The sequence below is a fragment of the Engystomops pustulosus genome, chromosome 3 (assembly GCF_040894005.1).
Source record: "Engystomops pustulosus chromosome 3, aEngPut4.maternal, whole genome shotgun sequence".
NCBI classification, from domain to species: Eukaryota; Metazoa; Chordata; class Amphibia; order Anura; family Leptodactylidae; genus Engystomops; species Engystomops pustulosus.
Genome location: NC_092413.1, coordinates 135,842,942 through 135,965,485, shown reverse-complemented (window position 1 = coordinate 135,965,485; position 122,544 = coordinate 135,842,942). Strand labels below are relative to the sequence as shown.

Below are 122,544 nucleotides of genomic sequence, written 5' to 3'. Positions count from 1 at the left end.
TTTTTAACCCATGTGAAACACTTAAAGGGTTAATGGACTTAATAGAAGTTGTTTTACATACGTTGAGGGGTGAACTTTCTATAGTGGGGTAATTTATGGGGTTTTACTATTATTTAGGCCTCTCAAAGTCACTTGAAAGCTGAGTTGTCCCTCAAAATGTGAGTTTTGGCAATTTTCATGAAAATAAGAAAAATCGCACCTAAAGTTCTGCACCTCATAACATCCTAGAAAAATGACCGGAAGCATAAAATATCATCCCAACATAAAGCAGATATTCTGTAAATGTTAATTATCAAACTTTTGGGTAGTTTTACATCTTGTCTGGAAAGAAGAACATTTCAAACTTGGAAAATGAAGAATTTTTACAAACTTTTGCCAAATTTTCACTTTTTTTTCAGAACGAAATGCAAAATTTATCATTTAAATTTTATAACTAACATGAAGTACAATGTGTCACGAGAAACATTCTCAAAATCACCCGGATATGTTAAAGCGTTCCGAAGTTATAACCAATTATCGTGAGACATGTCAGATTTGAAAAATCGAGTCTGGTCATTGAGCTGAAAACTAGTGTCAGTGATAAGGGGTTAATAACTGTATACTCACCTCCGATGCTCCTCTTCTTCCAGCTTATGGGTCCCCCACTACAAAAAGGTTGGGGACCACTGCTGTAGAAGGCAGATACATAAGTGTAATATAACATGTGCGTTTTGCATCCGAGACACTGACAAGTGACACCCGAGTCCTGAAACCAGACGTTCTCACATTATTATTATTCTAGAGGGAAGGTCATGTGGTTTGTCAGGTGCTCTGATGTCTCTGACAAGCAGGAAAAGTAGCCGCTACCCGAGCAGAAGAAGCATGTCTGTATGGCTAGAAGTAAATAGATCACACTGTCTTAAATAAAGTATTCCCTTGTATTCACTGTATTTTTAAAGTAAGTAAAGAAATACATATCGTATACAGCGCCTTTCCCAAAAATTCACACAAATCGACTAGCTCGGTGTGTTTTTGCTTTGGTCTACCTCCTATCTCCATTTTCCCGCGTTCAATCTGGCGCGCGGTAATATTGCTGTCAGCGGCTGAGCAGGTAGAGTACGTTGTGATCGGGGGCTCTTTAAGTCCCGGGTGTACGGGGGCGGCCTCTCTTCTTGTGGCGCTGGTTATCATGTATTGTTCTTCTTGGCCACATGACGCCCGGATGTCTGACGTTACTGTGTCTGCATATAAACACTGCCCTGGCATGCCCACCACAGCCTGTGCACAATACGCTCCATCTGCAATGTATGGCTCTATGGACAAGGTGCACCTAGGAAGCCATAGGAAAAACCCTGCCATGAAAGAGCGTATTAAATAACAAAAAACTACTACAAGACCAGTATTGTTTATGTGAATGATAGGCTGGCCGTGACATAAGGCAGGGGGTGCATGCCTACCTGCATAGCCTGGGGAGTTGGGGGGGGGGGGGGGGGGGGGTTGTGATAAATCTTCAGGGGCTTGCAGCTTCACATAATAATAATATAATAATTATTTATATAGTGCACACAGATTACACAGCGCTGCATAAAGCATGACAAATTGGTCCCTGTCTCCATGGGGCTCACAATCTAAACAACCTACCAGTTTGTTTTGGAGTGTGGGAGGAAACCGGAGTACCCGGAGGAAACCCACGCAAACACTGAGAGAACATACAAACTCTTTGCAGATGTTGACCTGGGTGGGACTAGAACCCAGGACTTCACTGCAAGGCAGAAGTGCCACTCACTCAGCTGCCATGCTGCCCTCACATCCACTATGCTGCTCATGTAAATAGCTGCTGGAGAATAAGCCGCGGCCTACCCCCAGTAATTTCATTGTGAGGTCAATCGAGAGCCAACAGGAAAGTTACAGCTTTTCATCCACTATGCTACTCATGTAAAGCGCTTCTGGAGAACATGCCATGGCTAGTGATTTAAATGTGTGTTTCTCTGGATTCCCCCACAGGCGCTGGTGGCAGTGGGATGCTAAGTTTTGATGCCACGCTCTGGCTCGTGGTTCAGTCTGGGCATGAAGTGTCAGGAGTTATGGTACCCACTGCCGCCTATCAGGAGCCTTGTGGACATTAAACAAATGATCTCACCCGGGTCCATGGAAGCCACTGATTTGCATCCACGGGTCCAGCTCTAGGGCTGTTGTTGCTCATTGCATGTATACTTTCTACCCATTTATATTACTCGCCTACCCATTGGATAGTTCATCAGTAAAAGATTGGTGGGGGACCAGTTCTAACTAGTATTGTCCCTGGAGATCTGTGTAATTGTACATTTGTTTGTGTTACTAGCAGCAGAACTGTGAATGTTTTATTTTTATGGCAATCTGATACTCTGATTTAGATTTTTTTGTGTTCAGACAACAGCATTTTTTGTATTATTTTGGGGGGCTGGCAGGCTGTATACTACAGGGGGGCAGGCTGGCTGTATACTACAGGGGGGCAGGCTGGCTGTATACTACAGGGGGGCAGGCTGGCTGTATACTACAGGGGGGCAGCCTGGCTGTATACTACAGGGGGGCAGGCTGGCTGTATACTACAGGGGGGCAGGCTGGCTGTATACTACAGGGGGGCAGGCTGGCTGTATACTACAGGGGGGCAGGCTGGCTGTATACTACAGGGGGGCAGGCTGGCTGTATACTACAGGGGGGCAGGCTGGCTGTATACTACAGGGGGGCAGGCTGGCTGTATACTACAGGGGGGCAGGCTGGCTGTATACTACAGGGGGGCAGGCTGGCTGTATACTACAGGGGGGCAGGCTGGCTGTATACTACAGGGGGGCAGGCTGGCTGTACACTACAGGGGGGCAGGCTGGCTGTACACTACAGGGGGGCAGGCTGGCTGTACACTACAGGGGGGCAGGCTGGCTGTACACTACAGGGGGGCAGGCTGGCTGTACACTACAGGGGGGCAGGCTGGCTGTACACTACAGGGGGGCAGGCTGGCTGTACACTACAGGGGGGCAGGCTGGCTGTACACTACAGGGGGGCTGGGCTGGCTGTACACTACAGGGGGGCTGGCTGGCTGTATACTACAGGGGGGCTGGCTGGCTGTATACTACAGGGGGGCTGGCAGGCTGTATACTACAGGGGGGCTGGCAGGCTGTATACTACAGGGGGGCTGGCAGGCTGTATACTACAGGGGGGCTGGCAGGCTGTATACTACAGGGGGGCTGGCAGGCTGTATACTACAGGGGGGCTGGCAGGCTGTATACTACAGGGGGGCTGGCAGGCTGTATACTACAGGGGGGCTGGCAGGCTGTATACTACAGGGGGGCTGGCAGGCTGTATACTACAGGGGGGCAGGCTGGCTGTATACTACAGGGGGCAGGCTGGCTGTATACTACAGGGGGTGGGGGGTTGGCTGGCTGTATACTACAGGGGGGGCAGGCTGGCTTTATACTACAGGGGGGGGCAGGCTGGCTTTATACTACAGGGGGGCTGGCTGTATACTACTGGGGTCTGTCTTTCGAGTGTTTTGCATTAAAATTAGGGGTCTCGGCTTATACTCAAGTATATATATATATATACGGTACTTATGGTACCTCCTTTTTTATTTTAGATTTCAAGATGCAGTTCACTAGGGTTCGACAGAGGATTAATGCAAAACTAACTGGAAATAGGAAGGGTGATCAGTACCCATTCAGTCTTCAGTTCTACCAGGTCCCACCTACTGAAGATATTTCTCTGGCAGAATTTGAGACCTTCGCTATTGAGAGACTTAAACGTAAGTAGCAGATTTGTTATTCCAGGACAAAGTCATCCTTTGGTCCCAATGAAACATATAAAGTGTTCTAGCTCTCTGAAAATTGATTAGAGCAAGATATTCCACATCAAGATGCCATAATCAATAGTCCTGACTGCACCTAAGGGTTACTCACTGTCTTGGTTTCTTGTGATCATGTTGTTGCCATAAGAAATAAATGCCTGAGTGTGTCCTCTTTGCCATGTATAATTTTTGAATAGGCTCAGCCAGAGGCATGATCTTATAGACCAGTGATGGCGAACCTATGGCACGGGTGCCAGAGGTGGCACTCAGAGCCCTTTCTGTGGGCACTCAGGACATCAGCCCAGGACAGCGTTCACCAAACAGGACCAAATCTATCAAATCTTCCTGCTGTTCCAGGTAACTTGGAGAGAAGCTATAATGAAAGTCTCAATTTGCCCTCCTTCTTTCTACTGTATTGGAGGCCTTAGGCGGCCCATACAATTGAAAGAAGTGGAAGAACATGTAGCAATAAGTTACTGCTTAAAATGCCACATTGGCACTTAACGGTAAATAAGTGGATTTTGGTTGTAGTTCGGGCACTCTGTCTCTAAAAGGTTCGCCATCACTGTTATAGACTGCTGCTGAAAAATACAGTAAACTGTAATATAAAAGGAGCAAGCTATGTGACAACATAAAGTGGTAATCACAATAAGCCCTGTGGATAGAGGGTCACTTCCTATCCAGAGAATTGGGGTCTGTAGTAATGGATCAGCAGGTCAACTATGCACCATGGTGCTCTATACATTGTCATTGACGGAAGTAGCAGGTACTGTGCTCAACACTCTCTGTCAGTGCCAAAGATGTTGAAGGGGTGGACCACTTTTCAATAAATCTCTTCCATTAGACATATCTCTGCATGTATACATGCCTGTGTCTTTTGCCTCCTGTGTGTTTTTTTTTTTTCTCCCAGTCCATCTCACTGATAGAACTGAGACAGGAAGAAGGGACAGAAGGAGAGGGAGCAGGAAGACTCATAATCTCCTGCTATAGGTCCCTCCTATTTATCAGTGCACAGACATGTATACAAAGATCCACAGAGAGTCTACAGACTGCATTAAAGGAAGCATCGGGGATGATGAATCAATTAGTGAACAATCGGGTGCGTCACACATTGCAGTTACAACTGCATCACAATCAGTTTTGAGATGCAGTTTTGTTGCTATACCAGGTGAAAGACATGGGGGGCCGAGCCGAGCGAGTGGTGAGAGATGGAGGAGCTGAGCAGGGGGTGGGGGAGGGATATCTGTTACCGGGGCTGTGCTCCTGATCGGTGTAAGATCGTGCACACAGCCAGTAACAGGATCGTGCTGTCTATGTGACAGCCCAATCGTGTACTGTGGCAGGGGACTGATAATAATCGACCCCCAGTATACAGTGAGATGCTGCAGGGAAGGTGCTGTGCATCCTCTCTGCATGTCTCTGTGTATAAATCACTGATGACAGTGATCCAATGGGCTCTTACCATTAGATCATTGTTATCTGTGATCTATATTTGAGTATATTATATGTTCCATTTCTAAATGTGCCCCTGTAAAAAAAAAAAAGTTATGTTCCCAAACTCCAGAAAATAAATTAAATAAAAATTCAGCAGCATCAGCCCCGGACTGGTCTGCATAAGGCTGCATTCACACAAACGTATGCCCGCCATGCCGTAGCCGTGCAGACATGCGTTTAGTGCCATGGAGAGGAGGAAGGGGTTTACCCCTTCCCTCTCCATTGAAATGCATTGGGTAATGTCCTTTTCCCGTGTACGGAGCGGTATCGCTCCGTGCGGCCATTGCCTTCTACTGGGGACCTAAAAGCTGCAAACTTGCGGTTGTACATACGTCCCCCATATGGTGTGAATGTAGCCTAAGAACGATGCCACACATGGCATTTTTGGTCAGTTTTAGTCAGTTTTTCCCAATTATCTTAATAGAAAAACAGGTTGTCAGCAGCCAAATGCATGGTAAACGGACTGAAAACGGAGGTTTAAAAACGGACATAAAACGCCATGTGTGACATCACCCAAGGGTGAGGTTATTACATACATTTTCAAACACATCACAACAGATCTGAGAAGAGATTTGCCTAATTGCATTGCTGTTAACATTTCGTTTACAAAACGCAATAGAATTGCGTTGATGCATTCGTTTTGTTAACACAATGTTGACTGCAATGTAATTATGCAAATCTCCTCTTCTCAGCTGTTCTGATGTGTTTGAAAACACCATGTGTGAAGACACCACAAAAATGTTGTGCAGCACTTGTTTAATACATACTTGCTATTTGAGGGCGCATTCACACGATGCGTTGCGTTTTTGACACATTCCAAAGGCTTGAACCTTGATCACATGTTGAAGTAACATTGCGTTTCCATTGCATTTGCTAAAACCCAATGTTACTTCAACATGTGAAGCCTTTGGAATGCGTCAAAAACGCATAAAAAAGTGACTCAATGCATCGTGTGAATGCGCCCTAGAATTCAAATTGGGCCCTATCCCGTGGATATGGCCTAACTTGAATTTGTAGGAAAACCCTTTTAAGCACAGGAAACAGGAGCTGTAACTTTTTCCTTGTATTAATAGACGTCTCTTAACACTATATATACGCCTAGGAGTTATATATTTATTAATGAAAATTTCGTACTCCTCCTCGGTTAAAAATACTCCTAAAAAATTGTGAGAGGAGTATTATTACCCTTCTGGAAAAATGTTAGTGCGACCTCTGGTTGGGATGATATTTTATGCATCCTGCTATTTTTCTAGGATGTTATGAGGCGCAGAACTTTAGGTGCAATTTTTCCCATTTTGAGGGACAACTCTGCTTTCAAGTGACTTTGAAAGGCCTAAATAATAGTAAAACCACATAAATTACCCCACTATAGAAACTTCACCCCTCAACGTATGTAAAACAACTTCTATTAAGTCTATTAACCATTTAAGTGTTTCACATGGGTTAAAACAATATGGACCTGCGATTTAGAAAATATGGAATTTTTTTGGAAAATACATTCATTTAGGCCAAACTGACCGTTTCAGAATAAATTATATGATGAAACGCACTACAATGTTTGATGCCCAATTCCTCCCGAGTGTAGCGATACCCCATATGTGGTGGTAACTGCTGTATGGGTGCACGGCCGAGTATAGAATTCACAGCAGATTTTTATTGTCACATTGTACAACCTATATATATATATTTTTTTTGGTAATGCAAACATATGAGGGCTTATTATTTACGGGATGCGATACAATGTATAGATAATACATTTTGGGGGACTATAGCTTATTCATGAGATTTTATTATCTATTTCAAGGGGGACACAAACAAAATCATCAATTTTTATTTTGGATTTTTAGCATTTTTTTTTACCCCGCTCTCCGAAACATAAAAACAATATTTTATCTTTATTCTCTGGTTCACTACGATTGTGGCGATACCTCATTTATATAGTTTTTCTTATCTTTGCTCAATTTTCCTGAGCAAAAACAATATTGAAAAATATCGTATTGTTTTTACTATATACCTTTTAGGGCCATAACTTCTGTATTTTTCTGTTGTTAGACCGGGTTGAGGGCTTATTTTTTGCGAAAAGAGTTGTTCTTTTCAGTCGTTTCATATGATTTGTAAAGCGCTACGGAATTTGATGGCGCTATATAAATAAAGATTATTATTATATTAGGGAACGTAACTTTTTTAAATCACTTTTTAGAACATTTTTTGTGATGGTGTTTGATGAAAAATTGTATATTACGGGAAGTTTTCTAGTCGAGTTTTTCTTTTACGCCGTTCACCAAGCGGGTTCAATATTGATTTAGATTTATTGTACAGATTGATACGGACGCGTTGATACCAAATATGTATGTGTTTTTGTGTTTTATATACTTTATTTGCATTTCTTGTGTAACTGGGGAGATTATGGGACTTTTATTTTATTTATTTAATTATATAATAAAATGAATTCATCTTTTTGTTTTTTACTTTTTTACATTTTCTACTTCTTGGCTTGAACGTCCGATCGCTTGTTCAAGCCTTTACACTGCAATACCCTTGTATTGCAGTGTATAGTGAAAGTAACTGAGCATGCTGCGCATGCCAGGAAGGCAGGACCCGGCGGGTAGAGGATCCGGAAGTCCCGGGTCACTTGTTGCAACCCGGGGCTGCGGCAGGAGGGATCGGATCCCCCGGTAAGCACACCGGGGGGGGGGGGGGGGTCCGCTCCACGGGGGACACACTTGCATGCCGCGGTCAAGCATGTAGGATCACAGCCCGACACCGGCACCAGCGACACCGGGTTTCCCGAAATCATCTTCTGGCGCGCCGCCGTAGAAAGGCGTACACGTCAGAAGAAGTACCCTTAATGACCGCCATAAAAAGCCGTTACGGCGGTCATTAAGGGGTTAAAAATGGTTCAGTAAAACAAATTCACTGATGTAAACAAAAACAATGTGAGTCCACCTTAAGACTTTACAGTATAATGCCCTAAATTAAAACAATAGGAATGATGACCCTGCTCGCATGAGCTTACAATTTGTGAAATGCCCCTTTGACGCTGTAAAGGTGTATTGACTATGTGATTTCTAGCATTTGTCCGAGCTTTGTATGAAGTGCATGAGATACGAGGGCTAAGAAGCCTCCTGTGAATTACAACAAACTTGTGAGATTTTGTTTTTAATTGTAGTCCTCAAGACTGTAGAGAACTTAGGTGTCAGTTATGTGAAGGTAACAGATGAATACAAAAGGAAAATGGACACGGAATTAAGAAAGCTAAAGTTCTCCCATCCTGTAAGTATGAAAGTGGTAACATTTCTGTTCATTGGAAGCAGTTTGTTGATAAAAATGTATATCTGTCTGCAGGTTGAAGATGAAATCAGTGATAAAGTATATGATGTGCGGAGAAAAGATCACATATCACACTTTATATTGCGCCTTGCCTATTGCCAATCGTAAGTCATTGGGGTTTTTTTGTTTGTAGTTTTCATTACGCTCTTTAATAGCTGTACATTTGATTACTGAAATATTTATTTACATCTGAATGTCTGGATCGTAAAACAACAAAATTAATATGTAACAAATATTTCTTAAAAATCTATCCACTGTCAAACTATGTCAAATCTTTGTTATTTTTCATGGGTAATTTGAGTCTGCAAAAAAAAAAATGGGGGTTCTTATTTAAGATGTTTAAGTTGACCCTGCCCCACCCTTCAAGGTGAAGGAACATCCGGTCTCATGTTGATTTTTCATAAATCCGAGTTAGTACAGGCCCATTTCATAACATTTTGTAGTATTCCCACATTTAAATCTTCTCTGTTTACCTATGGCCAAAAAAAATCATCTCCTAACTTGTTTCCAAATGAGATGAAAAACGAGCGGCTGGGACATCACTTTAGACTTTGTCATTGTAAAGTTTGCCACCACACAACATTTCGTAATATACCTCGGGGAGCGGTCAATTGAGTAAAGTAAAAGCTGGTGAAACTTCCTATGTATCATTTGTTTCCTTGTCACACATATAAATTACCAGGGTCCTAAAGGGTCCATAGTATCATAGTTTATAAGGTTGAAAAAAGACACTTGTCCATCAAGTTCAACCAAGGAAGGCTGGTATAAAAGGAAGTGGTAAATTAAGAAAAGTTGGTTTAAGGCAAGAAGTTGTGAAAGCTTGGTCTTGGTGTGAAACTGTTGTAGTTGGGTATTAATGTGATTTCGGGGGTCACCAACTTCAGAGAACTGGTGGAGAAGTCCTAGAGGTGGGAGAACCATTGGGCAAGTGCAAACACAGTGCAGGATTTCTCACACCCTGTACAATCACAGTTCCTGCTTCTGCCATGTGACTTACACTGTCCAGAGGTTTTTTTTTTTCCAAAGCATTTTGTTTTCTCTTTCTGTGCCAGCGGCCAAAGATGTTTCTTTAATTTATGTCTTGAAAAGTTAATCTTAAAATATTAAAAAAATCACAAATTTCCAAAAATTGTTCTCATTTTGTAGTATTTTCCAGCATTTCTGGACAGATGTTGCTTCACCTATTTTGTCCAGCAGATGGCTCTTTGTTATTTTTTTTTTTCGAGGGATGTATGAATAAATGTTATTACACATAAAAACATCTATATAAATCCTCCAGCATTTTATTCATACTTACTGGGGTTGTCCACTTACTAACAGTGTCCAACCCCTTTAAGTTGTATCCTGCATATCTTTTTTATTTATCACACGTCGGCTCCTCTAGTATGCAGAGGGCTCATGGGCTGAGCTCTCTTTATACAAGGTGGGTGACACCGGTAACACCCTTCAATTGTGGTCTTGTTAAAAAGCTGGCATCGCTCCCCGTTACATCATCGGAAAATGTCCAATCTATCAAAATATTATGCAAGTTAATCCCGATGTTGAAGGAAAAATAGCACCCGCATGGCAAAACGCTACTTTTTCACCATTTTGCAACTTAAAAAAAAGGTTATAAAAAGTGATCAAAAGGCTGAACAGTCCTCAAAAAGGTAGCAACGAAAACATTATCTCATGTTGCAAAAAATGACATTACACACAGAAGTATGAAAAAGTTATTAGCATCAGAAAGCAAAAATTAAGAGCTTTTTTTGTACAGAAGATTTATATATTTTTAATGTATTAAAACACATAAAACCTGTATAAATTCAGTATCCTCGTGATCGTTCTGACCAAAAAAATAAAGATAGGGGCAGAGTGAAAGTTGTAAAAACCAAATCGTAATGGTATACCAAATGGTATAAATGCATTTTTTTGCTAATTTCACTGCATTTGATTTTTTTTTTTCTCTCGCTACCCAGTACATGATCTGGAATATTAAATATTGTCACTGTAAAGTGCAATTTGTTAGGCAGAAAAAAAGCCCTCATACAGCTCTTTACATGGAAAAATAAAAAAGTTCTCGATTATTGAGTGTGTGAGTGATAAAATAAAGCGCAAAATCGGAAAAGGGGCCTGGTCATTAAGGGTTAAACAGTATTGGTATGCTGACATATTCCAACGCTCCTCACTAGCTTCAGATTCATCTTCCCCTTACACATTCCTGCATTAATAGTTGGTGAGGGATAAGGCTGTATGGTAAAGGTCTACTCCAAATAAAGGCAGTCTTGGTAAATCTGTTGTCTGCTGTATAGATCTCCCCTTCTTGCCTCGCAGACCACACCATAGAGTTCTGGATATGCAGTGATATTGGGGTGAATTTGCTCCATTAATTCAGCTCGTGGCTAGAAAGGTATTGATACTCTTTTCACAGAGAAGCAGTTTCTGTGAAAATCTACTGTTTTACTACATCCTGTACAGATGGTTGACATGGGAGAAGGAACCTGAAAAATGTCATGTTTCATAAACTTTCTCTTGGACATATAAGAACTTACCCATTTTAATCCCTCCGTGATTGAGGGTAATTGATGCCCGAATGTACAGGTCAAGTTTTGCAGTTCTGTTATGCGCTTCTTTAACCTCTAATGACAGACCCTTTTCCGTTTTTGCGTTTCCACTCCCGACCTTTAAAAATGGGTAACAAATTGCACTTCATAGTGACGGTATTTAATACGCAAATCGCACATTGTAATGAATGTGCTAAAACAAGACAGCCACGGGTTTTTGTATGATCTGAGGCTCTTATGGTAACAGATTGCCACTCCCTTATGACGTCATGGTGAGCAACGACCTAAGCTAATATGGCGCCGCCCTTGCGCCGCCAACTTTTTGGTGCCGGCAGCGATGGAAGATTTAACAGCTGCGGTCGGTGCTAGCACTGATCGTGGGTTAAATTAGGTACCTCTGCTTATATTCGGGGCAGTTTATACTTGAGTATATAAGGTATCTCATGCAATCACAGCATGCCTCCATGGACTTCTGCTCCTTTCTATGCCTCCATGCAGACATGCTGTGATTCCATTCATCGAGTACATGCATGGGGTACAGTTTGCTAATGGTAGAAGGCTAAAGGACCTGAGATAATGTCAGTCCGAGATGGCCCTTGACTCACTATAGACAACCTTGGATACCAGGTAAAATTATAAAGCTGATTATATGGGGAACTGAGGGAAATAATTTTTAGCTTAAAGAATGGTGTCAGTCAGTTAATAGGTTCCCTAGGTCACAAGCTGGCACTAGTCAGGGACTGCCTTTCCTGGGTGTTCTTCAAATACAGGCAGCCCCCGGGTTACATACAAGATAGGGTCTGTAGGTTTGTTCTTAACTTGAATTTGTATGTAAGTCGGAACTGTATATTTTATCATTGTAATCCCATTCAGAACTTTTTTGGTCTCTGTGACAATTGCATTTTAAAAATGTTGGGTTGTCATAAGAATCAATATTAACAATAAAGCTTCATTACAGACACCTGTGATAACCGTTACAGCTGATCATTGTAGCCCAGGACTAAAGTACAATAAATTACCAATATCCAGAGGTCCATTTGTAACTAGGGGTGGTATGTAAGTTGAGTGTTCTTAAGTAAGGGACCGCCTGTAAATGGAAAGACACAAATAAATTTGGTTTCCTATGGCAACATCAAGAGAGCCTTAGGAAGTTCCAGCAAGCACTTTGTACTACTTGTAACATATATCTGAGCTGTGGGATAGCATGGAAAGACAGAAGACCGTCCAATCCTGGTTATTTATTCCCAAAAAATGTACATTAAGTCTGCCAAGTGCATGTGAGAAAATTTGTCTGGACAGCTAAGCTTTTTCCCTTAAGATAATATCTTTGAAAGTTGAAGTTTGATCAGTCCCACTTGTCATTTCTGTAATACAAAGTAAATTCTAAAAGTAAAGCTTTAAATGTGGCAGGAAAGAGTATATTTTCCTAGCACCTCCACATCGGCACTGACAGGAGGGATTCCCGGACTCCCCGTGACGTGGGGCGGCGATTGGTCGCCATGACAGCCTTGGGTCTTCCGAAGACCCGTTTAACCCTTTCATTAAAACGTGCGATTCGCATGTTGCAATGAATGAGGAAATGACCATATACTGCCATCACCCCCCTTTCCCTTGCAGTCATTTAAATATAAACAAACCGTAAAAATCATAAACAAGTTAGGTATTGCCGTGTCCGATGCCCGATCTATCAAAATATAACGGTTTTCCACTGCGTTTAACACTGTAATGAAAAATAGCACCCGAATGCGAAAATGGCTTTTTTTGCCATTTTGAAAAATATAAAAAATTCTATAAAAGTGATCAAAAAGCTGTATAGTCCTAAAAATAGAAGCATTGAAAATATCATCAAAAGTAGCAAAAAATGAGCCCACCCACAGTTCCATACACTGATGTATGAAAAAGTTATTAGCGCCAGAAGATGGCAAAATATTATTATTTATTTTTTTTTTTTGTACAGGAGGTTTTAATTCTTGTAAACAAATTTGGTATCCCCTGATCGCACCGACCCAAAGAAGAAATTAGACATGTCATTTTGGGTGCACAGTGAAAGCCGCAAATGCTTTTTTCACCAAATTCACTGCTTTTGGAATTTTTTCCCGCTTCCCAGTACATGTCATGGAATATTAAAAAATACCATCACTATGAAGTGCAATTTGTTACGCAGAAAACAAGCCATCACACAGCTCTTTACATGGAAAATTTTAAAAAAAAGTTGTAGATTTTTGAAGGTGGGGAATGCAAAATGAAAACAAGAAAATGAAAAAGGGCCTTGGCATGAAGGGGTTAATGTGTGATTTGCACATCAGATATCATGATTACTGCCTTGGAGTGAAATGTGACTTGAGTATAATCTCTAAAATATGGAGGGTTCCTTATTTTCTAATTGTTTCTTATAGTTCCTTTTTTTCTTCATAGGGAAGACTTGAGGCGGTGGTTTATACAACAGGAAATGGACTTGTTCAGATACCGTTTTACCCTTTTGCCCAAAGAAAAGGTCCAGGAATTTCTAAAATTCAATGATTTGGAATATGTTCCTGTAAGTATTGAAATATTGGAGTATACGCTTGCATGTTTACACACGGACTTGTTTTTATTTCAAAAGTTGCCCCACTTTTGATAAGTGAAATTGTAATGGCCCTGGCAGGTGACAGCCAGAGGTTTTCACATGAAAACACTTTGAAGTGAATAAAAATCAATAGTCTGAACTATCCAGCAATCCTTGACATCTGCTGGCACCTCCAGACAGTTTTATTGAGCTTTTGCTAAAGCTCAGATTTAGATCTTACTCTATGAAATTCAAATCAATACTGCACTATTCTGGGCACTGTGGATTATTTTTATATAGTGTACTTTTTCTCACCTTTCAGAAAACTCCTGGAGAGCCGCTCGCTATTGTATATAGGTAATTCAGCTGTTGTAATAAAACTTTTAATGAAAGTATCGTAAAAAATATGCAGTAATCCTTATAATATGGTTTAGATTTCGTACACATGAGACTTTATTCAATAACATTGCTGCAACATCTGGATCCTGGACATTTAACCCCTTAACGTTGAAGCCACTTTTCACCTTCCTGACACGGCCCATTTTTTCAAATCTGCCCTGTGTCATTATAAATGGTTATAACTTTGGAACGCTTTAACATATCCAAGTGATTTTGAAATTGTTTTCTCGTGACACATTGTACTTCATGTTAGTTAAAAAATTTTGGTGGTATGTTTTGCATTTATTTATGAAAAAATCAGATATTTGGTGAAAATTTGGAAAAATTCGCAATTTTCGAAATTCAAAATGTTCTACTTTTTCTACACATGAGTCATAACAGCAAAAAACGTAATAACTAACATTCACCGAATGTCTAATTTATGTGGACATGGTTTTTTATACATACTGTCATTTTTTGTAAGATGTTATGGGGATTTGAACGTCAGGTGTAATTTTTCAAATTTTCATTAAAAAAAAAAAAAAGCAGCATCCTGCTATTGAGGGACCTGCTCAGGTTTCAAGTCAGTTTGAGAGGCCTAAATAAAAGTAAAACCCCATAAATTATAGAAACTACACCCCATAACAAACGTAAAACAACTTTTATGAAGTTTGTTAACCCTTTAATTGTTTTACAGGGGTTAAAGCAAAATCGGATGCATTTTCTAAATTAATTTTTTTTTTGGCTAAATGAATGGGTTTTCAATAAAATGTACAAATTCTCAGTGGATAAAATACCAAAACGCTCCACAAAATTTGATACCCAATCTCTCACGTGTATAACAATGCCCCTTATGTGGTGGTTAACTTGATGTATGGGCACACGCCAGGGCATCGAGGGGGGAGCTGCGCCATTCAGAGCAGATTATTCATTGTCATTTATAATGGCTATACAATCTTTATTGTTTTGGCAATTTGGACATAGAAGGGCTTATTTTTTGCTACATGAGATGCACTTTACAAATATTTCATTTTAGTTGGTCTGTAGCTTTTTGTTGTGATTTTATTAACTCATTAATGTATCGAGGAAAAGAAAATTGTCAATTTTGGGTTTCTTTTTTTGGATCTTTTTGGGGTTGTACACGACACTAAAAATACTATAATATCTTTATTCTATAGATCACTACGATTACGGTGATACCTCATTCATTTAGTTTTTTTTTATATATATTTTTACAATTTTGCTGGAAAAAAACAAATATATATAGAAAATCTCATTTGTTTTTGCATCGCCATCTTTTCGGAGATATAACTTTACTATTTTTGGTTAACAGAGCTGGTTTATGGCTTATCTTTTAAGTGTTGAGTTGTCCTTTTCAGTGGTACCATTTTGGTGCACATAACTTTTTTTTATCACTTTTTGGAACATTTTTGTTAAGGGATTTTATGAAAAATTTACATTTTTGGTGAGTTTTTTGGGTTTTGATTTTACGGCGTTCACTGTACGGGTCCAATTTCTGACTTATTGTACAGATTGTTATGGAGATACCAAATATGTGTGTTTTTTTTTGTGATTTTCAGTTTTTTTTTACTTAATTAGATGTGTATATGGAATGTTTGTGTTTAGGGGACTTTAACTTTATTGGCCAACATTCGTTGAATAATCATAGTTTATTTAGTGCCATTGTACTCCACAGAGTATTAAAGGCGGTCCCTGCCTTAATGACACCTGACTTGCAGACGACCCCTAGTTACAGACTGACTTCTCTGCCCACTGTGACCTCTGGTGAAGCTCTCTGGATACTTTACAGATGGCAATGATCAGCTGTAAGGTGTCTGTAATGAAATTTTATTGTTAGTCCTTGTTCCTATGACGGCACAAAATGTATACAAATCCACTTGTCACTGTGACAAAAAAAAATTAAAGTTACGCCTTACATACAAATTCAACTTGAGAACAAACCTAAAGAATCTCGTACATAATCCAGGGCCTTCCTGTGGTCCTGTCTGGGATAGGTTCCAGTAGTCAGACCCCCGAAATGGAACTTTGTTTGTAAAAGATAAAACTGTGAAGACAATACTGTTCCTACTTGGTTACTGTGATCTTTGCTTCTTCCTGTTTGTTACCAGTAGGGGGAGCTCTTGCACTATTGGCTAGCCATTACAGCACATTATATTTATAAGAGGAGTCTGGAGGGAGAGTGTAACTAATAGCTAATAGCCTTTGTCATTTGCTTCACCTTACAAGAAAAGAAAAAGGAAAAAAGATCTTTGAGTGGGGTTTTATGTCTGCTCATATTGTTCTTATGAATAGATGGCTCCTCCAGTACTTTGTGAGACTTTTGTTTCACCTGTCTTGGTACTGCAGAATACAATAGTTACAGAGGCCTGAATGTATGATTCTTATAATCTATCTATATAGTGTAAAACTATGCAAAAAGAAGGAATGAGCTGTATTTTCCATCAAAAGAGGCATGAATATCTGATTCTTATAAATCTATCCGTATAGTGTAAAACTAAGCAGAAAGATGGAATGAGCTATATTTTCCATCAAAAGGTACAGCAGTATTTCAGTAAGAAGTATGATTACTATACTGTGCATGCTGTACATATGACTGCGTATATCATCCTCTCTGATGGCCTCCACTGACTAACAGTGGACCTGCCTTTTATGTTCCTGGTTTATACCGAAGATATATACTAAAATGTTATTTCTCAACAGACCAATACTTTAACCTCTTCAAGACCAAGTTTTTATTTTCTTTTTTGCATTTATGTTTTTCACTCTGCTCCTTCCACAAGCCTTAACTTTTTGATTTTTTTTTTTCCATTTAAAAAAAAAGCTATACATGGGTTTGTTATGCAAGACAACTGTACTTTCTAGTGGTACTGTTGAATATTCTGTGCCACATACGGCGAAGCTGGAAAAAAAATTCCAAATGTGGTTGAAATGGCAAAAAACACAGTTGCCATAGTCTGATGAGCTTTATTTTTACAGCTTTCAATTTGTGTTCAAAACACTTCTCTGTTATTCTATGGATCAATATGATCACAGAGATTGCAAATTAATAAAGTTCCCTGCGGCCTGTGACGTACTACGTCAAATTTTGGGAAGGGGTTAATATAATATCTGGATTGTGTGTAGATGCTTCACAGAAACAGAGATATCCACTCTTAAAGTTATAATAAGTTTTATAGACCGTTTTCTATTTTCGAGTGTTTTGATTGTAACTTTAAGAGGGGATATCTCCGGTTCTGTAAAGCATCCATACCCAATACATATCATATTAAGGCTACATTCACACCGCTATTGCCCGCTGTGCGGTAGCACGGCAGGCACATGGCAGCGCCGGGAAGAGGAGCACACCTCTCCATAGAGGAACATGGCATACGGCGCTGTATGCCTAGAAAATATTGGACATGTCCTATCTTTTCACGGCTATGGAACGGCACCATACCGCTCTCTACGGCGCTGCTGGCCTACGAGGGACGTATATATGTCACCGTATATATGCGTTCCCCAACGGTCTTGTGAATGAAGCTAAATGGAGAGATTCTCCTGTTTAATATGATGCAAGAATTGTGTTTCTAGGTGTTGGAAATGTGCCCCCCTCCAGCTGAAGGTTGAATGGAGAAGGAGCTGCAGGATAGCCTTGGCTTACAGTTTGCAGAATTGCAGAAAATTTTCAATGAAAAGTGATCAAAAGGTCGTACAGTCCTTAATATGATAGCATTGAAAAACGTCATCAAAAGTTGCACAAAATTACACCACCCACTGCTCCGTACACCGAAGTATGAAAAAGTAATTGGCACCAGAAGATGGCAAAATTAAAAAAAAAAAAAATTTATACAGTAGGTTTTAATTGTTGTAAATGTATGTTAACATTATAAAACCTATGCAAATTTGGTATCCCCGTGATCGAACTGACCCTGACAATAAATTAGACATGTCATATCGTGCGCACAGTGAATGCCATAAAATCCAAGCCCACAAGAAAAAGGCACAAATGTGGGTTTTCACCATTTTTCACAGCATTTTTAATTTTTTTCCAGCTTCCTTGTACACGGCATGGTATATTGAATAGCCACACTATGAACTGCAATTTGTGACGCAGAAAACAAGCCATCACAGAGCTCTTTACGTGTAAAAATAAAAAAGTTATAGATTTTTGAGGGTGGGGAGTGAAAAATAGAAATGAATAAAAAAACAAAGAAGGGCTAGGTTGTTATGGAGTTAAAGGTGGGAGGCATATGAGCCTAGCCCCATTTAATAATGCCAAGAAGTTGTGTTTAACTTTAAGTTTATAGTATAGGCCCGAACGCAGATGTGAACTGGGCCTTAGCTGCATCTGATATGCTAAGTAACTCCTCTGGTTGCAAAATAATAATGCACCGTAACTCCCACATGGCTCCTATTCTCTGGCCAGACTGCATCACGCCTACACAGCTTCATAGCCCCCAACCCCCTATCACTTTTTAAACTAGTGTGAGTCTAGACGGAAGCACCAAGCTGTCAAATACATAAAGGACAGGTAGCAAGATAAGGTTGCCTAGGCCAATTTTTTAGTTGTCTTGATGACCAGGACTGACTCGGCCATGTGTATTATGAATGTTTGCAAGAGGGCTGGAGTATTTGCTTCAGTTCTCAGACTCCTGCCCGGCTTCTGAAGTTAATGTGTGGTGTGATGATTTTTAAACCTTGTACGTAAAGTGGAGCTGTATCTGTTAGACACATTTTGATGTAAAAAGTGTTCATTAAAAGAGGCTTATCCCCATGTGGATGTGATGTCAGACCTGGATTCCTGCTCTGCATTCCCTGCTATATGCAAATGTGTGTGATTCCTCCTTAAGGTCTCTTTTAGGTTTTGCAATTAAACATTTTATTTGTATAAGATTGAAATATATAGTTATATATTTTAAGATATATTGTAATGAATGTTGTGAATTTCTTGCAGATAACTGAAGAAGAGAAGAAGATGCATGAGGAAGACTTGATGAATTCTACATATGGCCTGAGCAAAACTAAACTGGAAGAGACAGAATTTTATAAAGTAGGTTACTTATTACTTTCATTAAAGGGCATCTACCACCAGGATGAAGGACAATATGCCGATTTGCCTAAGGGGCTCAGGAAACCATAGGTATTAATGAGGCATTTGCATACAGTCTTTCATCCTGGTGGTAGATGTCCTTTAAGTTTATTCTTCTAGATGAAGTATTTTTTCATTAGTTATTTGCTGATAGAAATATATCAATTTACATTATATTATCTTTAAGTAAAATATTTAGTAAGATATATAGGCTTGACAAGACCATTATGTTAAATAAAACATACTTATGACAAGAGTGGCATGCTGGGTTTTTGGAGGTGAGCGATCGATTTAGGGGGTTTTCCGATTGTTACATTAAGGCTACGTGCACACGACCATATTGTGGGCAGATCACGGCCCCCTCAGAGGTCAAAGACCCCCCCTCTTCTACACTCTGTTGTGTGCTACACCCGGGTTTGTGTATTGTTCTGAAAGAATGTCTTGTAGTTCAGTTGTTTTCCCTCAATTGGCATTGGCCTAATCATTCTTGGGGGAATTTCTTGAATTAATTTCACCCTTCTGCTCCAAATTTGCCAGTAATTCCTTTGTAGCATCTGGCCATATATGCCATAAATGTGTGATAGATGCAGCCACCACACTGGCTGAGAATGATAAAGCTTCTCATGCTTTCATGTTTGGGGGCTTGTGAGGTTCCCCTTTTTTACACAACCTCAGGTATTCTAATACTTTACATAGGCTGCTGAGTGAGCTCAAAGAAATCACACCAAAACTGGAGTCTTGTATAAAGATCTTCCTCAGCAGGAACAGACCAAAAGAGGAAGTAGTTCTGGTCTTTATTGTCTACACATAACATTACAGGTGGTCCCCTACTTAAGAACACCCAACTTACATACGACCCATAGTTGCAAACCCATCTCTGAATTTTGGTAATTTACTGTACTTTAATAAACTGCAATAAACAGCTATACCATTTATCAAATGTGTCTGCAATGAAGCTTTATTGTTAATCCTGGTTCTTATGACAATCCAACATTTTTAAAATCCAATTGTCACAGAGACCAAAAAAAAAATTGTCAGAGGTTACAATTATAAAATATGCAGTTCCGACTTGCATACGAATTCAACTTAAGAACAAACCTACAGAACCTATCCTGTACATAACCCGGGGACTGCATGTATATACAAACTACTTTGGGGAGGGGGGCTTCACAGGGACTACATAGATGATTGGTTGTCTGCTTGTCACGTAATTATCGCAAAGGCATGTAGCACTACAACATCATTTCCCCGTAGTCTATATATGGCTGTAATAGTTCTGATCATGCTCAGTGGATCTGTGATGTTGGTAGCAGAACTCTCTGTAATTTCCAGGAACTGGCTGGGCACAAGACATCCATCTATTTCATAAAGTGCTGCCAGTAAAAGCCACATACTGGGGGTTGATCCACAGGCAGGCAACATCTTAGTTCCACCATTTAGCAAGTGTGCAAAATAAAAGCATCTTTTATTAATCATACAGTAATTCTTCACATGACAATAGACAGGCTATTGTAGTTATTTCCAGGTATAACCTTGAAGAGAAAAATAGATACTGTAGTCACATGTGTCGCTGCATTATTTACACATATGTGGAACATCATTTGAAATGGCAAAAATGATACATTTTTCAGAAACAATATGACAAAAAATACATACCACCATACTTATGTAAAAAGAGAAAATCTTTGCCAAATTTATGGCATGTCTTCGAACTTCATTTGTACCACACGCTAAATTGGTATTACAGGTGTAAAACATTGGTGAAAACATAGCATTATGGACAATCAATTGCTGTATCATGCAACACTCGCAGTAGGAATATGTTCTCTGTCCCTTTAAATGATGCAAAAGCCTCAGGTCTTGATGAACATGATGTAAAATAGGTGCGACATTGATCATTATGCACAAGATCTTGCAATCCTCCTGATGTGGTTTTATTTTTGTGGTTTAATTTGTTCTTTATTTCATTTTAAGGTTCCCTTTCAAGCTGCCCTTGACTTGGTGCGCCCACGGAAAGTGTTCCTCTCTAAAGGGTTTGCTTTCATTCCACACGACCAAATTATTACCTTGATTTTGAATGACTTCAGGACCAGGCTGTCCAAAGCGCTTGCGGTAAGTTATATTAATAGTTCTCCCTGTATACTCTCTAAAAAAAAATTGAGGCTGGATTCAGAAGAACACCTTATGTCTGTGGAAACAGACCTGTATTTTGGTCCAATCCCATATAGAAAAAAGTACAACTAGTGATTATTTGTTTAGATTAAGGTATATATTTATTTACAAAGGACACGTAAATGAAATTCTGACAGTAAAGAATTTCATTTACGTGTCCTTTGTAAATAAATATATACCTTAATCTAAACAAATAATCACTAGATGTACTTTTTTCTTTATTCACTTGAGTGATTTACCAGGGATTTCTAAGTAGCCTTTTTGAGCTCTCCCACCCACAATTTCCCAATCCCATATAGACTGAACACATTGCACATAATGGGAGTCATTACGCCATACAGAAATATGATGCAAGGGTTCCCTCTCTACCAGTCACGCAGTGCTGGTAATGTAAGAACTATTACAGTGTCAGTGCTGCAGTTTGGCCAACAGATATATTTCTGTATGATGGAAGTACTTCCTTCCTGTGCAATGTGTTCAGTATGTGGGTTGGTCCAACATATGTGGGTCCTTTAGCACAGAATTGTGCAGCATGCCTAAAACCCTTCTATCGAGTTGTGTTAAAGGGATTTCTAGAAGGTTGAGCACATGTGCACAGGTTCTGCACTCTGCTATAAGGCGCTCATAAGGCTAGTGGATTAATAAACTTATTGGTACAACTCCTTTATCATGGCTGTTACCTATAGTTCATACTATAGTAGCGAGTACAGCCTGGCATACAGAATTGTGTTAAATTCTTTGCATCCACTTTATATTTCAGAATAATAACCTATATGTTGGGCAATGCGTGCAAAGTGTAAAACTATGATGGGTGCTTTGTCCATTTTGCTTTACTCCATGTGAATATAACTAAACTGCTTCAATGTTTATTGCTTAGCTTACTTATCTTATTGCGTATTCTAAAAAGATATGTAGCCAGCTGATGAATAAGAATAGATATCTAGTAAACTAGGAAACAGAAATGTTTCAGTATCTACTGTAGGAGATGAGCCTTTTACTAGCAGGAGTGAACTGCTATTAGAATATGCTTGGATCTCATTACTTGTGTGAAGCTTCTTTGCTCTATTATCAGGCGACCAAAGTCGTAATATAAGGATTAGCAACTCGCAGTTTCCTGATACAGAGGATTAGGTTAATTTAGCAGCACATGTTACATGCTTCAGAAACTGCATAGTACGGTTTATAGAGTAGGACAATTTTCAGATTTATCAATGCTCAGCTTTAAAGGTGTTTGCTTTAGATTTAACCCATTCTAGTGCAGGCCACTTTATTGCCGTATTTAGGAGATGCAATTTTTAGTTTTATTTTAGTGTCAATGAATGAAGGCTTACATTTTTTTATACAATTTTAACTACATTTATCCCAGGATGGGAAAACTTGTAATGACTTACTGGGGCACAGGTATCCTAGTTTTGCAGCTGCCACTATTTCAAGTAGTGGCCTGAAGTTGGCCTATTTGCTCATTGCAATGTATCTTAAGTTTTTTCCCTTTGTGATACATGTGATGTGCTTCCTGTGTAGTCTCACTTTTTCGACTCTTTGTTTTGGTTTGGGACTTTTTAGTCTGCGTTCAAACGTTCCGTTCTTCATATGCAGTTTTTGATGTCCAAATCACGAGTGGAGTTTAAAAAAAAAAAAGGAGCAGCTTCTCTCAAGGGTGTTGGCACATGTGGTGTTTTAAACCCATTTTTAGGCCGTTTTTAAGCAGCCCATTAAAAAATGCACGGTTTTTTAAAAACGCATCCGTTTTTTGAACGTTTTTGTCAGTTTTTTAATTATCTCAAGATAATTGGGAAAAACAGTCAAAAATGCATGCATTTTTTAACGGACCAAAAACGGGTTAGACTACACGTGTTAGACTACCCTTAGGGTTGGAAGGATTTGAGGAATCTGATTTGCAGACAGACGGAATAATCATTTAATTGTGGATTTTTTTTTTATATTTGTGGTGTCTAAAAAAGGGTATTGTCAAGTGTGCCAAGACATGTTTAATTTCATCAAGAGGATATATACCTTAATTTGATATTAATATTGGTGCCTGGGGCACTCGCTCTTGTAACTGGTGGGGATCCCAGTATTAAGGATCCCCACAGGTGAGCAAGTTGCCTTCTGTGATATGGATAGGTAATAAAGGTTAATTTTGGGACACCCACTTTTTAATTTTATGGGGGTTTTTATTTGTGTCCAAAACCTGAACCATGATCCTGAATAAATATTTATTACAAGGCTTGATGAACATGTGCACCTAGGGAGGAACCCTGTGCTGCAGATCTTCAGCAGAAAATTGATATACCCTTTATTTGCAAACTGTATTTTTTTTCCTTGCGCAGAATCAGTCCATCATGTTAATAACTTTTAAATCTCATTAAAGAAGATCAGATGCACATAAATCAATTTTCCCCAGAAAATTAGCTGCATTTCTGCTTTACATCCAGGGCATCCTTGTATTTCATGCAAGCAAATATTATATTTATGAATACTACAAGAATACGGATGTATGGATTTAAAGATCGAGATAAAGAAATTTAGATATTTAATCACCTCGAGGGCATGTTCGACAAACATTATAAACAAGATGTAATGAGTGCTCCTGCGACCCATTGGCGCTGGCCAGCCCTTTTTACCTGTCTCTACATGTTAGTCCATGCTATCCACATTATGACTTAGAGATTTGATTCCAGTGAGTCTGGCCCATTTGTGAAAATCGGCCTTCTCGGAAGCCTTTGAAGCTTGACCCTCAAGAAGATCCCCTCAGCTAGTTTTAAACCAGATAATAATGGGGGTTGTCCTGTGTGTGTGATGGGGTATTACTGCTCTGAGGTATCCATGGCCCATGTTATCCTACCTTGACCCCTCCCCAATATTCTCCACCGCATGTTTTTCCAATGTGAAGTTGATCATATAGCATATTCCAGAAGACCAGGATTGTCTCAGAAATTGATATCAGATTTCTCAATGTCTCTTGTGATTCAAATGCCATCAACACAGAAAGTTGCAACAAGACTGGGGAACTTTCCCTGTGATCTACAGCTTATTGAAGTATTGTTCATGGTGCCAAATATTCTGCATCCAATAATTCTGCAAGTCCTTGTGAGAACCATAAAGATATTAAAAAACAATTTTCCTGATTTTTATGGTGTTTTAGGTGAAAAGTGGTGTGACGACCAGTTCCTGGTAAGCTCTTGTGTGTTTATGTATGCTGACAGAATACACACAGTGTGCAAAACACTGCAGAGGATTTGTAAGTGTTGCTACTGAAATAATGTTGTGTATTTCCAGCTTGAATAGTCTGAATCTTGGGCCTACAGCGCATTTCTTATAGTACGGCTCCTCTCCTCTTGACACTTGGCTGCACTTACACACAACAGATTTCATTCACATTACCCACTAGTGGTGAGAAAACCTCAGCAGATTCTTGTTGCTAGGAGACTGGGGAAATGGCTTCTTTTTGTACTTGTAAATTCAGTTCTTCGACACTTCTTCTTTTATAGCAAATTTATTTAATCTCTGCAATGAAAATACATAGTCTGTTCAGAGTGTAATGTAGCAAGGGGTGTGTAAATGTGACACAACTGACTAATCAGTGCAATAATAGTTGATGGAGAACATCTTGCTTCAGATACAACATAAAACCCTTGACACAAAGCAAAATATTTTCTTTCGCTGGGTCACACAAAAAAAGGATTAGGTTCTCGTGTTTGCGGGCCTCAAAGTATATAGTTGTGTGCGTGGGCCTTATTCTGTAAGTTGATACAAATGATATATGTAAAAGAGTAAAAATAGTATACCGTATTTTTTGGACTATTTGTTATTGATTTTAACAAACACATGTTTGGGAGTTGCTGGAGGCCCAAGTATTAGATAGAGTTGTCTTTTATCCACCCAATCTCCTGCATGGCACAATACTCCCCCTCAACCCTTAAACGGCTGCTGGTTCTCTTTCACTCACCTCAGTGAAACAAAGCCCTGTCAAGCATGGTAGTCTGCTAGCAACTCTTGTTAGATATCATTCCAGTCCATAACAGGATTATATCGGGCCTGTGGTCAACCCAGGCAGCGCATATATAACAGAGACAAGGATGGGGGCATTTGTGTATCGAGATAAAACAACAACCTAGGTTAAAATGATTTAATTCCTTATGGGCACACTAGACAACACAATACACAGAGTATTGTACAAGTGAATGTGTACAGTAGACAGAATACAAGTGAAGAACAAGTTTTAGCAATCACATGAAAGTTAATAAGCATGTGCTGCATCAATGGGAAGGGATAGCCAGCACTCTCATTCTTCCTTTTTTTTGATGTTGTGATAACTCCCCCTAAAAGAACCAAAGCTTAGAGGGCTGATTTGCTTTTATGGGTTGGGTAGACATACCCTTCCGCCTCTAGGTGGGTGCAGTAATAAGCTGATGAACTTCAGATGAATTTTAACTTCTCAAATGGGGGAGGTCAAAGCACTGTCTTTTGAGCCATCAGTCCCATCCAGATCTCCAGTATCTTCTGAGGCAAACGTGACCCAATTAATTTGCTTCCATTGATAGATCAGCGTACCTCGAGAATAGATTGGGACCCAGGTGTGCGTTTGCTCCGCTATCCAGATCTCAGAAATGTATCTGGAAACTGGCTGGGGTGCACCATAATTCCACAACTGGAATTGCTGTCCTTGCTTTATACCTTTATCTCTTTAATCTCATTCAATCCATCTGCCGACTGGGTTAATGTATTGGTGGTTAGACCCGGGGAAGGAATCGCTGTCATACATATTCCTTCACTACTGAGGATTGCAGGATATCTCTCTTTGCCTCCTCCTCCTCTGCTTCCTCTTCTCCTGCCTCAGCATCGACCAACATATTAGTTTCAGCACAGCCATGGGGAAACGCAGTGGCCATGTTGAAACTCCTCTATCTGGGCTAAAGACCACACCACCAGGGAAAAATGCCCTCCCTACTTCCTAGAGCAGTGATGGCGAACCTTTTAGAGACAGAGTGCCCAAACTGCAACCCAAAACCTAATTACGTATCGTAAAGTGCCAGTACGGCAATTTAACCAGAAAACTGACGGTTTAGAATCAATTTATACAGGACTGTCTGAGCTCGGATTCCAGCAGTCCTATGCACACTGAAACGCCACTTTTACACCATTTTACGTCACATAAAAGAGTAATAAAAAGTTATCAAAAGGTTACGCAGTCCTCAAAATGGTAGCAATGAAAACAACGGCTCATTAAGCAAAAAAATCACACCTCCCCAGCTCTGTGCACTAAAGTTATTAGCGTCACAAGATGGCGAAACTATTTTCTTTTTCGTACACTGTTTAAATTATTGAAAAAGTATTAAAACACAATAAAACCTACAAATCTGGTATCGCTGTAATTTTACAGAACCAAAGAATAAATGATTTGGAGCGCACAGCGAAAGTATTAAAATCCAGCTTCCACGACATGGAATAATAGATGAGAAGTAAAATATGTTACGCAAAAAATAAGCCCTCACACAGGTATATATAAATGCACATGTAAATATGTATTTCTATGTATGTATGTTTAATGTATGTACATATATTATATATGTTACTTGGTCTTTGGTTGTCCAAGGTGGCGGCCATGCTGGCGGGCAGAGGTTCAGGTGTCTGTTGTCCCCGGGGGAGGGGGGGTTGTCGGTAGGGTTGATGGGCAGAGGGTGGGCGGCCAGAGTTAGGGCTGGGGGGTTATGAGGCATTTGTTCCAGGGGAGGGGGTGATGGGGGGCAGTGACCAGAGTTGAGCGGGGGGGGGGGGGGGTAGTGAGAGCGGCCGGAGTTTGGGCGGGGGGAGTTTGGTGTTGCGATAGCGGGCAGAAGCGGGATGGGGTTCAGGCGCGCCGGGGGGGGGGGGCTTGTGGTAGCGGGCGCAGTGAGTTTTGGGCCGGTTGCTTAGGGGAGGGGTGGGCAGGAAATCGGCCTTCCTGCTGATCTATTATGCCCCGTGGATGCCCTGAATTTAAAAAAAATAAACTCACCTCAGACTCCGCGTTCCTCCGGCTGATCACTGCAGCGCACACGGAGTAAGGTGTCCAGCGCTGGCAGCGTAATGTCATCATTACGCTGCCAGCGCTGGGACGCTTACCATCCTATGCGCTGCAGTGATCAGTGTGACAGAGCAGGCAGTGTCAGCGCCCTGCTCTGTCATGGCTGTTAGCAGTATCGGAGTGCAGCTACTGCTAACAGCCATGACAGCCAGGTGTGGACAATGGTTGTCCGCACCTGGCAGTGGTTGGGAGGATGGGGTGCGTTCCAGCAGTGAGGGCTCTGCGTGCCTTCTCTGGCACGCGTGCCATAGGTTCACTACCGCTGTCCTAGATTAACTCCCTGGATTATCTGAAACTTTAAAAAAAAAAAAACAGATAAAGCTAAAAAAATTATTTATTTTTTCTAAAAACAAACTGGAAAAACTCTTTCAAATTCTTTTGAAAGGGGGGGCTATTTTATAATTACAAACTAATTTGTTCCCATGCCCTACCTTGCACCTTTGCTTAACTTGTTGGTGCCAAGCTTCCTGGCAAATTACACAGACATGCCAGAGCTTCTGCATAAAGTGTGAGCCCTCTGTGCGAACAGCCTGCGTTCACACCCTGCAGCTTCACGTCTATCTGCAAATGCAGAGGAACTTTGGCCTTCCCACGTACCGTCTAATATGTGATGTGCCAACCGGATGTAATTACACTTTACATCTGCTGGAAAGCGTATGTGAGCAGCAGCAGGGAACTTGTGAGTTCCAGCTGCAAAATGCCCGGGTGTGTCAAAGTGCTGACCAACAGTACTTCTCCACCAATGAGCAGGCCTCAATGAAGGACTTGTATGCCTCAAGCTGCAGTGCTTCCAATACGCTAGTGATATGGGCTGACGACGCCATTGTCAGCACTAGCATCCCCATCCCCACAGAGGATGTAAAGGTGACACAGAAGGCAGAATTTTTTAAATTTTTTTTTTTTTTTCCCCCAGAATTGCAAAAGGACACAGAAAAGGAAAACTATAATCTCATTGTATAAATACAATTCTTAAGTAATGGAAAGCCAAAAAAACATGCAAGTGTGTCTACAATAACTACAACAAGCTCTTCAGTTATAATTTTTTGGTAATCCTTTGTAAAGTGGCTAAAACTTCCACTTTCCATTCAAGTCTTCTACTCTTAATATACCATATTCCCACATAATTTGTTCTACCCTCCAAACTTCATTGACCCCAGAAATAACCTCGCTAACCGTAGGACACCTAGAAGTTCTCCAATTACTAAGGCCTGGATACTGAACAAATCATATTTCAAACCCATAGATATTATCCATACTCCTCCAATATACAGGTGGAATATATTTAACAACAGCTGTGTTGGCGTTCCATATTTCCCATAAAGGGAACCTGTCATTTGAAATTGGGGAGGAGCTGCTAGAGCAGCACAGACGGCAGCACAAAGCAGGATGCTTCTCCCATAGCTTTAACTTGTCAATTCTGCTGAGTGCCAATGCCCCTGTCCTCTGTCACACAATCTTTTATCGGGAGCTACAGCAGTGAAGGGACATGAAGGGGCTGCAGCTCCCCGCACTGACGCATCAGGCTATTTTCAAGGTGTAAAACTGCCTTGACATGCATAAAAGGCGCTTGTAGAGGCGTTAATGCGATCTATGGTCCTGAATGTCTTCAAATGACACTTTGATAAGAATCAGTTACACTTTAAATAAAAGATTTTTTTCATTTTTCTGTTTCAGCGTTGAGGTGTTGATATGCGTTGTTTGTATTATTCAATTTAAAGGGGTTGTTCACTTTCAGTAAATAATTTGATATTGATTGTGTAATGAAAAGTTATACAATTTTCTAATATACTTTCTGTATCAGTTCCTTTCGGTTTTCTAGATCTCTGCCTGCTGTGATCTGGCTGCAGTGACAGCTGTTTGGGATGTGTCACATCACATTTGTTAAACACCCACAATCTGGCATGTAAATCTAATATGTAAAATGTTTGGCTGCTGCTGTTAGGCGCATGGTCTGCTATGCAAGGCCTGCTTTGCTTTGACATAGATCAGCCACCTTGTCTGAGAAGTTTCTGTACAGTTTATCCTTAGAAACCCATGCTGCTTAACATGCAACTTGAAGTTATGTGGTACAAATCTGCATTTACAAGAAGTTGAAAACCTTGTATTATTATTTTATGCCGTAAATGAAATACCTGGATTCCTTGATGCCTAAAGGATTTAGTTTAGCAACTTAACCACTGTGCTTCTTAGATGCAGCCATGTGTTTCAGTGAATAAGACCTTACTTGCCTACCAGTTCCTTTGGTGTTCTGTGTACAGTTTACCTTTGGATCAATTGCTGGCCGTGCATGCACAACTTGTCTTCACAAAAGCAATGGTTACATGCAGTTTTTTAGTCATTTTTTTGAAAAGTGTGTTTTCCTCTTTCACAAAAAAACAAAACATACATTGTTCTTATGTTCCAGATGTAATATTTCTTCTGTTTTGTAGCCCTTTTTTCACATTTTTCTAAGCTGTATATTGATGAGCAGGGTCTTTACTGTTCCTATATTTGCTCTAGAGTTGTGCCTTTTTCTGCCCTTAATTCCCACATCTCTTGGTGTTCCCTCTCGAGTCACTCAACAGCTAATGCAATGAGCGTTGAAGGAAATCTACCATTTGATTTTATGCATTATGAACCAAACATACCAAGGGACTATATAATACAACCCACACACGGGACTATCACTTAATCACATATACAGGCATACATACACGCACGCATACAAACACACATATACTGTAGAATACTGTAGCTACACTAATGCAGTTATATATCTTGTTTAATCCCTGAACTGAGTGGTTTTGCTGAAAAAACAATTATAAAATTATGATAATGAGGCGCTGCCGACCCTGTGGCTGCCTTGGTGCTTCTCCTCTTAACGTAATTATGCACTGCTCCAAAGAACGCTGTATTCACTCTGTTGTCCCTGACAGGCAGAAGTAATCCATCACTGCACCATACCCCAGCTGCTGTGTATGAGTCATGCAGCTCATGTTGATTGGTCTGGACAGTTCAGAAAGCTCTGTGTAATGTGTTTTTGTAGGCTGCCTGCATGCAACCCAGCTTTCCCAAGTTCCTGAATTTTATAGTTTTTTGAGCAAAACCTCTAGTTTCAGGGCGTAAACAAGATGTTTCTGCATCCGTGTAGCTACAGCATTCTCAAGGTATGTTTGGCTAACTATGCATAAAAACAAATTGTAGATTTTCTTTAACAGGTTCACGGCGGCGGCGGGTCCTGGTGCATGGAGAGGGCTCACGGGCTTAGCCCTCTCCATAGCTGTTAAGTCTTTGCTGCATATTGTAGCAAAGGCTTACTGGTAACACCCGCAATCAATGCCAACACCGATCGCGGGTGCTTTCTTGCTGAACGCTGTTGGCGATGTCATCATGGAGCGGCGATCTGTTGCTATGGTAGCCTCGGGTGTTCCGAAGACCCGAGGCTGCTTTGTTTTAAGCCATTTGTTACAATGTGCTATCAGCACATTGTAATGAATGAGGAGTAAAATCCCTATATACTGCCATACTGTAGTATGGCAGTATATGGTAGGATCGATCAGACAACCTAGGGTTAAAGTACCCTAGGGAGTCTGAAAAATAGTAAAAATTAAAAAAAAACTGTTGAAAAAAAATTGTAATAAAAAATCCCAAAAATTCAAATCGCCCCCCTTTCCCTAGAACTGATATGAATCTAAATAAACAGTAAAAATCATAAACACATTAGGTATCGCCGAGTCCGAAAATGCCCGATCTATCAAAATATACTAATGGTTTTTCACTGCATTTAACCCTGTTACGGAAAATCGCGCCCAAAGTCAAAAATGGCACTTTTTTTGCCATTTAAAAAAAAAAATGTAAAAATTGTTTAAAAAGGGATGAAAAGTTCGTAAAGTCCTAAAAATAATATAATTGAAAACATCATCAAAAGTCTCAAAAATGACACCACCCACAGCTCTGTACACCAAAGAATGAAAAAGTTATTAGCACAAGAAGACGGCAAAATAAAAAAAAAAAAATTTGTACAGGAGGTTTTAATTTTTGTAAATGTATGAAAACATTATAAAACCTATACAAATTTGGTATCTGCGTAATCGTATTGACCCAAAATACAAAATATTGTCATTTGGGTCGTGAAGTGAAAGCTGTAAAATCCAAGCCCACAAGAAAATGGCGAAAATGCGTTTTTTCACCATTTTCACTGCATTTGGAATTTTTTCAGCAGAGGCAGGGGGAAAGTTTTACACCAGGTGTACATTTGGAAATAAGAAAACATAGGAGAAAACCAAGATCCATCTTCAAAAATAAAAATACGTCATTGGAACATTTATCATCTACTCCAAAAACATATGTTAATTTTCATCCTCTGAATATGATTCTTCAGATACCAAGACTGATATTTCTGAAACAGAAAAATCATCCACACAACTGGATATTAATGTGCAAAAAGTGTCAAATAATGGAAAAGGAGAGGCAAGAGGAAATCGAGAGAGTGCATATCCCCTGCGACGTGGGAACAAGAAAAAGTAAATCTACTGGATGACGGAGTCATCATTCTTGCCCCCTACTATCACCACTTAGGATCAACAGGAGATTCTATGAAAAGGTTTAACCCCTTCACGCTCCGTGACGGATATATCCGCCATGGAGCTGTGAAGGTTGTATGAAGAAGGCTCACGGGCTGAGCCTTCTCCATACAGACGGTCCCCTACTTAAGGACACCCGACTTACAGACAACCCATAGTTACAGACGGACCCCTCTGCCCATTGTGACCTCTGGTGAAGCTCTCTGGAAACTTTACTATTGTCCCAGGCTGCAATGATCAGCTGTAATGTGTCTGTAATGAAGATTTATTGATAATTCTTGATACAATTACAGCAAAAATTTTGAAACTCCAATTGTCACTGGGGCAAAAGAAAAAATTTTGTCTAGAACTTCAATTATAAAATATACAGTTTCGACTTACATACAAATTCAACTTAAGAACAAACCTCCGGACCCTATCTTGTATGTAACCCGGGGACTGCCTGTACAGAGATGGGCTTTGCTGCATATCGCTAACCTTTTCTTTGCCACCGGCAAAGTCGCCGGCGGCACTTTAAATTTGGCGGCGCATGGGCACCGCCATCTTACCTCCGGTCGCTGCTCCCCCGAACGTCATCTGGGGGCGGCGATCGGTTGCCATGGTAGCCTCGGGTCTTCGTTTGACCCGAGGATACATGGCTTCTGCATATCCATTACAATGAGCCTGTGGCTCATTGTAATGTATAGTGAGCAGAAATGCCATATACTGCGATACAGTAGTATTGCAGTATATGGCAGGAGCGATCAGACCATCTAGGGTTAATGTACCCTAGAGGGTCTAAGAAATAGTGGGAAAAAAAAGAAAAAAAAATGTAAAAAAATAATAAAATATTAAAAGTTCAAATCACCCCCCTTTCCCAAGAACTGATATAAAATATAATAAATAGTAAAAATCACAGACACATTAGGTATCGCCGCGTCCCAAAATGCCCGATCAATCAAAATATAAAAACAGTTATTGACGGCGGTGACCTCCGGAACGGCAAGTGGCGCCCAAATGTGCAAACCGCGACTTTTACACCTTTTTAGATGACATAAAAAATTTAATAAAAAATGATCAAAATGTTGCACAGTCCTCAAAACGGTAGCAATGCAAACGTCGGCTCATTTCGAAAAAAATGACACCTCACACAGCTCCATGCGCCAAAGTATGAAAAAGTTATTCGCGTCAGAAGATGGCAAAAAAAAATGTTCTTTTTTGTACACATTCGTTTAATTTTTGAAAATGTATTAAAACGCAATAAAACCTGTATAAATTTGGTATCACCGCGATCGCACCGAACCAAAGAATAAAGTAGAGGTGTTATTTGGAGCGCAGAGTGAAAGTCGTAAAAACTGAGCCCACAAGAACATGCAGTTTTTTTCAATTTTTCCACATTTGGAATTTTTTTGCGGCTTCCCACTACATGGCATGGAATAATAAATAACATCATGGGAAAGTAAAATTTGTTACGCACAAAATAAGCCCTCACACAGGTCTGTACACGGAAAAATGAAAAAGTTATGGATTTTTGAAGATGGAGAGCGAGAAATTAGCGAAAATACCCTGCGTCCTTAAGGGGTTAAACTACTCAAGTATAAGCAGAGGTACCTAATTTTAACAAAAAAAAGGGAAAACGTATTGACTTGAGTATAAACCAATGGGGGAAAATATATTGGTCACAGCCTCCAGTCAGTATAAAGCCAACAAAATCCCCCAGTATATGGCCTGTCAACCCCCCCCCCCCAGTATATAGCCTGTCAGCCCCCCCCCCCCCCAATATTTAGCCTGTCAGCTCCTGCCCCCCCTCCCCAGGATATAGACTGTCAGCTCCTGCCCCCCCCCCAGGATATAGCCTGCTGTCAGCTCATGCCCCCCCCCAGTATATAGCCTGTCAGTTCCTGCCCTCCCCCCCCCGTATATAGCCTGCCAGCCCCTCTAGTAAATAGCTAGCCACTACCAGCTCCTGTAGTATATAGCCTTACAGCATTTTTTTTTATCCTACCAGCTCCTGTAGTATATAGCCTGCCCAGCCCCCCGTAGTATATAGCCTGACCATCCCCCTCCCCCAGAGTATACAGTTAAATTGAACCTGTACTCCCCTTTCCAAACCCCCCCTCTCCTCGCTTGCCGACTTAATTGTTTGTAAGCCGCCGGCATTGCAAGGGGAGCTGAAGGACCGGTAGAGGGACCGGTGCATCGAAAGCAAGAAGAGTACTTGAGGGGGGGGCATTTGAAAGGTGAGTACAGTGTTCGTTTTTTTTTTTTTTTACTAATTTTTGTGCTGAAAAACTGCTTTTACTCGAGTATATACACTATGTTCCTGGTAAACCATTTAATATCCTTAACACTTTAATGGACGATAATAAATAAATACGTCTTACAGTGAAAAAACATATTTTTTTGGTATTGGTGATATGCATACATATACACATTCTGCCATTAATTATGAATTTGCTGGTCTGAATTGTGTTGAACAGAATTGTTTTGCATGATATGTCTAGGGAAACGGAAAACTGATATCAGTCGAAATCGTACACCTAACACCTCTTTTTATCCCAAAAAAATCAAGGTTAGGTTAGAGCCTATGGATCATTCTCAATCTATTGTTGAGAGGGAATTATCTGACTTGCATCAGAGATTCCACCACACCTCCTTTTCACCATAACCTCACTAAGAAACAGGATTCTGACAATCTAACCAATTCTATCACCCACTCTTTGAGATGCTTAGTGGAAGAAGGCAGAAGTCAAGGGATCCTAGATGATAAAACCGCTAAATATTTAGTTCCTGAAAACCTGGTTATACCAAAGACATTTTTCCTCCTCCTATTTACTCTGTTATTTCGGAGATTAATTCCCTCAATGTAAGATTGAGCATATGGGTTGATGGGTTACTTCAGCCCCTGATTCTAAGCACTACTGAGGTGCTAAAATCCTTTTTCACATGTGATGTGGTTAATTTGTATTCAGCAATTCCTCATAATCTTTGACAGCAGTAGAACATAATCTATTCAAATACAGTACAAATAATAGAGATATGCAATATTTCATCATTACAGCTATTGATTTTTTTATTGCAAACTTACTTTTTTAATGTTTAATAAGATTTTTTTTCTGCAGATCTGTGGTGCCCCAACGAGTCAAAATTTTCTCCCTCGTTAGCCATTCTTTTTGTAGACTAGTGCGAGAAATATTCCTTTTTTCCTCCACATCATTTGGTACAGAAGGTATGTGGATGATATGCGGCTGGTGTGGAATGGCAGTGAGTCATCCACAGACATTTTCGTTTAATCTCATTGTCGTTAATGTATTCAATCTAAAATTTACGGCTGAAACCCCTAGGAAATTGTTCATTTTTTGGATTAAGAACTTACTGTTCTGGAATGTCAGGAATGCCTCAGTTTAGGTTCATATGTATCGCAAGCCATTATCGGGCAATGCAATTTAATCAGCAGCTAGCTTTCACCCTTCTCACACAATTAGATCTATCCCATATGGGGAATTCTTAAGAGCTAAAAAATATATTCCAATGAAAGATTTTATCGGGAAGTATGTAAATAAACCAGATAGTATAGCAGTATATGGGGACTTTACACATCATCTATTAGAATGTGCAAATCGCACATTGTAATAAATGAGTTAATATCGGCTGTCGACCCAAGGCTGTCGTAACTGATCACTGCCCCCGATGACTGCGCCCACGTGCTTTAGGCATTTACAGCCTTGAGACCCGCGACTGGTGCCAGCCTGTGAGCCCTCTCCATGCACCCGTAGCCGGCGTATGATGAACAGATACGTCAGACGTCGTTAAGGGGTTAAATTACAGAAATGATTTGGCTTATGTAACATTGTGATACATGTCCTTCTTCAAAGGGTTTAACCTGTTATTTTGTTAAATACTGTGCTAGGATTTATCCACACAATGGGGCAGATTTATAAAAAAAAATGTCGTAAGGTTAGACTAGAGCAGAGTTAGACTAGACAGTCTTATTCTGCACCAGATTTATAAAAGTGTCTAATACTGGGTGATAAATCTGTCCTAGTATAATGCTGTCTAGTCGTACTTTGCGCTTCCTATTAGTTGGTTTACTCTACACTAAAAAGTTAGGGCAATTCTGCTGGGTTAGCAGTATTTCTGGCGCAAAGACACTTTTAATGCCCTTTGACGCGCTAGTCGTAGGAGAGCCAGAAAACTGTCTAAAACCCTTTATAAATGTGGTGCAGACAGTATTGTAATGCAAACTACAACAGAATTCTGTTGTGGACAGATTAATAAATCTTCCCCAATGTGTCCAGCAATGGGTTTAGCTGGATTCACGTTGGAACACCACAGTAGTCACACCACTTGTCCCACTATGTGCTCAATTTGCATTTTACCAACAGATTATTTTGAAGTGTTTGCTTTACTAGCACACTGTTTGGGAAGTATTCACACGTGTCTAAAAATATATTTAAAGGGGTTGTGTCACCATAGCAAATGGCTGTAATTGGGTTCAATGCATTGTGACAAGTACTTTCACCATTTACACTTATTACAAAATATGCAGGCTTACTGAGATAACTCCCTTTGTCCTGGTTGCTGGCGCCCTCTAGTGGTAGCTGTGTCCCGTCCTGAGCAACAGCTGATCTGGCCGAGTCTGCGCACAAGCATTCCACCAGCTGCTCTACAGATCACTCCACACTGAGAGATCACCTGACACACTGCAGTCAATAGGAAGTGAGACATGGTGGCAGAGAGCTCAGCCGTCTACACCAGTGAATGAGGTGATTTCCACTGCTCCACAGTTGCTTCCAGCAGCAGATACAAGGTAACTGCAGACATACATGACTATCTGCTGCACAGAGGAGTCTTCCCCTAACATGAGTTATAGCAATATGGCAGCCCTTTCCTCCCTCCACCATCAGTCAGGTCACACAGGAGGCTGCAGAGATAACACAAGTAACAGGCTGAGCTCTGATCTCTCCTGATGTAGTCCTCCTCCTGTACTCTCCTCCATTCACTGTCCCTCCATGTTACCCTGCTCTCCTGCAGTCCTCCTCCTGTACTCTCCACCATGCACTGTCCCTCCATGTTACACTGCAGTCATGCAAAGGGGCCCCTGTGCCTGACTAGCAGGGAAGTAGCTAAAGATCAGTAACATGTGAGAAGCTGTCACCTATTTATCTATGTATGTTAGCCTGACCGACCATGATGCTGTGAGAATGCATAGTACATGTGTACTATGTGCAGTGTCCTGTGTAGTGTGCAGGGGGCGCCAGATTCAGGATTTCTGGTGCATGTTCTTCATGAATCTGGTGCCCCCTGCACTACTTTGAAAGACTGCACCAACTTTTTTGGTGCACTTTTAACATGGGGCGTGTGACACATTTCTATTGGATCAGTAAATGCAGGGACTATTTGAGCACAGCAGGTGGAAGGAGACTCTGTAATATAATTTATGCATTCAGGTTCCAGGTTTAAGCAGGCCCCTGGGTGACAGAGCTTCAGTTGGCCCATTTCAGTGAACTCCGGTCCCAGCAGTGATACACAAGGACAGAAGTTCCCCTCTCACAGGGGAACTTCTAGCAAATTTTGTCCCCTTCTGCACAAGTCTATTATATTTAAATGACCTGATGCCTCATGCTTAAAGAAAGAAGAGCTAAATAGTCACAGTGCCCCCCTCAGTAGCCAATAGTCAGGGTCCCCACAGTAGCAAATAGTTACAGGGCCCCCAGTAGCTAGGTCACGTTGTGCCAGAAATTTTTTTTGGATCCTGGCACTTGTCTGTGTATGTCGGGTGCTGGTACCAGCCCTGCATATGTTCATTTAAAGTATCAACATTTTTCAGAAAATCAACATTTTCTTTAAAAAAGAACGATGTCAAATCCACGTAATTTTTCCTGTGGGTGAAAGGCTGGGTTTGGTAGCATTTTTAAAACATATTTGACATGCATATTTTTAGTTTTTTTATGTGTATTTTGCGAGTTATTCTAAGCTGTACTCAGCTTGTCTAATTTACAATTGTCGACTTGATTTGCTAGAGCGGGTCCCTAAGGAAATAGTGAAGTCTGTAGATTAAATGAAAATCCACACCATAGTATCTTCATATTGTCATGTTGACAACACTTGACAGTCTCTGCTTTGAGAGGTGGTTGTTTAAAAATTGTGATTAATGAAAGCTGCATCACTTGAAATTCATTTCAGGTATTATCTCCTCCGTGTTAAACCAGAGTAATTCATTGTAACATAGATGGATGATTTTTATAATAACATGCATACACAAGGTTAGCAAGGTAATAACTTTGGCAGGGCAATATAAAACATGATTAACACAACTTTGTCCTTTGACTATTATACATTTGGTTGGATTTGATCGTAAGTCGTCCAAAAGCATTTTTTTTCATTACAGTGGAAATTCAATTAGCATACCACTGCATAATATATCATCTGAGCAGCTTAAATATCTTGTGAAATATGTTTCATTGAATACTATTAATTGAAATGTGACTATGCTTCTAGTATCTAGATGTTGCTTATCAAATGACTGTACATTTTCCATCAAAGAATACTTGCAGGTTGATTTCTTAATATGAATTAAAGCGAACCTGACACCACAATTTTCACAAATACAGCCAGTGGCAGGTTCCTATAGAGCCCGCGGTAACACCCTTCTTTTCGCTAAAAAAGGTTTCCCTCAGATGGTAATAAAATAAGAGTTATAAACTGGCCTGGTATCTATGCATCTTAAGAGCGAGTTGAGGGGCGTGGCTTAATAACATGTGACCAGGGTGACCTCATGACGGGTCCTTTAGTCTCTTAACATTAGCAAACTGTACCCGATGCATATATCTGACTACATAAAAAAAATCACAGCATACCTGCTTTGACTTCTACTCCCCTCTATAAAGGCTGCTGTGATTTTATGTGTTATGATTTTTCTCTGATTTCATGAGATATATGCTCGGTGTACAGTTATCTAAAGTTAGAAGGCTAAAGGGCCTGTGAAGATCTCAGAGGAGCTGCTGGATTTAGCCCGAGGAGGCCACGCCTACCTCAAGTTGAATATATGGGAATCTGAGGGGAACAACTTTTAGACAAAAGAAGGGTGTCAGTTAGTTTCTAGGGCTCCATGGGAACCTAGCTGTATTTGTAAATTATATGGTGAAGGGTTCCCTTTAAATTTGAATAACATTATTGCACCACAGTTGTATATTATTTTCCTAACAAAACTTTTTCTTTTGTAAATGTGTATAGGGCTCATTTATTTTAGAATGCACTCTACAAGTTACGGTAGTAGTATTTGCTGCTATTTTTTGATGTGCTAGCATTGTGTTAAATGGTTATTGCCACAAAGAGAAGATTCTTAAATATACTCAGGATAACAATAGCATTGTTATTCTCTACTTCACTGTTATTAACAAAATACAACATTTTACAGATATTCCAATCTGCCTCCATATATCTTCCGACTATGGTCGGATTGTTCTTTTGAATAGCTCCCCTTGTTTGCCTCCTGCCCCTCCCCCCTGCATTACAAGACCAGCTCAGACACAGGCACTTCCTGCCAGCAAGGAGCAGTGTGCAGAGACTTACTCTACAAACAGATAAGGTTTTTATAGCAGAGCTCACTCTGTGTTTTATTGTTTAGGTGAGGGAGCAGAGCCAACTGTGTGTTTTTTATTGATTAGGTAAGTTAGCAAAGCTGAGAGTGTCATTGCGTTTTATATCCATCTCATCATTATCTCTGATCCGTCTCATCTATCTTTTTCTATGTGTCAAATTCTAGTAGAGCATTCAGAAGCTAAATATAAGGGTAGATAAATCCTGTACCCTAATGATATAAGCACATTGTCAGCACATCAGCACAGAAGAATCATAAAGTGTCTGCTTAGAGAGTTCTCGCCCACACTCTGGAATTTTACAATGACCATCACTTTTTTATTCTTTCATGGGCAAACCCTTTTAAAGGGATACATTCAATAGCCTATACTGATTTGTAAAAATGCCAGCATTGTCATTGTCAGCATTCTGCATTATTTCAGTAGTTTATGATAGTTGATTTACATTACCTGACTCAATGCCAGCAGTGTGTGATGAGTCCTCAGGGAGGGACAGCTACAGCATATGTGTGCCTGTCTCCTAATGCATTTTTCCTCTCCTCCACACCATCCCCCTCCACTGCCGACTCACTGCACATGACAGGAAGTAGGGAGTCGGGGAGGGAGCTGCATAAGTGTGGAGAAGGGAAGACTGACACAGGCAAACACAGGCTACAGCTCTTCTCTGGGTGACTCACCACATGCTGCTGGCAGGGAGCAAGGTAATGTAAATTAAACTTATAGAAACTACTGAAATGATTCAGAATGCTGACAAATGACCACTCTAATGGCACTCTGCAGTGGTTGGTAAAAGTACATCTTCTTATGCTTTATAAGAAAATGGCACTAACCAGGCTCCAGTGCCAACACCCAGCATCAGAAAACCTCCAATCCTGGGTGATTATTCTTCTAAACACCAAACACAGACAGTAGTGTTTGAGTTCTCTTCCTGTGTCATGTGCACTGAGAAGTAAAGAAGAGTCGCTGTGTCGCCATTCTCATTGCGCATGTGTTGCTCAGCCTCGTTGCTGGACAGTGAAGTCTCTCCATGTTTGGGTGGGTTTCCTCCCACTTTCCAAAACATACTGGTAGGTTAGTTGGTGAGCCCCATTGGGGACAGGGACCAATTTGGCAAAGCTCTGTGCAGCGCTGCGTAATCTGTGTGTAATATATAAAAATAAAGCAATTCTTATTTATTATTAATTAAGAGTTAAACAAGCTCCATAGTGCGTTACGGAGCTTGTGGAGCTCCTCACAGTCCAGCGACTAGGCTGACCACCACACCACCACAACTGTTTTTGTATGTCCCAAAATTGTATCTTTTTAATATTTTTAGTAATTTATTTGTTCTATAAAGAGAAAAATATATCTAGTTACAGTTTCACATGTCACATTCAAAAAAAAGTATGTCATGATATATAAAGCTGTTCCAAGGTATCATCATTTAAAGAGCATGACAGAACTGCAAAAATTGAACTGGACCTTTTAGGTAGCAATGGCACTTGGTGATGAAATAGTTTGAAAGGTTTCCAGGGGATTGAAACTCAGGTCAGCTGCATTGATATAAATGAAACTTCGTTACACACAAATGTATGCTTGCCCGCATGCTGCTCACCCCTCCTCTCTCCATAGTGGTCACCATACCCTAGTCAGGTTCCATAGACTTATATGGGGACCAATATCCAGCCGCAAATTATGTTTGTCTGAAAGGGGCCTAAAGGAAGGAAAAATAATCTGAAGAGTATAGTACATTGTAGTACATTACTTTGATGATGATCAGAATATTTTTGTTACTAGAGAAAACTTTTAATGCATCGTACCGATGTGTCAATCCATACTATTCCTCTTCAATCAAGATAAAATAAATGGAATAAAAACATTAGTCCGGTGCAGTGTGTAATGTAGATTTTTTTTTCCCCTCTCTTTCCCCAATGATGGTCATCTCGTGTTGCATGGGATATTTCAAAGAGTGCTGGGTAAGATTGGATGCATCTGTATTTGGAATAACCAAAGTGGATTTTAGAACATGCAGCTTTTGAGTTGGTCAGTACTGTACACGAGTCACACTATGAGAGTCTCAGCATGCTGCTATGGGATTTTTTTATTTATTTATTTTTTTAACTTTCGGCGTAGCAACACATCTTGTAGAACCTGCACACATTTTTCAGAGAGTGATAAATCCTATAGTATTGGGTTGTCAAGGACACTGGCTTCAGCATTCAATCACATCCACAGGATGAGATGCGAAGGTGAAGTATATGTACAATAACAGTGCAAAGTGCCTGACATGTTACTTCATTGATTTCCCAGAAAAGATGACCAAGTGCATTTATAAAGAAGATTACATTGTGTTTCTTACGCTGTGATGAAAATAACTAATTGTGCAAATATATTGTGTCTGCTTCAAAATGATTTTCATATAGCTCCAATAATTTGTATTGTCCGCTTATATGTAGCTCAGGTCTGCTTTATTTTATTGCAAATATAATTTGAGCATAAAGTGGTCATGGCAAGTGTAAATGTTATCTCCTACCTATCTGATCAAGATCCATTCATAACGGTGAACTAGACCCTTGTTCATGTATTTATGGAGGCACAGTGAAATACAAATTCTGATATCTGATTCCATCTTTCAAAAAGGGGTTAAAATGAAGGAAAGCCTGTGGAGCAGTTTGTGCTGCACAGAAAGGGACAGTATCGCTGAGTAGATTGGGATTGGCAACCACGATGTAAACGCAATGTTAGCACAAATGCGATGCAATGTCACAATATGAATGTAGTGGCGATGTGAACGCAAGCACGCTGTAAAAGAGATGGTAGCGCACATGCAATGTAAACTTTATATATATATATATATAAACTATGTAAAAGCAGTGTTAGCGCAAATGCTATGTAAACGTAATGTGAATTCAAGAGCAAATGTGATGTAAACACAATGTGAATACTAAAGCAATTGCATTATAAATGCGAGGTTAGCAGAAATGCAATGTAAACTTGATGTGAATTCTAACACAATTGTGATTCAAATGCGATTTTGGCAGAAATGTGATGTAAATGCGAACACACTGTAACCGTGATATAAATACAATGGCTACATTTATCAATGGCTCTGTGCTAGTATTCTGGCTGTGTTTGCACCAGTATTGTGTCACGGCTGCTCTGTGTCTGCTGTGACAAAAAATTGTTGGAAAGCCAACCTAAAAATTATAAATGCTAGAGTACAGCAATAAATCCCACCCCAAAAACCAAACACTGCATTCAGAAAAGACAATAATGGTGCATACCCCATTGTAGACGACAGTATTACTGGCTTTGCTGGCTCTTCTCCTCCCTGCACCATGCTGCAGCTGCTTCTTTCTTACATGTGCCGCTCAGCTCTGTGTCCCTCACTGGTTGGATGCAATGGCATCAGGACATGTCTGCTCCTGGCGCAGTTCTGCTCCAAGAGGGGTACGGACCACAGCTCATGGCTTTACAGAGCTGTCAAAGGAATGTCTGCACCCCTTATCCCTCTTTTATTTTATATGAATGTGTATTGCACTTTATGTACATGCTCAGGAGTCACGATTAGAGGAATAATGCAATGGGAAGTAATGCCTGCATTTATCCCAAGCACTGCTGGAGTGACCAGGAAAATAGTTGGTGACAATTTTGGTGGAGTTGCAAACGAAGTTCAGGAAATTGGGAAGTCGGGTTTGACTTAGGGCTCCACAGCCCTGATACTTAGAGGCGTACTTGTTATGGTTTTCCAACGAAGTCTCCCTACTGTGTCAGGAAAACTTTGTTGACCAGTGGAAAAATAATTTAGTGAATATAGACAAGTGTGATTTACCATATTGTTATAAGATTTTTTTTGTGGCTTTATCTTGTACGCGCAGATAAAAGCTTCAACAAATGTAATTAGTCCAATCTTCTGAAAGTTCTGCTTTCTGATTTTCGGTTAATAACAAACATGAATGTGGATTTTTCTGTTCTTTTCTGAAGTTATTTGTATTGTGTGAAGTTGAATTCTCTACACGCAGAGGGGGTGTGGAATTGGGAGGTCAGTCATGCAGTAAATTTCCCAGTTGAGATCGGTTTCAGCACAGATGAGATCTTTGGCTTCCTCAGAACCAACAGATTGAATAAAAGTATTGTAGTTCTCAGTTTTGTGCACACTTGAAACTAAAAGGTCAGATAAGTGAAACATGTTTTCTTTTTAAAATAAAATTTGGAATGTATACAAATTTTTTTGCTTAGAGCATTTTCAACTTCAACCTTAAAGTACTTAGCAAGGAAGTACAAGGCAAGGCCTGAATAAATATTCTACTGTATTAGATATTACTATATTATACCACTCCTCACCAGCTGAAATGACCTGGAATGGAGATGGGTGGACATATTTCTGGAACTACATGGGAAACCGTGATAACAGTGGAATCTAGAAGAAAATGGTAATGAAGCAGCACTCCGTAAATGCAGTTAAGTGAGTTTATTACACCTTCATGATGAGGCATCAGGAAGGTGGAATAAACTCAACTGCATTTACGGAGTGCTGCTTCATTACCATTTTCTTCTGGTTGTACGGGTCGGTGTAGGACCCTTTTCTGAAGACCTTTACCCAAGTTGTTCTCCTTTAACACGGTGCTGCTCCTTGGACTCCTTTTAACAGTGGAATCTATATGTTCCAAATTATGATAATATTTTTTTTACAGAAACCTGAAGACCTCATTCACTAAAAAACTGAAAAAGGGACTTTAAGGGTGGCACTTGCATTATATTTACAAATGCAATGAAAACGCCCAGGGGGACTCTCCTCAATCGCATATGACATTTTGAAAAGCATGTGATCGGTAACCAGCACCCAGTGTTTTGCATGTTTTTCACTCAATGGTGAATGGTTTCAAAACAATGGTTTTTTGAACTTTCTAAAGTGTCACATTAGACAAAAGGGTAGTGAGAATTGAGTAATAGCAGTTAAATTCGTACTAACCAGCGCAAAGTAGATGCAATTTAAAAACAGATACAGGCAGTCCCCGAGGTACGTACAAGATAGGTTCCATAGGTTTGTTCTTAAGTTGAATTTGTATGTAAGTCGAAACTGTATATTTTATAATTGTAGATCCAGACAAAAAAAATTTGGCTCCAGTGACAATTGGAGTTTAAACACTTTTTGCTGTAATGGGACCAAGGATTATCAATAAATCTTCATTATAGACGCTTTACAGCTGATCATTGCAGTCTGGGACTATAGTAAAGCATCCAGAGAGCTTCACCAGAGGTCAGAGGGGTCTGTCTGTAACTATGGGTTGTCTGTATGTCGGGTGTCCTTAAGTAGGGGACCGCCTGTACTACAGAGATGAGAGCTGCTAGAAAGTAAAGATTGACAGTCCCATATTGATCAGGAACGGTGCTGTTCCTCATATGCCCAAATAAGCCTACCAATCACGGATAATCTGTTGAAATTTGAGGTACTAACAGGACATGACTGAATGGAAGGTAGTGCACCCAGCAGCCCGTTACTGAGTGTAATTATCATTAATTATGGTTTTCTCTCTTCTAGTTGTCGGCTCGCTCACTTCCAATTGTGCAGTCAGATGAAAGACTACAGCCCTTACTAAGTCACCTCAGGTATGTATATTATGTATGGAAAAGACTTATCTATGACTTGCCTATCCATATGCAAAACATTCTACATTCCTCTGATTCCATTGTCTTTTCTGTTGCATAAGCACTTTTCTAGTGTAAGGAAGATGTATAGAATACTGTATCTAGTCTAGGCAATCACAGCAAGTTGGATAAGGTTGTGCAGCAGCTGGGATTGGTGTGTATGCTCGTGGCTGAAGAAATTAAAAATCTCGGAAATTGGCAATCCTTTTTTTAAAAAAATATTTTCTTGAAATTTTTAACCCTTTCCCTGCCTGGTGTTTCTGGAAATTTTGTCATGTTATTGGCCAGAGTGATTTTTACGATGATGACATGTGCAAATAAAACCGTTGTTACAGCATAAAAAATTGTACTAAACCCCAACAACCCATATATTTTCTTAAAGCAGACACCCATTTTCAAAATTGATTTAAAGAGTTCATAGACATACGCAGCTTCATGCTATTTTGATTCAAAGTCTAAAATTTTATTTAAAGAAATAGATAAAAATTAACTTTTGATGGCAAAAAATATGCTCCAAAGAGAAAATTAGCTTTACAGCTCCTAAATGTAATAGATAAACGTTTGTAAATCAATGCCTCAATGTCATATGTTCCCATGAGTAAATAGTCATAAAATCACTAAAACAGAAAATAACTAAAATCTGCTTTTCGGCTATAAATTTTAAGATGGCCACAACCTGCAAAATCTAGCAATTAACCTGACTAAAAACGTAAATGCACCCCTTAAACCTATATATTTTTTGAAATTTATGGTTGCAATCCACAAATCTTTCATAAAATATACAACACACAAAGTAAAACTTCTATTTTTGTCATAATCCTGTTAAAAAATGCAAATATTACATGAAAATTCGAAAATTATACTAAAATATGTACAAATCCAGATTACTGGAATATACTTTCCTAAAAACGGTAAGATGTAAGGAGTTCATACATACACCACATGTGTATATTCACCAAAATATGTAGTAAGGTAAACATTAAATACACAGGTGCGCCAAACCATTTTTGCAGAAAATTGCACTGAGTTTAGATGCAACACCATTGTATTAGCAGCACAATAACGGAACCTTCCGCAGTTCATAAGAATTTGAGTAAGAATGCCATAACATAGGTATGAGTAATGTAGAGGGATGGTGTGAGACAAAAACTTTATTCAGAAATGTGTGGATGGGGTTTTTTCGTGTAACATAAAACTTTTTCGACTAGTTATGGGTAGCAGTGTTAATTTGTAGCCACATTAGGCAAAAAGGATTAAATGTTCATCTTGATCACTTAATGTATGTAAATAAACGAACACGCCACAAATGACAACCAGCGTGCTCTTTCAGATTAATTATCGGACCTGCCATTGCAACAACTGGCGCTCCCCAAAAGGGGAGGTGGAAGATAATCCCCCAGCATTAAACACCCAATGTTACACTGAGGTGTCAGCTCTTACTTACAGCTAACACTCAGTGTTTCATGATGTCAGCTCAGCTCCAATGATGAGCTGAACCGGCAACAGCTTAACGACATATATATCAGTTTCTGAGTGTTAACTGATAAAGCAGTGGCAGATATATCAGTCATTGAGTGTCAATAGTTTTTTTGTTTTTTTTTTTAAAATCCACTCTTTTTTATTAAACATTTTTTTCAGTTTACAACATTCACCATAAAACAAATACCTCCCCCCCCCACCCTCCAGAGACCGTACCGCATGAAAGGATCTTATTTACATACAATATACACTCACCGGCCACTTTATTAGGTACACCATGCTAGTAACGGGTTGGACCCCCTTATGCCTTCAGAACTGCCTCAATTCTTCGTGGCATAGATTCAACAAGGTGCTGGAAGCATTCCTCAGAGATTTTGGTCCTTATTGACATGATGGCATCACACAGTTGCCGCAGATTTGTCGGCTGCACATCCATGATGCGAATCTCCCGTTCCACCACATCCCAAAGATGCTCTATTGGATTGAGATCTGGTGACTGTGGAGGCCATTTGAGTACAGTGAACTCATTGTCATGTTCAAGAAACCAGTCTGAGATGATTCCAGCTTTATGACATGGCGCATTATCCTGCTGAAAGTAGCCATCAGATGTTGGGTACATTGTGGTCATAAAGGGATGGACATGGTCAGCAACAATACTCAGGTAGACTGTGGCGTTGCAACGATGGTCAATTGGTACCAAGGGGCCCAAAGAGTGCCAAGAAAATATTCCCCACACCATGACACCACCAGCCTGAACCGTTGATACAAGGCAGGAGGGATCCATGCTTTCATGTTGTTGACGCCAAATTCTGACCCTACCATCCGAATGTTGCAGCAGAAATCGAGACTCATCAGACCAGGCAACGTTTTTCCAATCTTCTACTATCCAATTTCGATGAGCTTGTGCAAATTGTAGCCTCAGTTTCCTGTTCTTAGCTGAAAGGAGTGGCACCCGGTGTGGTCTTCTGCTGCTGTAGCCCATCTGCCTCAAAGTTCGACGTACTGAGATGCTCTTCTGCCTACCTTGGTTGTAACGGGTGGCGATTTGAGTCACTATTGCCTTTCTATCAGCTTGAACCAGTCTGCCCATTTTCCTCTGACCTCTGGCATCAACAAGGAATTTCCGCCCACAGTACTGCCGCTCACTGTATGTTTTTTCTTTTTTGGACCATTCTCTGTAAACCCTAGAGATGGTTGTGCGTGAAAATCCCAGTAGATCAGCAGTTTCTGAAATACTCAGACCAGCCTTTCTGGCACCAACAACCATGCCACGTTCAAAGGCACTCAAATCACCTTTCTTCCCCCATACTGATGCTCGGTTTGAACTGCAGGAGATTGTCTTGACCATGTCTACATGCCTAAATGCACTGAGTTGCCGCCATGTGATTGGCTGATTAGAAATTAAGTGTTAACGAGCAGTTGGACAGGTGTACCTAATAAAGTGGCCGGTGAGTGTACATTATACATTGTGTGATGGGGTTAGCATCGTATACAAAAGTAGATCAAAGCCATAGCTTCCAATGACATTCATATCAATAATATCTTGCAATAATTACACCATATTTTCCATACAATGTCTTAGAAAATGTTAAACGGGTTCCTGCATAGGTGTGCAGATGGTAGTCCCGGCGAGTCAAGCCAAGGCCCCCATATTTTCTCAAATCGCTTTTCCGCCTTTCTCTTAATGTATACCCCCTTCTTATCCTGTTCATTTTATTAATGAATTCCTGTTTAGTAGGAGGAGCAGCCTGTATCCAGTGATACGCAATCAGTTTTCTCGCTTGGTACAACATACGGGCAATGCCCTGTCGAGGTCCCCTTTCATCTGCTACCTCATCTACCCAACCCAGAATGCAGACCATAGGAGTGGCAGGGATCTGCACATCATATACCTTTTTTACAAGATCTAGTACCTCCTTCCAAAAGGTACCCAGTTCTGGACACTCCCTCATCATGTGGAGTAGATGTGCCCCGTCGCTACCACATCTGGGACAACAATCATCCCCCCTTACACCAATTCTACACAGCCACACTGGCATCTTATATTTTCTGTGGCATAGGAATAATTGCGAGAGTCTATGCTTCTCACTCGGAGACAGGTCTGGTGTCCAAGCTAGGATGGAGGTCCATTGTTCGTCCGTTATGGGCCCAATATCGGCTTCCCATTTAGTTAACGGGAATTTTTTATGATATTCATCTAATAGTTGTCTATATATAAGCGATATTATTCCCCTACCATTTCCTGGGGAGATCAAAATGTTAATAATTAAATGGTTTTTAATTGTCAATGGGGTACTTTTCATTTGAGTATCCAGGGCATGCCTTAACTGGAGGTACCTATAAAACATGTTATGTGGCAACTGATACTCCTCCCGTAGCTGCTCAAAGCTCTTCACTACTCCATCAGATACTACTTGCCCTACCCTATGAATCCCTTTATTGTCCCATACCCCTGTGTCAATAGTTTTAAATGGGTATTCTCATCTGGGCATTGATATTTAATTCACCTCTGCTGGAAAGATTTCACAAAGAAATAGTTTTTTTTAACTTGAAATGGCCAGGAGTTACTACATGTCCCAAAGCCGCCCTGTGGTAATGAACTCTGAATCTGCTCTGCTTGCGGTCATTTTATAAAATCATCATTTTCTAAATCTGACATCAAAAAGGTTTGAGTATTCATGCAGGGCCAATGAGTATTCATGCAGGGCCATGCAATCTCATTATTACAATTGGATTTCTCTTCTTCCTTCCCCTGGTAAAAACTTATCTTGTATCATGTATTTCTTTTTAAATTTAAAAACTGATTTTTTGCATTTCTATATTATATCTGTGTACTTTCTTTTCTGCCTGATTTGTGTCTTTATTGGTAGTCTGTCAAGGAGAGCATTGGGAAAACCAGTGCAGCAGGCAAGTAATTAATCTGACACTCCTGACTGCTTGTTTTTTTAAATACGGCCTTAATTTAATTGCATTTAATACAGGACTACCTCCCGTTTCAAACTGCCTTAATGCTTTAAGTATGTTTTTAATTAAAATAAAAAAATAAAGTAGCAAATAATTGAAAATGAACAGACCGTAATTAGTTTGACTCTTCAACTAGCCAGTTACTTTGATCAAGATCTGTGTGAGCAGGTACTGCAATTGATGAAATGAGATATTGATTAGTTTTCTGTCATAATATCTTCTATCTATACTGCTATTAATGTTCTATATAAAACCACCCAATTTTCTATATGGCACCACCCAGAAATAAATCTGACCTGAAATCAGGTTTTCAGATATACACAGCTTGTAATTGAGGCTTACAAAAAAGGGAAAATGATAGAATTCCTTCTCTCTTGTGTAGTTTCACTGATTCTCAGATTATTCCACACAGTGGAGGAGATTTATCAAGGGTCTGAGAGCAAAACGTTCTTTCATTTTTTTTTCATAGAAGAAAACTGAGCTCTGATTGGTTGCCATGAGCAACTAGAGCCATTTTGCCCTCAGTTTTGAGGTCTACTGGGTAGTCATAGTCACATATACCCCTCCCCCTCCTTCCAGATTTAAATGAGGAAGCATTGTCTTTGACTACACAAACAGTCTGCACAAATCACTATTGGCATATTGTCATCATGCCTTTTGACTAACCAGCTGAGGTGATGGTGGAACATCTTGGACTTCCAAAGCAAAGTGGGGAGAATATATATATATATATATATAGCCAGACCCTGCCCCCTAGTAAACAGCCAGTAGCCCCCTTCCCTCTGGTATATAGCCAGCCCCCCTGCCCCCTAGTATATAGCCAGCAGTCCCCTTGTATATAGCCTGTGCCTGCCCCATTGTATATTGCCAGCTGCCACTTGGTCTTCTTACTTAGCATTGAATTGGCATATAACTTCTGTATATTTTTTCTCTTTCTCAGTCATTCATACATTGGGCAAGATTTTAGCTCACAAAGAAATACAGGAAAAATCTCTCTTGACCAAATTGATGCTGTAAGTATTGAAAACACTAAATTGTACAGATCATTTTTAACATTGATTATTTTCTGCATTCTACATTGTTGTATACAATGCTTAATGTTTGGAGCTCATAGATTACTGAATGTTTTGACCTATTAATGCTCTTGCTTTTGGTGTTGCTCCCCTTGTTGATTATGCCATAAATGTAATGTATGTAATTAAAAAAAATAAACAAAAACTTAATTTAGAGTTCAAAATTTGCCATCTTATGGTGCACACATTATAGTTAAAACTGCATCGTAATAAGTTTTGATATTCACATGTGGACAAAATTGTTGGTACCCCTTATTTAATTGAAGAGTCAAACAAAAGTAAAAATAAATTTCTATGAACAAATGAAAGGCAGACATTGCTTTTTAACCATGCTTCAACAGAAATAGAAAAAAAAATCAGGCCTGGACATGTTACAAGTGATGGTACCCTTAACTTTATATTTTGTTGCACAACCTTTTGAGGCAATCATGTGATTTCTGTAACAGTCAATGAGACTTCAATATGTATTTTGGCCCACTCCTGATGAGCAAACTGCTCCAGGTGTCTTTCCCAGACTGGATGTTTCAGCTCTTTCAAAAGATGCTCAATGGGCTTTAGGGCTCAGAGAAGGCCTCTTCAGAATAGTCCAGTTTTTTCCTCTTAGCCATTCCTGGGTGTTTTTAGGTGTGTGTTTTGGGTCATTATGCTGTTCTAAGACCCATGACCTGTGATTTTGACCAAGCTTTCTGACACTAAGTAGCAGATTTCTCTCTACGAACCCTTGATAGTCTTGGGATTTCATAGATTCAAGATACCCTGTGCCAGATGCTGTAAAAAAGCCCCAGAATATAACTGGGCCTCCTCCATGCTTCACAGAAGGGACAGTGTTCTTTTAAAGATATGTTTTCCATCTGTGAACATAGAGCTGTTGTGTCTTGCCCAAAAGTTTAGATTTTAGTCTCATCTGTCCATTGGACATTCTCCCAGGAGCTTTGTTGCTTGTCTACATTTATTTGTTGCCATTTGTATTATTCATCTCTTTGATTTGTCATCATTTTTCCTCCTGCTGCCACGTCCAGGAAGGTTGTCTACAGTCCCATGGATCTTAAATTTCTGAAATAGATAAACATTTCTTGAGCCCATTCGGATAATGATGGACAAACGGGGCACCAGGATCTCACTCATGCAGCATGTCTTCCTTGTTTGAGCCACATCGCCAACAGGAATTTTGTACGGAAGGGAAGGTCAGGTCCAGTACCATCAGTACCACACAGAGACAATTTTATAGCCTTTTTCTTGGGCCGCACTAGCCAAGGATAGTTTGTGAGTGAAGAGGAAATATCATTGTCAATCCTCCTGAGCCAAGGAGGTCCCCGATTCCCATTCCCAACTCCTGACAAATGGAAACTCAGATGTTTCTGAGCCTTGCCAACAAAACAGTAGATCTGCAAAATAGCATACCTCTGGGCACAGCTTCAATCCGAGCTGAGTTCTACTTTTTAAGGCGAGCACCGTGTTGGCCAAGATACCCCGTAGATCACCCTTGAGCAGCTCCCACTTCCGAGATAGTTGGGCTGGCTTTTTGGTTCCTGGGGCCTATAGGAATTAATTGATGCAATGTTTGTTAGCACACGCACAGGTAGTCTTTAAGAAGATTGCCGTTAAGACACCACATGCAAGGAAGACATGAGCTTGGAGGGATCATCAAAGTCAGGAATACAAGGGCATGGTCCGAAGAGAGTATGTAGTCAATGTGAGTGGGTTATGGCTTAAAAGAAAGAATTCAATCAGGCTATAAGAGCCATGGGCAGGGGAGAAATATAAATAGTCTTTGCCAGATGTCAACTAATTGGAGGGCTTGGAAATCTTTCTTAAATGAATGAATCTGATGATGTGGTGTTCTTCTCCATCCCCCTGAGGTGTCTAGAGTGGGGTCCAAGGTAAAGTTAAAGTAGCCTGTATTATTAAGTGACCTTCCACAAATTGTGAGCAGCGTGCCCAGGGGTAAGAGGTAAATGGGAAAAGGGAAAGTGATGATTGAATAAAGGGTTCTGAGATCTAGCACACAGGCTTATTAGATATGTTAAACACACCAAACTAGGGCACGTATAAAAATATAAACCCATCCACGTCCATAATCAAAATCACTATAGAGTGTGGACACGTCTGTCTTGGAAGGGAACTCATGGCACATATCAGACAGACACAAAATATTAAACAATAATCTGTTATACACTATTTCGGAGACCGCGGCGTCAGTCGGGATCTCCCCAGAGGAGGAGGGGGAGTCGGCAGAACAGAGAGACTGAGCCAGTTCGCAAGGGCCGGGGCTGGGAAATCCAATGCAGTAGCCAGGGCAGACGTACCTCGGCAAATCTCTGGTTTGCCTGGCGTATCTGTAGACGAAATGGAGATCCCCCCCCCCCCCAATTGTATGGAATGTACCCCTACCACTGTTTGTCCATGAGAGATTTAAGATCGCTCTGTTTGAGCAAGGTCAACCAGGACAAGTCGGACATGAGCTATAGGTGAACACTTTAATAAGTGGTATTCCCGGGTGAGAAGGTGAGTTGAGCCCCCTCTGTAGATGATGCTTGAGCTTTCAGCTTTTGGACCTCTATATTTTGCAGTATAGGTTTGCCCAAAACTCTCCATATGCTCTCTGGTAGGGATGGTGTGCGAGCTCAATGCGCGTAATTCAGCAAGAGTTCCATATTCCTGCAACAACATAATGTGCCTTTCTCTTTGCTCCAATTAGTAGGGGAGAGGGTCAGCTGGATATGTGGGATTCATGGCTTCTATCCGTGGTGAGGCAGGAACAGTTCTAAAGTGTGGCCGCCTTCTTCCACAACAGACCACACCTCTACTTGCTCAGTTAATGTGTTTCACCTGTTGAATTAAAAACCGCTCCTTAAACCGCAACAAAACTTAATTCCATGCAGTTTTAACAGCAACGTGTGAACGTATCCATAGGGTATAAATCTAGTAATCTTGAATGGTACTGATCTTGTGAATTTCTTTCAGCTGGCTTTAAAGTCCTTTCCTCTCTGCATGCGTCAGCTGCACAAGTCTTTGAGAGAGCTCCATCATCTTCGCCATGGTGGGCGCATGCAATATGGCCTGTTCCTCAAGGGCATTGGTCTGACATTAGAGCAAGCTCTGCAATTCTGGAAGTTGGAGTTTACAAGGGGGAAGGTTGATTCAGAAAAGGTATGTACCCACTCTTTTCTTATTTTCCTTCCTTGAATACTGAATAGCTATTCTGCCAGGATGTATACAGAACAAGGAAGAGAATTGAGGATGGGGAACGTTGTGACATAATCTTTATTAGATTTCAATAAAGTATGATAGACAAGTGTATTGTCTTAAAAACCCTTAGGCGTCATACATTATTGGATGTGCACTTATAAAGTAGATGTAGCTGCTCTATGTATAGCTGCAGAAACATTGAGTATATATCTACTTTTGGTGATGCATGTATATTTTACGTTATACTGACACTATCTGTTGCAATTCCTGCCAGGATGTGCAAGCTGCAGCCGTGGGAGGGGACGGGTCCGGTGTAACTATTTGAAAAGTCCCATTCTCACATTCACCCCATTGGGAGAATTACAAAAAGTGAAGCAATATCTCAGGGCAGTAGTTCCACTGTTTGATGAAATTTCATTGAAAAACAGCAATGTAGACTGCAGTGAACCTAACCCATAGTACTGTGGCTCTACTGATTACAATACATATTCAACCACTATAGTATTTGCATGACTTAACCATAGGCAACCATTATTAAAAGCCCTGTTACAGCAAACTGCACATGTATGGATTCCCACACATGAGGTTTGCCCACTAGGTAGACAGTTTTAGAGGTAACCAGGTGTTGGTCCAGTGATGTGTGATTAGTTGAGTTCTGTGTCTATATACTTAAAATAAATAATGTAATAATTAATCTTTTATATAGCGCTATCATATCCCGTAGAATTTTTACAAATCATGGGGGACATATTACAAAAGTATAAGCCATTGCTGTGGAATACAGTTTACTTGAAAATAACTGTGTCTTATATTAAATTTTGTTCATAAAATGGACTAGGTTTTATTTGAAGGACATGTCTTATTTGTGCGTGAACAAGAATTTACATTTATTGTTGATCAAAAAAACCCATCAATATTTATTAATATACTATCGTCCTCACATGCGTCGGCATAAACATTTGAATCAAGAAAGCCTTGTTTCCATGTGTGTGGTACGATCCTGGCATTTATGAACAAAAAGCTAATTTTTTTTTTGTTTAACCCCTGCAGAAGTGCTGAGACTGTATGGCGGGGTGAGCCCTCTTCATACAGACGTATGTTTTGTTGCATATTGCAAAAAATTCCCACCGCTAATGCCCGTGATCGGGCCTAGAGAATTAACACTTGTTATGCCGCTGGCAGCCTTTAGGACAGTGATGCGTGGGTGTCGCCATCTTTGATATGATCGATGCTCTCTGGGGCGTCCTCAGGGAGCGGCAATCTGTTGCCATGACAGCCTCAGGCTGCATGGCTTCTAAAAATTTGTTACAATTAGCCAGTGGCTCATTGTAATGAATACTGTGCAAAAATATAGTAGTATATAGTAGGAACGATCAGACCATCTAGGGTTAGAGTACCCTAGAGCAGTGATGGGGAACCTTTTGGAGGCCGAGTACGAAAACTACAACAACATGGAAATTTAAGCAGTAACTTATTGTTTTCTGCTCTGTTATGGGTTTTAATCGTATTGGCATCCTGAGGACACCAATATACTGCAAAGAAAGAGGAGACAGATTATTTTTGTAGCCTTGGTCCAGGGTCCCCTGAATTGTGAGCCCAAAGACGGCTCCAATCTTAATTCAGCTCTGTCCACACCTTCTCCTGAAGTCTCGGACAGCCCAGGATGTGTTACTTGCAGAGGTGATTGCCTGAGTGCCCACAAAGAGGGCTCTGAGTGCCACCTCTACTGCCTTAGAGGGTCTAAAAAATAGTAAAAAAATAAATTATTTTCCTTTTCCCTAAGACTCATATAAAATGTAATAAACAGTAAAAATCACAAACATTTTAGGTATTGCCGCGTCTCAAAATGCCCGATCTATCAAAATATAAAACCGGTTATTGCCGGTGGTGAACCCCATAACAGAAATTAGCGTCAGGAAAAAAAAAAATATTTCTGACACATTTTTTTAATTTTTTAAAAATGTATTAAAATTTGGTGATCACCGTGATCATACCGAACCAAAGAATAAAGAAGATCATTTGGAGCGCACAGTGAAAGTGATAAAAACTGAGCTCACAAGAAAGTGATGTAAATGCGGTTTTTGCCAATTTCACCACAGTGAAAAATAAACACTGTGTCCTTAAGGGGTTAAAGGCGGTAAAGTCAACAACTTCTCTGATATCCTGATACTTTTCCAAACCATGAATTTCATTCAGAATATTTTTGTGATTCCAATTCTTTAAGAATCGGTGGCCTCAATTTCTCATGTTTAGCAATAATACTTTCCCTGAATGAGCTCTTCTTGCCCTGGTAGCTGCTTTGTAGCTCATTAGCCACACCGCTGTCAGTGATTTTATCCCATGAATGCTTCACCCATATCACAACCTCTTGCAGTATCTAAATGATCTACTTATACTAATGTATGGCGTGGGGGGAATTGTAGCAATGACTGCCGCTAGATCTTATTTTCAGGGGTGGCCTTATATTACAAAGCTTGAAAAAAATTGCACAAGGTCTTATTTACAAGGTGTCTTATTTTCAGGGAAACAAGATTACAGCTAAGGCTGCATTTAAACTTTGTGTTTGCATTGTATGTCTACATGCAATACAAACATAACATGTGAATGCAGCCTGAACCATGCACATTTCCTAGGCCTTCTGTAGCAACCCCCACTGTTAACAATATGACAATATTCCTCTTGTGTGACTGGATCATGACAAGAGAGTTACTAGAAATTTAATAGGTTTATAATAACCCCACGTTAGGCAAGCAGCTGACGTCATTGTGTGTGTTGGCCGTGTGCGGGGACCCGAAGAGGACCCCAGCACTTCTGAAGCAATAAGAGGAACTGGTGGGCGCTGGCATTGTATGTACTGGTGGGGGCAGGGGCTGGCAGGCTATATACTGGTGGGGGCATAGGCTGGCAGGCTATATAATTGGGGTCAGGGGCTAGCTGGCTATATACTGAGGGGGCCTGTGCTGGCTAGCTATATAATGGGGGATATGGGCTGGTTCAGCTGGATACTGGCTTGAGGCTGTGACCAATGCATTTCCCACCCTAGGCTTATACTCGAGTCAATAGGTTTTCCCAGTTTTCTGTGTTAAAATTAGGTGGGTTGGCCCCCAACACTTTTCCCTTAAATGGGCCCCCACCAAGTTTTGGGGGCTGTATATTAGTGAGGGAATGTAGACCTCTATGGGGACTGTCATCTGGCCACAAATTGTGCGCCCAGATCATGGTCCCCTTTTACGTTTTTTTTTTTTTTGCTTGAAACCTATGGGGGGACCCTAGCTATTGCATGGATGAGTACCCTGTTTGGGCTACATTCTGTGGGTGGCCTTCATCAGACTTTGTGCCCAAGGGCCCCCACCAATCTTAATCCGGCCCTGATAATACTTAATCTGTATATAGTGCCATCAAATTCCACAGTGCTGTACAGATCATGGGGTGCATATAAAGCTAAAACATTTACAGAGTAATAAGATAATCAGATGAGATCATAGGAATCGGGGCCCTGCTCGCCAGAGCTTACAATCTAAATACTTGGGGGCATAGGCTGGCTCTATACTCCATGGCATAGGCTGGCTCTATATCCAAGGGCATAGACTTGCTCTATAGTGGGGGGCATGGGTTGGTTTGCTGGCTATCTATTGGGGGGGGCATGGGCTGACTATATACTGGAGGGCATGGGGTTATCTATATACAGGGGACAGTTTGTTTTTTGCTGTCATGGGAACAAGGATTATCAATAAAATTTCATTGCAGACACCTTATATCTGATCATTGCAGCCTGGGACTAAGGTAAAGTCTCTGGAGAGCTGTCTCTAACTAGGGGTCGTCTGTAAGTAGAGTGTCCTTATGTCGGGGACCACCTTTATTCGAATCAATAGGTTTTACCAGTTTTTTCTGGTAAAATTAGGTGCCTCGGCCTATATTGAGGTTGGCTCATATTTCAATGACTACATGCAACAGTCCAAGAAGACTGATGGAGCATTATGGATTTCTTGTAGAGAATGTTTTTGGACTGTTAATATAATACAAAAGGTAGTGAAACAATTTCATATGTGATGGATTCTTAGCATTGATTCTTAACCCCTTAACGACGCATGCCATAATAGTACGGCGGGTGCATACATTACTTACTATGAAGACGTTTCCCCCAAAAATGTATTCAAATAGGCCATAGATTAGTTACAGAGCTTTGTTCTTGCTGGTATACTTGCATAAATATTTTCATTTGCTGTTGCTGTAGCCATTTGTGCCAATTTTTTTAAAATAAATTCCAGACATATTATTTCTAATCTTTAAATTGAACTTTTTTCAAGTGGTCACTGTTCTTGTTTGAATATTATGACATAATGACTAATATTTGTCCAGTCTTGTTGAGACGGATCTGGGTGTAGGAGTAGATGATTGCATAAAACCTTGTTAACTTGCAGTGGTTGCACACAGGCTTTAGCAAGTGCTCAGGCATGGGAAAGGAACACCCTGTGTTGTGCTGAACCCCCTCCATGGCCAAGTGACGTGGAGGTTTCATAGTTGCAAGAATAATCATAATTTCTTGCAGTGCGCAATTAATTGAAACCATTTCCTTAAAACTGGCGTAGCAGCACTGAGATATGTCCCTTTATGTAATTATGTTGTGCAGGGACAGTGGCTTATCTGATATAGTCAGCCATATTATTGAAAGCAGTCACTGAAGTGTATTTCAGTAGAAAAATATAGGGGGGTCACTATTTTTGCCTCGGTCAAATCCATTTACTTGAACTTTTGGCCGGCAACTGGATTTGGTTATTGCTGAAATCTGAGCCAGTCCCTGGCTGGTTAGGATTTTAATTCAGGAACTCCTGAGGTGCAGCAGAATTGTTAAGAACCTCTTACTTGTGCTGTATCTTATGCCAGGGAGAAAGATGCAAAGATATTTAACATACTCCACTTTTTTATAAATACATTACTTTTCATATTGACAGTGCATGTTATTGCAGAAATGCATATTATATAGTGATTTTAAGGAACTAGTTGAATGTCATTGTTACTTCACCTGCTTATTATTATGGGATTGCAATTGGTTATTGGATTTTTGAGCAATACATATAATCAGTAAGTAATTCTCTTCTCCACTTTAACTGGAATGTACTGTACTCTGGAATTGGATTTAAATTGAAATTCAATAGTCTGTTCTTGTCTGGTATATTGGAATCTCTTATTTTCATTTGCGTGATATTGATCAGCGAAACATGTATTATTTTGTACTTATATTTAATGTTAATTTTTTTTATTTTACATTGCAACTCTTAGGGCATTGAGTGAATTTTGAAACATGAGTAGAATGTTAAAGCCAATGATCCTTTTATGACCCATTTTATTGTGTTTTTACATGTTTTTCAAGCTAAAAACAGGAGATTGGTGAAAATATAGCCACTAGATTTGTCCTTTATGATACACACCTGGTTATGGCTTCAGAAAACTGCATTAAGATGTTATAGACACTAATTTTGCCAACTTATTTTTAATTTTTTATATATCGACAACCATATGGAATAAATGGTACCATTAGGCTGTAGGTCAATACAATTGCAAGGATACCTAACTTAAAAATGGATCTTTTTATTTTCCCAAAGACTGAGAGCTTTTGATCACTTTTTGTAAAGCTTTTCAGAGTTGAGGTTGAAACCTCAGTTTTGTTTTTGTTTTTTTTTTTAATACAGTGCTCACTTACCACATTGAAGAATGGATTCTATTAAAAAGATCTTGGCATTAAAAGCCCAACAATTTCAAATATGGGAGTTTTTTTTAATTTTTTATATAATAAAATTGGTTTCATGGGATAAGGGTTATTTGCAGTAAATTTTTTATTTAATACTTAAAATAGTTTTGTACTTAAACTTTTCTTTTTTAGAAGTGACTAGAATGTGCAGTATGATTGTAACTCTGAAGGACTTAATATAGGGATACTACTGACGGCTTTCACTAGGCCCCCCCCCCCCCTCTGCAATAGCAGTAGATCAGTGGTCAGTGGTGTAGCCATGGTGTAGACTATACTGTTCACTGCACTTGTCAGAAGGAAAGAGAGGACTATGAAAGCATTTTATTCCATCGTGGAGATCTGACAGCGGAACCAAAGGGAAGGGGTGGGACGGGAGGATCCTATTGCTGGATGTCATGTTGTCAGAGATTTGATGAAGATGTCCACATTGACTTGATAATCTTTCCTGGCGAGGAGCCAGTTAGGTTTTTTTAAACAATCTTTTTTAGGTGAAAGGTCCCAAGGAATAAAAAAAGCCCTTTGTAGTCCTGCAGATTTTTCAAGTTATGCCTCTGGAAGGGGGGGATTAAAAACATATCACTTTATCATATACTCAATACGTGTTTGTTGTGGAGGGGTTCAGCTGCTATTGACCAGTCATAGGAGCTAGATATCTTGTGCACCTGGGCAGTGTTCACATTTTGGATATGTTTACTACTTTATGCTGTGGATACTCGACCTCTGAAAATGTTGGTAATTCCCCCGCCAATCTTTAATTCCCCCTGCCAGGTGCATCTGTGTCCATCTTCCCACCAGATACTGAATCTTGTATTAGTCTTACCCCAGCTCAAAGTTTGATTACTTTATGTGTTCTCTTTTAAGCTTGTGTAAATATTTGCTGGCATTTCTGCTATTTACGATCTAAAAGCAGATGTGTTACTATGTCCCATGAATATTAATTACTTGTTTCTCTCTCCTAGGCAAATCACCTGATTTTTCTAGCTTACATTTTCTTAGGAACATGATAGCAGCTTCTGAATAACTTAAAGTAAAAAAAAAACTCCTATTTTACAATCCTTACAGTTATAATGGCACAGCCATGCCATATATGCATTCATAATGTTACCGTTCACATATGGTTTCTGACTAATTATAACTGTTATATCTTAAAGGGGTTGTTTCAAGTATCCTGGATAGGGAATAACATTCTGATTGTTGGGATACTGACATCTGGAGTCTTTTATTGTGGATTTCCAGTGTTCTGGTCCCTCAGGGGCTCTAAGGATAGTAATAGCTTTATTTTTTTTTATCAGCTTTCAGGTATAAAGAATGCTTTTAGAAACATTATCCTTCTGATGTAGCCCAAGCAAGATTTTGGGTGAAAATGATCTAATATTTAACAATTCCCTTTTTGGACTAAAACATTCAAGCCACAGCTTGCTGAAACCATGCACTTAATTTATGGTGAGACTTGCACCTTGTGATAAATCTTCAAAATCACCATCGATGAATGTCATTCACAATTTATCATGAACGCTTGTCTTGAAAAACAAGCAATCTCAAAAATCAATGTTGTACGTTAAAGTCTTCAGGTTTTAAAAAAAATTGGGCTCTGGTGGGTCTCTGTAGGAAGCTGAAAAATGGCTCTGGTGTCAAAGGGTTAAAATGCCATAGTTCCATGTGAGAAGGCAATATACTTTATAACCACACGCCTTTCTCTTGTGGCAATGAGATTGCCGCAAGATGGAGACCTTGGCGGTAAATCTAAATCTCGTCTGTTTGACTTTCCTGCTATTACGATTTTCTGTTTGCCTAATTTGGCGTTTGACCTTGTAAACTGAGGTCCCTTTTGGTAGAGCAGTAGATAAAGTATTACTAATGAGAATATCTCCAGGACATAGTTATGTAGATTTCAAAGAGTGATGTACTTTTAATTATTCTGCACGGCTAATGTGAATGTCAATTAAAGCTAATTATACCTTGGCGTATTTCACTGTAAAGTATTTCCTTTTCTGAGGCCCATACTACATTTAGCGGTGCACCCCAAGGTTAAGCAAGTTATATAAATGTTGACACTGTTCAATTATCTCAAACACAACATTATATTTTAATGGTTTAGTCAAGATGTTTCCTTACATTCAAAATGAACAACCTTATTATAGATCCCGGGAATTGTTGCTGTTTTTTCAGAGCACTAGCCGTGCTGAGGACTCTTGCTATGTCACTTTGTGTTGATTTATATGCAAGACCTTTTCTCCTTATAGCTGGCTACCATTTATGTAGCTATGAAGCTATTTTTCTGTCAAAGGTCACAGACTGATAATATTAGACTGAATTCTGTCCCTTTGCCTGAAACTTGGCAGCTGGGAAGTGTAATGCTAGAAAAAACACCAGAAAGGATAAAGTAATAATTCCTTAGCCAGAAGACTATTATGATATTAAATGTTTTCTGCACAAGTGAAAGAAAACAAACATTTCAATATTACTACTATTTTTTTTTTTTAATTAATTGCCCTTATGAAAGACACAGACCTCATGCACATAGCTGCAGCTTATAGCCTGTAGTGCACAGGTGGTCATCGGCATAAATCAACTTTATCTTATATTACCTGGCATCAGAGGGGACGCATGCTTTTTTACCAGCCCCTCCCATCTACTGCTTCCCATGAATTATGCTTTTTTCTCTATTCAGCACTTCATGTCATTTAACGTCCTATACCAGTGATGGCAAACCTTTTAGAGGCCGAGTGCCCAAACTACAACAAAGACCCGCTTATGTATCGCAAAGTGCCAACACAGAAATTTAATTTGTGATTTATACTCCCTGCTCTGTCACAGTTTTCATTGATACCAGCAGCGAGGACACCAATAAAGCAGAAAATAGTCCCAGGTGGCACTGTAACTTTAAAATAGCTCTGTGCACAGAAAGTCCTGTGCTGTCTGGGACTGCAGGAAGATACCTGGAGTCGTCTCTGGTGATGGCCCGAGTGCCCACAGAAAGGGCTCTGAGTGCCACCTCTGGCACCAGTGCCATAGGTTAGCCATCACTGTCCTATACCCTGTACATTTTCAAAATTTACCACATTCATGTATCTGATCACATGAAATCACAGCATGGCATGCTGTGATTTCATGTGATCAGATACATAACTGGGCTACAATTTGCAAATGTAAATGGTATAGGACCTTAGATGAAATCACCCTGGTCACATGACCTGAATGCAACACAAGGCACAGTGTACAAAAGTGACACATTTTTCCTATAAGTAAACAGAGCTTTATATGTCTGTAGTTGAATATCGGCAGATGGTCCCTAAGTGCAAGGAGGTAGGGCAGTGATTAAGAGACGCCGAAAATAAGGAAGGGTGGTTCACTTGGAGCCTGGGAGAGGAGAAGAGTCAAATCCAGGAGAGAAGAGTAAAGAAGGTTAATTTGCATATCAGAAAAATGGCTGTAATTAAGGTACAGCGCCTCACTGGTAGCTCATTTTAGGAGATATGGGGAGGACTTATAACCCTTTACCAGCAGGTATTGTTGGTTTGCGGGGTAAAAGCTGCTGACAGGTCCTCTTTAAAGAGGACCTGTCACCTGTAAAAATGTCACTAGGAGCTGCTTACTAAAGTAAGCAGCTCCTAGTGGTACCAAAGATGTAGTTGGTATCGGGAAACCTCGGATAACGCTAGCGGACACTGCAGCATTGAAAACTAATCTTTTATTGTCTTGTAAATTAATTTAGATATTTATATAAAATAATTATTACATTTTGTAGCAAAGTTTTCAAGACAATTTTTTAAGTTGCATTTCGCCCAATGGTTTCATTGTGGCATATAAGGTGTGTTGCAAGATGAAGTGTGTAAAAGCTGTATTTTCTTACTACAGCAGTGTCTTAGAATAGATGGGTTTATTCTCCTGCTGTTTATTCACTGCCTTTGCTGGCTGTAAATTATATATTCATAAGTATGGTAGTATCCCATCTGTTTCTGCAGAGTGTGGCGGTTCTGTTCTGGGGATAATTATTTGTGCAGCACATCTAATTACTGAATAATTCTAGTTCATGGCAGTAACAAGTAAAATCTCGGGTAAAGGTTGACTGCTCAAAGGCACAGCCAGGCATTTTTTAGGTGACAACTTTGCTTCCACGATTGCAAGTCTGTTTGCCACTCAATTAATATAGAGATTAATTTCCTTTAACTGAGAAACGCCAAAAAGTTTCTTTCCTTGCCTTAGTTAACATGCAAATACAAAGGATTATGGTAATTTTTAGGTATTCTATATTGAGTGATTGAGCAGGAAAATATTACTTCTATGTCACATGTTGAGGTGTTGTGTGCTTGTGATTTAAAGAGGCATTAATGTATCGATTTCACATCTTTTTTTAGAATGATGGCTGGGGAAGGAAAAACAAAATATGTCACCATAATTCTGTAATAAGGTGAATTGCTGTAACAGGCAAAGGAAAACAGCTGAATTATTTTTTTTTTTCTCACATAGGAAGTTATGACATAGGGATTTTTAATTTTTGTTTTAAAGCAGCTGTTCTGGACTCAAATTGTTTTCAGCACTGCAAACAGTTGGAAATAAATGCCCATCCATTTAGGAATAAATAATGCAGAATGAAAGTTTTTGATCAGTATCCATCAATTTGCAGATGGTGCTCCTGGCTTTGAAACAATTTACATATCACAGCATTTTCTGGATCATTTCCTTTCTGGTTAACCCAATCTGCAACTAGGTTCTGTGCACATTGGCAATATGAGCGGATTTAATGAATTTTCTGCCTGAAAAGTCTGTGTTTTGGGATAACATGCAATTATGGGTGAAATATTCTTTAAACTGCTTAAAATAGTTTAAAAAATAAGCTTAAAATAGCGCCAGTGATGCTGCCATTTTGAAGCGGCTTGTGACCACAACTGTTTTCCTACCAATATTGTTGACCGGACACAGGTGTAATGCTTCAGCCAGTGATTGGCTGGCTTCAGCTCTGTGTCACTAGGCACCAGGAAGTCCAAACAAGTTTTAGGACCGGAGCAGCAAGGACGTTTTTATGGTATATGTGATATTACACCAGTTTCATTTCTTTTCAATTTTTTTTGACTGTGGCCCCACTTAAATACTTTCCAGGCTCTTTACAGCCGACAGGTCTGCCAGGAAAGGATGTTTTATCTGGTGCCTGACCATGAATTTAAAAGGACTGTAGTAAAGCTTGTTTATACGCAGAGTGTGAGCCTTCACACCTTTGCAACCACATCTCTGGAGCAAGGGTATCAAAGGATGTAAGTTTGTGTGCCTCTTTCCCATCAAAAAGTACAAACAAAGGAATATTATATTTGCCCCATAACTTGGACATAATTCATAATTATGAGTCCTCAGTTGCATGAAACTGTTAAATGGTTGAGATACACCTATGGCCTGCGTTTTAAGAGCCTAGCTGGATGAAAACCCATGAAAAGTCCCCTGATTTTAAGCCTACCCACCTCAAGTTTGGTATGGGGTGAGAATTGGCAAAGTACCGTGATGATTGGAAGCAATGGCATAGTGGTTGGTCCTCCAATCAAAAGTTATGGGTTTTTAATAAAAATTCAGACACAGAAGGTTCCTCTCTGGAGAGAGGAGGAAATGCAGAAATGCAGTGACATCACAGTAAGGGGGTAGGGAACGAAAACCTGCTGGGTTTAACCCTTGGCTGCTAGACATTTCTGGAAATTTTGTCATGTTATTGGCCAGAGCAATTTTTTACAATTTTAATGTGTACAAATAAAACATTAAAATTACAGCAAAAAGAATTAAGCTTAACCCCAACAAACCATATATTTTCTGAAAGCAGGCATTTGCCCCATTTTTTAAAATGACCAGAGGCGCCTTCATGCAATTTTGGTTCAAAATGTAATTTGACTTTGATGGCACAAATGTGCTTCAAACAGAAAATATTTACTTTCATGGACATGTGACATAGGAGACAATGGTTCAGTTTGCCCATCTAAATGAGCCCTAAATGATACTGTTTAGTATACAATTTTATATTAACATTACCAGGACAACCTTTACATCATATATATATATACACTACACTGTCATAAAACACTAAAGCTCTCCTCACAAAACACTATTTGAACTTTATTAATCACGTGTGATAAAGCTTTACAGACGTTTGCATTACATTTTTAAGCATAATGTAAACACCCCATGTGACCGCACCCTAAACATTCAGATAATGCTTTTTTTTCTTCTTTTCTTGAAAGTCTTGTGATAAAGTCTGCTTGTGAGTCTGCTAGAGTGCTTGTGGGTAAATTTAGCATAAAGATGTAAGTGGACCAAGCTTAAAGTGTAAGCTTCATTCTGTGCAAAAAAAATAAATAAATAAAGAACACCTTTAGTGTCTTGGGAATGATTCCCTAAATTATTTTGCCTCTTGGTCCTCATTTAGTACCTTTTTTGGCCCATCTACCTATGTATCTAAAACTTTAGCACAGCACATGAGGGGACAGCTTGAAGTCTAGGAGAGTCTCTCTCTCCTGCCATTTCCTGCTGTGGCGTGTGAGGTGAAGGGGGAGTGGGATTGTTATCGATCTGCAGCTTGTGTCTGTGGGAATTATCTGTATATATACAAGTGTAGGGAAAGCTGAGGGAGAGACAAGTGTACTACATTAGTTAGGGCTTGTGCACATGTGCTGGAGCACTGAGCCATGAGGTAATCAGCTGTGAGCAGAGAGAACAGGTGGGCGTGTCTCTCCTTCCGTAGTCAGCTCAGTGAAGACAATGCATTGAACTGTGTTTTTAAACACACAATTGAAAAGTATTCCACATTCACTATGTTCTAGAGCAATATAATGTTATCCTGAAGTGTGTTTTATCTCTTCCTCTAACAAATCCCATTTTATTTTCAGTTTGACAAAACATATTCTTATTCCATTCGCCATAACTATGGAAAAGAGGGGAAAAGAACAGATTATACACCTTACAGCTGTATGAAAATAATTTTATCGAACCCACCAAGTCAGGGTGACTATCATGGTAAGTATGTTATTTGTTGCACCTTATATGTTTTGGTATAGTACCTATGGTATTGGTGCTTGTGTCGTCACAATAAATTATTAGGAAAGAAAGGTGCTTTATCTCTTGTTGAATTCACTTTGTAGTTGTAGATCAGAAAAAAGGTTTGAGTAGTGAGGGCATGCACAAGGGCTAGTAAATAACTTTAGACTTTGTCAGGCAGTATACTATGGGAAATATTCCTGAGATGCTCCTCCCCATATGTACACACACAGTGCTTTATGTGGCATAGAGAGTTCTTTTGTAAGAGCTGTCGATGGGTATATTTGCAGGGAGTTTACATTTTTTTGTATAAATATATGAGTTTACACCCAGAAACATTTTGACAGTGACACAGAGCTTAACATTTTTGTTGTTTACATAAAATCATAATGGGCTTATAGCAGGGCTGATTCTAGCCTTTCTGATGCCTGAGGCGAAAATGGAAATGGCGCCCCCCTCCCATGCAATGGACCCCTGATCCCTGCTACATTCCGGTCACCAACTTTATTGACACAGATCAGTGGCATATAGTCCCTTTATAGGATATGATCTATTCCATCATACAGAGGAATTCATCACAATTTCTCCCTCCTATGGTTATCACCGCTGTGTTAATCTACAGTTGTATTTAGGTCCGTGCAGCACATTTCCGCACTGTGCATGCAGGAGACACTCATAGATAGTATATACAGGCAGGATCACCACCACATATAGTATATACAGGCAAGATCCCCCATATTTAGTATATACAGGCAAGATCCCCCATATTTAGTATACAGGCGGTCCCCTACTTAAGGACACCCGACTTACAGACAACCCATAGTTACAGACGGACCCCTCTGCCCACTGTGACCTCTGGTGAAGCTCTCTGGATGCTTTACTATAGTCCCAGACTGCACTGATCAGCTGTAAGATGTCTGTAATGAAGCTTTATTGATAATTCTTGGTCCAATTACACCAAAAATTTTGAAACTCCAATTGTCACTGGGGCAAAAGAAAAAAAATTGTCTAGAACTTCCATTATAAAATATACAGTTTCGACTTACATACAAATTCAACTTAAGAACAAACCTCCAGACCCTATCTTGTATGTAACCCGGGGACTGCCTGTATACAGGCAGGCGTCTCGCACAGATAGTATGTACAGAGAAGAGCCCCATAGATAGTATACATAGGCATGATCCCCACCATAGACAGTAAATACAGGTAAGTTCCCCAAAGATAGTATTCACATGCAGGATCACTCCCCATAGATGGTATATAGAGACAAGACCCCCATTAGATAGTTTATACAGGCAGGATCTGCACCATAGACAGTAAATACAGCTAAGATCCCCATAGATAGTATTTACATACAGGCCACACCCTATATACAAACATACAGTATATACACACATTTTATATAGTACATGTACATTATAAAGACATTATATACATAGACATACAGTATATACACACCCTATATACAAGCATACAGTATAAACATACCATATAAACACTGCGTATGAATAAAAATAGAATATGCACACATAGGGGGAGGGGTTGTGGGAGTGAGCGGGTGCCCGGGCAGCCTAAGCGGAATATACCTCCTCCTCTCCGACAGCGGATGCCAGGGCGGGACCAGAGGCGTGGGTGGTGGTTGTGGAGGGGTTTGATGCTCGGCCGGGCTGGGCAGGAACGTGACGATGGATGGGCCTTGTGGTTGGAGACTCCTCTTCTCTACTGTCAGCTTGCCGCGGCCGCCGGCAACGCTGTATGGGACCGAGCGGCTGTGATGCTAGCATGGTGTTCATGACCATTAGGTGAGCGGTGATTGGTCTACGTGCCGCTTCTTAAAGGGCTCAGCAATCTGCCGCCTGAGGCTGGATTTTCATCCCGCCTCATGGCAGATGCGGCCCTGGCTTATAGTGTGGAGCTTTCATGTGAGTGTGTGCATAGGTAAAAATCTGGCTAATCCATAATCGGTTAAGCAGGTAAAATTAGATCCAAAGGGGGTGCCATTTGTAGCTATCAACAAGATGAAAAGAAAATTATGTAAAATAAAATTTGGATGCTCACAGAATACTTTCTATGGGCAAAGCCACAGCTAGTATACAATAAAAAATTAACATCAACTAACTACCATCAACAAAATCATATATAATTAAAAGTACCATCATGTATAAATCCCAATTCCCACCTGACTCCGCCCATAGAGGAACAATGGAACTGTGACCTCAAGGAGAAGGGGGAAAGGGAGAAAGCAAAGGGAAAAAATACTTTACATCTACTTCTACTGTTTTAAATTTCAACTCTTTTAGTACAATCTGGCCATTAATCCCAAATTTTGCTAAGCTTTTTAAATGTTTTATATCTCTTCCCGTGCACAATTTTAAATTAAGCTGGTTGTCAACACAAAGTTTAAAGGTGTATTCCGGGAATATGAATATGATACAAAAACCCATGATGCTATAAATAAATGAATATAACAAAACGCAATGTCATTAGTTAAAGATGTACTTAACTTCCGACGCCCTCCGGGTGTCCCACGCTGCTTTGGCTCCGGTCCGCGTGCCATGTAAGCAAACATGCCCACCAGAGCAGTACTGGATTCAGCTTTCGGCCGGCCACGCCCACCCGTCTCTATTCACAGCACTGTGTATGCAGGCCGGAAGGTTGTCTGGTCCGGTCGGAAGCTTAATCGAGCTCTGCTCTGGCGGCCATGTTTGTTTACATGGCGCTCAGATTGGAGCGACAGCAGAATGGGACACGAGGAGGGCGTCAGTAAGTACATCTTTATTTTTTTTAAGCAGCCTCCTCCCGGATAACCCCTTTAAATATTTTGCTTCTCTAAAGTATGAGGAGTAATCACCAAAACGTGGCCGCCACGTAGAATTACAAGTCCCAAGATTCTTTAGTTCTCAGTAACTCCTCCTCCCTACCAGTGACAGACTTTCTTGCTCTGTTACCATAGTAATAATGTTTAACCCCTTAACGCTCTGCGCCGTAGCTCTACGTCGCAGAGGTATAGGGAATGTATGAAGAGGGCTCATGGGCTGAGTCCTCTTCAAACAAAGGTGGGGGTTGTTGCATATTGCAGCAAACCCCCACCACTAATAACCGCGGTCGGTGCTTGCGCGGGCGCCGCTATCTTTATTCCGATCGCCGCGCCCCCAAACGTCATCGGGGGGGGGGGTATCGGTTGCCATGGTAGCCTCGGGTCTTCGTTTGACCCGAGGCTTAATGGCTTCTGCAGATTCGTTACACCCCCTTTCGCTAGAACTGATATAAAACATAATAAACAGTAAAAATCACAGACACATTAGGTTTCGCCGCGTTCCAAAATGCCCGATCTATCAAAATATTAAAAAGGTTACAGCCGACGGGGACCTCCGGGACGGGAAATGGCGCCCAAATGTCCGAAATGCGACTTTTACACCTTTTTACATCACATCAAAAATGGAATAAAAATTCATCAAAATGTCGCACAGACCTCAAAATGGTAGCAATGCAAACGTCGGTTCATTTTGCAAAAAATGACACCTCACACAGCTCTGTGCGCCAAAGTATGAAAAAGTTATTAGCTGCAGAAGATGGCAAATATTTTTTTCCTTTTTTGTACACATTCGTTTAATTTTTGAAAATGTATTAAAACACAAAAACTGTATAAATTTTGTATCACCGCGATCGCACCGAACCAAAGAATAAAGCTGAGGTGTTATTTTGAGCGCACAGTCAAAGTCGTAAAAACTGAGCCCACAAGAATGTGACGCACGTGCAGTTTTTTTTTTCAATTTTTCCACATTTGGAATTTTTTGAAAAGTTATGGATCTTTGAAGGTGGAGAGCGAGAAATGAGCGAAAAAACCCTTTGTCCTTAAGGGGTTAACTTCTATCACTACACATCACCACAACGCTGGCCATACTGGATGCACTGCAACCAACTGACTACAGCCAAACATAGTGATGATCAAATGACCTGTCCAGGCAGGTGCAGGACATGTGATGTGGACATGTGACCAGCAGCCATCTTCTGTCCTGTGTATGCTCTGCAACGGACCGGGCAGTGTAAATTAACGGATTGATTAAAGGGCCAGCAGCGTTTTAATGCTTCATTATAGTGTATGTCAGCAGCATTTGTCTGTTTAGGGGAGCAAAATTTTAAATAACAACTAATTATGTATTGAATTATATTTTAAGGACCAATTTGTATATGAGTTATGCTGATTCCTGGAATACCCCTTTAACCATTCTCTTATGGTAGGGCTATTACAGAAATTCCACTTTCTTTCTATCAATAGTCTGGTTAGAAACAATATTTTACTCACTAATACAAATTTGTCTTTGTGAGTACCAAAGGGAATCAATGGTCCAAAAATAACAACTATTGCTTCATAGTCTATTCAAATTCCCACTTTTTTCTTGTTAATACTAAATACGTCTTTCGGTTAATAATACGTGACAACATTTTGATTAATACCTCCAGTAAATAACTTCTTTTAAGGAAACACTTAGCAGAAACTGTAGACCACTTCAGTAAAAGCCAGGCAAAGCATCACAAAGGAGAGAACCCAGGGTTTGGTTATGTGTCATTGTCTGGGATTCTCTACGTAGTATTACAAATGAACGTTTTATTTAAGGTAATGTTTATTACTGCTGAGACCTAAAATTTGACGGCCATGTAGAAAAATGTTTGCAATTTGTAAACTTCACAGGCAAGCAGCGCCCAAACCAAGACGATTGTGACACTTCTGGGCTTACTCGCAAATATTTTTTCCTTTTTGGATGACTAGTCCCCATTGGAAATAAGAATATTTTAAAAACATTTTTTGCTGATCTATTAAATTTTATGCAATTGATATGTGCAATCAAATCAATGCATTTAGAAACTAAATGATTGAATTTTGAATTTTTTAAATTAATCCTGAAAATAAATCTGTAATTCTTAGGGACACACGAAGGCTAACTTTTGCCATTTGAAAAAATCGCCAGAATTGTGGTAAAAGTTAGTTGTTTATTAAGAACAATGAAAATCTTCAGCACAGTCCAGCATGGCGGCCACTATCTCTTACATTGTTTGTAGCTTACAAGCAGTGAATTAATGAGTCCATTCTAGTGATTGTTGTCTTACTACTTCTATAATGTTCCCTGGAAATCTTTAATCTGTAATGCTCTAATAACTGCACAAGACCTATTGTGGAAACGGCAACAATATAATAGTCACCAGCATGAAGAACAAACTTTCTTGTATCATTATGTGGTTTCCAGGCAATTAGTAGTAATTTAGTCAGTTTAGGAAGCATCAACAATGTTTAATCCTTGGTTAAACAAACTTTTTTTTTTAATTGCATTGTTCTGTTAGGTTGTCCTTTTAGGCACAGTGATCCCGAGCTGCTGAAGCAGAAATTGCAGTCATATAAGGTTTCCTCGGCAGGAATAAATCAGGTAATTAAAAATCATTATTCTTGTTTTGTTTTTTAGATGTTTGACGTTATTTAAACCTTTGGTGCCACAGACCGCTTTCCTTTTGTTTTTCATCCTTGCACCTCCATATAGCTTTCAAGTTAAATAGGACTTGTCACCCTAAAAAAAAAAAAAAACACTAGGAGCTGTTTACTAAAGTAAGCAACTCCTAGTGCTAATGCACTTTTAGCAGTGTTAAATTGCTAGCTTTATCCGAACCCTCTGATAAAGCTAGCAGGCACTGCAGCGACCATACCCTCAGGACACCCGTCCAGTATATTCATGAGGGGGGCGGTCTGAGGAGACCATCGGCCTATGCTGTGAGCTTGGTCCCCCGTTCCTAGGGTACAGTTGATAGCTTTATTGGAGGTTTTCAATAAAGATAGCAGTTTAACACTGCGGTAGCGCTAGGAGCTGTTTACTTTAGCCTTAACCCCTTACTGACATCTGACATGCTGGGTGCGGGTGCATGGAGAGGGCTTATGGGCTGAGCCCTCTCCATATCCGGTAAGTCTTTGCTGCATATTGCAGCAAAGACTTACCGGTAACATCCGCGATTGGTGCCAGCACCGATCATGGGTGTTTACCCACTGATCGCTGCCGGCGGTTTCATGGGAGCTGCCATCTTTCTTAGGATCGTCGCTCCCCATGACGTCATCGGGGAGCGGCAATCTGTTGCCATGGAAGCCTCGGGTCTTCGGAGACCCGAGGCTACTTCGGGTCAACTAATTCATTACAATTTGCTATCAGCACATTGTAATGAATGAGGAGTAAAATCCCCATATACTGCCATATAGTAGTATGGCAGTATATGGTAGGATCTTACAGACAACCTAGGGTTAAAGTACCCTAGGGAGTCTGAAAAATAGTAAAAATAAAAATTAAAAAAAAAAAAGTTGGTCTTTTTTAGTTTTTTCACTTCCATTTTTCACTCACCACTTTCAAAAATCTATAACTTTTTTATTTTTCCACATAAAGAGCTCTGTGACAGCTTATTTTCTGCGTAACAAATTGCACTCCGTAGTGACTGTATTTAATATTCCATGCCGTGTACTGGGAAGCGGGAAAACACTTCCAAATGCAGTGAAAATGGTGAAAAAACACATTTGTGCCATTTTCTTGTGGGCTTGGATTTTACAACTTTCACTGTTCGTACCAAATGACATGTCTGCTTTATTCTTTGGGTCGGTACGATTACGTGGATACCAAATTTCTATAGGTTTTAAAATGATTTCATATATTTAAAAAAAATTAAAAGCCTCCTGTACAAAAATGTTTTTGGGGATTTTGCCATCTTCTGGCGCCAATAACTTTTTCATACTTCGGTGTACGGAGCTGTGGGTGGTGTAATTTTTTGCAACCTTTTATGGCGTTTTCATTGCTATAATTTTTAGAACTCTGCAACCTTTTGTTCACTTTTTATGAATTTTTTTATATTTTTCAAAATGGCAAAAAAAACCGCTATTTTCCGTTACGGGGTTAAACGCAGTGAAAAACCGTTATATTTTGATTGATCGGGCATTTTCAGACACAGCGATACCTAATGTGTTTATGATTTTTTCTGTTTATTAATATTTATATCAGTTCTAGGGAAAGGGGGGTGATTTGTATTTTTATTATAATTTTTTTTTTTTTACTTTTTTTTTTTTACTATTTTTCAGACTCCCTAGGGTACTTTAACCCTAGGTCTGATCGATCCTACGATATACTGCCATACTGCAATATGGCAGTATATGGGGATTTTACTCCTCATTCATTACAATGTGCTGATACCAATTTCACTGCATTTCCCAGGACACGGCATGGAATATTAAATACTACCATTTTGAAGTGTAATTTGTTACGCAGAAAATAAGCCATAACACAGCTCTGTACATGGAAAAATAAAAGTTATAGATTTTTGGCCTCGGCGTTAGAGGGTTAACAAGTCTTAGGTGTTTCTAAGTAGCATTATTAAAAATACATTGCTTCACATTGAATAGGCAGGCGGTAGGGCTGTTCCTCTGTCTGTCTTTGTAGAAGTAGCCATGATATTTTTGACTAGAGATGAAGTATTTGGGGTCTGTATTTCCAGTGAGTGGATGTATTGATAATCTTTAATGAGTGACTTTCTCTTTGGTCTGCTCTTTCCATCTATAAATATTGTAATGTATGGCCCCTTGGACTCCAATAGGGTGCACATATCTTGATATTCTACTACTGCTTGTAGCACAGTAACGTTATCAGAATGTAGTCATTCCATTATTGTACATTCATAGCAGTTGAGATATTATTAGTAAATTGCTCAGTCCTTACTTACTGGTAAGTTACCGGGCAAACATGTGTTTATAGTCACCAGAAGGTATCGCTCTTCTAGATGACGTTGATAGAACAGTAGCAAGTAAATGATACAACATCTTTACATCTGATTGCCGTTTTGTGTATTGCGCTGGAGGGTGGACCATCTGGGCTAGGCGTATGTGTCTTCCCAAAATCAGCCTGGCAGTCACTTGCATAATTCTGTTAACATCTAATGTTTTTTTTTTTTTGGTGTACAGGATTCAGTGCAGTGTTTGTTATCAACATCTACAAAATATAAATTATGTTGGTCCCGGTTTTCTGACTGCTACAAAAAGTAAACCAACCCAGAAGATATCTAAGGCTACGTCTTAGCAATAGAAAATTGCTAAGTATGGAGCAACAGAAAATTCAGGGTTTTTTTTAAAACCCTTCCAGGTTTTTCCTGTTTTGTTTTTAACTCCCCTTCATTCACAAGCCATATATTTTTGATTTTCCCGTTTGCAAAGCTATATGATGGCTTGTTATCTGTGGGACGAATTGTTCTCTATTGTCGCACAATTAACTATTCTGTGACATGTACTGGAAAGTTGGAAAGAAATCCTGAATGTGGTGGAATTGCCTTAAACCCACCATTGCGCGATATTCTTATGGGCCTTGCTTCTACAGGTTTCACAGTGCGGTTAATTGATATCTTTATGTCTTAACAGCTTGCACAGGCAATTTTACACTTTCAAATAAAGTTTCATGTGTATGAACGTGTAAGAGTTTTCCCTGCACACAGGGAGCACTGTGCACGGCTTGCAGAACAATTCTACTTTTGCAGGACTGACAAATACAATATCAGAGCTCCTTACTCCATGTAAATGGTACACAGTGATTAAGGAGCTCTGCTGTGACCCTCACTAATGTTGGACTGAAGTGCAAAGTCCTATCTTCTGCACATGTGCCATCTCCTCTCATTGCGGCCAATGCCTCGGATCAAAGGGTGTGTGGATCAGCACACAGCACATTTAGTGATAAAGACCCTGTTCCCTTGAGCACAAGATTTCTAGAAGAAACTATACATAGAGTTCATCAACCTTATTTTGGGAAAAGTAGCCTAAGGGGAGGTGCACAAAGTATATTAAAGCTAGCTATATTAATTCAGTATTGTATCAACTTTCCACGCTCTTTACGAAGCATTTTTGGTTTCTATATACACGGCTACATGCCTTGAATAAAGGGTTGAGTGCAGTTTATGACCTCTGTGTGTATTTCTGTTGTACTCTGTCATCCTGGCAGCGATTTTTATCTTCCCCTCTAACTAATAATTTCGAGATCACCTTACAACTGAGAAGGGTTGTTGGAGCCCTGGATAAAAAATCTTACAACCCCCCCCCCCCAGTATATAGCCAGCCAGTCCTCCTATTATACAGCCAGCCAGTCCCCCAGTATATAGCTAGCCAGTCAGTCCCCCCTCCAGTATATGTTTATATGGTCTGCATTTTTTTTATAAAAGAACAGTAAAATAGATGGTGTGAGGACATTTTAGGCATAAATCTTAGTATAACCTGTATCAAATTAAATAAGTGGGATCCTTGTCTGATCCCTTGTGAGTATATTACTTTCTTAGTGCTGGTTTATACATAATGCTCTCATCCCTGATGCCCACACTAAGAAATAAAATGTAAGGCGGATATATAATCTGTTAGGCAGTAACAGGAAATCCAAATAGTTAGCACTTCTGTCCATATCTTCTGATATAATCCATTCTGTAAACGTAATTTATTTCTTCAACCTTCAATAAATGTGAGGCAGTATCTAGTAATGTGGACAGCGGGGATTTGAAGCTGACTCTATTGCTGTGTCTGACAGAGGAAAGCATGGTTCTGGAAAGGGAGGGCTAAGATGTCACCTTTCTTCAATTATGTACTGTAGTAGAGGTTATCTCTTCATAGCAGCAATTTCCTGGGTTTGATAAGCCGGCAAAGGACTTCTTTTGATTATTGTATGGGACTTAGCAAGGGATGTTGTCTATCCACTATAAAGGTCAAGCTGCATTGCATTTTGTTGATAAGAATTGGAGAGCATTCAACCCTGAAGAGATTACATAAAGTCAAAATTAAGAAGCAAATTGTGTTTTTAACAGGCTTTCATCTAACAGATGTTTAAAAGGGAACTTTCACACTGAGGTACTTGGTAGGGCTGTAACATTGTATGATCTGATTACAAGGCAATGTTGTGTTCTACTCTAAATAATTCCGACTTAAAGGTGATGACACCACATCTATACTGTTGTTCTTTGCCACCAAATTATTAATGACATGATCTGTTTTAAAGATGGCAATTCAATTTCAGTAAACTTTAGCACACTGACAAGACATTGGCCCAGTAGCACTTTATGCAGCTTGGCATTAAATGAACAAAGCTCTGAGTAGTATGCCATGAATGATTCTGCATGTTAACTTATCCTACAAAAAGCGAGCCCTAATACTGGAGTTTATAAAAAATTTTTTTTAAAACTATACTTACCTTTCCGACACCACTTTCAGCCCCCAGAGGCCCACTTCTTGCTTGGGATGCTACGTTGCACTGGAGCATTCGAAGCAAGACGAGGACCTTTTGGGGGGTGTCGGAAAGGTTAATATGTTAATGTTAATGGCTTGGCATATTCGGGCAGGGGCTGGTCGGCTATATACTGAGGAGGATAGGCTGGCTATATACTGCAGGGGCTGGCAGGCAATATACTGGGAGGCCAGGGGCTTGCAGGCTATATACTGGGGGGGGGGCAGGGGCTGGCAGGCTATATACTGGGGGGAGGGGCTTGTAATATACTGCAGGGTCTGGCAGGCTATATACTGGGGGGGGCAGGGACTGGAAGGCTATACACTGGTGGGGCGCAGGGACTGGGAGATATGGGCTGGAAGGCTATATTCTGGGTGGAGGCTGTGACCAATGCATTTCCCACATTAGGCTTGTACTCGAGTCAATAGGTTTTCCTATTTTTATGTTAAAACTAGGTACCTGGACTTTTACTTGATTATATACGGTAATAATTTTTTATTGTTATGCTATTATGACCCTAAAATTAATCAATTGGAAAATACACATTTTACCGCAAAAGACAAGCTCTCGAACGTCCATGTCAGATAAAAAGTAAAAAAACAAAGCAAGTCCTGTGTCCTTAAGCTGGTAACATCTTTTACAGTGGGACAAAACATTTTGATGCACTTGTATGCCAGGTAGTAACTGGCAATTCCCAATATTATTTTTTGTTTTTATTTTTTAATTTTTACATTTCAGGGTCTTATAGACAGAAGATGAGGACTGACTTGGGTGGGGCTTCATGTTATCCCATCTATAGAATATATTGTATAATATATAATCTATAGATTATATTGTATAATGAGGTGGTTATTCAAAAGTTGTATGCTTTTATTAAATGTTAATTTTTCTTTTTGTCTTAGATATTGGACCTGGTAAAGGGTATGCATTTCCAGCTTGCCTGTCAGAAGTATTTTGAGTTAACACACAATGTAAGCTTTTCTTGTTAATTTATGTGAAATTTTCAGTTACTGTGAATCATGTTGGATTAAAGAAGTGTTACAATATATTCTAATTACATTAACGGTTTTATCTGAGTTTGTTCCCCTTGAAATTCTCCAAACATGGTTTCCAAGTTACTCCAAATATAAAAAGAATCTGTTTCCCCCTAGTCCTATGAAGGACCCTTGTAACTTTTATCCAGCTGCATTGCAGGCAAGCAACCACTGGTAAGGCCATAATGTACTGCCATTGTATGATATGAGCCTATTGTAAAATATCATTAAGAGTGAAAGCAATCTTAATGTCATAAATGGGATGGGAGATTCTTTAGTTATTAACATTTCATGCACCAATAGGACATTTCTGAACAATAACTATAGTAAACTAAGATTTTCCTCCTTGGTTAAAAAAAAAAGTGATGGTGCTAAAGTACGGAGATAAATGAATAAATTGAAAACAGTGGTTTGAAACATGACATACCTTTATTCCTGCCAAAGTTACTCATTTTTCTGTGACAAAAAGTTAATTGGTCATAAATGATGGACTATTAAAATATATATTTCTGTTGTGAATAAAACAATGATCCCTACTTTTCATTCTTCTTTCAGTCTCAAGTTTAGTTCCATTAAACATATAATTCAAATATATTTACATATTTTAAATTTAAACAGTAAATTTGCCCAAACTTTAGCTACATGAGGAAACGGTTTAATGATTACAAAAGGTATTAGAATGTTTTTTGTCCGTCTTAGAGTTGAAGATTGTCTGCTAAGCCTCTGGTACAGGTTTCACCAGAGATCAGCACAATCTTTGTCATTTTCTCTCATTTTAATCTGAACACAAATTCTAATTCCTCATAAATACTGATACATACTGTATTTCCCATGAACCCTTTGATGATGGTTTTCAAAATGGCCACCATCTTGGACACCACTTTTCATAGATTTTCTCCCTTTCTCTTCGGCCACGTACAGAATAGGCCCAAGGCCACATACAGAACGCCCTTCCCAATGTTTCCTTTTATTTATGATTTCTCCATAATTTTTTCCCACTCTGTAAATAAAAAAAAAAAAGATAATGCAATGGTTTTGTCTCTGTCTGTATCATCTATCCATAGTTTCAGAATACTTCTAGTGTCACTCTATGTAGTGTCTGGTATCTTGTCCTTTAGCATTTTAGGCACTTCGACCTGTTAACTGATAGCGGTAACCACAAAGCATTGTGGATTGTTACATGTGTAATATGAAGACTTTATCAGCTGCCTTCTCTAAACCACTTAATGAGACCCAAAAGAAATTCCTAAGTGTTCCAGTAGTGCAGTAATTGCTTGAAAACCGCATTAGCCTTACCCTGAAATGTGAAACTTTTGTTTGTGTGAAGGTCATTGTGCACATACTGCAGAGAAGAGAGATAGCATCACTAACAAGTTGTACAGAGGCCTCATATGACTGATCCATTCTGCAGCTTCTTATTGATCCAACAATATGATATACATATTGAAAAGATTTCAAAATTAATCTTAATAATATTACTGTTAGGTATTTCTTGTCAGCTATGCCCCAGTTTTATGGTGTGTTTCCCTGATGGGTAGCTATATTTAATTCATATGTGTGACCTACTACATTTTTCAACATTATGCTTCATTAGAGCTAAAGCTCAAGAGCATTTATGTGGCTTTTTAATTGAATTTTAATATGAGATCAGATGGGCCTCATTGATCCCAAATATAATATACTTGCTTGCAAAAGATGTAGGAGAAGAACATTGGAACCGATAAGAAAACTTGTCTAATAGCATGTTCACATCATGTGAAAGCTTTCAATCGCAGGGATATGCTGGAAGTTTTTCCAAATAAATGCCTCTGCATAGTGTATTTTCTCAATGTCAGGAGATTTGCATGCAATTTGTATTTTCATCTGCCATAGTATTAAATATCAAATTTAATGTGATGTGTTAGTATATATTTTCCAGTTACAGGGGTATTCCCACGAAGACAAGTTTCTTATATGTACTCAGGATAACAAAATAACACATTCTCTAATTCACTGTCATTAACAAAAATGCAGCAATTCACAGATATAAGTCCAACCTGCCTCTATCAGTCTTGCTGTACACCATTTCAGTTGCCCCTAAACACAACCTAGTAACTTCTGACTTGGGGTCGGGCCGCCATCTTGGATGAGATTATGCAGATGAGATTTCTTTACGTCTATGCTATGTCGCTGTAGCCACAAACCCTGCAGGGAGCTCAGGGACCATAACATCCTATCAGCACATGGGAAGCAGTGAGAGAGGCTGCAAGCTACAAGGAGATAAGTGATGCGGGGAAAGGGGGATGCAGGCACATGTCTATGAGATGTAGCAGAGCTCATAGTGTAAAAGTGCAAAAGTCTGCAGCCTCTGCCTGTCTGTGATCCAGGGGAAGGGGGAGGCACTAAATCACCGTTGGTATACCATAGCAATTACCTTTAATACACATACATTTTCACTTGTTAAGCAACTAGTGTGTTAATAACACAATATGCATTATATCATGTTAAATTATATATGAGGATGTAGGAAGCATTTTACATCTTCTGTTACTTTGTCTCTACACAGGTTGATGACTGTGGGTTTTCATTGAACCATCCAAATCAATACTTTGCCGAAAGTCAGAAACTTCTTACAGGTGGTCGTGATATCAAGAAAGAGCAAGCAGCAACAGAAAGTTCTCAATCAGAACCTCCAACCCAAATCACTTCTAGTTCCTCCTCAAGTACTAATGTCACCAGCACACAGCCAGAGGATATGGAAATCTTGGAGCAGTTTTTAAGTGAATACTGAAATGATGGAGTTCTTTAATATTTTTGTTGTCCGCATATGCTTTGCTGACAAAAATATAATGGAGCAGTCTTTTACAGAACAATTTATTGCATCTAATAAAAAAATAAAATTTTTTTGTTATATCTTTGTACTGTCAACTGTGTTACTAGCTGTTGGAAAGCTATAGGATTCAGTTTTGCACCTCCCCTTTATTCTTTGGGTCAGGATGATCATGGGGATTGCAAATTTATGTAGGTTTTATTAGGTTCTAATAATTTTTTAAAAATCTTGTGGTTTTTTTTTTTTGCCATATTCTGATGGTAATTACTTTTTCATACTTTGTACTGACCTGTATAATTTTTTGCAAGAAGAGATGATCTTTTCACTTCTGCTCTTTTAACCCCTTCCCGACATTGACGATAGTACTGCATCGCGGGAGGTGCGTTCCCACAAAATGCAGTATTATTGCGTCAAGCTTCTGGCGCCAGCTCCTGAACGGAGTGGGTGTCGGCTAAAATATATAGCCGACACCCGCCTTTAACACCTGCGATCCTTTTAGGGACCTAATTGAAGCAAACACCTGTAGGGGAAAATACACATATTACACCTTGCTAAATTCTCCAAAGGGTGCACTTTCCCAAAGGTTGTTTTGAATATTTTGAGGGGTGTAGTTTCTAAAATGGTGTCATTTGTGGGGGTTTCCTGTCATGTGTACCTTATAGGCACTTCTAACTAAATTGACCCTTCAAAAGTAGGTTTTGATGATTTTCGTGAAAATATGAAAAATTGCACCTAAAGTTATAAGCCTCCTAACATCCTAAAAAAGGAAAAGATGTTTGAAAAATGATCCCAAGTTAAAGCAGACATATGGAAAATGTTAGTTATCAAGTTATTTTAGTTATATGACCAGCTTTCCAAAAAGTAGAAAATTTTGAATTTGGAAAACATTGTTTTTTTCAAAATTTTTGCCAAATTTCCATTTATTTCATAAATAAATACTAAACATATTGATTAAATTTCTCAACCAACATGAAGTACAATGTGTCACGAAAAAAACTATCTCAAAATCAACTGGATATGTTAAAGCGTTCCAAAGTTATAACCACTTAAATAGACACATGTCAGATTTTAAAAAATGGGCCGTGTCAGGAAGGTGAAAAGTTGCTTCAGCATTAAGGGGTTAATGAAACTGTGAGAGCTTGTAATCACTGTTTATTCCAATTTTGCAACCAAATCTGGTTTGACCACCGTGGAATAATAGTTTTTATATTTTGATAGACCAGACATTTTGGGATGCTGCAATACTTAACGTGTTTATAATTTTTTTTTTTACAACTTTTTGATCCTACCATATACTGCTATACTACTGTACTGTAGTATGGCAGTATATGGTAGCATCCGACAACCTAGGGTTAAAAGTACCCTAGGGGTCTGAAAAATAGTTTAAAAAAAAAGTAAAAAAAAATCAAAATAACCCTAAAATTAAAATCACCCCACTTTCCCTAGAACTGATATAAATAAACAGTAAAATTCATAAACATGTTGGGTATCGCCGCATCCCAAAACAGGTGAGGACACTGATGATTTACACAGAACATGCACTCACTACATTTACTATGTTAAAATGACATGGCAACGTAATCCCTTTTGGAAACAGATTATTTGAGACTACAAGCAGAGGCTTATTAAATTAACTCTTAATGTACATAAAAATACAGTACACTTAAAAACAAACTAGTCAGATTACAATAAAGGAAAAAAGTTAAAAATATGCATACATTACATAGAAATAGTTTATGGGAAAAAGAAACAACATACCCTTACAATCAGATTGCAAGTGGCAAATTGGCCGGAGGACACAGCATGGAGAGAATTGGACCAGTCTTCTAATGAATACAATCATCAGAACTGAACAAGGCCATGTGGCCGTTTCACTAATTTAAAGCCAGTGGGTTTTTGATCCTCACCCCTGGCTGTGATGTCACTGTGAGGGGGAGTTTCTCATATCCCCCTCCCTTCAGAGAGGTACTGGATGTGTCTGGGATTCTAACATTAGGGGTATTCTGTAATTGGCTGGGTTCTCCTGCAGCTAAGCTTTTGATACTTGGGACATCTAGATCCTCTAAATCTCCCCTGTAATGGGGGGCCCATAATTATGAATTATGCCCCAGTTTTTTTTTTTTTTTTGCGGGAAAGTAACACACAGGTCCACTATTCTTTTCATCTCCTTGTCCCCAGAGATGAGGTGTGAATTTTTGCACTAGGGGTAGCGAAGAGATTTATCTTTCAGGTGAAATTTGTGTAAAATGTCCTAAGTTCACTCATGTAGCAATAACTTGTCTGACCTTGAGCATTAGTTACAGCACAGAAAATGTATTTAGTAGTTGAATTGTCTGCTGAGGCATAGCAAACTACCCTTGAAGGACAGTCCTAAGGTCTTTGAGGTTCTGGGGTACAGAGTTAGGAGCCGGTACATGGCTACTCAACTAATCTCTTAGTCAACAATCTGTTGTCCATGAAGATTAAATTGTGATGTTAATGCAGAGATGCAATAACTGGATTAATGACAGTCTATTGGTAATGTGTAGCACACTTCACATAGAGGAAGCTGCAAACTGCCCAGGAACAATCCAGAAGCAAAAGTCCCACAAAAAAAAACATTAAAAAGATAAAAATAATTTTTATACTCTAACCGGAGCTCCAGATATTGCAACTACTTCTCCTTCTAAAATGTTCCACAGATTTTCTTTCAATAGTGTGATTTTCTACTCCATCGCATGAATAGAAAGAACCTCCAACAAGAATAGACCGCTATTCTGAATATCTTTAGTGCGATTTTTCCTCCTTCGATTCCACCATTTGCCACAGTAGGCCGCGTAGTATGTTCTTTAAAATTGACATTTATTAATAAAAATTATACTCTAAAAATATGCATATAAAATACTAAATGGTACGCCAGCTTCACCTGCTCGCCTGACCCTGGCTTTCGCGAATCTGGGCTTCTTCCGCGACACAGTCTTGTTTCTAAGGGACCATATCCCTACATTTATGAAAAATTATTATTACACCGGTAAAAAAGTAAACATCTAATTGAAGAAATGTGTATATATATATATATATATATATATATGGCAGATTAAAGAAACTGAATGTGAATGCCCAGACGAGAATACCCCTTTAAGTGTGCCGTGTGCATGGCATGTATGATGTGGCCAAAAGTCATCCAAATCTTGCCTTTCATTCTTCCAGTCTCTATGTATCTGATATCACTCTTTGACACTCTACTCTCAGTTGCCAATTTTGTTTACAAACATCTTGCTTGAAGCCTTCCAATGATTAGTTACTTTTGACCAGTTGTTAGGTGTTGCCTTGGTCTCATTATGTGTAAGTGTAAGGGTGCGGTCACACGTCGCGTTTAACGCATGCGTTTAAAAACAGCTGGAGAGGGATTTGCCTAATTAAACAGCTGTTAACACTTTCATTTACAAATGCGCTAACGGTTGTGCTTTGTAAATGCAAGTGTTTACAGCTGTTTAATTAGGCAATTCTCTCTTCAGCTGTTGCAATGCGTTTTTAAACACATGCGTTAAACGCTACATGTGACCGCACCCTAAACAGCATGATGAGAAGGACTAGTTAAATATATTTGATTGAACCAGCAAAATCATTGGGTAATTCATGGATCAAACACCTGTGAATTTTGCCATTTAAGCTACTTGTTAGAGAACAGCAAGTTGTGAAAACTTTAATTAAATATTGAAATGTGCAGCCAAGTTTAGAGCACATTTTAGATTAATCCTGAAATTTCAACTAGCTGTGATTAGTGTATATATATATATATATATATATATATATATATATATATATAAGCAAAAAAGTGGCAGCACTCCAAGGAATCGTGGAAAAAAGTGTGAGGTTTATTCCATCTCATAGAAGCAAAAAAGTGGCAGCACTCCAAGGAATCGTGGAAAAAAGTGTGAGGTTTATTCCATCTCTAGCAACGTTTCAGCTTGACAAAGGCTGATTAACAGCTGAAACGTTGCTAGAGATGGAATAAACCTCACACTTTTTTCCACGATTCCTTGGAGTGCTGCCACTTTTTTGCTTCTATATCTACACTCTTTGGGTAAGAGTATTGGGATAGCACCCGTCTGAACCTTTTTTTCCTGAAGGCTGTGCTGCTTTGCAATTTTTGTTTGTTTATATATATATATATATATATATATTATATATATATATATATATATGAATGGAAAGCCCACAAATCCAATGGAAATATTAACAAACAAAGAAACAGTTGGATGCGTACAAGGGACTAGCAAAAATACATCAATACACCACACATGTAAGATACAGGACAATAAGAATAAAAAAAACTTAAAAAGTACACCCTCATGGTGTGCAAGAATACCAATGGGTAAATGTAGGTCCTATACCCCTAATGCAATCCGCCTTAGATTCCAATGAAGTAAGGAAACAGATGTAAACAGTAATATACAAAGGTACTAGACACAAAAACAGGTCAAAGTATTATGAGTAGAGAAAATGTATATACAATTCCAATAAATGCATACCTACAACCATAACCACATAATACAATACCCAAACTAGGTCTGTACAGTGTCAGCCTTCAGGGATAGTGGACCCACTGGACCACCGCGGACGATGACATAAGCCAACACCTGGAAACGGAATCTAAGATACAACAGAGATGCAAATTATCCTGCTCACTATCCAGTATCCTTGCAGTAATACATCCACATACAGCTGCCTCACTTCCCCAGTAATACCTCCACATACAGCTGCCTCACTTCCCCAGTAATACAGCCGCCTCACCCCAGTAATACATCGACATACAACTGCTTCACCCCCCAGTAATACTTCCACATACAGCTGCCTCACCCCCCAGTACAACATCCAAATACAGCCGTCTCACCCCCCCAGTAATACATCCACATACAGCTGCCTCACCCACAACAATAAATCCACATACAGCCGCCTTACCCCCCAGTAATACATCCACATACAGCCGCCTCACCCCCAGTAATACATCCACATACAGCCGCCTCACCGCCCATCAATACATCCACATACAGCTTCCTCACCCCCCAGCAATACATCCACATCCAGCTGCCTCACCCCCAGTAATACATCTACATACAGCTGCTAACCCCTGAGTAATAAAACTACATACAGCTGCCTCAGCCCCAGTAATACATCCACATACAGCCGCCTTGCTCCAAGCAATACATCCACATACAGCCGCCTCACCCCCAGTAATACATCCACATACAGCTTCCTCACCCCCCAGCAATACATCCACATCCAGCTGCCTCACTCCCAGTAATACATCTACATACAGCTGCTAACCCCTGAGTAATAAAACTACATACAGCCGCCTTGCTCCCAGCAATACATCCACATACAGCCGCCTCACCCCCAGTAATACATCCACATACAGCTGCCTCACCGCCCATCAATACATCCACATACAGCTTCCTCACCCCCAGCAATACATCCACATCCAGCTGCCTCACCCCCAGTAATACATCCACATACAGCCACCTCACCCCCCAATAATAGATCCACATACAGCCGTCTCACCCCCCAGTAATACATCAACAAACAGCCGCTTTAACCCCCAGTAATACATCCACATACAGCTGCCTCACCCCCAATAATACCTCCACATGCAGCCGCCAACCCACCGGTAATACATCTACATACAGCTGTCTCGCCCCCAGTAATACATCTACATACAGTTGCCTCGCCCCCAGCAATACATTCACATACAGCCGCCTCATCTCCAGCAATACATCTACATACAGCGGCCTCACCCCTAGTGATACATCTACATACAGCTGCCTCACCCCTCAGTAATACATCCACATACAGCTGCCTCACCCCCCAGTAATACATCCACATACAGCTGCCTCCCCCCCGTAATGCATCCACATACAGCTGCCTGACCCCCAGCAATAAATCCACATACAGCCACCTCACCCCACAGTAATACATCCACATACAGCTGTCTCACCTCCCATCAATACATCCACATACAGCTGCCTCACCCCCAGCAATACATCCACATACAGCTGCCTCACCCCCCAGTAATACATCCACATACAGCTGCCTCACCCCCCAGTAATACATCCACATACAGCCGTCTCACCCCCCCAATAATACACCCACATACAGCTGCCTCACCCACAACAATAAATCCACATACAGCCGCCTTACCCCCCAGTAATACATCCACATACAGCCGCCCCACCCCCAGCAATACATCCACATTCAGCTGCCTCAGCCCCAGCAATACATCCGCATACAGCTGCCTCACCCCCAGCAATACATCCACATACAGCAGCCCCATCCCCAGCAATACATCCACATACAGCCACCTCACCCCCCAGAAATACATCCACATACAGCCGCCTCACCTCCCATCAATACATCCACATACAGGTTCCTCACCCCCAGCAATACATCCACATCCAGCTGCTTCACCCCCAGCAATACATCCACATACAGCCACCTCACCCCCCCAGTAATAGATCCACATACAGCTGCTTCACCCCCCAGTAATACATCCACATACAGCCGTCTCACCCCCAGTAATACATCAACAAACAGCCGCTTTAACCCCCAGTAATACATCCACATACAGCTGCCTCACCCCCAATAATACCTCCACATACAACCGCCAACCCCCAGTAATACATCTACATACAGCTGCCTCGCCCCCAATAATACATCTACATACAGCCGCTAAGCCCCCAGTAATACATACACATACAGCCCCCTTACCCCCAGCAATGCATTCACATACAGCCGCCAACCACCAGCAATGCATTCACATACAGCCGCCAACCACCAGTAATACATCTACATACAGCCGCCAACCCCCAGTAATACATCTACATACAGCCACCACCCCACCGGTAATACATCTGCATACAGCTGTCTCGCCCCCAGTAATACATCTACATACAGTCGCCTCGCCCCCAGCAATACATCCACATGCAGCCGCCTCATCTCCAGTAATACATCTACATACAGCTGCCTCGCCCCTAGTATTACAGCTACATACAGCTGCCTCGTCCCCAATAATACATCTACATACAGCCGCTAACCCCCCATTAATACATACACATACAGCCCCCTTACCTCCAGCAATGCATTCACATACAGCCGACTCACCCCCAGCAATACATCCACATACAGCAGCCCCATCCCCAGCAATACATCCACATACAGCCACCTCACCCCCCAGAAATACATCCACATACAGCCGCCTCACCTCCCATCAATACATCCACATACAGGTTCCTCACCCCCAGCAATACATCCACATCCAGCTGCTTCACCCCCAGCAATACATCCACATACAGCCACCTCACCCCCCCCAGTAATAGATCCACATACAGCCGTCTCACCCCCAGTAATATATCAACAAACAGCCGCTTTAACCCCCAGTAATACATCCACATACAGCTGCCTCACCCCCAATAATACCTCCACATACAACCGCCAACCCCCAGTAATACATCTACATACAGCTGCCTCGCCACCAATAATACATCTACATACAGCCGCTAAGCCCCCAGTAATACATACACATACAGCCCCCTTACCCCCAGCAATGCATTCACATACAGCCGCCAACCACCAGCAATGCATTCACATACAGCCGCCAACCACCAATAATACATCTACATACAGCTGCCTCGTCCCCAGAAATACATCTACATGCAGCCGCCAACCCCCAGTAATACATCTACATACAGCCACCAACCCACCGGTAATACATCTGCATACAGCTGTCTCGCCCCCAGTAATACATCTACATACAGTCGCCTCGCCCCCAGCAATACATCCACATGCAGCCGCCTCATCTCCAGTAATACATCTACATACAGCTGCCTCGCCCCTAGTATTACAGCTACATACAGCTGCCTCGTCCCCAATAATACATCTACATACAGCCGCTAACCCCCCATTAATACATACACATACAGCCCCCTTACCTCCAGCAATGCATTCACATACAGCCGACTCACCCCCAGTAACACATCCACATACAGCTGCCTCGCCCCCAATAATACATCTACACACAGCTGCCTCGCCCCCAGTAATACATCTACACACAGCTGCCTCGCCCCCAGTAATACATCCACATACAGCCGCCTCACCCCCCAGTAATACATCCACATACACTTGCTTCACCCCCCAGTAATAGCTTACTCACTCCCAGTAATACATCCACATACATCCGCCTCCCCCCAGCAGTACATCCACATACATCCGCCTCACCTCCAGCAAAAAAACATCCACATACAGCCACCTCACCCCCCAGTAATACATCCACATACAGCAGCCTCACCTCCCATCAATACATCCACATACAGCTGCCTCACCCCCAGCAATACGCCCAAATACATCTGCCTCACCCCCAGTAATACATCCACATACAGCTGCCTCACCCCCCAGTAATACATCCACATACAGCTGCCTCACCCCCCAGTAATACATCCACATACAGCCGTCTCACCCCCCAGTAATACATCCACATACAGATGCCTAACAACCAGTAATACATCCACATACAGTCGCTTCACCCCCAGCAATACATCCACATACAGCCATGTGATGATGTGACCAGGGGGAGGGGAGGCCTGCTAGTAATTCATCACCTTAAATTAACCTAATTGAACCAGACTGTTGACAGAACCAGCATGTGGCCATGCTTCAAAGACCTATGCAGACAAACCCACTCTATGCACTCCCCACTCTATACAGACAAAGAGCCATTAAAACTCTCAAATCAAGTTGAATAGAGACAGTTATGAAGTTATGGTCCGTCTCACCAGGACACCAAATACATTTTTGGATTTGATATTCTCAGGAAATCATAACAACCCATTGTTCATGGCTCTAGGATACTCAGTTCCAGAGATATCAATATCTCTGGATAGGACCATAGCAAATGGGTCAGGTTTGGTATCAATGCGATCCTGGGATCCACCTGGATCCAATGATACCAGAACCAGCTGTGGCTTCTCCAGGGCTCTGGATGTAATACCAGGTAGGAGTGATCATTGACTCCTCCTTAGAGTGGACCGAGGTGTGTCCACACCTGATATAATCAGGCACCACTGAAGGGGTCTTGGTCTTTTCACCTGTGGGAACTTTAACATCAACAAAGCGCATAGAGGATCTAATAAGTGTGGACTATCCATCCCCATTAGGGCCACACACACAAAGGTAACTAACTCACCGAACTGCTTAGACTTGTAGTGCTACGCGTGTATTTGTGCTTTGTTTACTGTAAATATCTATTGTGTGTACTGTATTGTCTAGTGTGTCCTTAAGGCAATTAAATATAAAATCTAATCTGTGTTGCTCTTTTATCTCGATCACAAATCTTACGTCCGTGTTTCTCGCTTATATACATCCTACCGGGTTGGTTCCGCACCCTATATAATCCCGTTATGGACCGGGCTTATATTAAAGGAGAACTGGTGGCAGCATAAGGCTGATAATATTCTGTCTCACTGAGGCTAGTGAGAGGGAACTTATAGCCATTCAGGGATTTGATTTAGGGTTGTGCCATATCCGGAAGTTGTGTGGACAACTTTAAACCACTTCCTGCGCCTCTCAGAACCCGTGCGTTCTGGGAGTGTCTGTAAAAGGATAACTGAGTGACCTTGCATACCCTTCAGGGGTCCGGAACGTTGCGGTTTTCTTCACAAGCCGCCTCACCTCCTATCAGTACATCCGCATACAGCTGCCTCACCCCCAGCAATACATCCACATACAACCGCCTCACCCCCCAGTAATACATCCACATACAGCCGCCTCATCCACAACAATAAATCCACATACAGCCGCCTTACCCCTCAGTAATAAATCCACATACAGCCACCTCACCCCCAGCAATACATCCACATACAGCCGCCTCACCCCCAGCAATACATCCGCATACAGCCACTTCACCCCCAGTAATACATCCACATACAGCCGCCTCACCTCCCATCAATACATCCACATACAGCTGCCTCATCCCCAGCAATACATCCACATCCAGCTGCCTAACCCCCAGCAATACATCCACATACAGCAGCCTCATCCCTAGCAATACATCCACATACAGCCGCTTCACCCCCCAGTAATCCATCCACATACAGCTGCCTCACCCCCAATAATACATCTACATACAGCTGCTAACCCCTGAGTAATAAAACTACATACAGCTGCCTCAGCCCCAGTAATACATCCACATACAGCCGCCTTGCTCCCAGCAATACATCCACATACAGCTGCCTCACCCCCAGCAATACATACACATGCCCCCCTTCCCCCAGAGCTAGAAACCCCCAGCTAGAAACCCCATCCCCAGCAATACATCCACATACAGCCACCTCACCCCCCAGAAATACATCCACATACAGCCGCCTCACCTCCCATCAATACATCCACATACAGGTTCCTCACCCCCAGCAATACATCCACATCCAGCTGCTTCACCCCCAGCAATACATCCACATACAGCCACCTCACCCCCCCAGTAATAGATCCACATACAGCTGCTTCACCCCCCAGTAATACATCCACATACAGCCGTCTCACCCCCAGTAATACATCAACAAACAGCCGCTTTAACCCCCAGTAATACATCCACATACAGCTGCCTCACCCCCAATAATACCTCCACATACAACCGCCAACCCCCAGTAATACATCTACATACAGCTGCCTCGCCCCCAATAATACATCTACATACAGCCGCTAAGCCCCCAGTAATACATACACATACAGCCCCCTTACCCCCAGCAATGCATTCACATACAGCCGCCAACCACCAGCAATGCATTCACATACAGCCGCCAACCACCAGTAATACATCTACATACAGCCGCCAACCCCCAGTAATACATCTACATACAGCCACCACCCCACCGGTAATACATCTGCATACAGCTGTCTCGCCCCCAGTAATACATCTACATACAGTCGCCTCGCCCCCAGCAATACATCCACATGCAGCCGCCTCATCTCCAGTAATACATCTACATACAGCTGCCTCGCCCCTAGTATTACAGCTACATACAGCTGCCTCGTCCCCAATAATACATCTACATACAGCCGCTAACCCCCCATTAATACATACACATACAGCCCCCTTACCTCCAGCAATGCATTCACATACAGCCGACTCACCCCCAGCAATACATCCACATACAGCAGCCCCATCCCCAGCAATACATCCACATACAGCCACCTCACCCCCCAGAAATACATCCACATACAGCCGCCTCACCTCCCATCAATACATCCACATACAGGTTCCTCACCCCCAGCAATACATCCACATCCAGCTGCTTCACCCCCAGCAATACATCCACATACAGCCACCTCACCCCCCCCCAGTAATAGATCCACATACAGCCGTCTCACCCCCAGTAATATATCAACAAACAGCCGCTTTAACCCCCAGTAATACATCCACATACAGCTGCCTCACCCCCAATAATACCTCCACATACAACCGCCAACCCCCAGTAATACATCTACATACAGCTGCCTCGCCACCAATAATACATCTACATACAGCCGCTAAGCCCCCAGTAATACATACACATACAGCCCCCTTACCCCCAGCAATGCATTCACATACAGCCGCCAACCACCAGCAATGCATTCACATACAGCCGCCAACCACCAATAATACATCTACATACAGCTGCCTCGTCCCCAGAAATACATCTACATGCAGCCGCCAACCCCCAGTAATACATCTACATACAGCCACCAACCCACCGGTAATACATCTGCATACAGCTGTCTCGCCCCCAGTAATACATCTACATACAGTCGCCTCGCCCCCAGCAATACATCCACATGCAGCCGCCTCATCTCCAGTAATACATCTACATACAGCTGCCTCGCCCCTAGTATTACAGCTACATACAGCTGCCTCGTCCCCAATAATACATCTACATACAGCCGCTAACCCCCCATTAATACATACACATACAGCCCCCTTACCTCCAGCAATGCATTCACATACAGCCGACTCACCCCCAGTAACACATCCACATACAGCTGCCTCGCCCCCAATAATACATCTACACACAGCTGCCTCGCCCCCAGTAATACATCTACACACAGCTGCCTCGCCCCCAGTAATACATCCACATACAGCCGCCTCACCCCCCAGTAATACATCCACATACACTTGCTTCACCCCCCAGTAATAGCTTACTCACTCCCAGTAATACATCCACATACATCCGCCTCCCCCCAGCAGTACATCCACATACATCCGCCTCACCTCCAGCAAAAAAACATCCACATACAGCCACCTCACCCCCCAGTAATACATCCACATACAGCAGCCTCACCTCCCATCAATACATCCACATACAGCTGCCTCACCCCCAGCAATACGCCCAAATACATCTGCCTCACCCCCAGTAATACATCCACATACAGCTGCCTCACCCCCCAGTAATACATCCACATACAGCTGCCTCACCCCCCAGTAATACATCCACATACAGCCGTCTCACCCCCCAGTAATACATCCACATACAGATGCCTAACAACCAGTAATACATCCACATACAGTCGCTTCACCCCCAGCAATACATCCACATACAGCCATGTGATGATGTGACCAGGGGGAGGGGAGGCCTGCTAGTAATTCATCACCTTAAATTAACCTAATTGAACCAGACTGTTGACAGAACCAGCATGTGGCCATGCTTCAAAGACCTATGCAGACAAACCCACTCTATGCACTCCCCACTCTATACAGACAAAGAGCCATTAAAACTCTCAAATCAAGTTGAATAGAGACAGTTATGAAGTTATGGTCCGTCTCACCAGGACACCAAATACATTTTTGGATTTGATATTCTCAGGAAATCATAACAACCCATTGTTCATGGCTCTAGGATACTCAGTTCCAGAGATATCAATATCTCTGGATAGGACCATAGCAAATGGGTCAGGTTTGGTATCAATGCGATCCTGGGATCCACCTGGATCCAATGATACCAGAACCAGCTGTGGCTTCTCCAGGGCTCTGGATGTAATACCAGGTAGGAGTGATCATTGACTCCTCCTTAGAGTGGACCGAGGTGTGTCCACACCTGATATAATCAGGCACCACTGAAGGGGTCTTGGTCTTTTCACCTGTGGGAACTTTAACATCAACAAAGCGCATAGAGGATCTAATAAGTGTGGACTATCCATCCCCATTAGGGCCACACACACAAAGGTAACTAACTCACCGAACTGCTTAGACTTGTAGTGCTACGCGTGTATTTGTGCTTTGTTTACTGTAAATATCTATTGTGTGTACTGTATTGTCTAGTGTGTCCTTAAGGCAATTAAATATAAAATCTAATCTGTGTTGCTCTTTTATCTCGATCACAAATCTTACGTCCGTGTTTCTCGCTTATATACATCCTACCGGGTTGGTTCCGCACCCTATATAATCCCGTTATGGACCGGGCTTATATTAAAGGAGAACTGGTGGCAGCATAAGGCTGATAATATTCTGTCTCACTGAGGCTAGTGAGAGGGAACTTATAGCCATTCAGGGATTTGATTTAGGGTTGTGCCATATCCGGAAGTTGTGTGGACAACTTTAAACCACTTCCTGCGCCTCTCAGAACCCGTGCGTTCTGGGAGTGTCTGTAAAAGGATAACTGAGTGACCTTGCATACCCTTCAGGGGTCCGGAACGTTGCGGTTTTCTTCACAAGCCGCCTCACCTCCTATCAGTACATCCGCATACAGCTGCCTCACCCCCAGCAATACATCCACATACAACCGCCTCACCCCCCAGTAATACATCCACATACAGCCGCCTCATCCACAACAATAAATCCACATACAGCCGCCTTACCCCTCAGTAATAAATCCACATACAGCCACCTCACCCCCAGCAATACATCCACATACAGCCGCCTCACCCCCAGCAATACATCCGCATACAGCCACTTCACCCCCAGTAATACATCCACATACAGCCGCCTCACCTCCCATCAATACATCCACATACAGCTGCCTCATCCCCAGCAATACATCCACATCCAGCTGCCTAACCCCCAGCAATACATCCACATACAGCAGCCTCATCCCTAGCAATACATCCACATACAGCCGCTTCACCCCCCAGTAATCCATCCACATACAGCTGCCTCACCCCCAATAATACATCTACATACAGCTGCTAACCCCTGAGTAATAAAACTACATACAGCTGCCTCAGCCCCAGTAATACATCCACATACAGCCGCCTTGCTCCCAGCAATACATCCACATACAGCTGCCTCACCCCCAGCAATACATACACATGCCCCCCTTCCCCCAGAGCTAGAAACCCCCAGCTAGAAACCCCTCCCCCTCAGGCAGAAATCCCTCCACAGGCAGAGATCCCCCCTTCCCCTCACAGGCAGATACCCCCCCCCCCCCTTCCTCTCACAGGCAGCCCCCACCCCCCAGCCCAGGGCACCTTTCAGCCGAGTTGTGAAGGGAAGTGCTGAGCCATGCCAGGCAGGGAAGCCTCCTCTCCCAGTAGATAAGCCGGCAGTATACAGAAGCATTTCCCAGGTTTACAGCAGGTCACGTGAGATTGGAATGCACGTGACCCTGTGATGCTGAAACAACAATGAAGGGAGCTGACCGTCTCTGGCTGAGAGCGATGTGCTGCATTGTTGCAGCACAGCGCTCCAGGTGGAGACTGACAGCTCACTGTCTCCTACCAGGGACTGGTAGGCATCTGGGGGTGGGGGAGGAAGTGCACCACTCTGCAACTAGCTGTACTGTTCCTGCATGGTTAGCTCAGTGTCCGGGAGCGCCAGCAGTCTGCCACATGCCCACATGATTTTTACATCAGTTCAATTCCCTTATGGTGGAGGCCCACCTGGGGAGAAGGATGGTGGGGGCTCCGGGGCACCCACCCCTGGAGCCCCGCCTATAATCCGTCTCTGTTCATCGTATCACTCAATTTTTGCAAATAAAAATAACGAAATAAAAGGCAATAAGAGAGCAAGTGTCTTCTTAGATAATTCTGGAGATGAGGGGGTTAAAAACATGAATATTAGTTGATATTATTCCTTATCAAAATTTAGTAACATATAAAGTGAATATTTACATTATCTGTGAGGTGCAGCAGCTCCTGTGTGCAGTACATTCTCCCTGTAACCTGCCGGCTAAGAATCCGGAGGGGGGGGGGGAATACAGGGGGATGTATCTCTGGCTCTGTGACACAATGGGGCAGATTTACTTACCCGGTCCTGTCGCGATCCCGTGGTGCGTTGTCCGATGACGAGCCACGTTTCACTAAGGTCATGCGCCCGAGTTCCTGCATCTGTTGCTTCTGCGCCAAGGTCTGCAGGAGTTCACCCGGTGCTTGTAAGTGCGTGTATTGCGACACATTTCTAAATCTTAAATCCCGCGCGTTGTCCTAATCCGTTGGGATGTCCGCCGGCCCGCCAATTTCTGTCACGTGCAAGCCGGCGCCAATGCAGCAAAATCTGATTGCGTGCGCCAAAATCCCGGGGCAATTCGGCGCAAAACGGAAATTGTCCAGAAACCGCGGACCCTTAGTAAATGAGCCCCATAGAATCTCACTTCTTTTTCCTATGAAAGAGAGTCTCCTTTTTTATATGAATTTGTGTTGTGAAAACTGAGATATTAACTTTTAAAATGCCGTCCGGAGTGATTTTTATATATAAAAATTGCACATGAAATTCTCACTTTAAACCTGAATATTTCTGGTAAATGCTCACTTTCCTACCCATAACGCCGGCCCTCATTATAACCCAAGCCCCCTGCATTTTAATCCTGTGAATTTAGTCAGACGGGTGTTCCAATTTAGGGAACACACCTGGCCCATGACAGCTATACCTCTTTCTGTTGAGCAGGAGAATAGAAACGGGGTGTAGAATCCTGACTGAGTTAGGGGGGTTCATTTTATAATTCTCAGGAGCCGCTGACTCATGCAGAGCAACTCACTACTGTAAATGAGGTAGGATTTTGGTTTATGGGGTAAGATGTGCCTGACAGGTTGCCTTTAAGTGTTTCAGACACAGACACATATTCAGTTTTTATTCACATGGAACACATGCAGATATGTATTATTTTGAACAATTTACCCATTCGTCTGCATAGAGATTGGCAGACATGATACTTAGGCACTCATGCCCTGCTGTATTATAGCCACGCGGTTGTTCAGTCGCAGCTAGATACATCAAGAGGCTTTCAGTGGGATACTGCGTAGCTGGTGAATTTTCAGATATGAAAATATGCCAGTGAGGGTGCCAGGACAGTAACACCTCATGCTGGCCCACTCCCCACTGGCCTCTGGGTATTTCCTCACATTGCCCTAAACACTTTTCCTGTTGAAAGAATTATGGATTGGTAACTACTTATGTACCAGTGACAAATAATGGTGTAATATTCCTTGAGAGTGTGCCGCCCATTCCATCTGTGTGTTACTGTTTGTATTGTGGGAGCTATTTTACTCCAGCATATTTCTAAATTGCTGGATTTAAACACTTGTTTACACAAATGGGACAATTGGCAATAATATTTATATTTGCTCGTGGTGCAATGTGTTATGTATGGACTTAACAGGGTCACATACATGGGTCTTGGTTATATGTACTGATGTACGTTTTAGATGTTTTTAAAGTTGTATGTTGTGTGGTAATGACATGAAATAAAGTTTTGTAGATATTTTTTCCTATACACAATTTATTGGAAATCACATAACATATACACCATTGCATAAAATATAAGTGTAGGTGGGCACTAATAAGGAAGGTTCCGGATTTCTTAGATAAATTAATATTTATTTGTACATCCAAAAACATACAGATATAAAAATCAGACCTACAGACGTCTGTGTTAAAAATTGGTCTTTGTAACAAAAAGACAACTAGCTTGAAAAAATAAAAAATATAGCGCTTTAGAGATATGTCAAAAATTTATTTTAAGTTAAAAAATGGAGAGGAAAAGGTGATATCTTTTTGAAGGGTTCAGAGTTCGGATGCCGTATGAGAGGTAGGTATCCGGGAGGTATTTTAAGTGGCTGGCAAGATATAGGGCCCTATATCTGCATTGTAAGGCTAAAAATCGGATCGGACCAGTATAAATGACAGGTAATTTTACATGACTGTAGTCATACACTCACGGTTAGACGGTTCTGGCTTGTTTTCATATTAGACAAAGTTTCTTCGCAATGGAGAATAATGAAAGGCAGTGTGGGCTGAGTACACTTTGGCGTCTCCACCGCCGCGTGTGTTGCGCAATGGCGCTCCAAGGTAGGTATCCTGGCGCGAGTCCTGCGTCAAGCAGCAAAGCTTTTGCTCCGTCTTCTCCTTTTGCAGTCCCAGTCAATCGTCTTGCATCAGGTGGATAATAGCTGCACACAACGGGGTGTGTCCACCCCAAGCAAGAGTTTACAACACAGGATATTCTGCTATAAATCTCTTATTGCGTTTTGAGTTCTTGGTGCTTTTTTGTGAGTGGTTGTTGGATGGGTCTCGATCCTATGATTTATAGCTGTGACTGTGGCTAGACGCGTTTCAGAGCAAACAGCTCTTTCCTCAGTATTCTATCCTCAGTAGGCTATCCTGTGACTGTGGCTAGACGCGTTTCAGAGCAAACAGCTCTTTCCTCAGTAGGCTTTTACTTTTTCCCATTGGGTGTTTTAGGGATAAGGTGGTAGCACATAAGGACGGCTAGATAAATTTGATAAGTGCCACTAAATTTCTCATAAATATACACCCGCTGGCCACATTCCTCTGACGTGGTGGTGGCGGAAAGGCAAATAATCGCAAGTGCAAGCAATAAGTTAGAATTTGCGATTATGTCAGAGTTTCTAAGCAGAAGCCCTGATAAATATACCCCCACTGTGTAGATTTTATTAGATTCCATTTTCTGTTTTATACACCAACTACTTCAAAGCCGGCGCAATTGCGACACAATACAATTGCGTGCGACACAATCCCCGACGCGATCCCCAAAAAGTCGGAAAATGCGGCTGTGGTACCCTTAGTAAATAAGCCCCATAGTGTTTGTAGCTACGGGTCATTAAATAGGTTGTGCCAAGTATCAATCTTATACCCTTACCTTCTGAATAAGCATCTGATTGGTGGGTGTGCAAGTACTGGAAGCCCACTGATCACTAATTGAATGAAGCAGTCAGTCTAGCAAGTGTCCTGGGAGCAGAGAAAGTTGCCATGCGAATTGCTCTGCTATGGCATTCTCATAGACAGTAAATGAGACTGATGAAGATGGCCAAGTGCTCTGCTGAGCAATTTTCTGCACTCCTGTTGTATTGACCTGCCGCTCCATCAATTAGTGAGAATGGGACCCCCTATCTCATGTCAGGTGTCCCAGTGTTTGGACATTCTCACCATTAAGATTATTATTCCCTATTCTGATAATAACTGATCACAATCCATTTTGTTTATGAATTTATTACCTTATTAATAAAATGAGGAAGTACTAGATAGAACAGTAAGGTCAGTAGACCACTCATCTTTTCAAGAATCGGTTCAAACTGCAGGAGGAAAATGCTATATTTAAATCCATAACCTTATTCTTAGGACCCAAAGTGTTAAAAATTCAATATTGTCATTGATGAAATTATCTAAAACAAAGCCGGTTGGCATAAAAGTCACATTCAACATGCCATCTTTGGAAGAAAAGAATTTCACAAAGTCGTTATTGTCAACAGATTTTGTTGAATGTTCACCCAGGGAATAAAATCAGTAATGTAATTTGAAATGTGCTCCAAACTGAGGACAGAAAACATTTGGGAAACACTGTTCTGCAACTGATAAATGATGGACTTTATTTTAGATTTTGTGTATTGGATTATACGCAGTTCTCCTGTAGTGATGTGTATCAAAATGTCTGACTTTGTATCAGATGAAGGTTAAGCTAACAGGAAACAATTGCAATGTATTTCTCAAACTCATTGAACAAGTAATTGCTGTTTTTCTATAATACCATGTAACTGAGTTTCCATTGTTCTCTTTGGAATATGTGACCATTAGTAATATATAGTAGTATATGAATAAAATTTGTTTCAGTGACAGAAGATATTTCACCTAATTTAGGTAGGTGGGGAGGCTACATTTAGCGTAGCCTAGGTTACAGTCTGAAATAAAATCTTTCAGGTGTGCTGCAATAGAGAATTAACTGGATTGCTGGTAATGTATTTTACTATTATGGATAAATATTAACACCTGTGCTTTAGTTGTCATTTCCTATGAAGGAAACAGAACCCCCTCAGTAGCTTTATTAAAACCCTTCCTTTAGGATGGAGGTGTGCAGTAGCTTTTCTTTTGATAGATTCCTTGTAGATTGCTTATCAGGAGATCACCTGAATAGGAGATATTTCATTCTACTTTTACAGACTTTAAATTCCAAGAAAATAAAGATGCTATGCTTTAGATCTTGATGATTAGACGGTCACAGAGATATAATAACATAAAACTAATAACACTGTTAGGTCCCATGCTTGTAACTGATGCCATAACATCTTTGTGAAATGCTTTCGCAAGTTATCAAGGAGCTGGACCTGAATGGAGGGATCTTAATTTCTCTTAAAAAACATAAACCTGTTCTAGTTGCCCATGGCAACCAATCAGAGCTCAGCTTTTCCCACAGCTGTTCATAGAATTAAAGCTTTGATTGGTTTCCATGGGCAACAGTTTAACTTCAGAAACTTGATGATAAATCCCCCCATTGTCTTGTTGAAAGTTCAACCTTCAGCCCAGTCTGAGGCCCAAAGTACTTTGGATAAGGTTTTCATTCAGGATATCTCTGTACTTGTCCAAATTTATCTTTCCTTCAATTGCATCCAGTCGTCCTGTCCCTGCAGCTGAAAAACACCCCCATAACTTGATGCTGCCACCGCCATGTTTCACTGTTGTGATTGTATTTGGCAGCTGATGAGCAGTGCCTGGTTTTCTCCACATATACAGTTTAGAATTAACACCAAAAAGTTCAATATTCATCTCATCAGACCAGAGAATCTTATTTCTCATAGTTTGGAAGTCTTTCATGTGTTTTTTTGCACACTGTATTTGACTTTCATATGTCTTGCACTGAGGAGAGGCTTTTGTCGACAGACTCTGCCATAAAGCCCGACTGGCGGAGGGCTGCAGTGATAGTAGACTTTGTGGAACTTTCTCCCATATCCTTACTGCTCCGGACTTCAGCCACAGTCATCTTGGGCTTCTTCTTTACCTTTCTCACTCTTTTCCGCATGATTGCTTAGTTTTACTGCACAGTCAGGTCGAGGAAGAATTGTGGTCGTTCCAAACTTCTTCCATTTAGGTATTACAGAGGCCACTGCACTCTTAGGAACCTTAAGAGATTCAGAAATTCTTTTGTAACCTTGGCCAGATCTGTGCCTTGCCACAATTTTGTCTCTGAGCTCCTTGACATGTGCTGTGAGGTCTTAATAAACAGGTTTGTGCCTATGCGTATCAAGTCCAATTAGTTTAATTACAGCTGGACTTCAGTGAAGGAGTAGAACCATTTCTATGAGAAGGAAAATAAGCAGCATGTGAGTTAAATGACATCTACCACTAGATAACTGGTGTGTCCTAAATAGGCTGCTGATTACATCTAGGTAATGTACATGTATTTCAGCTTATTTATTGCCGAAATAATAACTTTGTAAAGATCCACTCTCTCTTAGTTCCCCCTGGGAAGTGGAGGTGGGTGTGTGTGTGTGAATATATAAAAGTCTGTGTAAGCCGTGAGGCGTTCTGGTGCTGTCAGCCTGTGCGCCTCCAGCACTTTTACAAAGTTATTATTTCGGAAATAAAGCCAAAATCCATGTAAAACAAAGTCCCCCCATCTCGTAGATGTAACAAGCAGACTATTTAGGTAATTCTACCACTAGTAATTTGGTGGTAGATGACCTTTAAATATTAGCATCTCCGCAAAGGGTCTGAATACTTATGACCATGTGATATTTCATGTTTTCTTGTTTAATAAATTAGCTAAATTCTCTACATCTCAGCTTTTTTCTCTCATGGTGGAGTAAGAGTGAAACATCTAAAGGGGTCTGAATACTTTCCAAAGCCACTGTATGTTTTAGTCACACAGCTTTCTGGATTATTATGTATCTCCTTAGTAGAAATGTGCATTAAACAAAATTAAGTTGTTGAAAACGAATTAGGTCCTTTACACCCGTAGGTGAAAACCCATGGAGTCAGAAGAAAAATATTTCTTATTTACAACTTTCTTACCACCTCTTTTTGAAGGAGACTCCATTCAATCTTCCTGCTGAGTAATCTGCTGAATAATTGATTATCTTATGGATTTCTGCTGGCTCTGCAACAATTCTTAAAGCACACACTTCATCAGAAAAAAAGCTTTCTATTCTTACTCAAGACAAAAGCAGGATTTTTTTAACTTTTAAAATTCATTTTTCTTCCAGCTATCTACTATTTCATTGTTTTCATTGTTCTTAAAAATACTTATGTGACTGTTTCAGACATTGGCAATGCTTCCTTTACTTTATTCATCTCATTAGTAAAACTTTTCAGTAAATTGGTGCTGTCATTTACTTACAGAATTCTGAGATGAGCAAGTCATCTTACTAGAAGACTTCATATAAATACATGCTGATGTCCTCCTTTCTTGCAAAACAAGAGAAATTTGTCACCCAAGCTATGTCACTTGTAAGTCATATGTTAACCACTTCCTCACCAGGGCCAGTTTATGATTGTCTGGTTTTTCACATTCCAAAAGTCATTTTTTAAATGGGACAAACTGTTCTTCCTGGTGCACCATTTAATATTTAGTACAATCTACACATGAGCTTTAGGGGCCTGGGCAACAGCACAATTACAGTGTCTGCAGACTGCTGTGCTGCATTTTTCAACCCGTTCCGACCGCCACGGGGCCCTGCTATACGGTACAACACGGTTAAAACAATCATCCCCCCTCCCCTCTCTGTTCCACCTCCACCCACCCCTCTATTCCTACCGGCCCCTCTTGCTTCTTTGTTCCTGCCCGCCCCTCTGTTCCTGTCTGCCCCTCCCACCCCCCTTTTCTCCTTACCCGGCTGCACCGCGTCCGGTCCGCCCACTGTCCTACAGCTCCTCCAAGCTGCGCGCAGCCCCTTGTCTCGTGACTGTTGCGACCTGACGTGACCAGAGGTGCATGGTGCAGCCTGGAAAGCCGAGCTGCCATTTTGGTCAGAGACTGGAGTAAAGACACAGGGAAGAAGACACGAGCAGTGGGGAGTATATAAGAAGACACAACCGGAGGGTGAGTATGTAAGTTTATTATTTGCGAAGGGAGGGTGATGGGGCATTTTATTTGTAAAGGGAGGCAGCTGAGGCATTGTTAATAAAGAGAGGCTGCTGGGAAATTTTATTAGTAAAGGGAGGCCGCTGCTGGGACATGTTATTAGTGAGGGGAGGCCGCTGCTGGGATATGTTATTAGTAAGGGGAGGCTGTTGCTGGACATGTTATTAGTGAGGAGAGGCCACTTCTGGACATGTTATTAGTGATGGGAGGCCATTGCAGGACATGTAATAAGTGAAGATCGGCCACTGCTGGACATGTTATTAGTGAGGGGAGGCCACTGCAGGACATGTTATTAGTGAAGGGAGGCCGCTGCTGGGACATGTTATTACTGAAGGGAGGCCGCTGCAGGATATATTATTAGTGAAGGGATGTTGCTGCAGGACATGTTATAATTGAGGGGAGGCCGCTGCTGGACATGTTATTAGTGAGGAGAGGCCTTTACTGGACATGTTATTAGTGAGAAGAGGAATTTGCTGGACATGTTATTAGTGAAGGGAGGCCACTGCTGGGACATGTTATTAGTAAGAGGAGGCTGTTGCTAGACATGTTATTAGTGATGGGAGGCCACTGCTGGACATGTCATTAGTGATGGGAGGCCACTGCAGGACATGTAATAAGTCAAGATCGGCCGCTGCTGGACATGTTATTAGTGAGGGGAGGCCACTGCAGGACATGTTATTAGTGAAGGGAGGCCACTGCTGGGACATGTTATTAGTAAGAGGAGGCTGTTGCTGGACATGTTATTAGTGATGGGAGGCCACTGCAGGACATGTAATAAGTCAAGATCAGCCGCTGCTGGACATGTTATTAGTGAGGGGAGGCCACTGCAGGACATGTTATTAGTGAAGGGAGGCGTCTGCTGGGACATGTTATTAGTGAAGGGAGGCCACTGCAGGACATATTATTAGTGAAGGGAGGTTGCTGCAGGACATGTTATAAGTGAACGGAGGCCACTGCTGGACATGTTATTAGTGAGGGAAGACACTACTGGACATGTTATTATTTAGCGGAGGCCGCTGCTGGTATGTGTTAATAGTGAAGGCAGGCCACTGGTGGACATGTTATTATTGAGGGGAGGCCACTGCTGGGACATGTTATTAGTGAGGAAAGGCCACTGCTAGAACATGTTAATAGTGAGGAGAGGATGCTGCTGGGACATGTAATTAATGAGGGGAGGCCACTGCTAGAGATGTTATTAGTGAGGAGAAGCTGCTCCTGGGACATGTTATTAGTGAGGGGAGGCCGGTGCTGAACATGTTATTAGTGAGGGGAGGCAGCTGCTGAACATGTTATTAGTGAGGGGAGGCCACTGCTGGACATATTATTAGTGAGGAGAGGCCACTGCTGGACATGTTATTAGTGAAGATAGGCCGCTGCTGGCACATGTTACTAGTGAAGATAGGCAACTGCTGGGACATGTTATTAGTGAAGGAAGGCCACTTCTGGACATGTTATTAGTGAGGGGAGGCTTGTGCTGGAAATGTTATTTGTGATGGGAGGCCACTGCAGGACATGTTATCAGTGAAGGTGGGCCGCTGCTGGACATGTTATCAGTGAGGGGAGGAGGCTACTGGACATGTTATTATTGAGGGGAGGCCGCTGCTGGGATGTGTTATTAGTGAAGGGAGGCCCCTGCTCAACATATTATTAGTGAGGGGATGTCACTGCTGGGACATGTTATTAGTGAGGGGAGGCCACTGCTGAGACATGTTATTAGTGAGGGGAAGCCACTGCTTTACATGTTATTAGTGAGGAGAGGCTGCTGCTGGGACATGTTATTGGTGAGGGGAGGCCACTGCTGGACATGTTTTTAGTGAGGAGAGGCCGCTGCTGGACATCTTATAAGCGAGGGGAGGCCACAGCTGGACATGTTATTAGTGAAGATAGTCCGCTGCTGGGACATGTTATTAGTGAAGGGAAGCGGCTGCTGGACATGTTATTAGTAAGGGGAGGCCAATAAAATGCTTTGGTGCAGTAAAATGTTTGGTGAAACACTTGTTGTAATTAATTTTAAAGCTGTATAATTACAAAAAAAAACAGTACATGTTCAAAATGGCAGGGGATGGGAGGAGGTGCTGTGGGAGGGAGGTGTGGGGGAGTGGTTTTGCTGAAAAATTATGATAATGAGGCTCTGTCGCTCTTGTGGCTGCCTCAGCGCTCTCCTCACCCTAATTATGCACTGCTTCACAGCCTTGTCCTGCCCAGCATAAGCCGAGAATACGTCACTATTGTGTTGTCCCTGACAGGCAGAAGTAATCAATCGTTGCACCATCTCCCAGCTGCTGTGTATGAGTCAGCCAGCTCAGGTTGATTAGTCCTGTCTAGACAGTTCTGGCAGCTCCTGTGGAAGTAATGTGTTTATAGATGGCAGCCTGGGCACCCAGCTTTCCCAAGGTCCTGAATTCTATAATTGTTTTTTGAGCAAAACCACTCAGTTCAGGGATGAAACAAGATATATTTCTGCATCAGTGTTGCTACAGCATTCTCAAAATATGTTTGGTTCACAATGCATGAAAACAAATGGTAGATTCCCTTGAACAACTGTTACACTGTTTCACCCTCTCCCCTGCTTACTTGTGCAGCAACCATTTCCTTCCCACTGCATCACCTGGATCTATGAGTGGCACCTGGTATATCATGCTTGATTTTGATGGTTGATTTCTTTTAAAGCATTTAAAAAAAACAGACTTTTTTATATTCTCTTTTCGACTTTTTCAGTTCAAATACCTGAGGGGGTGTGATCTCACATGCAATATACTTATCTATCATATCTTTATCAGGCTGTAGTAAGAGCCTTTGAGAAGCTCCCGCATTTCATTTCATCCAATCAGTGCCCGTAAGTCTTCTCCATAGAGACTGAACTGCACCACAATTCATAAGGTTGTTGGGTGGAAAGGAAAATGTTAACTAATTTCAGACTGGACAATTTCTGCACTTTTAAAAAACAAATCAAAGGGCTGACCATTAATTGGCACAAGTTGGTGTTAATGCCTTTAGACCTCATGCCGGAGGACATGGATCTGCATCAGATGCAAACGGTCCCCAAATTCAAATATCTGGGCGAATGGATCTCGTCCATGGGTCCAGGAATACATAACTCTCAACCTGGGGCCATTGCTAGAAAGGTCAACAGCCAAGGTGGAAGCTTGATGCAAACTTCCCCTGACGGTTATAGGGAGAACAAATCTGTGCAAAATGGTGCTTATGGCCAATTTCTTTACATATTACACAATTCACCCATGTGGATACCCGTACATTTCTTCACTAAAATACAAAGTTATTCAGATCACTAATTTGGTGTAAAAAAAATGCCAGGATAAAGCTGGAGACCTTGCCATGGCCTAAAGATCAGGGAGGGTTGGCGGTCCCCAAACCCTGGCTATATTTCCTAGCTGCGCAACTCCAGCATCTTAAAGGTTGGGGTCAAACTGAGGGTCAAAGCATCTATGAGAAGCTGCTAAAAGACCTGGGTGGGGAAGGTCCCTATTAAATATTCTTGAGCTGGGGGCATAGGGTAAGCTACCAGATCACATGCCTACAATACTACTGATAAGTAAGATCTGGCAGAAGGTTAAAACCATCCTGAAAATAGAGGGCCACACTGCTTTCACACCTTTGTGGCGGAACCGGAGCCTAGGGGTAGTGATGCGTCTAGAGGGCTTCAGGAGATGGGAGACTAAAGTTGTTCACACTGACCCAACTATATGAAGGAGGGTTGGTAAAAACATTTAAACAACTCCGTGTAGAGTCCGACCTTACACATGATTTTTTCTATCAGTACTTGCAACTCAGGCATGCTCTGGAAGTGCAAAATAGAGGGGCTGTTGTACATTTTAACAATCACGAGATCCTGGACAACCATAGCAGACGGCACTAAAAGGTAGATCTCTAGAATTTATACCATACTGCTAGATGAGTACCACAGAACCCCCTTACTATTCATAATAAATGGGAGGAAGACATTGGGCCAATCTCCTAAGAGCAGTGGTCAGACATATTGGCGATGGTCCCCTCGCTAACATTATGCGAAGCCCACCGAATGTCACAACTTTATTTGCTACACAGAGTGTATTGAACACAGCAATGGTTGTTCAGGGTGGGCCTCCGCAGGGATAGTAGCTGCCCTAGGTGTGGAAGAGATGGTGCACACCTAATGCACATGATGCGGGAGCATAAGAGACTAGGGCAATTCTGGAAAGATGTTTTGAATCTCATTTCGCTAGTACCCCTACTGTTTGTGTTTTGGGTAATATAAACAGCGATATACTGTACATCAGATGGTACACTGTTAGGGGTGAGTAGAATGTTATACCAAGCCAGGAAACTTATAGTCATGTATTGGCTGCGCCCTGACGCTCCTGACATAGAGGCTTACATCAAAAAAATGAATAATGTAATTAGACTGGAAAAAGGTGTTTATTGTAAACGGAAAGCAAATACAAAGTTTCAACATGAATGGGGTCCCTGGATAGATACTCCTGACTTGCCATCAACTCATCTGCGCCGCAATCCATTTATAGCATCTCTCTAAAATATACCAGATCTAATGTAACTCCATACCGTTTTGATAAAATCTATATAAGATGTACTTGTATCTTTGTAATATTTTGATAGTCTAATACATGATATGCAACTTGTACAGACTGTTTGGGTGGGGGAATGTCTGTCTGCTAGTAGGTGGGGCTGGCGGGATATGTGTGTAAAAATGTTAAATAAATTTCAATAAAAAGTGTGTAAAATGTTAAATAAATTTCAATAAAAAGTTTTGATTCAAAAAACAAAAACAAATCAAATCTTAACTCCTTAATGACGCAGCCTGTTTTTAAGTTAATGCTCAGACCTTTTTCCTAAAATTTGACCAGTTTCTCTTCCTGTGGTAATAACTTTTCAACACTTTAAGATATCCTTGTGATTTTGAGATTGTTTTCTCGTGAGACATTGTAGTTTATGTTAGTATTATCATTACGGTGATCAGCTTCTTTTTTGGGGTGTAAAAATTCAATAATTTCGGAAAAATTTGAAAAAAATGACAATTTTCAAATTTCAAATGTTATACTTTTTTGACAAAAATTCATACCACAATTTTTTTTTGTAGAAACCTTTTACCATTGGTCTTATTTTTATTTCCATAATTTGTTTTACATTTCCATCTTTTTTACGGATCTGAGAAGGTTTCAAGCTTTAGTAGCAACTTCTCAGATTTTCAAGAGATTTGAAAACTGCTAAATTTTTTGTGACCAAATCAGTTTGGAAGTGCCCTACAAAGGCGTATGTGCTATATACCCCCACAAGTAACACCATTTTATGAACCTAACATCTCACACTATTCAAATCAGCATTTGAGAAGTCTGTTAACCCTTTAAATCTTTCTCTGGAAGCAAACAAAAATGGATTGCAAATTTTTAGATTTCAATTTTTGATTAAGATTATTTTCATTTAGCCCTACAATGGACACATTCAGAAGGAATTTGAGGTAAATATACCTCCCAAAATTGTTGCCCTGCTTCTTCCGAGTATGGTAATACCAGACATGTGGATGTCAACTGCTCTTTAGTCGCACAGTGATGTCCAGAACAGAGTATGTACCATTGGGTTTTTGGAAGGCCAATTTGACTGCAAATGTTTTGTGGTGCCACAGTGTACTTGAAGAGCCCCTGAAGTAACAGTATAATAGAAAACCCCCAAAGATGTCACCATTTAGGAAACTAGACCCCTCAAATAATTTATCTTGGGTTGGGGGGGGGGGGTGAGCATTTTAACCCCCAATATGCTGGCCAAAATCTAATGCAAAGTAAATGGTACAGAGTAAAAGATGCATTTTTATCTCAAAAATGTCATTTTAGTGCCTAATATATTGTGCCCAACCCATGCCACTTTAGACAAACACCCCAAAAATCATTCTGCAGGTTGTCCCGAGTATGGCAATACCACATATGTGCCAATAATTGACAGGCTGGGCACACAGCAGGGCTTAGAAGGGAAGGAGTGAAATTTTGCTTTTGGATTTGGAGTGCCATGTCATGTTCGCAGTACCAGTACAATGGAAACCCCCCCAAGTAGTGACCCCATTTTAGGAAAGGGCACCCAAAGAATTTATCTAGGGTTGTATGAACATTTCAACCCCTGAGATGCTGGGTAAAATGTAATACAAAATGATGGGGGCAGTGTAAGAATTGCTTTGTTTTCTCAAATGTGCCAAAGTAGGAAGAAATGTATTCAGCCCAACTCATCCCACTGTGGATAAACACCCCAAAAATCATTCAGTGGGTTAATTCGGGTATGGCAATGCCCCATGTTGAGCAATAGTCTACAGGCTGGGGACACAGCAGGCTGGAGAAGGGACAAGCAAAATCTAGCTTTTGGAGCACCCGTTTCACTAGACTGGTGTTGGGGTGCCCCTGAGGTACCAGTACAATAGAAACCCCTGCGTAGTGACCCCATTTTAGTAAAGAGCAAGCCTCAAAGAATTTATTTAGGGTTGTATGAGCATATTAACCCAAAGATCCTGCCTCAAATGTAACACAAATTGAATGGTGTTGAGTAAAATTTGCTTTGCAATTTCTCTAAATTTGTAATTGTAGTGTCAAAAGTATTTTACCCAATTCATGCAAGTGGAGGCAAACACCCCCAAAATCATCATGCAGGTTCTCCCGGGTACATGCCAATAATCCACAAGATGGAGACACGGCAGTGCTCGGAAGAGAATGGCATTTGGAGTACCGACATTTTTTTTGGCACCATAAAACATTTGTAGATGCCCTCGGGGATGAGTACAGTAGGAACCCCTGAGAACTGACCCTATTTGAAAACTACATCCCTCCATGAATTAATCTAGGGGTGTAGTGTGCATTTTAACCCCACAGGTGGACCCCAAGGATGATGCATAATGGATGGTGCATAGTACAAAATATCTATTTTGTCATCTTGTGCCCAGCTCCTGCCATGGGAGACAAACACCCCAAGAATCATGATGCAACCTCTCTCTTGTCCTTGTACCTCGGCACTTCAGCACTACTATGAAAGCGCCTTCTCGGGGGTTCCTCAGAGTCGCACAAACAAAACGTCCCCACACTCGTCCCCAATAGCAGACTCCATATCGGAGGCCATATAATTATATACCTCCAAGTCAGTGTATGACTTCTGGGACATGGTGGGGGGGTAGTACACAACCTACGCAGAACAACACAGAACAACGCATGCCCCTCCACACAACGCATGCCCCTCCACACAACGCCTGCCCCTCCACACAACGCCTGCCCCACCACACAACGCCTGCCCCACCACACAACGCCTGCCCCTCCACACAACGCCTGCCCCTCCACACAACGCCTGCTCCTCCACAGAATGCCTACTCGTCCACGCTACGCCTACTCCTCCACGCTATGCCTACTCGTCCACGCCACACGTACTCCTCCACGCTACGCCTACTCCTCCATGCTATGCCTGCGCCACCACAGAATGCCTACTCCTCCACAGAATGCCTACTCCCTCACGCTATTACTACTCCTCCACAGAACACCTAGTCCTTCACACAATGCCTACTCCACCACAGAAGGACTACTCCTCCACGCTACACCTGCTCCACCACAGAACACCTGCTCCTCCACAGAACGCCTGCTCCACCACAGAACGCCTGCTCCACCACAGAACGCCTGCTCCTCCACGCTATGCCTGCTCCTCCACGCTACGCTTGCTCCTCCATGCTACACTTGCTCCTCCACGCTACGCCTGCTCCTCCACGCTACGCCTGCTCCTCCACGCTACGCGATTAGCGCGGGAGCAGCAGAAACTGCAAAGACGTCTAAAGACGTCGCTGCAGACTCCGGACCTGCGCCCGCTGACATCTAAAGTCAGCGGGCGAGCGGAAAGGAGTTAATCTATAAAATTAGGTCCAATTCACACTCCTGCATTCTGCTCAGTATTAGTAGGCAAATACCAGAAATGGAATGTAAATATGGAAGAGCTGCCTATGTTTGCAGTACAGTTTTTCCCTGTAAAGGTACCGCTATCTGGAACCATTCCTTGGTTTTGTTTGTAACCAAAGTTACAGTATGAAAAGTCTTCTAGATGTGAAGCGATGCTTTTACCAAAGTTTTCAAGAGTGATTGAACTGAGATTTGAGGGCCAAGTAATCTTCTGCAGGGACCTGCTAAGCTAGTTGCTCTTAACGTTTGAGTGTATTGTTTCTAAACTGCTGAAGTTTGAAATAAGTGGAATCTTATGTCTTCAGTAGTACTTGGGGATTATCTAATTATATTTTCCTCCTTGATCAGAGTTTCTCAGATGCAAGTAAATGTTTAGTGCCTCGGAGGCATTGGATTGTAATGTGAAGCTTGCCAGCTTTAACACCAGTCATTTAAAACAAACTGTATCCCAAGACTTACTGTGTTATGTTCATGAACACATCATTGCCCCCAAGGGGAGGTTTGATACGGCAGATTATTGACAAAGTACATCCCTCTGAAATATTGGGGTGGGTTATTGGAGGGAAAAGGTTATGGATTAAATTAAAGTTGAGCCAATCATTACTCAGTACTAGTTTATTGTATACTCTTTCTTGGCCATTGTGATATATGTTATGAGCTATGCTTTACAGATGTTGTCCGTGAAACATGAACCCAGGTCCCCAGCGCTACAAGGAGTAATGCTAACCACTAAGCCACTGTGCCGCCGAGCTGAGCTGGATATACAACAGCTGGGGGATGGTGCAAAGATTGATTACTTCTGCCTGTCAGGGGCAATACAGCCAGTACATCATTCTCTGGAGAAGTGCATACTTAATGTAAGAGGAGAAGTGCGGAGTCAGGCAGTTTTTTTTTCGGCAAAACCACTCAATTCATGGATTAAACAAGATATGAAACAATAGAAAGAAAGCCACCGCTCACTCACATAAGCTGCATCCTCAATGTAGACGAGGTCCTATTCCTCCTTAGCTCTCGGTGCACGGAAAGGCAGTCCTGCCGGTTGACTGAATGATGCACAATGAAACGAAGGTATTCCAGCACTCAGAATCTTCTTTAAAAAAATATTTGAATTTTTATTTTGTAAATATTAAAATTGCAAGGTCACATCCTGGCATATCATCCAAAAAAGAAAAGATCTACGCGTTTCGGACTAGTGTGCTTGCGTCCTTATTCATGATCTAAAAAATCATTGTGATCCTCCATCTTAAAAAAGAGGAGGAGGAAAAAGACCAGGTGAATTGGCTTGTAATCAGTTAACCCTTACATAACGGCAGCAGAGATACATTCCATGACAAAGCATGCTAGTTCATCAAAGTATACAGATAAACATTCGGATATAATTTACTTTGTGTACAAAGTTGCATTAATAGCAGGTTTGTACACAAAGTAAATTATATCCGAATGTTTATCTGTATACTTTGATGAACTAGCATGCTTTGTCATGGAATGTATCTCTGCTGCCGTTATGTAAGGGTTAACTGATTACAAGCCAATTCACCTGGTCTTTTTCCTCCTCCTCTTTTTTAAGATGGAGGATCACAATGATTTTTTAGATCATGAATAAGGACGCAAGCACACTAGTCCGAAACGCGTAGATCTTTTCTTTTTTGGATGATATGCCAGGATGTGACCTTGCAATTTTAATATTTACAAAATAAAAATTCAAATATTTTTTTAAAGAAGATTCTGAGTGCTGGAATACCTTCGTTTCATTGTGCATTAAACAAGATATGTTTCTGCATCCGTGTAGCTACTGCATTCTCAAAATACTGTATGGGGCAGATTTATCAAGCTGTCGGAAAGTCAGAATAGTTCTAGTTGCCCATGGCAACCAATCATAGCTCAGGTTTAATTTTACCAATGCTCATGAATATTTTAAAGGGGAGCTGTGACTAGAAATATTCTGACTTTCAGACAGCTTGATAAATCTGCCCCTATAGTTTGTTCATAATGCATGAAAGCAAATGGATTAAATAACATGGATTGTAGCAGTTTGCATTTATGAAAATGCTGTGTTGATATTTTAAATTAGACAATTAGAAGGCAGAGAATAGAAATGAATATTACAAAATGGTCTTTCTCTGGCTGCAGCAGAAGAAACTTTATGAACTGTGAATTTTATCGAAGCATAACTGCTGAGCGAAGTGTTTGTTTTGCTAGCTTGATTCTCAATGACTTTATCTTCCATTAGTTCTTAGAGACCAATTTCATACATTCAGTGGTTTTGTAGGAAGAAACTGAGTAAAGACAAAAGAAAGAAATTAATGTAAAATTACATGTGGTACCAATTAGTTGGTGTATTGGTGTAATGCATTGGAAATATATTGATTATTCAATTTCATATATAGTAGGGTTTACCTTTAAGTGGTTGTTTACTTTATGAAAGCCCTTTGCATATTCATTAGTAGGGTACATGGATAGTACAAGCTTCAATTTCTGGAAGGAACTAGCATGTCTGGCACAGCACTCAACAGAGAAAGATGATATCACACAGTGATTATTCTAGAAGGTTTGTTGTGGTTGTGTCTTCTGCTTCATAATTGACATCAAACTCAAGGAAATAGCAATAGCAAGGAGTCCCACTATTGTCCCGTATACTGAAAAGAGCACTGGTACTCTTAATGGTGTTCATCTGTGTATACCTATTCTATCTCCATGTTAAGAAATAAGAATGGACCTGATACCAGATTTGTACATAAAATTTTTCTGACTGAGACGAGCCCTCCTCTGCTATACCAAAACTAAAGGGAAGTCTATAAAAAGCATTTACAATCAGAAAATGCTGATAACATTACTAACAATTGAGAACAGCGCTGACTCCCGGACGGACACTACACATCAAGGGCATTGCTAGGATCACAAAAGATCTGGGGCATGGGCCGCAATGTATATGTGGCACCCCTTCCCCTTAGGCCGAGGTCCTCTTCTGATTGGGGGACCAGAGGCTCACTGTGCTCACTGAAAAGAGGGAAGGAAAGGACTCGTAGGGAAATGTTCGTGATGCCAGTTGGGATATTTGCTTACTTCGGCCCTGGGAGATAGGTGTTGTCGGTCAGGGTGATGTTATAAACCCTTCCCGACTAGAGCTGGCTCCCAGGTGGTGAATGGAGGAGGAGGTCAACTGCCTTGTGGTAATGGTGGTGCCCAAAGAAACAACTAGCACACGCAGACTGGAACTTGAACTGTAGGGATACCGGCTATCCTCAATGTGCTTCTCAACGTGCTCCTCAATATGCTCCTTAGTTGCTCCTCAGCTGCAATGCACTTTGCCAGCTGTGCTTATTCACTCTGCTTCCACTTTGCTTAGCTCCTCCTGGCTCTCCTGCCTATCTCCAGTGGCGTAACTACAGCCGTAGCAGCCGTAGCAGCTGCTACGGGGCCCGGGAGGTCTAGGGGCCCGCGCTCCCGAGCCGACTGAGGCGCCACTTCGCTTTAGGGATCCACTACAGAGAAGAGAAAGGAGTGTATTTAGGGTCTCCGCAACACCTGTAGCCCCAGGGCAGAGGCAGTGATGTTCCCCTTTCGGGCCGCATACATTTTACTGCATGGAGCAGCAGAGGAGACACAGATCCGGCGGTCCGCGCGCTGGAATTTCTGCAGCCGCCGCTCCTCCCCAGGGTACAGGACCCGCCGGATATGCACTGTGTTCCCGGGGCAGCATACACACAGAAGCAGTGACAGCCGGACTGCTCCCTGCTGTCTGGTCTGGATACAGCGATTCTGAGCCACTGGGGAATGGCAGCAGCCACAGACACCTAGTGCGCAGCACAGGCTGGCCAGGCACCGAGGAGCAGACAGACTAGGCCCGAGGAGAAGAAAGATCCCGAGATCATCATCGGCCGATCAGTGTGGAGGCTGCAGAGAGGATACATATTCTAGTAAGTATATACATATATATGTGTGTTTGTGTTTATGTATATGCTGTATGAGTGTATATATGTGTGTATATGATGTATGGTGTGTATATACTATATGTATGTGTGTATGATGTGTATATACTGTATGTATGTCTGTATATGCTGTATATGTGTGTGTATATGATGTATGGTGTGTATATACTATATGTATGTGTGTATGATGTGTATATACTGTATGTATGTCTGTATATGCTGTATATGTGTGTGTATGTGTGTATGGTGTGTATATACTATATGTATGTGTTTATGATGTGTATATACTGTATGTATGTCTGTATATGCTGTGTATGTGTGTGTATATGATGTATAGTGTGTATATACTATATATATGTGTGTATGATGTGTATATACTGTATGTGTGTCTGTATATGCTGTATATGTGTGTATATGATGTATGGTGTGTATATACTATATATATGTGTATATGATGTGTATACACTCTATGTATGTCTGTATATGCTGTATATGTGTGTATTAATGATGTATGGTGTGCATATACTATATGTATGGTGTGTATATACTATATGCATGTGTATGATGTGTATACACTGTATATATGTCTGTATATATATATGTGTGTATATGATGTATGGTGTGTATGTACTATATGTTCTTGTGTATGATGTGTATATACTGTATGTGTGTCTGTATATGCTGTATATGTGTTTGTGTGTGTGCGTATATATATATATATATATATATATATATATATATATATATATATATATATATATGTGTGTGTGATATGTATATATATATTTTAAGGGGAAGGGGGGGCCCATGCAGAAATCTGCTGTGGGGCCCAACCTCTCCTAGTTACGCCACTGCCTATCTCCTCTTACATCCTACAGCTACTCCACACTGACTACTGACTAAACATATAACAATTAAAGGTACATACACAGTACATTGCCATTGCTTTAGGACCCAACATTTTGCACAAAGTTGAGTGTGCTACACATATGTACCAAATTCTTAGTTGCGTCCCCTTTTGTTCACACACCCCATGTACTTGTACCTGAAACAACTCTACTTAAAAACAACTGTACAGCTACAGAAAACACAGTAGAAAATGCCTACCTATTGTATCCGGTGACTGTAGTAGTTGTTCTTCATGTTCTACATTAAGCCCACCATCACCATTTCTCTTTTTCTAGCCATGCGCTGTCCCTATGCAGATTACAGACATCTTATGTTCTGCACTTTTCTATAGTTATTAAATCTTTGTCCCCTAACAGTGTTATCGTTCTTCTACCTTTAAAACTCTTCAAATAATGTAATAGAGCTACACATAAAGTCTTCCTAAAATACTAGTAATGTCCCGTAGTGTAACACGTTATAAAATCCACCGTTGTAAGACGTAATTTACAATTAAGCAACAATTATAGCACCAAACTTTACACCATACCCCTTCCTTGTGGCCCTCACACTTAATAAAGCCCCCACATTGTGCCACCCACCTAATAATGATTCCTAAAAGTGGTCTTACATTTTACAATGCCACCTATACTCGTTAATAGAACCCCACACAGTAAGTGTCCTCTATACTAACTAATATCCCCCTACACACTTAGCAATAGCCTCCACACTTACCAGTAGCCTTCCACACTCAAGCCCTCACATTTAGTAAAAGCCCCCCACACTTAAAAATAGCCCCTCTATGCTCAATAATAGCCCCCTCACTATTAGCCCCCAACACCCTGTAATAGCCAAACAACCACTTTTAACTCCCACAATCTGAAAAAAAACACAATTAGTAATAACTCCCATACTCAGTAGTAGCCCTCCACTTGCTAATAACCCCTAATAGCACACACTAATAGCCCCCACATTCAGTAATATAGCTCTCCATTTTCTAATAGCCCCCTTAGACTCAAAAATAGCTCCCCAAACTCTCTAATATCCCCCCACATTCAATGATAATCCCCTTACATTTACTGAAAGACCCCACATAGCCCCCTCCCACTAATAGTCACAAACACACTTAGTAATATAACTAAGGGATAGCCTTATAACACTCAGAAATAGCCTCCACATAAATTAATGCCCCTAAAACCTGTTTAATTAAAGAATAAGAGTAATACTTACCTCTCCTTACTCGTGATTTCCTCTTATCCTCCATCTGCCGGACTGGATGTGGTGACGTCACTAAACAGCGCCCCCTGCTTTAGGCTTCTGTAGGGAGGCTGCTAGAACCAGGCCATGCCATTGCCTCCTGCAGCGCTCACTACTCCGCAGAACTGCTGCATGGGCTCTGTAGTGCAGCAGGATGCTGACGGCTCCCTGCTCCATTACAGTAATCATCTCTATAAGCAGCCAGAGGATGCAAATAGAGATAACAATGAAGAAAACCGCCAGACAACAATTGGAGCACCGGCCAAAAGATCCCCAGATCTTTTGACAGATGACATTCCTGCTACACATGCTGAGAGTGTCACACACACTAATAGTCAGGTCAATCAGTGACATTAGTGACATCTAGTACCTTACAGGGGACAATTAGCTCCATAAGGAAGAGGACTTCATTACGATTTCTCACAACTGTGACTGCTTTTGCCACCAGATGTCTTCTGTTCTGTGCAATTCCCCCACACTGTGCGCCTAAAAACACCACAGTCACTTCCAGTATAATGTCACCTGGACAACTTACAACACAATTAAAACATACTATATCTATTCCACTGAATAAATTGAAGTAAGTACAGCACACACAATTCATTATATATACTGGACTCCCCTGATTTATAATATAGATAGTATAGAGAGGAAGGCCACCCTCCCACATAGATATAGACAGGAAGGAATTCACCCTCCTTCACACATAGTATAGACAGGGAGGCACCCCCCTCCCCCACAAATAGCATAGACAGGCAGACGACCCCCTATTTCAGTGGTGGCAAACCTATGGCAGAGGTGCCAGAGGTGGCACTCTGAGCCCTCTCTATGGGCATCCGCGCCATCAACCCACCGCAGAGTTCGTCAGACAGGACTCAAGGCCTCTTGCAGTCTCAGGCAGCCCAGGACCCTAAAAGGAAGCTACAATGATAACCAAAGCTTTTTCTCCTTCTTTCTACTATATTGGTGTCCTCTGGTGCCTATGCAATTTAAAGATGTGACAGAGCAGAGAGTAATAAGTTACTGTTTAAATTGTCACATCGGCACTTTGTGAAAAATATGGGTTTTGGATGTAGTTTGGGCACTCTGCGTCTAAAAGGTTTGCCATCACTACCCTACTTCATAGATAGTATAGACATGGAGGAACCCCCTCCCACAAGAATAGAATAGACAGGCAGGCGGGCGGCCCCACTCCCCCACAGAAAGTATAGACAGGTAGGCGGCCTCCCTCCCCCACAGATAGTATAGATAGGGGAGCAACCCCTTACCCCAAAGATAGTGTAGACAAACAGGTGGCCCCTCCCTCATAGATAGTATAGACAGGCAGGTGACCCCTTCCCCCATATATAGTATAGACAGGCAGAGGACCCCACTCTCCCACAAACAGTATAGACATGAAGGTGCCCCCTCCCCCAAAGATAGTATAGATAGGCAGGCATTCACTCTCCTTTATAGATTGTATAGACAGGGAGGTGCCCCACTCCCCCATAGATAGTGTAGACAAGCAGTCAGCCCCCTCCCCCATAGATAGAATAGACAGACAATCGTACCTCCTCCCCCAAAGATAGCATTGATAGTCAGGTGGCCCCATCCCTCATAGATAGCATAGACAGGCAGGTGGCCCCCTCTCCCATAGAGCAATATTCTTTCTGATTTGTGGTGTCTTTGAGGCTTTGTCTGATTCTCCGTTTGCGAAGTAAATTTGTACTACATTATCCTCTTGATTCTGATGCATTTTTGGTGACTTTCCTCCTCTGTTTGTAATGTCTTGTCTTTGTCTCCATGTTTGCACTTTGAAACACAAAAGGAATTTCTACCAGTTGTCTCCTACTAGTTTGGCCAATTAAGTAGGGATGGCTGAAAAGTGGGTTTCGTCTAGGGGCCCACTGTCTCTGTCTGTATCTCCTGTCCATTTCCTGACCCTGGAGCACAAATAAAAGTAAACAAATATAATCATGTTAGGTATTTCCACATCTCAAAATGCCGGATCCATCAAATATAAAAATAATAATCCACTGCAGTAAACCATGTAAAGGAAAAAAAGGCAAAATGTTTTTTGCCCTATTTTTTTGCCACACCTCAAAGATTTAATAAAAAGTGGTCAAAATGTCACATAATTCCCAAACTGAGACCAGTGAAAAATGTGATTTTGTCTACAAAAAATGGGGCAATCCCAGCTCTGCATACCAAAGGTCATAATTAGAGATGAGCGAACACTAAAATGCTCGGGTACTCGTTATTCGAGACGAACTTTTCCCGATGCTCGAGTGCTCGTCTCGAATAACGAACCCCATTGAAGTCAATGGGAGACTCGAGCATTTTTCAAGGGGACCAAGGCTCTGCACAGGGAAGCTTGGCCAAACACCTGGGAACCTCAGAAAAGGATGGAAACACCACGGAAATGGACAGGAAACAGCAGGGGCAGCATGCATGGATGCCTCTGAGGCTGCATAATCGCACCATTATGCCAAAATTATGGGCAACAGCATGGCCATGACAGAGTGACAGAATGAAGCTAGATAGCATCTAAAACATCCAATAATTGACCCTGACACTATAGGGGACGGCATGCAGAGGCAGCGGCAGCAGGCTAGAGAGTGTCATGGCGACATACCCTAAATGGACTCAGGCTTCAAACCAATGGGTGGCAGAGAGGAACCAAAGGAGGTGAGCAAGAAGCGCTCAAATAATATCGGTACATGATAAAAGTTTGCCAGTATATTTTGTGGATTACACAGCAGGGTGGCGACAAAGTTAACATGGAAGCCATGAAAACAACCCAAAATTCTGCCTGACACAGCTCGTTTGATAAGGGGACCATGTATGGAGGCAGTGAACTAGTAGTAGATTAAAGGTGCTGCAGTTAAAACTATGTTAGTTGGATCTTGGCATGGAGCTGGCGCTCCGCTGCCAGGCGAGCTTTCGCCAATCCAAGCCCCTGTCTATAGGCTACTCCCCAAACAGCACTTCTAAGAACCTTTTGTATAAGATCAAGTGTAGTAGCGTTCTTATAAGTTTAGGATATGGCGGGTGAGGGGAATGTAAACAGATGCGCAAGAAGCGCTGAAATAATATCCCTAAATGGTAAAAGTTTGCAAGTATATTTTGGGGATTACACAGCAGGGTGGCGACAAAGTTAACAACTTTGATGTGGAATGCCCTGTAATAGCTCTTGGGCGGTGTGCCTTTTATCGCCTAGGCTCAGCAGTTTCAGCACCGCCTGCTGTCGCTTAGCGACGGCACTGCTGCTGTGCCTAGAGCTACCGACTGATGGCGCCATGCCCACGGATGGTAATTCGGAGGAGGAGGAGGTGGAGGAGGGGTGGGAGGAGGTATAGTAGGCCTTTGAGACCTGGACCGAGGTAGGCCCCGCAATTCTCTGCATCGGCAGTATATGACCAGCCCCAGGGTCAGACTCGGTCCCAGCCTGCACCAAGTTAAGTGTAGTAGCGTTCTTATAAGTTTGGGATATGGCGGGTGAGGGGAATGTAAACAGATGCGCAAGAAGCGCATGATGCGCATGGAGCTGGCGTTCCGCTGCCAGGCGAGCTTTCGCCAATCCAAGCCCCTGTCTCTAGGCTACTCCCCAAACAGCACTTCTAAGAACCTTTTGTATAAGATCAAGTGTAGTAGCGTTCTTATAAGTTTAGGATATGCCGGGTGAGGGGAATGTAAACAGATGCGCAAGAAGCGCTGAAATAATATCCCTAAATGGTAAAAGTTTGCCAGTATATTTTGTGGATAACACAGCAGGGTGGCGACAAAGTTAACAACTTTGATGTGGAATCCATGAAAACAACCCAAATTTCTGCCTGACACACCTCGTTTGATAAAGGGACGATGTATGGAGGCAGCTATATGGACGACTTTTGGAGGTAGCAATGGAGACAACGTGTGGAGGCTGCTATGGAGACAATTTAATTTGGATAGTGCCTGTATGTGGCAGTCCCAAACATTTTTCAAACCAGAGGAGCAGGTAGGTGGCCCTCCAGTAAAATGGGATAGATTGAGTGCCTGTATGTGGCAGTCCCAAAAATTGTTCAAACCAGAGGAGCAGGTAGGTGGCCCTGCAGTAAAATGGAATAGATTGAGTGCCTGTATGTGGCAGTCCCAAAAATTGTTCAAACCAGAGGAGCAGGTAGGTGGCCCTGCAGTAAAATGGAATAGATTGAGTGCCTGTATGTGGCAGTCCCAAAAATGTTTCAAACCAGAGGAGCAGGTAGGTGGCCCTCCAGTAAAATGGAATAGATTGAGTGCCTGTATGTGGCAGTCCCAAAAATTGTTCAAACCAGAGGAGCAGGTAGGTGGCCCTGCAGTAAAATGGAATAGATTGAGTGCCTGTATGTGGCAGTCCCAAAAATTTTTTACAACAGAGGACCGGGTAGGTGGCCCTCCAGAAAAATGGAATAGATTGAGTGCCTGTATGTGGCACTCACAAAAATTGTTTCAAACAGAGGACCGGGTAGGTGGCCCTCCAGAAAAATTAAATGCATGAAGTACTATAGCAAGAGCCAGTGGGCCCTGTCAAAAAATAGCCATTTTCCTCTGCTTTACTGTACAAAGAGGAGGAGAAGGAGGAAAATGAGGAGGAGGAGGAGGAGTGGATCAATTATTCAGGTTGAGCTTCCTTCACCTGGTGGAGATTGGAAATTCTGAGAAATCCAGCCTTTATTCATTTTAATAAGCGTCAGCCTGTCAGCGCTGTCAGTCGACAGGCGTGTAAGCTTATCGGTGATGATGCCACCAGCTGCACTGAAAACCCGCTCGGACAAGACGCTAGCGGCAGGGCAGGCAAGAACCTCCAAGGCGTACAGCGCCAGTTCGTGCCACATGTCCAGCTTTGAAACCCAGTAGTTGTAGGGAGCTGTGTGATCATTTAGGACGATGGTATGGTCAGCTACGTACTCCCTCACCATCTTTCTGTAAAGATCAGCCCTACTCTGCCGAGACTGGGGACAGGTGACAGTGTCTTGCTGGGGTGACATAAAGCTGGCAAAAGCCTTGTAAAGCGTACCCTTGCCAGTGCTGGACAAGCTGCCTGCTCGCCTACTCTCCCTCGCTACTTGTCCCGCAGAACTACGCACTCTGCCGCTAGCGCTGTCAGAAGGGAAATACTGTTTCAGCTTGTGCACCAGGGCCTGCTGGTATTCATGCATTCTCACACTCCTTTCCTCTCCAGGGATGAGAGTGGGAAGATTTTGCTTGTACCGTGGGTCCAGGAGAGTGAACACCCAGTAATCGGTGCTGGAATAAATTCTTTGAACGCGAGGGTCACGGGATAGGCAGCCTAGCATGAAATCTGCCATATGCGCCAGAGTACCAACGCGTAAGAATTCACTCCCCTCACTGGCCTGACTGTCCATTTCCTCCTCCTCCAACTCCTCCAACTCCTCTTCTTCTGCCCATACACGCTGAACAGTGAAGGACTCAACAATGGTCCCCTCTTGTGTCTCGCCAACATTCTCCTCCTCTTCCTCCTCATCCTCC

The 122,544-nt window shown here is 41.3% G+C and overlaps 1 protein-coding gene across 2 annotated transcripts; it reads left to right on the top strand.

Annotated features, from left to right (window-relative positions):
* Window positions 1-1,024: 1,024 nt before the first annotated feature.
* PRIM2 (DNA primase subunit 2) lies at window positions 1,025-80,838 on the top strand. Of its 2 annotated transcripts, none has more exons than XM_072142217.1 (14): window positions 1,025-1,090; window positions 3,590-3,754; window positions 8,460-8,563; window positions 8,636-8,724; window positions 13,579-13,699; window positions 19,041-19,136; window positions 21,150-21,287; window positions 45,078-45,145; window positions 50,568-50,640; window positions 53,665-53,850; window positions 66,502-66,628; window positions 71,990-72,072; window positions 77,817-77,885; window positions 80,494-80,838. In XM_072142217.1, exons 2-14 carry the CDS (start codon window positions 3,598-3,600, stop codon window positions 80,716-80,718), a joined length of 1,536 nt encoding a protein of 511 aa, XP_071998318.1. In that variant the 5' UTR covers window positions 1,025-1,090; window positions 3,590-3,597; the 3' UTR covers window positions 80,719-80,838. The 2 variants fall into 2 exon arrangements, with proteins under 2 accessions (XP_071998318.1, XP_071998319.1); XM_072142218.1 differs by lacking the exon at window positions 1,025-1,090 and adding an exon at window positions 1,283-1,303.
* Window positions 80,839-122,544: the final 41,706 nt, after the last annotated feature.

Bases quoted from the DNA above. Each gene is read 5' to 3' on its own strand.
- PRIM2 (XM_072142217.1), top strand. From the start codon at position 3,598: ATGCAGTTCACTAGGGTTCGACAGAGGATTAATGCAAAACTAACTGGA. The intron at 19,137-21,149 runs GTAGGTTACTTA...TTTCATTTTAAG, and splicing joins AAGAGACAGAATTTTATAAA to GTTCCCTTTCAAGCTGCCCT. The intron at 72,073-77,816 runs GTAATTAAAAAT...TTTTTGTCTTAG, and splicing joins CCTCGGCAGGAATAAATCAG to ATATTGGACCTGGTAAAGGG.